A 121,896-nucleotide genomic window follows, 5' to 3' on the forward strand; every position below is an offset into this window, starting at 1 on the left:
CAATTTCAAGTCACACATTAACATTCCCAGAAAGCAGAAAAAGCACATTTAGAAAACATTTTAGGGGTTCCTTTCCTCTTGACCCTCCCTTTTGCCAAGCATACCCTGACTCACACTGTGCAGTGTTCACCTTACTAACACATACACTCCCAACCAGAACTGGCCCAGCCATTAGGCAGGCTGAGGCCACTGCCTCAGGTGGCAGAAGCCCCCCAGGCGGCACACCCATGGGTGCCCCCACCTGCCCCTCTGCCTCTGCCAGTGGTGATTTGAGGTGAGGTCTCACCCATGTGATTTGAGGTGATTTGAGGTGAGGTCTCACCCATAATTGGTGTGATCATGCCTGGAATTGGCACCTATGGTGGCAGAGCTCCTACGCCAGTGACAGATGGGGCAGGGCACATGGTGGTGGTAGAGCAGGCAATGGAGGCAGGAGTGGGTAGGTGGCAGTGGGAGCATCGGGAGCCTCAAGCCAAGGAAGCACTTCCAAATTCAGCTGAAGCAATGAAACAGGACATGTACCAAATCTGTGCAGCCATTGATAACTTGCTCCTTGCAGGTGTAGCCAGCAATGATGGCCTGCAGAGATTTAGGACTTGTAGTATATTGGGGACATGAGGGAGAATGTGGCTCTACTGAAATGCTTATCTTGTGCTTTTTCTTGCATTCCACCATACTTAAAGCTTGAAATAATAATAATAATAATAATAATAATAATAATAATAATAATAATTTATTATTTATACCCCGCCCATCTGGTTTCCCCAGCCACTTTGAGAAAGGCTGAGAACTGATAGCTGCATGAGAAAGGGAAAATCAAACACTAAAAACTTCCCCAAACAGGGCTGCCTTCAGATGTCTTCTAAAAGTCAAATAGTTGTTTATTTTCTTGACATCTTATGGGAGGGCGTTCCATAAGGGCGGGTGCCACTACCAAGAAGGCCTTTTGTCTGGTTCCCTGTAACCTCACTTCTTGCAGTGAGGGAACCATCACAAGGCCCTTGGAGCTGGACCTCTATTTTGTACTCTATGAAATGCTTTTTTCTCATGCCTCTTTCACTTCCATTGTTGCAGATTTGAAGACTGAGTTTGACCACATGACTCAATGGGTTTAAGAATTCTATTGGTTTCCTACTTCCACATATTTCCATGGGGCTGCGGGCACTGGGCCTTGTTCTCCCCTTTCCTCCATAACATTTAGTGAAAGCTGTTTGCATGACTATGAGTTTCCATGTTCCTACTCTGACCAGCCAACACCAAAGGTGAGCAATCTTTGTCTTGCCATGGAATGACTACAGGAATCCTCTTTGTGATGGGAAACTGGAGTGATGTAATGATGATGATGATGACGCTTCAAGTGCCTGACGTTCTGCTTTTATGCCTGCATTAAATTTCTAAACACAGACACACAGACACAGCCCTGGGCTCTTTGTCTCCAAAACATTAAATAAATAAATAGTAGAAGTCAGGAATTGAGCTACCTGACCTAATTCTAACTGACAACTGTATGACAGTATGATTCGGTGTTGTGCTTGGGTAACAGTCTATGCCCAGAGTTCAAGTGCTGAATCAGTGCAATAGCATGGCACAGAGTGGCATTTTGAACCGAGCAACGGCATGGATCAATGAAAGCATTAATGAGACTTTCCAGGTAGGGGGAAAAACTGCACCCAGGCCTAAACGATGCGATGACTCCCATGTCTTCACAGCAAAGGACTATACTGCAAATAACCCGTAATGCAGAAAACAGCAGCCTCGAAGGAAAAGCATTTTGCCGCCCCCTCCCAACTTAATTGAATTTCCAGGGACAAAGGAATGACAATCTTTCATGCCGCTGCTTGTTCGAGCTGATCATTGCCTGCTAATTGCTCCCTTGCAGGCAATACCTTTTGCTATCCCTACTCAGAATATATACTTCTGCCTTTCTCATTTTGCCATTGACTGCATCAAACACAAAAAACCCTTCTTGGAGCAGCTCTCTTGTCTCATCACAAGCAGGGCACTGCACTAAGTGTATCATGAGTGGGCAGCTGTCATCCGCAAGCACTCTTCACTTACAAAGTGGAACAAACTCCTTTCAACTCTGGTTTGCAGATTCTGTTACTGGAGCACAAGCCACTTCCTGCAAACAAGAGCGATTGGTTAATGGCACACCAACTATCCCTGAACAAGCGGGTGATTGACTTGCACTGTCACATTAGGCTTTTGAGACCTCATGCCAAACACAGACGCAGGGCCCCTGGGTCCATACATAAAGGCCCGAATGCTTTTTTCTGATACTGTAGCTGCTGTACAAATGTTGGATTCCCATACCAAAGTCAGGAACAAAGTTACAGCGGAAGAAGAAAGATTAAGATAACAAAGTTTTCTCTGATGTGAGCCTTAACAGAAAAAGGAAATGCAAAATGTGCATTTTTTTCTCCCCACAGAGCAGTTAACTCTTGCACAGTGGCACTCCATGTATTTACTAGGAAGTAAGTCCTACTGGGGACGCGGGTGGAGCTGTGGGTTAAACCACAGAGCCCAGGACTTGCCAATCAGAAGGTCGGCAGTTCGAATCCCTGCAACGGGGTGAGCTCCCGTTGCTTGGTCCCTGCTCCTGCCAACGTCAAAGTGCAAGTAGATAAATAGGTACCGCTCTGGCGGGAAGGTAAATGGCGTTTCCGTGTGCTGCTCTGGTTCGCTAGAAGCAGCTTAGTCATGCTGGCCACATGACCCGGAAGCTGTACGCCGGCTCCCTCGGCCAATAAAGCAAGATGAGCACCACAACCCCAGAGTCGGCCATGACTGGACCTAATGGTCAGGGGTCCCTTTACCTTTACCTTTAAGTCCTACCGAGTAACAGAGAAATAAGTGTGCAGTAGGATTGCAGTCATATTGGGGATTTGGCCTAGGAGAAAATAGGACACCAGTGTGCATGACACTGTTTGCCACTCTGAGATGAGAAAACACCAGGGATCTTGACTGACCCAAACCCTGGAGAGACCTCTTCAGAGAGAGAGGTTTGGGGACCCCATGCAGCACCTCACTCCCGCTGAAGACATGAAGAAACCTGCAACAGTCCAAAGGCAGACAGAAGGGGCCTATTCCTGCTCCATTGTCCCCCCTCCGCAGCCCCACCTTGATTCCCAATTCCCCCCATTACTCCCTGGGCCTCAGGAGCAAAAGTGGTGATGGACCAGACAGGAGGCCCAAAATTATAGGAAGAGCACCGGTTTGGCTGCTGGAGAGCTCTTTTAACTGACAGAAGGGGGTCTACCTGGGAGGAAAGATCTACTCAGCAGGAGGAGGAAGACCCAACTGCAATCTGTCACTGAATTTCAGGCCACGACCCAGCAGAGGATGAGGTAGAGGCTGTGACTATATAAGTCACTCAGTGTGCTGATCCCGGGGGGAAAGTTACTGTTGGCGTAGTCAAAGTCCGGTCCTGGGTCACTAGCCTGGAATCAGTCCACAAGGAGCAGGGCGAGGTCCGAAGTAGGAAGCCAGGCGGGGACAGGAACACTGGAGAGTCAGGTCTGGGTCCGGGCAGGAACAGGTACTCAGCAACGACGTTGCTCCCACAACCTGGGACCGGGCCGACTGGCCTTTATCTGTTCTGAGGCCAGGGGCGGTCCCGGCCCCTAGGAGACCCGTCTCTCTTGGCCTTAAGGCGAGCACTCCTCCTGGGAGAAACCAGTTCCCTTCACCTCTCTGCCCTGAGCCTCTGCAGTTCAGGAGAGGCTAAAGGGTTACTGGGCCCAGGGGGAGACTCACCTGCAGGCACAGAGTCCTCAACCACCTCTGGAGCCAGAGTGGGATCACCTGGTGCCTGCTCCTGAGGATCCGGCACAGGTGCAGGCGCTTCAGAATCAAGGCCCTGCCCCAGTTCAGCCGGCCCTGGAGGCGGGGACTCCTGTGCAGGCTGGGATTCCTCTGGTTCAGCCTCTGAATCGGAATCCCAGGCCATCACACTCAGTCTGCTGTGGACCTTTGCTGGGCTAAGCTCTGTTGTGAGCTGATCAAAGCTCCACCTCTCTCTACATTGCTAATTAAGTAACACAGAAATTTCACCAAATAATCTATTATACTCAGTGTTCTTCTTTAAAGAGAAATACATTTAAGTATCTGACCACTTCATGTATCACTGAACCACTGCAGGAATGCCTGGAAGTCACTCAGCAATCTTGTCAATGCTGCCAGGCAGAAGGTTCTGTTCTTTCATGGGGACTCATCTTCTGCCCCCAGCAAATCCACACAAATAGTTTGGTGGTGACCTAGAGGCCAAACCAGATACCTGACCATAGAGACATGGCTGCCTTGTCCTGTCTTGTGTATTATCCCCCACACCAAGGCAGGTTGGAGTTACAGGACCTTGGAGAGCTCTTGCTCCAACAAGGTCTGAAGCCTGAGTCCAGACTCCTACTCTCAAGCCCCAGATGTTTCCTGGAGCATAAAGCAGCACTCTCCTGACTGAAGACCTGGAAGCCATCACATCAGACACGCCCTTCTCCTCTCTGTTATTGCCCACCTGATTCATTACTTGCACTGGTGAGCATAGGGAGAGACAGCAGAGGCAGAATATAGCCATCATGGCCAGTAGCAATTGGCATCCTTATAACTCATGAATCCTTATAACTCTTTTAAAGCCACCTGAGTTGTTGGCCATCACTACAGCTGGTTGCAGTGAATGCCACAGGTTACTTGTGCAAAGAAGACATTTTTAGGAAAATCAGCCGCATGGCGGATTCTTGTGCAACGTTTCACAACCACCTAGAAACAGACTCCAGAGAATGCTGCCTTTCCTGGGCTTGGTTCAGTCATCCAACATGCTTGCCTGAAGAGGTGCTGCTGCAGTACTGATAAAAGACTGTGCAGTGTGTGTGTGTGTGTGTGTGTGTGTGTGTGTGTAGATAATGGCAGAAGCAAGAGAAGCATTGCAGACATGCTTGACTTTGTTTGAGCCAAACTTTCACTCTGGGGGTTTTAAATCACAAAGGGAAAGAGATGTCACTCTAATTTTTGTTAAAAGGTCACGTGGTCCAGTTGTGCTTTCTTCTCTTCATTATTAGATAAAACCAAACTACACTTGTGTGGTATGTTATTTTTCGAAAATCCACCCTGACACTTGCATAGTGAATTGTTATTGTAGAAAATATAGTTTGATTCCAGTGTTTTTGATCCACAGTTTCCTCAATCCATCAAGGATGTCATTAATCACTATCTGAACTCTGTTAACCTTCGTCTTTCAAAGGCATTTTTCATCAAGTATTTCAGAAATCTGAATACTTGCTTTGAGGATTGCTGCAAATGATAGTTTCTCCCATTTTGAAGCCTCTAAAAAACCCCACAACCATTTACTCACACCAAAGTGGACTACAGCATTATCATAATCAACAACAAACAAAAATAATATTTTAATACATAATGATTCCCGTAACAATACTAAAAAATTCAGGACAAACCCATGCTAAAAACACTCCTTAAAATCCCGAAAAAGCAAAGAGGAATATACTGCCCTTTTAAAAAGACAAGCAGGCACATTTGGCAGGTTTCACTTAGGAGGTAATTGTGTGAAGTGGGAGCCACCACTAAGAAGGCACTGCTTGATAACAGGGCTTGCAATACTTGATTTGAGTTCTCAGGAGGGTTCACCTTAGAGAAAATGTCTTCTCAAGGTAAAAAAGTTATAAAGCTAGCATTCTGAATTTGGCCCAGAAACTACCTGCAAGCCATTGAAGCTGTTGCAGAATTGGTACAATAAGATCCCTGGATATGGTGTAAAATGATGCTTGTGCTTGTTCATATTGGACCAGCTGAAGTTTCTGAAGTGTCTTCAAGGGTCCAGTGGATGATAAAAGTTGAGTCAAAAAGTGACAAGGGCATGCAGTACAATAGCGAGACTTTTGTCATCCAGAAAGGGGCAGAACTGGGAAACCAGCTGAAACGGGTGAAATGAGCTCTAGGCCACAGCAGCCACCTTATTATCCATAAGTAAACCAGCGTGCTGAATCAGGCCAAAGGACCAAAGGCCCATCTGTTCTAGCATTTTCTTTCTCATTCTCTACTCCTGAGAGCCAGTGTGGTGTAGTGGTTAAGAGCGGTAGACTCGTAATCTGGTGAACCAGGTTCACGTCTCCGCTCCTCCACAGGGAGCTGCTGGGTGACCTTGGGCTAGTCACACTTCTCTGAAGTCTCTCAGCCCCACTCACCTCACAGAGTGTTTGTTGTGGGGGAGGAAGGGAAAGGAGAATGTTAGCCGCTTTGAGACTCCTTAAAGGGAGTGAAAGGCGGGATATCAAATCAAAACTACTCCTCCTCCTCCTCCTCCTGCTCCTCCTCCTGCTCCTCCTCTTCTTCTTCTTCTTCTTCTTCTTCTTCTTCTTCTTCTTCTTCTTCTTCTTCTTCTCCTCCTCCTCCTCCTCCTCCTCCTCCTCCTCCTCCTCCTCCTCAGAGGTTCATAGGGCATGAAAGCAAACTAAGTACACAGTTAAAGTATTAGCACAGTGGCTAGATGGACCTGCAGTCTATAAACTGTATCATAAAGATTCCACTGTAAAAAAGAACAAAAAAATCCCACTGTAAAATGTAGCATGGAAATAAAAATATATAGAAATAATGAAACATACTCCCTGCCAAAACCAGGTTTTACCATAATGGCTGGATTACAATCATGAATTTCATGGTTGCAACCCCTTAGATAGAATAACACTTTCCTACTGATTTGGAAATACCAAATTGTGGATTTGACCCAGGGTCTTAAGCAGGCATAGGCAAACTCAGCCCTCCAGATGTTTTGGGACTACAACTCCCATCATCCCTATCTAACAGGACCAGTGATGATGGGAGTTGTACTCCCAAAACATCTGGAGGGCCGAGTTTCCCTCTGCCTGGTCTTAAGGCTTTTTGGATGTCATTTGTAATGGTTGATTTCTGTCTATGTGTCTATTAGCTGTGAAATTGGAAACAGGAGCTCTTTCTGGTTTCATCATCTTCAGTGGAAATGCCGTTAAAGTAAAAGCATTCAAGAGGATAATGTTGGAAACGATTGAACCCCTTTTGAAAAATTACAGAGGTTGTAAAAGTCTGAAGACTGCTATCACTAATTTATGTTGAACTGGAGAAGGAGGGGAGGACAGAGGGTGAAGAAAGAGCTGTGAGTGCAAGGGGTCCCCATCCTCTGGACCTCCTGGGAAACTCAACCAACCTGCTGGTCAAACTCATGCTGGTAGCTTTGAGAACACTATCCAACCATCTCATCCTCTGTCATCCCCTTCTCCTTGTGCCCTCCATCTTTCCCAACATCAGGGTCTTTTCCAGGGAGTCTTCTCTTCTCATGAGGTGGCCACAGTATTGGAGCCTCAGCTTCAGGGTCTGTCCTTCCAGTGAGCACTCAGGGCTGATTTCCTTAAGAATGGATAGGTTTGATCTTCTTGCAGTCCATGGGACTCTCAAGAGTCTCCTCCAGCACCATTATTCAGAAGCATCAATTCTTCAGTGATCAGCCTTCTTTATGGTCCAGCTCTCACTTCCATACATCACTACTGGGAAAACCATAGCTTTTACTATACGGACCTTTGTTGGCAAGGTGATGTCTCTGCTTTTTAAGATGCTGTCTAGGTTTGTCATTGCTTTAATTCTACCTTAGGCCTACCCATAAAAAGCAAGTCTAGAGTGAGAGATGAAGTCCGGAGTTTTGGGCTGGGCTGCCATCAGTATGCTGATGACACCCAACTCTATTCTGTTGATGGATGGCCATCCTGACTCGGCCCCAGACACACTGATCAGATGCTTGGAAGCTGTGGCTGGATGGTTACGTGGGAGCCGGTTGAAATTAAATCCTTCGAAGACAGAGGTCCTCTGGCTGGGACGGGACGATATGGGATTGAGGGGGCAACTCCCATCTCTTGCGGGGGTGCAATTAGTGCCAGCACCATCCGTTAAGAGTTTGGGTGTAATCTTCGATACCCCCCTCTCCATGGAGGCGCAGATTGCAGCTATTACAAAGGCGGCATTTTTTCATCTCCGCCAAGCTAAGCAGTTGGCTCCTTACCTCTCTCGCCCTGACCTAGCCACTGTGATCCACGCGACGGTCACCTCCAGACTGGATTATTGTAACTCACTCTATGTGGGGCTGCCCTTGAGACTGACCCAAAAACTCCAGCGGGTGCTGAATGCCACAGCGAGACTCCTTACGGGGTCTTCGCTGCGAGATCACATTCATCCAGTGCTATACCAGCTGCACTGGCTCCCGGTGGAGTATAGGATCAGGTTTAAGGTGCTGGTTTTAACCTTCAAAGCCCTATACGGCCTAGGACCCTCGTACCTACGGGACCGCCTCTCCTGGTATGCCCCACAGAGGAACTTACGGTCTTCAAATAAAAACATCTTGAAGGTCCCAGGCCACAGAGAGGTTAGGCTGGCCTCAACTAGACCCAGGGCTTTTTCGGCTGCGGCTCCAACCTGGTGGAATGCTCTGTCACAAGAGACTAGGGCCCTGCAGGACTTGACATCTTTCCGCAGGGCCTGCAAGACAGAGCTGTTCCGCCAGGCCTTTGGTCAGGGTGCAGCCTGACTCCCTCTTCGGCAATCTTTACAAAACTTTAGTTTATGGTTGCCATCAATTTTGATTTTAATTAATTTTTATAATGTTTTTATAATGTTGCACTACTTCAGTGTTGTTAGCCGCCCTGAGCCCGGTTTTGGCTGGGGAGGGCGGGATATAAATAAAATTTATTTATTATTTATTATCTCTTTAAGGTATTCTCAACATCTAGGACTCCAGGATGGTGACAAACTGTTTTTATACATGGCTTCCCACTCCATTCCCTTTTTCTTTTAAAGAAGCCAACTAAATTTTAAATCCCAAGGACGGGCATGAGTGAACTTGATATGATGGACTGGAGAAAATTCTGTGGCATCCCTGTCTATGAAGGAGGAGGATCATCACTCCCAGCACCTTCTCAACATTAAGTAATCATGTGTCACAAACCGCATTTTTTTCTGGTTCCTGGCTTTCTTTTTTCAGTTGCCCATTTTTGGCATAGCAACTACACAACACCCCCCCCAAAAAAACTCCTGTAATCTGGCAATCCTCCCTCCCTCCCTCTCCTCCTCTTTCTCTGTGTGCCTTGATTCTTCTCCCATGACTGAAAGCCCAAACATAAAACTGTGAAATACAGTTCAATAAAAGGGAAATTGATTGGGCAATCTGTGACTGGAATCGGCTCCAGTAAAACAAATGCAAGAGGTAATCCGAAAGGAGGTCAGCCTGAGAGATAAAAGCTGCATAGAGACCTCCTTTCTCCTGGAGGGAAAGGAGAGGGTTGAATGTGGGCTGGCGGGAAGAGCTAAATCGAAACCAGGAAGCTGATATTCAGCACAGCCTTTCTGGTATCTGTGTGCTGTGTTGCTGTGTCTTGTAGGCTCGGGGATAGAGAAGAGGGAGATGCTTTCTTTACAATTCAGAGCACCTGTTAATTTTCTCCCTTAATTCTATTAGCGCTAACTATACGTTCTGGTGATCTGCATTTCTTTTCTCCTTCTTTAGAATATATCTGCGTCTTTGGCTTCAAAGCACATAGCAGCAAGCAGCAAGTCTGCATTCTGAGAGCTGTGTTGAAGGGACATTGTTGACTGAACACATTGTAGGGTGTCCCTCTTTTAAACCCACACTTGGTTTTCCAACTCCATTTTTGGATCAGGGTTGCATAAACACTTTATGTCCGTATCACACCCCTCCCTTGAACACGCTTACTAAGGGGAATATAGAGTACTATTGCTATTTCCTGATGCGTGCTTATCTTTGTGACAAACAACATTTATTCATTCATTGATTGACAGCATTTATATATTGCTTAATCATTAGCATTTCCAAGCAGTGCAGCTGTGACATCTGTCTACATGACAGCACAGTGGTCATGGTGCCTCGAGATGATCTGCTTATTAAGTGTTCATCCTGATTTGTTTGAAACAAGCTTTAGGTGCAAACCTAATTTTTCTAGTAGCTATTTATTTATTTGAATATTTATGATCCATGCTTTCATAAAATCTATCAAGGTGGCCTACAAGATAAAATACAGTCAAACCTCGGCTCCCGAATGCCTTCGTTTTGGAACATCTCAGCTCCCAAATGCCGAAAACCCGGAAGTAAATGCTCCGATTTTCAAATGTTTTTTGGAAGCCGGACATCTGACACGGCTTCCACGTGAGTGCAGGAAGCTCCTGCAACCAATCGGAAGCCGTGCCTCAGTTGTCGAACATTTTGGAGGCCAAACAGGCTTCCGGAATGGATTACGTTCAACAACCGAGGTTTGACTGTACTAGAAAAGCAATCTATAAATATCCATAAAACCTATTTTTAAAAAATATGTAGGTACTGGTTAAAAAAACCAAAAAAAAAAAAAACATATTGCAAAGGCCTGCCTAAAAAGTATAGTTTTCAAGAGATGTTTGGAAGAAGGCACAGATAGTTGCTGTCAAACCTCTGCAGTCAGTGAGGTGACTGAATCCCACTCACAAACTAGTGAACGTCTGGAGGGGACTAGGAATGGCTAAGCCTAAAATGGAGCAACCATGGTGGGTAACAGGCATGTCAGCTCTAGGGGGCCAAGGTGCCTTTGACCCCCCTTGATAGTTGCTGGAAGGGGGCCAGGCCCTCTCAATGTCGTGACGTCACACACACTGGCCCTCTCCTACACACATGGGTAACTCTTACTTTCGCCAGTTGTTTCCCGTGATTTCCTATCAGAAAAAGCGCCTTCTTCTAGGGTCACATTCTCACACCAAGTTGAGTTCATACACGGCTTGTTAACATGCGACCCTGAGCAGAGGTAAAAGCTGCCTCTATGCATGTACACGTGTTTGTGTGAAAGAGTATACACATGTTGATTTGTACAGCTCAGCTATTCTGTACAGGGGCACACAGACTGTACACTCGCCGAATGTTACATGTGAACACCTTTCTGGTCACATCCACCTCAGCTACTACCCAAGGTAGAATGATGAAAGAATCCCTAAAAATATTTGAGCTGTGAAGAATATAGATATGGCACTCCCCAAGAAGCACACTACATTTTATAGCAAGGGGCCCTGGTCATGCGATGGAGTCTCATTCCATGCCATATCTAGCCTTATATAAGTATAATTATATTGTTTTAATCTAGCTTTTAACATATTCTGTGCAATATATATATATATAGAGAGAGAGAGAGAGAATGTTTGGCACGGAAGCTTAAAAAAGCACCTCTGTTTTGCGGAAAACGAACACCAGTGATGGCTAAAGCAAATTGCATTGAGTGGGTGTCATGGCTTTGCATAAGTGTGTGCTGATCAATGATAGGAAGATCAATGAAGTCATCAGTCCCTGTCCCCAGAAGGGGGTGGGAAAGTATTTTAAATGTCTTGTCACTTCAGTCTCCCTTCCCGCCCCCTTGTGCACATAAATTGGGAGGATAAAAAAATGTTTAGATAAGTCCTTCTGGCCTTCAGTTTTATTTTCTGACATTAATCTTGAAATATTACTGTGGGTTTGCTATGTATAGCCTGGCTTTTGTCACACCATCCTGAGAATGGAAATGTTTGCCCTCTCTGGCAAACCTGTATCAGCTGCAGATTGGACAGCAGAGCTTTCCATTTCTTCATGCAAATCACTAATTAAAATGTCACCAGTTCTGGACGGAACGCAGATGGTTGAAAAATCTCCCCAGCAATTCTCTTGCAGTGAACTCCAAGTCCTATCAAATATAGTGAAGCCAAGCTCCATAGCAGCCGCTGAAGACGTTTTTACTGAAGAAGGCTTTCTCTAAAATGTGATCCAGTAATTTATGGTATAACAACTGCAGGCAATATCCAACCTGCTCGTTCCCTCAGGATTTCTGTGCAGCAGAACTTTCCCATCCTCTCCTCTCCCTGAACATGTACTGCTCCACAAGTGGAAATCCTTGCACATTCTCTTTTGTTTACTGAGTATGTAATCTTTTGCATTGTACCTAGGACCAGTCCTTTTTTCCTGGGGGTATACACAAGTACGCATACCCCTAAACATTTTGTGAATCTTTGTGTTGTTGTTGTTGTTGTTTAGTCGTTCAGTCGTGTCCAACTCTTCGTGACCCCATGGACCAGAGCACGCCAGGCACTCCTGTCTTCCACTGCCTCCCGCAGTTTGGTCAAACTCATGCTGGTAGCTTCGAGAACACTATCCAACCATCTCGTCGTCTGTCGTCCCCTTCTCCTTGTGCCCTCCATCTTTCCCAACATCAGGGTCTTTTCCAGGGAGTCTTCTCTTCTCATGAGGTGGCCAAAGTACTGGGGCCTCAGCTTCAGGATCTGTCCTTCCAGTGAGCACTCAGGGCTGATTTCCTTCAGAATGGATAGGTTTGATCTTCTTGCAGTCCATGGGACTCTCAAGAGTCTCCTCCAGCACCATTATTCAGAAGCATCAATTCTTCGGCGATCAGCCTTCTTTATGGTCCAGCTCTCACTTCTTTGTACTTTTGTCCATTTACTATATTTATTTCCCCCAATTTGAACTATAAAATGGTGAATTTTCTTGAGTCAAAATGAGAGTACCCCTAAACATTTTTTTTCAGAAAAAAGCACTGCCTAGGACCCCCCCCCAATATTTTATTCAAGTTGGCACCACTGACATTGAATAGACAGAAAGCTGATTGATTGATTGATTCGAATAATAGAATTGTAGAGTTTGAAGGGACCTTGAGAGTCATCTAGTTCAACCAATGCAGGAACCTCAGCTAGATCACTTGTGTTGACTTATTTGCAGCTTTTCCAGAATGGGCTGTGCTCAAAAGGGCTCACAGTAAACACTAAAAATATCTACAGAGCATTTGCAATACAAATATACAAATGCAAGAACACGTCTGTAAATCCAAAAATGACGAAAGCTGCATTGGTTAAAGTGACCGCACAAACCTTTGCAGTTTCGCAAGGCAGCTTGTTGACAACTACTTCCAAAAGTCAACTAGATCCTCTTTCTTGCCCCCTCACCAACAACGTTCAAGACCACCTCTTAAAATAGAACTATGAGAAGAGCCCTGGTTGTTACATACTGAGCTTGGATCCTGGTACAATAGGCAGGTAGGATCCTAGAATGCAACAACCTGATCGGCCTGCAGGAGCAGCCCAATCAGGCTCCAGGAGGAAAGCAGGATCAGCCAGTCAGTTGGGACCTGTTGTGCAAATAGTGTATATAAAGCCTGAGGTTTTGGGGAAAATTCATTCACTGTTTTACAAGCTGCAATAGAGAGCATGAAAGCACTGTGCGACTCCAAGTATATTTCAGCTGCCTAGGATGGCATCCTGTTTCTGCCCAGTGGCCAACCAGATGCCCAAAGGAAGCTCACAAGCAGGACATGAGTGCAATAGCACCCTCCCCACGTGTCCCCAGCAAGTGGAACATAGGAAGCTACCTCACACTGACCCTTGGCCCTTCTGGCTCTCTATTGCCTACTGTCTGGCAGCAGCTGTCCAATATTTCAGACAGGGGTCTCTCCTGGCCTTACCTGGAGATGCTGAGTGTGCTGGGCCCGGAGGTTACCCGTGAAACGTGGTCCAGGACTGGTCCAGAATCTGAAGGTTCCACTAGGAGTCAGTCCAACAGGGCCAAGGCAGGACATGAGGCAGGAAACCAGGCAAGGGCAGGTACAGGATCTGGCATACAACAATGTTGCTCCCGCAACCTGGGGCGGGGTCCGACAGCCTTTTATCTTTGTCAGGGTAACAGCCGATCCTGATCCCCCGGCAACTCACCTCCCTGTTTCGCCCGAAGGCGAGCACTCCTCCTGCGAGTACTCAGGTCTTTCCTTCTCACAGACCTTAGTCTCTGCAGTTCGGGAGACTTCGGTGGGTTACTAGACCCAGGGGCTGCCTCAGCCTCCCCTGACCCAACTGGTAGTGGAGCAGCTGTAAGTGATGGCCCAGCTGAAGGAAAGAAGGTAATCCCCGCATCTGGAGCCAGGGCAGACTCAGGCCCCTGACTCAGCCCAGCTGGTGTTTGTTGCAGGGAAACCTGTGCAGACTGGAACTCTTCAGGGTGAGGCCCAGACTTGGTTCAGATGATGCCTGAGGCAAAGGATTCGGAGCAGACTGAGACTCCTCTAGTTCCGAGTCCGAGCCCTTGTCCCAGGCCATCACACTGAGGATTGAATGGGGAACCTTCTGCATGCAAAGCAGATGCTTTGCCACTGAGTTACCACCCTTTCTCAAATCCTGGAGATAGCATTAAACTACCATAATTGCCAGACTGCTAAGGTAAAGGTAAAGGGACCCCTGACCATTAGTTCCAGTCATGATCGACTCTGGGGTTGCGGCGCTCATCTCGCTTTATTGGCTGAGGAAGCCAGCGTACAGCTTCCGGGTCATGTGGCCAGCATGACTAAACCGCTTCTGGCGAACCACGGCAGCACACGGAAATGCCGTTTATCTTCCCGCCAGAGCGGTACCTATTTATCTACTTGCACTTTGACGTGCTTTCGAACTGCTAGGTTGGCAGGAGCAGGGACCGAGCAACGGGAGCTCACCCCCTCGCAGGGATTCGAACCACCGACCTTCTGATCAGCAAGTCCTAGGCTCTGTGTTTTAACCCACAGTGCCACCCGCTAGTGTCCCTCAAATACCCATTAGGAACACTGGCCAGTTTATTTGCAGGATTGCTTCACTCCATATGTGCCCATCCAAAGCACTTCAATCTGTGGAACTACCCCTGTTACAGGCACCAAATAATACTCGTTGCACACTTATAAGAAATCAGTCTTTTAGTGTGGCAGCACTGACACTTTGGAATTCCCTGCCTACTGACATCAGTCAATCACTTTCACTGTACTTTTTTTGGTGTCTGCTTAACATGTTTTTGGAAAGAAGTCCCAGCAAAGGAAGAATGGATACAAAAACTAACAGAATATTCAGAAATGGCAAATGAGATATCGAGATAATCTTTTTTAAAAAAGAATGGAAATGGTTTATTTACTATTTGCAGATAAATTGTAAACACATAAAAACACTGGCAGGATTATTGTAATAACATGCAGTTTCATAGGAGTATATGTTTCAAGAGGATGAGTAAATGATATGCAGAAGATATTAAAAATAAACTGAAGGAACCGCAGAAGGGGAAGGAAGTCAAGTTTTGAAAAGTCAAAATGATTGTAAAATATGGATAAACTTGAAAAGCATAAATAAATAAATCACATTTTTGTCCAGACATATAAATATTCATGTATTTAAATTTCTCTTTCTTTTAACCGTTTTAAACCATTTCAATATTTCTTATGAACTGTGAGGTTTTACTACAATCAAGCAGTTTGTAACTTTTGTTAAATAAAAATAAAATAAATTGTTAATGGCCAAGCCATAAGCAGGATTCCAGAAGGTTCCTAATCTGTGCATCACATTCACAGGTTGCAGCAGTAACGCCGGTGCTTTCTCCTGCCTTTTGGAAAGTATTTGCTGTTTGCTTTTCAGCTTCTTTCAAAATGTCATCAGTTCATTTCTTACCATTTGGGGATTCACGTTTCTGCTCTGCTTTTAAACAGTTTTTCGCTGTTTGACTTTTTACCCGCAAGAGTCAACAAAATGACAGCGCTTCCCTGAAAGCGCTTCCAGGCTGTCAGGTGGTACCTGATCTCACGAGCTGCATCTTGGATTTTTTAAAGGCCAGCTGGCAGAACATTAAATCCAATTGACTGATACGTAAATTGCTAAATACGAGGGGAGAAGGGCAGCTGACATTTGAAAGCTTCGTGTGCCGGCCATCGAAACGGCAGGTAGAATCTGTTCAAAATGGAGGAGAAAAGGAATAGGAGAGAGCCACTGTGCATTGGACAAATTTGCAAAAGTGTGCCACAAATAATTGCTGAGATTAAAAGAACGGATCACAGTAGTTCTACTGTGTGTTCCAATTTGTGTTCACATTCAGTTAAATAAAAGCAGCCATATAGCACAATTGATACGGTGCATGCAGCATTGTACGTTTCCCCCCATTCCAGTCAAAACTGAAATAATAAAATGTAGGACTGCCATCAGGCATTTCCTGCTTCCTGCAGCTGCAATAAGTTATCGGAGAGACTCCTGGGCCAGCAGCCTCTGTGACCATTCAAAACATTCTGGGTCACACAGTTCTTTGACCACACAGTGATTCACTGGTATCTCTTAGACATTGCTGACTCAGGTGACTGCCTGGCTTGCCTGTGTCATTGGGCTAGCTGGTGAAGGCATTCTCGAAACAAAATATTTCAGTCATGGTTTTGTGGAGGAAAGTAGCTCATGTAGGCTGGTAGATTCCTGGTCAATAGAAGGACCATGAGATGGCAATTCCAACTCTAGCAATGTGGGGAAGGTTGTTGCCTTTATGCCACTTGATGGTGTTGTTCCTGGAGGCATCTGGCTGGCCTTTGTGAGTAATAGGATACTAGGCCTTATACATGGCCTCAGGACCAGGACCAGGATCAAGATGTGGCCTTCAAGACCTCTCATTTTGACTCTTGGGATTCTCTCCAGGTAACTCTATTAACCAACTCTTCTTCCCCCAATCCTCAAATGCTTTTACCTGGCTGGACCATGTCCTTGAATGGTGATGGGGCCACTTACTGGGCCTAGAAGGAGAGAGGGGTGTGTAGAAACTTCTAGATTTTGCATGTCATGCAAGACTCATATCTGTTGCTGCATATAGTCAGTTTCTAGCTAAGGAGTGGCGAATCTATCTATCTATTCCTTTACTGAATTTCTTCCACCCCTACCGCTCCCTCACTGAGGAGAGCTTTGAGTGCATGAATTTGAGAGGTTGCAAAATCACTGGGTCCTTTTTGATGGTGCAAATCAGGTTGGCTGTGAGCTGCCTCATACCAACTCCCTCAAAGCTTTCCTCAGGGCTATCCCAAGACATTTTGCTGCCTGAATCAAAAGACAAGATGGCACCTCCCCATTTCCATATACATAAGCCGAACAGACTTGCAGCTGAATCTTACTTCAGCATCCTCTACAGCACCTGAGGGCAGAAGACTAATCTAAGGACATGTTGCATGGCCCATGCACACATGGCTGTGTCCACTTTCCACCCCTCATAATCTGCCACCTGAGGCAACTACTTCACTCTCATGATAGGGGCAGCCCTGGTTCTTTCTAGGCAGGGGGCTGAGCAATACCGGGCAGCTTTCTGCCTGAGGAGAAACACATTTGAAAGCATGAATCAGGCTGAGGGAGTAACATCTGACCCAACCTGTGCATCCCAAGGCTTTAGGGTGAAGCCTACACATTGCAGGGCTGAGATAAGACATGACTTAAGCCCTGGCAGTTACAAATAGTGGTTACCTTACAGAAGCCACCTAGCAATCAAAGAGGGAAAATTAGATAGGTGTGTGCAAGGAAGATAAGATCAAAACAAGAGGTGTTTTAAACATGCATTTTAAACTCCCCAGATGAGAAAGTCCCATCCTCTCCCCACCTGCTGCAGTGGTTATAATATGCTTGGTACCAAAAACAGAGACCAGAATGCTTTTGCAATATAAATAACCCATCATTTTTTGTTTAGTCCTTCCCCCCACTAATCCCACATCACCATGTGTTTTGCCCTTTAATAAGAAAGCATAAACATACCTTTGATCCTCCCATCTTTATTTCTTATGAAAAGAGGCTGACTGTGCTTGTACTCTGTCTGCTCACTTTCTCTTTCAAGCCCCTTTGGTCTGGTCTCAGATTGTCTACACATCTGCTTTGATCTGGCCCTTTCATGGGCTTTCTCTACCATTTCGTTTTTGGTTCCAACTTTCTCTTCTATTGACCTTTGAAGCTTCTCCACTTCCTTACCTCTTCTCTCTTCTCCAAGGTGGCTTGTCTAGGCAAGAGGTGTACAGTAGCTGCCCTCCCTCCATGGTTAAGGTCTCCCCATGCTCAGACACACATTCAAGGCCTTGGCAGTGGCTCCTACAGAGTTGATCTGGTTGGAGCTCCCTCCTGATTCTTCCCTTCTACGTGTGAGGAAGAGGAGGAGCAGTGGAGGTGTCCAGCTCTTCCTCCTTGCAGGTCACCTCCCCACCATCCTTCTTCAGCAGCCACCCGTCCTCTTTCTACATAACCTCTTGGAGGAGGTTGTAAGTCATGCTGAATGGTAGAGCTGGCCCCAGAAGTGTGAGGCCAAGTTAGGAGGAAGGGGTAGGAGGACTTTGATGCACTCCCACTTGTGCAAGAGAGGGAGACCTCAAATGAGCAAGTGGCAGAGGGAGGATCATGGGATGTGTCCAGACACACCCTCTCAGGTGAGTGAAGGAGACAGAACAAAGGAAGAGGTGGGCTAGCCACACCAGTGAGCTCTCTATTGATGCATAAGCCCAGCTAACCACCAGTAGTGGACCTGTCTCTTGCCTATCTCCTCATCCAACAACAACCTTCTTAAGTCCACAATCTTCAATGTGTGTTCCTTCAACTTAGAAGTCCCATTTAACAGGAATGCCCCTCCCAGACTATGCCCCCAACCATTTGGTTGTTCAGAACCAAAACCTATCATATATATGTCCAATAGTACCACGAATTGGGTAGCCCCAGGTAGACAACAACTATGGCCTTTGGCTAATTAAACAATCTATGGTCTTTCAAATGGGGGGTATTGTTTTGTTTGTTACTATGTTATGTATTTTTGTGTTTTTATATTGTGAACTGTCATGTGATCTTTAGATGAAGGGCAGTATAGAAATTTAATAATAATAATAATAATAATAATAATAATAATAATAATAGCTAATGTTAATCATACTTAGAGTAGACCTAACTAACTTCATTCCATTGATTTAAATGGTTCTGCTTTTCGTATAGTTTAACTGGATTTCACTCATTTATATTGAATCTTATAAGCTGCTGATGCAAACATGGGTAACTCATTGGTTATGTATTTATCCATTTCAAATAGCAAAAGACAAATCATATTTATGTCCCTCAATCTGGAGCAGCTATCAAGAATAGCTTGCAAAAGCCTGGCCACCAGAGTATTATACGAAGTAGAGTATGAAATATATTGTACAATATCTTCCATTTCCCACAGCCACAAAAACAAAAAACAAAACAAAAAACATTGATCTGACTGAATTTTAGAGTATTTTCTATTTATGGGGACTGAAGGAATGGTCTGAAACCTTAATTTTGTAAAGGCTATTTCTGGAGCAGATACAATACTAAATGTTCCAAACAGATTTGTCAAGTATGATTCCCATTAGCAACTTGATATCAAAGAGAAACGTGGAAATTCTGACTCATTAGCATGAGACCATCGAATAAATAAATAAATCATAAAACTCCCTCAAGTGTTGTACAAAACTAAGGGTTATTGTCTTTGATTCATCTCCTTAATACCTGTCTGCAAAGACATCCACTTATATTTCAACCCGAGTCTCTTGTTTTAATTACTGCATTGTTCTAATGATATTGTTTTATTGTACATTTTAATAGTGTACTTTAATTATGGAAGTTTATATTTCAATGTGTGGGTAATTGGTTTCTATAAATGTAAGCTGCTTAGAAGCTTATTTTGATATTAAGAGGTAATTAATAATGGCACAGGTTCTAAATCTGCAGGATAATCCACAGATCAGCAAATTTTCACACTGCACATTCCACCTCTTTCTTCAATTATACTTTTTTTTAAAAAAAGAAGGAAATTTATTTGCTGGAATCTGATGAAGCTTTATCCAATGCATTATGCAGAACCTTCTTATGGGACATTCAACCCGTAATGCAAAGCTTCAGTTCTCAACAGAGCAGCAGGTGTTCCACAGAGAAGGCCGACAGGGGCATCCTTTTCCCATCTGACTCTTTCTGTCATCATCATCTTCCAATAGAATGTAGGGCTCAGGAGTTACCCATGTGATTTTCTGTTTTGGGGGTTCCCTTTGATCTGTCCCCTGTGGTAAACCACAGGTGCTAGTCTTCTCAGTGAGGAACCCTCTGCACCTGGGCAGACTCTGCCCAGCCAGGCTGTTTGACAGATCCTCCTGCATATCATTGAGTATAAGAGAACCTCCTGTTCCCGTTGAGCAACAAGATTTTCCTGAGTTCTGCTGCGTTACAGCACTCTGTGTTGCACTTCAGTATTGATTTCTGGCTTGCTCCGAGATGGTGCCTCTTGGCTTCTCCTTTGGATCAGACTTGCTCCTTGGTCCTGACTTCTGGCTTGTTCCACACTCCTCCTGAAACACTTCAGGCCACTGCCTCTGGTCCAGCTTTGACAGCTTCCTTCTATACCTTCCTTTTCCTTGTGTGCCTGTACCTCTATCTTTGTAAATTGCCCAATATATTCTGAGGCACTGTGTGAGCCACTGAATATTGAGCATCTTCTCATTCCACATCCTTTCCTTCACTCAAGATTCGGGATGGAGAACCTGTGGCTTTCCCAATGTTTCTAGGACTCCAACTCCCATCATCCCTGCTCAGGATGGTCAATGGTCAAGGATGATGAGGATTGTAGTCCATCAACACCTGGAGGACGACAGATTTCCCATCACTGCTTTAGAACGCAGGACCCATGTCTAGTTTTGTTGTTGTCGGAGCTCTTGCTCAGCACCTAGTACACTTTTAAGTACTTAATAAATAATCAAACTGCAAAGGCTGATTCACATTTAATTCCACGGTTAGCTTGTGATTTCAGGCACATGCCACATAAATATGTTTTCCAGCTTGATAAGGGAAACCGCAATTTGACAAGAACATTTCTTAGTTTAGACATGATTTATTGACAAAGTAATGGGGCAATTAAAATTGGGTTGGCAATGGAGGGAAATTAGGTTTAGAGCTCTGATGGCAGCATTCTTATTTGTGGGACTTATGAATGGCAGCCCTGTAATGCATGGCAGAGATGGCATATGTCTTTGAAGCATTACCCTTGTCATTAGATTTATATATAAATGTCACCTTAGAAATTAGCAGTGTTCCACTAGAATTATTAGATTGACTTTCAAGGGGAAGTTGGATATGACAAGGAGGGGGAAACGAATGCTTCCTGGCCATAGATGCTGCTTTGTTTGTCTTGAAAGTCAAATGCTATACAGGAATACCTCCCTTCATTGCCCTTTGCTTTGTTGCGCTTCGCAGATATTGCTCCTTACTAGGATGCGGGTGCAGCTGCAGGCAGACCAACCACTTCCAGGGGAAGGAAGCCCCACCACTGCCGCCCCTCTTCTAGCCAGGGGCTGGCGAGGAATGGGTTCCCCCCCCCCAGCCCCTGCAGCTAGGGCAGGGGAGGGGCTGGCTTAATAGGCTACATAACTCTTATGGAGCAAAATAGACACCAGGAGGCTTGGTTTGGTCAGAATCAAGTATACACTTCTAGACTTAACACTAAATACATTGCTTCTGAAAAATGAGTCACCATAGCTGCTAGAGGGCCATGCAAATTTGTGTCCTGGGCTTTTTAGACTCATCTGCCCATGTACTATCTGGAACCAACGGGGCACCCTGGTCACCCGATGTGAAATATATTGGCATAATTTTAAGCTCTCTTACCCCGCTATAAGGCTCTTTAAAATTTTGAGATGTTCCTAACATTTAAAAACATTTTAAATGTGGGTTTATTTTATTTTAAATAGCATGGTTTTACTAGTTGGTTGTTTGGGAAGAAAGGTGGGATAGATAATTAAACTGCAGGCAGTCCCATACACTGTACAGGGAACTAACTCCATTTTCTGGAGTGTAGGGAGCAGAGCAGGCAGCATTCACTCAATAAACCTGGGCTCTAATATCTTAGGAAACACTTGATGTTCCTATGTGATTGCTGCTTGTCAGGGGCACTTTCTGTTGGGTGACCACAAACAGTGCAGCATCAGTCTGTGCAGGGGAGCCAGCGCTGTGTGAATCAAACCCCTATCGTTCTCACTTATTTAGGACACCAAGAAACAAAAGGATCTGGGATGAGATGTTTTTCGACTGGTGAACTAAGCCGAAACCTCGAGGGACGGGAACTCTGTGCAGAGTCTTGGCAGCTGTGAAGTGGTCATCTCATTGCACCATTGCAATCATTGTGCAGCCGGATCAGACAACCATTTCACTGTGTGGCCAGCTGTAATGTGCATTGTATCGGATGAATGGCCAGGATAGATTTTACAGTCGTCTGACCCAGGCGTGTAGGAAACCAGTGCCAGAAACTCGTGCCCATCTCCAAAATCTCCTGCTAGACTTTTCAACAGCTTTTTCTCTGCCTAAATGTTCTCCTGCCAACCACACACACAGACACACTCGCCTGCCTTCAGTTCAAATGTGTTAGGAATTTCAGTGTGTTCAATCCGTCTTATACAGTAATTGGTAAACACATTTCAGATGTTTGAGTTTCCTTTACTTTTCTGGCCATTTGTTCCCTAATACAAAGGCAATCCATTCTGGCAAAAGGGATGATGAGCGTAGAGAATATGGGATTGGTGCCAGTCAGCTGCAGTTGTCATTCTAGCTCTGAAAAGCAGGGCCAGTTGGAATAACTTTTCCAGGCTCGCCTAGAGGTTTTGCTTTATGAATACTTTGGAAAGCATGTGATTCAGTTATCTCTGTTGGTGAGTTAATTATTGCATGGAAATAAATTTTCCAGCAGCAGGAGAGCTCCGTCTGAACGTTACAGCGGATGAAGGGGAAGAGGGACCCTAGCCTGGCCTCTGACGCTGGGAACGTCAGACCGTGAAGCCTGCACAAAAGATTAAACAACTATATATAGCTATGTAATATGGATGTGTGGTCATCTCCTTCTTCTTAAGGCACTTTCCAGTGCTAAATTTACAGTACTGCTCCAGATATCTTGGAAGGTCACTCAGTCGCATATCGTCACTGGTTCTGTAAGTCATCATTTAGGGAAGCTTCCTCTGCACTTGTTAAAAACTTGCGAGTGTCTCTTTGCTGAGGCAAAAGGATAGCATGGTACCTTATTTATTCACTCTCCTACACTAAGCTGCTTCTGTCTCAAACTCAAACAGCACAGGTGCAAGTGAGGCAGTGCTGGCCAACAACTGGGATGGCTTTAAAAGAGGATTAGAAAAATGCATGGAGGATAAGACTTTCAATGGCTACTGGCCATGATGGCTACGCCCTGCCTCCATGTTCAGGGGCAGTAATGCTTCTGAATACCAGTTGCTGAAAGCAGCAGGAGGGGAGAGCAGTGGCGTTGCAACGGGGGTGCGGGGGCGATGCGCCCCGGGTTCCATGTCTGGGGGGAGGTGACAAGAAGGCACCCTGCGGGGGCTCACCCCACCGTGAGCAGCTATCGCGCTGCCACAGCCACATGTGGAGGAACCTCTGTTTGCGGCTGCAGCCGTGAGCAGAGGATCCTGGCACCAGCGGCAAACCACTATATACGGCGCATGTGTGGCGTCAAGCGCATTTGCTGTATGTAACAATGCTGCACATGCACTGTACATAGCGGTTTGCCAGCGGCGCCACTCCAACACTGTACGGACGGTGGGATTCCTCCGTCGCTGCTATAGCTGCATGTAGAAGATCCTCCATTCGTGGCAGAAGATCCCAGCACCATCCGTATGGTGCTGGAGCGGCACTGCCAGCAAACTGCTATGTACAGCGCATGTGTGGCATCGCTACGTACACCGCATGCGTCATAGAAGCGCCGCCGCACATGCGCCCTACGTAGCGACACCCTGCCCCGGGTGTCATGATGCCTTTGTTCGCCTCTGGGGGAGAGTGCTCTTGTGCTGGGGTCCTGCTTATGGGTTTCTCACAGGCACCAAACAAACAGGATGCTGGACTAGAAGGGCCACTGGCCTGATCCAGTAGACTTTCAGATTCTTCTGAACAGCACCAGTGTTGTATGCACCCTGACTGCAATTACTGAAGGCATGCCAACACTACTGACTACAATCAGTGAAGGAGACAGTTGTCTGTGATACCCTAAACACCTGCACATTTACAAGCTTTCATGGTCCAGAGCAGGGGTTTCCAAATTGTGGTCCACCTGAATGAGGCTCACAGACCAAGGGCATGTCAGTGGATTTGTGGCTGGAAACAGGAAATGGCACATCCATTGCATTATATCCAGGGACATAGCAAAGGGTGTGTGGTAGGTGTGTCCCCCTGGGTGTCCCCACTGAGGGGGGTGACAAAATGGTTTGCAACACTCACCGCGGGGCATGCAGCACACCTGAGTCACGCATCTCTCCAGGTAGTGACACAGTGGCTTGAGCACCCGCAGGCTCCACACTGCCCCAAACAGTCTGCCCGTTGCCTCTCCCTCAGCTGTAGGGCAGCTGAGTGGGAGGAGGCAGCCAGAGTCTTCGGAGGCACCGCTGTGCCCCCGTGCATGGCTGGCCCCACCCCCAGGCCAATTGGCTTGCTCTGCCACTGATTATATCATAGAATTGCAGAGTTGGAAGGGTTCCTTCCAACCCCCTGCAAGGCAGGAATCTCAGCTAAAGCATCCATGACAGATGGCCATCCAACCTCTGCTTAAAAACTTCCATTGAAGGAGCGTCCTCCAGTCCTGTTTTTGGACTCTCTCTAGGTCACAATCCATCCCCAGCCATATTCCTCTCCCTTCCTGCTTTTGCTCGGTCAAAATGTGCTCTAGAACTCTCATAATATGTTTTGCCTGCCTGAATAGAGGATATATAGATGTGCGTGTAGAAAGTAGCCTCCTGTACAAATGTTTTATTTGTTGCTCTGCTCACTTTTGCCTCTGACCCTGCTCCCCAGGTGTTTGCTCAAAAGAGAATGCGGCTCTCTGGCTGAAAAAGGGTTTTCCACCCCTGCTATATAGCCGCAGAATATAACCTTCACATATCCATTCTCAGACAAAATGCTCACACAGCACACACCCATTCATGCTTTCATTTCATGATAGAGACACACATGCACATCCATTCTCACACAGAGACATCCATTCAGTCGTTCCTTCCAAACCCCTATCCCCATTCTCTCTCTCACTCTCACTCTCTCTCTCTCTCTCTCTCTCTCTCACACACACACACAGACAGACACTTTAAAACTTTTACAAGCATCCTCAACAGTTATGTTTCAAAAATGCAGTTTAGCTTCTTCTTTTCAAGCCTAGGTGCAGGAAGGGGTGGTGATCTTCAAGGAGATTGAACCCTTAAGATTGTAGCTTTAGAATGGCAAAAGCTTAATTATGACACATAAAAACAGCCACAACCACAATGATGATAATTTTATTATTTGTACCCTGCCTATCTGACTGCGTTGCCCCAGCCAACCCGGGCAGCTTTCAACAAATCAAAAAGCATAATAAAATATAAAACATTAATCATTTCCCTTTCTGAAGAGCTGCCTTCAGATGTCTTCTAAAAGTTGTATAGTTAATTATATAGCACAAGTTATCACTTGTGGAGGGGAGCTGTGTGAGTCTGCACCACGAAAAACAACAAAGAATAACAGCAAACCAATTAACTTGCAGCAGAAGATTTCTGCGGCTCCCCCTTCACTAGGTAGAAATTCAGTGGAATCCATGGAGAGAGCTGTTGCAGCTGGTAGTGATGTCTTTCCCAGCCAGGCAAAAGTTAATATTAAAATAGCCCATTGGATAGGAAGCTAAATTTGGACAGTTGTGGGGGGGTTTTTTTGGTTTTTTGTACATGAGACTGGAAGAGTAGCTGCAGAGCGTCAAGAAACTGGCCTGCAGTAAACTACATTGAAATTGAAATTAATGCCCTGCAAAAAGGTTAGCTAACCTAGTGCTCTTCAGATGCCATTAGACTACAGCTCCCATCATCCCTTACTGCTGGCCATGCTGTGAGAGGGTTGATGGGGGTTGCAGTCCGAGCAACATTCAGAGGGTACTGTGTTGGCATAGCTGTCAACTGTCCCTTATTTGGCGGGAAACTCCCTTATCCCAGCGCCGTGTCCTGCTGCTGTCCCTTATTGATGATGTCCCTTAAATTTTCTGGGTTTCAAAGGAAGCAGCTCCTCTCCCTCCCTCCCTGCCAGCCAGGGAGGAGGGAGGCTCCAACTGTGTTGCTTGGGTGCGTTGCTCACCCAATAAGGAGTCTAAGAACAACTGGGGGGTGGAGCTTGCATGCCTTGTGCCAATCAAATCGGCCGCGTTGCCTGGGGACTCGCCTTTGCTCAGCACTTCCCAGCGGAGAGGTGACAGTGGTTTTCTTTGCTGCATCCCCTTTGCCGAGTTGCTGTGCTGTGGGAACCACCACTTGAGGCTTCGTTTAGCTGCTGACTGGGCTTTCTGCCTTTGGCTCGGAGGGGCTCAGAAGTTGAACATACCTGTGCCCAGAAAATCCCTTATTTTGGCTGCTGATCCCTTATTTTCGAGGCTGCTGATCCCTTATTTTCAAATCTGTAAGTTGACTGCAATGTGTGTTGGCTATCCCTGCCTGATAGTAACCTAACACTGCCTGTTATGACTTAAGTCATGCTGTGGGGGACATCCGCCATTGTCTTGTACATAAGGAGAAAACACACCTTTTCATGGGAGGGGAGCTGTTCAAAAACTGTGCACTCCCACTACTGCAGCCTTCTAATCTTTCCACCCTGCCCAAAAGCTGCTGCAACTGCTACAATCTCAGCCTTATTTATTATATCTAACTGGATCTGGGCCAGACAGCTGGGAAACATAGTGATGGGGTGCCAAGCAGCTGCAGTCTCCTCTGCTTTCCACCATGGTAGTGTGCCTAGGAGAGGAAATGCCCCATAGTAGCAGAACAGCCAATCCTGCAAGGGGGGATGGAAGAATCTGTCAATTCCAGTTCTCTCCATTTCTCATTTTTCCAGCCTTAATGTGATGGTCTGGGATTCCGAGTCAGAGGCTGAACCAGAGGAATCCCAGCCTGCACAGGAGTCCCCGCCTCCAGGGCCGGCTGAACTGGGGCAGGGCCTTGATCCTGAAGCACCTGCACCTGTGCCGGATCCTCAGGAGCAGGCACCAGGTGATCCCACTCTGGCTCCAGAGGTGGTTGAGGACTCAGTGCCTGCAGGTGAGTCTCCCCCTGGGCCCAGTAACCCTTTAGCCTCTCCTGAACTGCAGAGGCTCAGGGCAGAGAGGTGAAGGGAACTGGTTTCTCCCAGGAAGAGTGCTCGCCTTAAGGCCAAGAGAGGCGGGTCTCCTAGGGGCTGGGACCGCCCCTGGCCTCAGAACAGATAAAGGCCAGTCGGCCCGGTCCCAGGTTGTGGGAGCAACGTCGTTGTTGAGTACCTGTTCCTGCCCGGACCCAGACCTGACTCTCCAGTGTTCCTGTCCCCGCCTGGCTTCCTACTTCGGACCTCGCCCCGCTCCTTGTGGACTGATTCCAGGCTAGTGACCCAGGACCGGACTTTGACTACGCCAACGGTAACTTTCCCCCCGGGATCAGCACACTGAGTGACTTATATAGTCACAGCTTCTACCTCATCCTCTGCTGGGTCGTGGCCTGAAATTCAGTGACAGATTGCAGTTGGGTCTTTCTGCAGCAACCAGCAATTTCTGCAGCAACCAGCAATTTAAAAGCAAACAAACAAACACCCTCATGAAAATTCACCAGCACCTTAAGATGAATTTCACCTAATAAATACATTTTTGCATGTCGTTTTGACTAATGGACAATATTTTGGCAAGTAGTTTCCCCTAATGTAAAGCAATTTTGTCTGTTGATTTCACCAATATATTTATTTTTATTCACACTTTCTCCTAATTGCTGTAAATATATGTTGGGTGGAGAACTGCACTTCAGAATTAGGATAAGTGCAAACTTTGAAGGGTGAATTTGACAGTTTTGACTGAAAACTGATTCACATGTCTTCACCAACCCTAGATGCAAGTGTGGGTGTTTCTCTCCTGCCCCATGTTCTGCGGGCAAACTGGTTGGGTAAATGGTGGGAGAGAAACTCACTTGGAGGATTGTTCTTGAGGAGCAATAGTACCATGACTGAATTACACTCTGCACATGGCCAGAGGCACCTGCTTGTTTTTTCAGCTACCAAGGCTGAGCCCTTGCATGAAATATTGACTCTAAAGCTGGGGTGGCTAACCCGTGGCTCTTCAGGTGCTGCTGGACTAATTCCCATCAGCCTCAGCTAGCATGGCTGACCACATCTGTTGAGAGTTGCACCCCTATCCACTGGGCAGAACAGCCCAGAATTTCTGATCCAGCAAAACTGTCCCATTCATTTTTACAAAACAGTTTCCTCCAGCTGGTGTTCAAAGTGCTTCACAGTTCTTAGCTACCGGTAATTTACCCTGTGGAATAATAGGGTGGCTTGAGAGAAAAGGTCACCCAGCCAGTTTCTGCAACTGATACATGGAGATTTGAACCTGAAAATAAGGGTGCTTCCAGGCTGTGGCTACTTGGGGGTGGGATTCAGTCACATACCGGTATATTCAGGTTGTGCAGTTGTTAATGGGGAGGTCTTGTACGCTTCCCCAAAGCATCGGGCTTTTTGCAGTAAGGAAAGTTGTGGGGAAATGCACTGGAAAATGTGGGATAGGCCTTGTTTTGCTGTAACATGTAATTTCACTGTCTCTCCTGGCACCACACACACATACACAGAGACATGCAGCAATTAGCAATATCTAGACGAGAGAGACAATTCTTCCCTCGTGCTCTCATTTCAAAGCCTGACATGCACAAATTAGCAAAGCAAGTAAACAAAGTTCCCTGGGCTTCCTTTGTTCATTTACATTGACAAATATAATTGTCAGATCTGTTGTGTATGAGTCAGTTATAGCTGTGTTTAATCATGCCGAAAACACAGACTCCAGAGCCTTCCTTCTCTGCCTACCCAGAGAGCTGCAACCATCCCTCAGAGGCACTGGTGCTGATGCAGCTATCCTGGTCTTCTAAACTTGGCAAGTCAGGAGAAATCAGGCAGCTACACAGCCTGCCAGATGCTCATTGTAAAAGGTTATGTCCAAATAGCCAACATGGTGGTATTGAGATACAGCTGGTTCTCTGCTGTCCCAAAATGCCTTAAAAATCTACGTTGTCAGAAGTTCCTGCTCTGTCTAGGGCTGCCAGCTTTTACCAAGCAAAGTCTTTGTGCCCATCAGCTGCATGGCAAGCAGGAATTCACCAGGTGCATGATGGGGTAAGGATGGGGTCTCTCCTGTTTAACTCTTTGTGGCTAGATGGTGGCCCAAGGGTAATTCATAATTCAGGAAGCATCCTGTACACATTTACCTGGGAGTAAATTCCATTGAACTCAGCAGGACTTTCTTCTGAGCAGACAACGCATAGGGTTGCACTGCCAGTAACTTTCAAATCTAAGTGGAGAATTGGAACCAGGTATCCCCACTTCAAGTTCATTCACTCTATCCTATTGGCTCACACTACTGAATTTCCCCCTGCAATTGAACCCCTGAAGGCCTAAAACTGCTGTTAAGCAACCAGCCTGTTTCCCCTGCTCCTCTGGACTACTGAAAATGCTTTTAGTGAGATTTTGCTTCCAAAAAGGTTACACATGTATTTCTTTTGACCCACCATTCCTTCCAGTCAAACAGGTCATGCAAGAATTTATAAGCCTGAAAAACCCGATCAGCTGAAATAAAATGGGAAGGAATGTCCAGAAGCAGCAATCCCTCTTAGAATGGGTGCTCTGCCCGTCACTGAGAAAGGGAGAGTTATTGTTAATGGCCACAAATAGGGGGTTCCAACAAAGTAAATAAACTATTCTAGGCCTCTGGAAATGTGAAAATTCTGGCTGATTTTTGAATTCACAGGAGTACCACATGTTATCAGCCAAATGATAAATCTCCAAGACAGGCAAGATGTCATCACCAGATCCTGGGCGAAGACTGCACACAAAGAAATATCTTGGGAGACACAACATACCTTTAAAGCACATGACCTCTCCCAAAGGATTCTGGGAACTGTAGTTTGTTAAGGATGCTGGGAATTGTCGCTCCATGAAGGGTAAACTTTAGGGGAACAAATGCGCTTTATATGTATGGTGTGTACACAACATATTGATTTAATGATCAATCAGGATTTGCCAGAGGCTCTTCCTGAGGAGCTAAGTGATGACAGTGTGAGAAAGACCCACATCATTTGGTGAATTCATGTAGTTCCTTCTTATAGACATTATCCAAACAACATGAGACTGAATTATAGGGAAGTGGCTCCCATGATGCTCTGGTAATGTATGAATGGGGCTTTTCTGAGAGTCTATGAAATTAGTCAGTGATGTCACTTCCCCTACTGCTGGAGGCCAGAAGAGAGCTCACAATTTTTCTGCTGCTGATTAGTTTGTTGGGTAGCCTTCTCCATTTGGTTTCAGATGATCACACTCATTGATGTCTTCTGGATGACCAGCTCAGCTAACACTTCCATTGATGTCTTCCCACTACACTTCATGGCCCTGTCTTTCATTCTGCACTGGTTGAGTTGGCTAGTTGTAGCCAACACGACAAAATATTTAAAGTACTATAAAGAAATGGAAAGTGGATTTGGGGCCAGAAGGAAGTTTTTATCGATAATCAGATCTACAGTCAACAACACCAGAATGCAAGCTATTATTGCAAATGCTATTTTCAGGCTCTTCTCTTTCTCTTTGGTGATCACTCGTAGCCAAGTAAGATTGTCTTCCATGGACATGGTCTTAACAATGAGTCTATAAGTGACTGTGGAGGCCAATTCTGGATCCACACGTCCTTCCACAATGGGAACATTGGTTTCTGGGCGGGAGTTGATCAGGGTGTGGATTTGCCAAGCGTGCCTTCCCCTTAGCATGTTTCTCCCTTGCATCCTGAGTTCGAGTGCCTTCAAAGCCCATGACACCTTTGGTAAAGGCTGTTCTCCAACTGGAGCGCTCGCAGGACAGTTTCCCAGTTGTCAGTGTTTATACTACATTTTTTTAGATTTGCCTTGAGACAGTCTTTAAACCTCTTTTGTTGCCCACCAGCACTACACTTTCCATTTTTAAGTTCAGAATAGAGTTGTTGCTTTGGAAGAGGATAATCAGGCATCCACACAACATGACCAGTCCAATAAAGTTGATGTTGAATAATCATTGCTTCAACACTGGTGATCTTTGCTTCTTCCAGTACATTGATATTAGTTCGCCTGTCTTCCCAAGTGATGGGTAAAATTTTCCGGAGACACCACTGATTGAATCTTTCGAGGAGTTGGAGATGGCGTTTATAAGTGGTCCATGTTTCACAAGCATATAGTAAGGTTGGTAGTACAATAGCTTTGTAAACAAGCATTTGGGTTTCCCTGAGAATGTCCTGGTCCTCAAATGCTCTGTACTTCAATCGGGAGAAAGCCGCACCTGCAGAACTCAGGCGATGTTGGATTTCGGCATCAATATTGGCCCTTGTGGAAAGATAACTGCCTAGGTGATCAACATTTTCCAACGTTACACCATTGAGTTGGATTTGTGGTGCTGCAGAGGGGTTATTTTGTACTTGTTGGTGCAGCACTTTGGTTTTGGGGATGTTGAGTGATGGGCCAAGCTTTTTGTAAGCTTCTGCAAAGATATTTAGGATGGTTTGGAGGTAATCCTCTGAGCATGCACACACTACGCTGTCATCAGCACACAGAAGTTCTATGACGGAAGTTACAGTAACCTTACTCTTTGCTTTCAGCCTGCTCAGATTGAAGAGCTTTCCATCTGTTCGATATATGATTTCTACTCTGGTGAGGAGTTTCCCTTTGACAAAGTGTAGGATCATGGCAATGAAAATAATGAATAGAGTTGGGGCAATAACACAAATCTACAAATCTACAGTCAATAACACCAGAATGCAAGTAATTGTTGCAAATGATATTTTCAGGCATTGTTTTGTCAGCAACATATATAAGCTCTTTTACCTGTTACAAGACTGCACAAGCCTCCAAATGACTTTTTTTCTTTTACTAAATCCAGATATGCTTCATTTGTAGGTTGCATACTGGATCACCTTTTACGCCACTTAACGCTGATATTTTAATTCACAATCTAAACCACTGCCAGCAATGACAACTCATTCAGTTTAATGCCCCTCTTGCTGGCCACAAGGGGACTTCTTTGGCATCCCTTTAAAGAGATTGCTATGATTGGCATGGTCACCCTCCTCTGAGCCCTACAATCCAATCCCTGTGCCAGCACAGATTTGGCTAGAGCTAGAGCCCAGGAGATAGAAGAGAGAAAACAGAAATGGTAGAACTGAACTTGCAATATTTGATTTTTTTAACAGCCAAGAGCATACAGCTAAATTAAGAACAGTATAGAGCTCAAGATAGTTAGGAAATAAGGGGAGGGGGAGGGAATAAGCTCCATTTCAAGGACAGAGGTTGATTTGAAAGTGCCCTTGACATTTTCAGTACAAGTAATAGACCCTTTTCTATCCCACAGCAAGCCCTAGAAAACCAGTTCTGCAAGTTTTCAAAGTGGGTCAGATTAAACTGGGGAAATGCCTAGTGTAGAGGGAATTTATTGGGCAGTGCCTATGACACTGGCTGCTGATGGAGGGTAATAATTAACTAGTGTAGTGGCTGGGAACATAGAAAGTTGCCTTTTATTGAGTCGGACCCACTGGCAGAGGAAGAGTGCAGGGGAGCGCACTGCCCCCGGCAGCGCAATCCCGGCAGGATTCCATTGCGGCTGCCCCCCCTGCACTGGTCGCCCCGCCCCCAGGATGCGCACCAACCCCGCCCCTGCCTGCTCTCCGCCACTGGTTGGACCATTAGTCTGTCCTGCTCAGTATTCTCTACAGTGACTGACAGCAGCTGTCTGGAGTTTCAGACGGGGTCTCCCATGAGATTACCCACCCAGGTACTGACCAATCCCAGGCCTCCTTAGCTTCAGTAAAATGTTGGCCTTGTGTACATTGAGACCATGAAAGGAGAACCCTGTAGGATCAGGCCAAAGACCCATCTAATTCAGTATTCTATTCTCTCTCCATGGCCAACCATATCCCTATGTGAAGCCAACAAGCAAGACATAAGTCCAATAGCCTTCTCCCTACTCTCACTTTAAAACTTTTCTTTGCAACCATGAATGCTGCCAAGGTTCTCCTGAGGTTCAGCTGTTGGGATTCTTAGCCAGAAGCATGATGGAACTGCTGGTGCACATCCATGTCTTCATTTTGACCAGGGTATTAGAAGTGTAAACAAACTGACTGGGCTCCTCCAGCTACTTCTTGGCAGATGTCATCTCCCATTGGCTGAACTCCCAAGGGCCTGGTTCCGCAATTATTGCCATGCTGTACAATAACGGCAATCGGTGTCATATACACCTCCAGGGGTGCAAGTATGAGCAAGGCAAATGGTACTCAAAAATAAAGGCAATCCAGATGTAACCTTTTCTTTCCAGATCTTGCAAAGCAGGTTTCCACTTGGAAACCACCGGAATAGCTGCGTCACATAAACTCTTGTAAATTGTGGTTTCCGTAATGGAATCATTGGCATCCACCTTAGTTGACTGAATGAAATAGCTATCCTGATTAGCTATAATTTCCAAACCTTGTCTGAGCTGTTTTGCTTCCTGAAGCATCAAAGCCTCCTATAAAAATGGGACCTCAACCCTGGCGTATCAAGAAAGTGCCTAAGCTTGAAATGTGGCAAGAGAGATAATGAGCTTTTGGATAATGTGCATTTCTCAAACGTGTTTGTTCAAAAGCAAGCAGCAATCCATTACTAAACAAGTGCCATAAAGTTAACAGTCCTTTGCTGCACAGTAGCAGGCTCCTCTGCCAAAATGTGTGGGTTTTAAAAAAATATTGATAATTTATGAACTAGAGTGAACTCTGAAATAGCTTTGCAAAATATCCTCCTCTAAAAAAAAAAAAAAGGTAGGAATAAATGACCAGGGCCCTGCAGATACTGAACTACAACCACTATTTATTTATAAAAAGCATTTACCTGACGCCTTTTGGATTTAGAAAAGGTCCTTAAGGTACCACTACTGTTTGTCATTTTTTGGTGCTAGGAGCTATACAAAACAGGAGGCATGGTCTCTGTGCAGAAGACTTAGAATTTTCACTATCCAGTAGAATCTAAACAACACATGTGCCTCCTCTAGACTTATCTCACAATGAATAACTCACCACAGGGCGAATTTAGGGCTCTGTGAGAGGTGTGCATGCACTGGGTGCTGAGCCAAGGGGGCGCCATCTCAAAGCCCGGTAAACAAGGCACTGGGATTTGGGAAAGAGGCGTGAGGGCTCTGATAAGGTCCTAGAGTCCTCCTATCTCCTTCCCAAAGCCTAGTTAGCACTTTCCCAGCTTTGGCAAGGAGATGGGAGGGCTCTAGGACCCTGCTAGAGGCTCTCACCACCTTCCCAAAGCCAGGCCCCTCCTTACCAGCCTTTGGGAAGGCAGCATGAGGAAAGGAGTAGGGGTGCCAAATGTTGGCCTTGCACAGGGTGCCATAGTACCCAATTCTGCCACTGACTCCCTGGGCAAACAGTGCCACCTGTTGAGCGGGGCGGGTGATGCTTTTACAAAAACTACAGAAGTTCCACATGGTTCCTGAGGATTCCTATTAAACCACAGCTTCTCTACCTATAAGAGTGTGATTACAGGCCACATTTAGCTTTTATGTAAGCCAGATCTGAAGAAAAAGTGCATCCAATATTCAGACCACGACGGTGTGTCTTATATTTCAAAATGTGCAATTCTTATCTTTTTTTTTGCAAGTGTGAAGCAGCCAAAAGAGGCTTTGACATATCTACAATGAAATGACAACATGCTAATAGGATGAATAGTGTCACACACAACGCCATTTTTCTCTGGATGAGCAACCCTGAATAGACTGCCAAACACCGGTTCCTGTCAGACAGTAACAATTTTTGGTCATTACCAAGCAATGAGAGAGTGAAAGCTGGTGAACCTCTGTATTCCATTACCCATCCTCCTGAACATTCAGTTCCGCTGAGGAACGTGTTTTAGGGAAACAGAACCTATAGTTAAAGCCAATTTGAGGTTTGAAGAAATCAGAGCCTTTTTTTCACTAAGCCGCCAGCCGTTTTATGGTAAAACATGGCTGTGAATGTCTAAAAAGGTTGGGAGGGGTGACAGGAAAAATGGAGAGGTTTGTCTTTGTGTTGACAAACAAGCAGGAAGCTGAAAGCAGAGGAAGAATGCCCTCTACCCCTGCAAATGATGGTCAGGAGAGAAATGTCATATATTTTGCTCCAATGATCCTCTTTGCTGGGCCTGCACATCCTCTGTTATACCCCTGAGCCAATGGGCTAGTTTGTTCCTAGTCTTCTGCTACCAATGGCACCAATCCGATTGGTTTAAATAGCATTTCATTTCTTGCCACCGGGGTATCCAACATAGTGCCCTGAAGATGATGTTGGACCTCCAACTTCCAACAGCCCTGCCAGCATTACCAACAAGGTAAAGGGATTATGGGAGTTGTAGTCAAAAGTGGCTTGCCAGGTAGGGCAGAACCTCTGTGCTAGCTTTCCGGCAGGTGGGTTGCTATTCCTTCCTGTGAGGGAGCGCAAGGGGAGGCTGGCAGGGTGCAAACACACCAGCAGGAGTGTTGGGTGCATTTGCACCATGCTGACCTCCCTGCTGCCTCAGCCGTCCCCTCCTGGTAAGCAACTATATTCCACCTGCCAGGAAAGTAGCATAGTGACTGCACTCCATCTGGCAGACTGCTTCTGCTTGTAGTTCAGTAATATTTGGAGGTCATCTTGTTGGCTATCTGTCACACCATATCAGGACTGTGACCCCTCCTTCGAAAAAGGTCCTAAGAATTAAGAGAGAGAGAGATCTTTTAGAGCTGCCTCTAAATTATCGGGATAAATTTGACCTTCCACTGAACTTCTGTGTGGACGATTACAGTAATTGCTCAGAGAGTTCCTGAGATAATAACCAGCTCTTTTTAGGTAAACATTATTTGATATAATTAGCAGAGGAAGTGTTGCATCCGGGAGCAGTAATAATAGCAACATCAAACTACAGAGATCCTTTCAGAGACTCACAATGTCTAATGATGGAGGACTTGACAAGGAAATTAAGTTATTCATTAAAAACAAAACAAAACAGCCAGTTCCAGACCATATTTTGTGTCCTTCCAGGCTGGTTTGAGCTCAAGCTAATAAAAGTCCTACAGTCAGTTCAGTGCACCTCTGAAACCTGTTCCATTCCAGTTCATATGGGAAAACTTTAAAATGTGATTGACACTAGAGTGCTGATTTACATAAAAAGAATAATGAAAAAAATGTGGTGAAGCAAGTTATATGGGTCTACCTACTAAAGTTTCAGGCATGACTGGTAACTACTATGCAGCAAGAATGAAATAAATGTGTTTTAAGTAGTATTTAAAATCTACAGTGGATTCTAATCTTTATGCTTGAAGGAGCAGGTCTGTCTGCCCTTTTTCCTGGTTCCCAGTGCATGCATTTGCCTGTTGAAGGTCCTCAGTTCATTCCCTGGCATTCTTACTTAATGATGGTGAACAAGGGATGGGAAAGATCTGGTCCTGAGATGTTGATAGTCGATAGTAGACAGTACTGGATGGGCAAATCCTCTGACCTCATGTGTTCTAAGATGACAGATGCAACAACAAACCCAAAACGTCTTCAAAAGAAACCAAGACCACCCAGTCATAAGGCATACATTAATGCTTTTCATAAGTTCAGCTAGGGTAGGGGTGAGGGACCTGTGTCCCCCTTAATACTGCTGGACTTCAATTCCCATCATCCCTGACCACCAGTTATGCTGGCAGGGGCTGATGGGAATTGGAGTTTAACTGCAAATATCTAGAAGCCCACAGACTCTCAAGCCCTGATCTCATACCCTCCAACATTTCTCTGATGAAAATAGGGACATCCCATTCCATAATGATAATTTTACTGTTCATACCCCACACATCTTACTGGGTTGCCCCAGCCACTCTGGGCAGCTTCCAACACATATAAAAACATAATAACACATTAAACATGAAAAAAACCCTTCCCTATACAGGATTGCCTTCAGATGGCTTGGAGGTCTGATAACTCCATACCCACCAACATTTCTCCAATGAAAATAGGGACATCCTAAGGAAAAGTGGGATCAAATCATAAACCGGAACGGCTTCTCTCAATCAGGGACATCCCTGGAAAATAGGGACACTTGGAGAGTCTGCGATCTAGGGTGAAATGATCAACATGGCAGAGGTGGAACCTGTTACTGTAATGTTGCTCCCTCCACCTGTTAGTTCATTTTACCCTTGAAGTACATATGAAGATAAGGACTATCCCCGTGATTCATTCAGGTTAGGACCATTGAAAATATCACTGTTTAAAGCAAAACTCTTATTCGAAACGTGGGGTAGCTAACCTGCGGCACTCAGGTGAAACATTTAAAGCACATGACTTCCCCCAAATAATGCTGGGAACTATGGTTTGCTAAGGGTGCTGGGAATTATGGCTCTGTGAGGCGTACACATCAGTTCCCAGGATTAATTGGGAGAAGTATAGGCTTTAAGCCCATCCACACACATAGATGTTGTTTTTAAAATACAGTTCATTGTGATCATCTTTTGAATATTTTTAATAAATCTTAAAACTGTTTTTTTTTTAATTAACCGTTGTCAATGTTTTGTTTTATATTGTAAACCAGAGTTTGTCATTTTTTTTTACAATCAAATGGTATATAATTTTTGTCAAATAAATAAATATGCTTAAAATGGAAGGTGTATGTCCACAGCATTAGTCCAACAACTTCTCGAGGGCTGTTCTAAACCAAAACCCTGTTTCTTTCTGGGTGACTCCCCACTGCATTCCCCCACCTCCCATTGCCAGTTCTGGTCCAGGGTCTACTTAGATTTTCCAATAGCGCTTCAGGTTTTGCTCTGGTGAGGGGATGCGGCAAAATAGTCAGAATTAAAGCTCGACTTGGTTTTAATTGAGGATCAAGTTTGGTTTAAGCCCCGCCCCCCAGGGCAGCACATCAGTAGGCCATTGAAGTGACTGTGGCAGCCCACATGTGCAGCACAGCCCACAAACTGTAGCTGCTGGACTGGGACTCATGGTAACAAAGAAAATACGGTTGGAGAGATATACACAGCCAAAGGCAGGCAGAGAGAAGCTTTGCTTCATTTGCACTCCTGTTGCCCTTTATTGTTCTGACATGACCAGTGTTCCTCCAGTTCCATCCTGCTAATAAATGATGCACAGTAGACAACCTTGGCAGGTACTCGAGATGGAGGGCTGGAAATTACAATGGCAAATTCAGAAATGTTTACGGCACAGTCACAATTCCTAGAGCATTACTGCTCTCCTTTATAGGCCTGTGCAATGCCACCTCTTGCGATAATTTATGATAGCATTTCATCCACCCTTGCCTCGGGCTATTTTCCTAAGGCCTTAAATGCCACGTGTTATGATACAATCACTGTTTTCTCAGGCAGCTAAGGGCCAAGGACATTTCTGTGTTTTGGGAAGAAATGGCCTTTTCCAGGGGTGGCCAACAAGGTGACCTGCAGATGTTGTAGACTGTAGCTTCCATCATGCCCAGCCATGAACCACCATGGATAGCTCAGTTGGTAGAGCATGAGATTGTTAATCTCAGGGTCCTGGGTTTGAGCCCCACGTTGGGCAAAAAAAATTACCCTGCATTGCAGGACTAGATGACTCTTGTGGTTCCTTCCAGCTCTTCAATTCTATGATTCTATGATTGTCCATGATGGTTAGGGCTGATGGGAGTCCACAGCATCTGGAAAAGGACCACATTGTCCACCCCTACCTTTGCCTAGACTAGAGAGACCTGGGAATTGCATGCTTGGCTCAACACTCTCATAGGGACACTTGGAGGGTCTGGAAGTAATTGGGCCTTTAGTGTCACCAGCCCAGTCCCATGGAATACCCTGCCAGTAGAAATTCAGTGGGACCCTTCTGTGTCAACTTTTAAATGCCTGCTGAAAACTTTTATATTCTACTGGGCCTCTGCAGAGAATTAATAATACTGCAATAGTTAATTTATGTCTGCTTTTAACTTGCTTACAGTTTTTATTGTACAGTTTTATGTTTTTATTGCTGCTGGCAGTTTGATATATTTTTTATGGCACAACGGTATACAAATATTTTTAGAAATATATACAAATAAAATGCTATCCCATATCATTTCTCTGGTTAATCCGGATTTACCATTTGCATGGAAACCGCAACAAGAGAAAACCCTAGCAAAAACACTAAATCTGGGTTAAAAATGGAGGAGGGGTGTAATATGGGAATAATAAGTTATATGGACAAATAAACTGTCCCCAGTGTGCCTAGCAACTGTTAACTCACAAGCACACTTGGATATATAACATTCAAGCTAAGAAAGGGTGGTTTTATCCAAGGCCACCCACAGAGCTGAATGGTATGTGGGTGAATATGACTGTCATCCTCCTTTGTATAAGTGCAAGGGTTGTGGTTGGAAATGACATACATACGAAGCTGCACAAAACAGATGCCGATAAATATGCAGCGTTCAAGGCACGCATTGGGCTAAACATATTTGCAAGGGTTGAACTACTGGCACATAAGTGAAGCACATCTGAGAAGCATGTCCTTTCTCCTCCGTTGACTAAGACACAGTCCACTTTTGCAATGACAAAACTAATCTTGATTAGCAGCCAATAGCAACTGAGTCATTTATTGCAGAGGGAACACTAGAAATCTGCATCTCAGCAGTCATGCTCAGGAAAATGGAATCTGGCTTTCCAAAGCGGAACATTGGTTTATTAAAGTGGTGTCATATTCAGCTTTCTTTCTTTGAAAAGGAAGTTTACGGGCCAAGTGACTTCAGAAAAACTGCCTGCCTGCTGATCAAGGGAGCTCCCACGTCATTTCAACTCTAGCTAAGGTCCTGCTTCTGCACTTCCCATACGCATCTGGCTGGCTGCTGTGAGAACACATTGCTGGACCAGGTGGGCCTGATCCTGCAACAGAGCTCTTATGTTCTTAATGATGGAATACACAGGAAAGCCTCCTCTGAAGGCACGAGGAGGAGGATATGAAGAAAGATTGTTCTATCTTAAGGCCCAGAGAGTCTCGAACCATACCCCTGGACCCAGACCCCCTTATTCTTTGTTTACCTCTGCATAGTTCCACCCTTATTCCAGACATTGTGATATATCAATACATTGTGATGTTTAGCTGGTGATAATATCGCAAGAGTGAAAACCAGTTATCTGCCCTCAGTCCTTGGATCAGGGACCACTTGCTATCAGACTGCTCTTACTTGTTGATCTGCTTCCCAGGTCACTGGATTTCCTGCTTACTCACCTGTCTGCCTGGCTTCACCTCCCCCAGACTGCTGGCAGGTAACTGGGACAATGGGAGCTGGCTGATCAGTGGTTGGGAGAACTTGACATGTCACGAATGTTGGAGGTGGTAGATTGGAGCCCTGGGGGAAAAGATGTGATTGTATGATATATGGTAACTGGGCTGCTATGGGCAGGTCTTGGATTGTCAGCTGGCTTGGATGTCAGCTAGCACTGCTAGACTGTTGATAGAAGGCAGGATCCAGTGAATATGGATATCTGGTACCTCTCTAAGCCTGTCTGGGGGTCAGGCAGGGGAAACCTCAGAGTTGGGGACCAAATTTAACCTGCCCGATCTTTCTATGGAAAGTTCCATGGAACTTTCCCCAGGCCACACTCCTCCCATAACCGCATCTCTTGCCACCTTTGCATTCTTCTTCAGTGGTTTTGCTTGGCTGGAATGTGTCCTTGAACTCTGATCAGGCTTCTTCCTTGCTGGGATGAAAGACAAGAGAGATGGCTGTGGAAGAATATATACGTAGAAACTAGATGTTCTACAAAGGTGAAATTCACAGTTGTTGCTCTTTCCACTTTTGCCTCTAGCCCCACACATGAATGCTACCCCATGTTTGCAAGCCTACATAACGTAACCCTTTTTAACGTATGTTTAACCACAAATGGGAATACTTTTGTGGGCTCATTCTCTGGATAAATGCCAAGCCCAAGAAGCAATAAAACAAGGTGATTTTGTTAGCCTCTCAGACGCTGAGTTTCACCAACATGGATGTTGTACTTCCTGATGTGCACTTTTCTCAGAGCACCAGGCAAAAATGGAATCACATGCTAGACCTATCACCCTTATTGCTAACTATTTTGCATTTCTAATGAATAAAAGTAATCTGAGATTTCAAGTGAGAGCACAGCCATTCACAAAATTGACTGGCTTCATAGAACGTCAGAACCCCAAATCCTCTTCCTTTTCTCTTCTGATAGATGGCCTCTTATTCTATGTACGTATTGTTTTAAAGTATTTGCCATTTTTGGAGTTGTTTATTTCATGTAATTGCCATCAACTCTGGAACAAACATATAGGTACACATTGGAATTATCTGGGAGCTGTTGTTCTACCAAACTGAAATAAGGTATATTTTCCATTTGAATTTCTTCTGCCCTTCCCCCTGCTCTTTAAGTGGATGATTTTGTCAAATTAAGTCTAAGTAGTTTCCTATCAACCCTCCCCCCAAAACACACACATTTTCAAGTGCTTTTAGCAAAGCATTAGGGCCAGTACTTTCCAAGGGCCCCTTGGGAGAAGCAGTTGTTTATCTGTGCAATTCTACTGTCTCCGCCGCCCAAGGAATTGCATAACTCAAGCATTGAGATGTAACATCTGTATTTCCAGACTTGTAAAATGGAAGTATTCCTGTGCATTTCAAACCAAAAGTATCTGCAGAGTGATACAGACAACGCTTAATTGCATTCAGAACCTTTACATATCTTCTTTGCAATATGGGACCTGCACTGGGAATGGATGAGAACCAAACTGCTCTCCTGTTTTTGTTTTTATGTAAGCCTTGCCTTACCATGAACACTCCAGGTGGCATCGTCAATTGAACTATTTAATTTACATCTAGGTCCTCCAGATGTTGTTGCACTATGGTAACAGATGTTGAACTCACAATGAACGCCTCCATTGTTCTCTTATAATGAGAACAGCACCCACCTGAGAGCTGCTGGAACTGGGTTCCGATAAGTTCTGGCTGAATAAAAGCCCTGGCCATGGTGACCAGGGCTGGTGGGAATTGGCATCTAACAATATATGGAAGGCCATTGGTTTCCCATCCCTGGTTTACACACAGGGCTTACTGTTACTGTATATCTTCACTTGATACAAGTTCTACCCACTTCTTTTTGGATACAGACAAGAGAGGCTGGGTAGCTTGGATATGAAGTAGTATGTGTCATTTCAGCATTCCATGTTGCTTGAGTAATCTGGAATCCCAGGCTATGTAATTAAGACATTTCTGAGGTCTTGCTATAGTATCAGATCTGTTGAATCTGTGTGTGTGCATTTTCGGGGTTGTGTGGATGAAAGGATTGCATCACCGGTCCAGCGGCAAGACAGTGTATGGGGCTTCGGTGCCTGACCCATTTATCAGGGATGCTGCTGACCTTACTATTACATTCCATCCATTTTTAAGGCCATATCTCAAACTCTTCAAAAACAACAAGGGCTTTAAAACTTTTGGCAGAGGTCAAGTTGAGACTCCTTGGTGGGAAACTCATGCTGCTATTATAAAAGCAGAGGAGCCTACGGGCCTGTCAAGGTAACAATTTTTAGATAGCACTTAATTCTGCCTGATATAATGCAAACTGAAGACAAACTGACAGAAAGGGGGCTCATTTCCCCCACAAACATCAAAGTGAAAAATGTGTCCAGACATTAAAAAAGAACACCTGCAGAGCAACAGAACAAAAAGCAACAACAGGAATTATTTTCCTGGTGGATTATACCAGGGGTTGCACTCCTGATGTTGTTCAACTACAACTCTCAGTTCTCATCATTGAAAATGCTGGCAGCAGCAGATGTGGGTTGGAGTTCAATAACATCTGGACCCCTGGATTATACAGATGATAAACATCACATAAAAATTGTGTGTAATCCTTTTACATCAGCTATCATGAAGATGTGGGGTGGATGGGTCCAACAATTAGTGCAGTCATCATTGCCATGAATGGCATTAATCTAGATGAATGTAAGAAAAAGGATGGAAGTTGTTCTATTTTTCTTACCTAAAATGAGGGTAGGTTTGTTTTTTCTTCTTGCATTAAGTGAGTGTTTTGCTTTGTCGATGTGTTCTTAAAGGGTCAATGGATGCCTTTGGAACAACCAAATGCTAAGCTTCAAGGGGTAAATGTAGATTGCTATCAAGTGTTTCCAACATTTAAACCATATCTCTACTCAGGTTACAGGAACGGAAGACAGGATCTGAACAACTGATTATCTTGAGCTCCCTAGCATGAAAAGGATGGTTGTTGCTCACCGTGGTGTTGCTCACCGTGGTGTGTGATTCCCCTGGGGCACTGAAGGTATGCTGAGAAAGTGATACAGGTCATATAGATAAACCACAACAGGGCAATTATTTTTACTAGGACTATTAGGAGCAAACCAGACACGGGTGAAAGTTTTTAAAATAACCGCATTTATTAAGTAGGGGTTCACTTTTAATGAATGGAGACAAAATCTGCCCTCTCTCTCACACCTTACCAGTAATCCAGTGCTTTGAGACTTTCCTCACCAGCATGGCTTGGATACCAGGGGTGAACTGGCTGTGGAAAAGAATCTTAAAGCAGCAGAGCTTGGGGGTGAGGTGGGTCTGTCAGGGTTTTGTTCTCTCCCTTTAGTGTTAAAAATAAACCTCCACTGCACAATCTGTCACCTCCCCAACTGGGGAGCATGTCTAAAGAGAGACATCTGGTTGTTGGTATTATTAATTATTATTATTATTATTACTATACCACCCTTCATCCAAGGTTCACAGGGTGGTTTACAATATAAAAGATTGAGGGCACAAACTCTAATGCAAGAACCAGAGATTTGAGCTGCCTCTATGTGTGTGTCAGAAAGAAGCAGAATTGAGTAGGGCTGGGGCCCAGGGGAGGGTGGAGAATCAGTTGAACCCTTGTTTATTTTAAAAACGTATAACCTGCTTTTTGCCATCCCAAAGCAGGTTACAAAATAAAAATATACAAAATTTAAAACATAAATTAAATATCATAGATCAGAGAGCAACATGCATAGTGCTAAGCCCTCCTGAAATAAAACAGTTTTAAGCAGGTGACTGAAACTCAGCAAGGATGCTGCCTGCCTGTTTTCTGGTGAGAGGCAGTTCCCTAGAGTTGGGCTCACTACACTGAATGCACGACTCCTTGGACTCTTTGCTGACAGAAGCTGCGCTTCTGGTCCATGAGATCCCCCAGGTGACTGCAGTGATTTTGTTGTGGCCCTTAATGCTGTCACAAGAGCTGGCATTTTGATGTTGGGCAAAACCCCTTTATTTGCCCAAGACTTTTAGATTCCAGTTTATCCACTGCCCATTCTGTTTCATTTCCTTACCGCTCCTCCACTTTTTGTTATTGTCAGCTAAAGAACAGGACATGCAGGCAGGCTACTGAGCCAAGAAAAAAACACCGTAAAAAGTGGGCGGGGTGGGGGGAGAGAGAAAAAAGGAAAGAAACACTGCAGCAATCCAGCAATGAGTGCTGTGATCTCACCAAAATTCCAGTCAGGCGGAAAATGTTTCCTTTATTTTTATTAACATCTCGTGTTAAGAGACCTACTAGAGTGATAAGCTCCAATGCTTCAATTGGTCCAGGGATGCTTTCCCACTCTCGAGAAGAACAGTGAGTTAAAAAACATTAAGTGACTGGAAAAAGAAATAATAATAACTTGATTTACTATTCAGGTCATGCTTTGACTTTCAGAGGCATCACTCCAAGGCATGGCCTATTGTTATGAAAACATAAAAATCCAGGATTGCTAACCAGAGAAAATGGATCACTCCTCTCCAAAGTCCATTTTCTGTTAGGTGAGAGCCAAACTAACAGAGGGCATGACAACAGCTGTGGCAGATCCCTACATTTAAGGTAAGTCAAAATGTGCCCTGTCACGGGGGGGGGGGGGGTCCTGATTGAAGGAGGTGCAGAGCCAAGGTGTATGGGACCCTCCCTCTCTGCCTCATGCCTTATCTCCCCCTTATCTCACAAGCAGAATCCAAGCACAAGACGACTCTGCTCTCCTCTGGTCTCCAGCAGCTGTATTCTGAAGCTGTGAGGCAAAATCGGTGTGTTGGGGGCAGGGGAAGAGGCATAAGCTGGCCCCACCGTTCTACCTGGGCTTCCTAAGCGAGGCTGCTCAATACCTGCTAAACTAGCCTGTTACCTTCAGGATTGTTCCTGTTACATAGTATTGTTGCCTATTCATGTCTTACTCCAATTCACACATGCTTCCGTTAAAAAGGAATGTAGCCAGAATGAGCCAGTGCAGTGCATTGAACTGTTTGGATTTCCCCATTTTGCCTAAGCAACTGAGCTGAGGTCCCCCAATTGTTGCACTGCCCAGGTGATTTAATAGCCCACAAATTCAGCATAGCAAAGGCCAGTTGCCTCAGCAACAGGGACAAGCTCTCTCACCCCCTTCTGAGTAAAGACAATGAAGGGCTAGCATTTCTTCTAATGCTTTCCCACCCTTTGTCTCTTGGAAGTTAGCATTTTAAGAAACTCGGGTGCTACTGAGCTAAATTCTCATATATTTCAGATGTCATATCTTTCCATGACAGATACATGGTTATAGAGGGTGTGTGATACAAATATCTCCAGGGCTTTTTTACAGCCAGAACTCAGTTCTGGCACCTCTCAGGTGGACAACATTGCCATTACAAGATAACAATGAAGGCGTTCATGTTGAGTTCCAGCAACTCATCTTCTAGAAAAATAGCACTGTATATATTCTGTTCTTCAGTCAAAATAGGCTCCCAGGATTGCTTACAAATCACTAAAAAAAGAAATAGATTGTGAGCCTGAGGCCAAGGACTAACAAGACACAGCACAAGAAGAAAAATTGATTGGGAGGTATGCAAACTCAAGTTCAAGTTATTAGTTACAAGTGGTTCTATTAACCATTTGAAATGGAAAATATCAAGGAGAGGCAGGACCAAAAGCTGATTGTCTTTCAGGATAAAGAAAGAATGGCCAGACCTATCTTCCATGCTCAAGAAAGAAACCCCTGGTCACATAGCCACAGACAGATTGTAAATGGGCCCTTATAGACGCCCAGAGATTTAGCCCAGGCCAGCCCCCTTTGTCCCCAGCCATATGTAAGTTTGTGGAAAGGCACAGTCTTAACATATAGGAAGACCTGGATTTGATCTGTAGCCAGAGCTTCCTGGGAAGGTGATGATGATAATGATGATATATTACTTATACCCCGCCCATCTGGCCGGGCCTCCCCAGCCACTCTGGGTGGCACATACACACACCTGACACAGTACAGTATGATGAATGATGGGTGTATAGGCCAGTAGTCTTGCTTGGGTAATATGGGTATGCAAAGAAGAAGAAATGTTTAGTTTCCCATTTGTTTTAATTTAAGAAGTTCCAACTGTTTTTTCCCCATTCATTTGCAATGAATTTGTTTCAATTTCCATTCACTTGAACTGCATTTGTTTCATTGTCCCCATTAATTCTTATTTATAATCGGAAAGCCAGTTGCTCTCCCCCCCCCCCCCCAGCTTGTAAGAGTGGCATATTTAATGCAAAGAGCATTTAAGTTTCAGGCTTTCCGTTATTCGGATATGCCAAATGTCAGGCAGCCTGCACGAAGAGCCCACTGCCCCCGTGCAGTTACATAGGCATAACAAGCCATTTGAAATCAGCTCTGCGCATTTCGAGCGGCTTAAGGAGCCTGTTTGCACCCTCTCCCCGCAACACGATCCACGGTGCAATCCTAGGCACGTTTCCTTGCAAGTGAGACCGATGCCGCTTACACCCAAGTAAGCGCAGAAGAGCGAGCGGCCCCACTTACTCCGGGGTAAGCCCCCACTGAACTTAAACCATGCATTGGGCTGCCCTGCGCGCCATTTCCCGTCGCTGCTCTGGAAGGCAGCTCGCGATTTTGCTCCGATTTGCCCTCCGAGGTGACCCGCACAGCGTCGCCGGGGGTCTCCCGAGATCACTCAGCCCTTCCCAGCCGGCTCCTCCTCCTGCCTGTGCTGAGCTCCCCGTTTGCAGGAGGAGCTGGGCATAAAAGAAGCAGCAGCAGGAGAGACCCGCTGCTGCTCCTCCGCCGCCTCCTCAGATCTCCGGTCCGTCTCGCCGGAGGAGGACCCCTCCCCCACCCTCCCACTACGCGCTTAGGCCGCGCGAGCCCCCCCCCCGCCGTGCCTCGATGGGAGGGACCCCAGGAGGCTTAGCGTGCTGCAACCATGGCGACGCGCCTGGCCCCGCCCCTAGCGGGGCAGGCAGGCTCGCGATTGGCTAGGGGGTGGGCCGTCGCCCTCTGCCCCCTGACCCTGCGCGGCGGCGGCAGCGGCAGCGGAGGTAGCGGCGGCGGCGCCTGCTGCCCGTTTCCTGCTGGCCTGGCGGCGGCTGGTGCCGCTGCTGCAGCACTGGGCGGGCGGGAGAATGCGGCGCCGGTCTCGCCTGATGCTCTGCTTCGCTTTCCTCTGGGTGCTGGGCATCGCCTACTACATGTACTCGGGCGGCAGCGCCGCGCTCGCCGGAGGCGGCAGGAAGGTGAGCAAGGAGAGCGCCAGGCGCCCACACCGGCCGGGCGACGCCGCGGCTCCCTGGCCGGCGGCGGAACAGTTCCAGTCCCGCCGCCGCCTCCGCCTCCCCGTGACCGCGGCGTCCCGCTCCCTGCCCTTCCCCTCTCCCCGCGGCTCACCTCAGCCCGCCGTCCTGCCCGTCCCGCCGCCCGGCGCCTCCTCTTCCCCGCCCCACGCGCCTCGCTTCGAGGACCGGCTTCCTCCTCCTCCTCCTCACGTCTCCTGCTCCGAAGGCGAGCGGGAACGAACTCCCCCCTCGGCTTCCCCCGCGTCTCTTCTCGCCTCCCCGATGGGCGAAGGAGGCGGCGAGCTTCTTTCTCCTGCCCCCTCCCTTTCCCCTCAGGGCGAGGAGTCCCTTCGAAATGGAGTTTGGGCGGCAGAAAGCAGCGCCGTATAATATGGCGCCCCCCCCTCCTCCCCAGCTGCCCGCTTCCCCCTTCTCTTATTTCGGGAGTCGAGGGAGCGAGAGGGCGCTGCTTCCTTGTCTTGGCGGGGAGGGAAAGCCGCCTGCGACGTGGGGAGGGAGAGGGAAGCCAGGCTGTGGGGGTGGGGTGGGGGGTTTCCCCTCCAGCGTCTCCCTCTTCCGCTTTCCGTCTCCACCCCATCCAGGAATCGACACGAGGTTAGGCTGCCGCTGCTGCTTCTGCCTCCCCTTCTCTCTCTCGCTCGGTGGAAGGAGTTCGCCCTCCAAGCGCGAGGGATCGCCTGCCTCCCCCCCCCCCCCGCGCCCTTTGCTGGCTCTCTTCGGAGAGGAACACAGTAGCGTCCCTGACTCTACCCATTTTTCCCTGTTCAAAAAAAAAAATAGGGAAAGAAAATAAAAGAAATTAAGCAGATGGTTTCTTTGTGGACTTCAGCCTGGTTTCCAACTCGTCATTGCACGAGTCGCTTCGCAGCCAACAGAAGCGAGCCACGTCGCAGTTTGTGGGGGAATTGGCGTGGGAGGGAGCGTTGTTAGGGGAAAGGGGGGAAGCTGGTAAGAATTGCTCCGGATTGTCACTTCTCTGGATGAATTGCTTATTTATGGCGTGACGAGTCTCTCTTCTGCATAGGCTCCGACCTTGGAAATACTTTCATTGCCCCTCTTGTCTATGGTGAAGTAGTGTATCTCACCTCCACCCCCGGCCCAGTATTGAGAGTATAAATACTGCTGAAGCTAGAAGTGAATGTTAATTTTTTCAGACAATTGACTGCTTTCCACTGTATTCGTTTAGTGCTGTGTTCTTTAGCTATAATTGGGTCCAGTGGGTTGATCTTCAGATTTCTGGAATGTAAAGAGCAGGCCTCTTTTCTAGGACCTGTTCCTTGGCTTTGTCCTCTTAAAATAATTCTGTAAATATTTAGGTAGTTCTGAATATGTGCAGTGCTGAAACAGTTGCTTCACTAAGCTGTTTTAATCTTTCAGGTGGCCTATCATGATAGTTCATTGAGCAGGCAATATTTCAGGCAATATGTGAATCGGAGGCATAGAGCAGTGCTATTAACTCATGTCCAGAGTCTCAGTGTTGCTAAACCATTTATCATACCGCCTGGGGCTATTGGGTCTTGTAGTTCAGTGACATCTAGAGAGCTACAAGTAGACAGGTAGCCACCCCTGCCCTAAAATTAGAGGTTTTTCTTCAGTCCTGGAAAATTTTTACACTGGCGTTCAGTTCAGTGGTTTGACAGTCTGTCTTTATAATGGAATTCACTTGCTTTAAATAAATAAAAAATGCAAGAGTTTGAAAGCCAGGGATTCCTTTCATATATTGCAAGTTTCTGGTATATAAAAAGGGATACCAAGAACTGACTTCAATGATTTGATGATTTGAAAGTTTTCTTCTTTTCTTGCTTTGGCAAATAAAAGTATGAGGATTAAGTATTGGAATCACAGTATAATATGTGGCCAGAAATATTATGTAGTAAATTGTCACAATATGAATTCAGGAAGTAATAAACTGATTATAGAAGCACAAGAAATTCTTGCTAGTACTATTTTAACTTGATTCTCCATGTGTGATTGGTCATGTGTGCCAAAAATTGGCATTGATTGTAATATTGACACTCTTTCAGAACCAGTGACCACATTACTCCTTTGAACCAGTACTTTGAAGCACTAAACAAATGAATTGTTGCCCTATGTCCATGAAAGCTTCCATTAGCATAGTTCTCGTATTGGGTGTTATGAATAGTGTGCTCAAAGTTGAGAATAAAACCTGTCATTTTAGGAGCTAAGAAATGTGAAATGTAAAAGGTTAGAATTACAAAAATGAGCTACAAACTTAACATGGATCTAAAGTGGAGAAAGTCTGAAGTAATGACCCAGTTGAGCTGAAGGTCTGTGACCACAAGTGGGGGAAATGAACAATTATACACGGATTGGTGATTTAGGATTCTATTTTCTCTCAGTGAAGCATAACATTTAATTCCAACCTTTAGAATGGCCTAGTAATTGTAAGCAGATGAAGAGGTGTGTAAACGTAATAGCTTTTGAAATTGTTGTAAAAGGCTCATTAACAGGGGATGTCAGACTTTGAAATAAAACTTGAAGTGGTGTGCGTGCTTTATGAATAGAAATCCTACTGCTGGGGAAATTGGGAAATTCACTTTAATTACTTACAAAGCAAATAATTACAACTTTAACATATCAGATTGGCTATATTGAAATCTTGATTATTTTGTTTACATGGTACTCAAGTGATAGTTCATTCAGTTACTAAGTTCAGCCAGTTTTTGTGCGTGCGCCCCTGTTCTGTCACTTATCCTTGGTGTTGTCTTAGTTTTGGTCACTGCTTTCTTATGTATGTATAATATCATAAGTATTCTATGGAAATAATAATAATAATAATAAATAATAATAAATTTTATTTATATCCCGCCCTCCCCAGCCGAAGCCGGGCTCAGGGCGGCTAACAACATTAAAACAGTGTGACATTATAAAACATTATAAAAATGAATTAAAATCAAAATTGATGGCAACCATAAACTAAAGCTTTGTAAAGATTGCCAGAGGAGGGGGTCAGGCTGCGCCCTGACCAAATGCCAGGTGGAACAGCTCTGTCTTGCAGGCCCTGCGGAAAGATGTCAAGTCCTGCAGGGCCCTTGTCTCTTGTGACAGAGCGTTCCACCAGGTTGGAGCCGCAGCCGAAAAAGCCCTGGCTCTAGTTGAGGCCAGCCTAACCTCTCTGAGGCCTGGGACCCTCAAGGTGTTTTTATTTGAAGATCGTAAGTTCCTCTGTGGGGCATACCAGGAGAGGCGGTCCCGTAGGTACGAGGGCCCTAGGCCGTATAGGGCTTTGAAGGTTAAAACCAGCACCTTAAACCTGATCCTGTACTCCACCGGGAGCCAGTGCAGCTGGTATAGCACCGGATGAATGTGATCTCTAAGCGAGGACCCCGTAAGGAGTCTCGCTGCGGCATTCTGCACCCGCTGGAGTTTCTGGGTCAGTCTCAAGGGTCCATTGGTAGCCAGTGGGACTAGTAGAGGAGGTACAAGCTATAGGAGAGAGGAAGAAGTGGGGGATGAGCCTATATAGGGCTTTAGTTCGTAGTACAACGTTGAAATGGCAGTATATTTATTATATTACTATCCTTTATTTCTGTGCACAGCTAATGGAGATGTGCATGGGCCTCTGTCTTTTATTATCTTCACAACAGCCTAGTATGGTAGGTTAGGCTATGGGGTAGGAATTGTCCTTAGGTCACACAGTGACCTTCAAGACCAGGTCACAAGATCTAGCAAACCACTGGCTTTCTGGTTCCTAGTAGCAGCACTCTAACCTTTATCTTACACTGAATCACTTATTCACCAAGCTAATTTTGATGAAGGAGTGTCACATAGACTTGCAAATTGAAGAGTGTTCCTCCCCACCCTTGAGTATTATGCAGAGCTAACTGAATTCTTATTGAGATGTCCAGGCATATAACATTTTTCCAATGAGGGCAATGTGCTTCCATTGCTTTTCTCTTTTTAATTTCAACCCTGTGATGCAGACTGTGATTGTGTATATTGAGAATATATTAATTTCAGCTTATGTTTGTGAAAATACATTGGGTGATAAATTTCACTTGTTTATACTACCTTACATTTTATACAAAATAAAAAAGATTGGTATGGTCATTAGGTACTGGTATCCTATAAATAAGTAAACATTATACCTTGATTATCAACATCCGTTGGTGCCTCTACCGAACTCATTTCCATAGCTGTGAAATCTTGTCCAGTATGAAATATTTTGTGGCTGTAGGAAAAATTGTGTCTTAACTTTTGCTCAAGGGATCTGTGGTAGGCAGACAGAGTAGTCATTCCACAACATTACTGTATTGAAGGTTAAAATATTTTCCTACTTTGGGCGAGAGATTTCCAACTCTTCTATAATTCTTGTCTTTTGAATCTTAAGTTAAAAAACAGGTTTCAAATGGCTTTCAATGTCCATTAATCTGTCAGTGCGTTGTTCCAAATGTTGTGTGGTCCCAGTGGAACACAGGACTTGCAGAGTTCTGGAGACAAGATTAGCAGAGCTTTGAGAAAACGTCTAGATTGGCTCTCTAGCAGTTTAATGATAGTACTTTTTTGTATAGTGCTTTCAGTGTTGAGTGTGCTCAACATATGCCCTTACACTACAACTCTGTAATGAAAATTGGTACTATTTCACCCAGGCGTGAGCCTAAGGTTGAGGGAGAGTGATTTGTCTAAAAGCACCTGATGAGTTCATGAGATGAGGTGAGATTAGAACCCAGGGCTATTAGGATAAAATGGAGGGGGAAAGAATGAGTTATGCTCCCTTGAGCTTCTTTGATGAAAGGTTGGTCATAAATATATTGAAAATAAATACTTTAGCATATTGATGGTATACTAGATATATTCTTCTTTTGAAGGACGTGGAATAATATATACTACAATGCACTCCTGAATTCCAACTGAGCTTCCCACTAAATGGAAGTCAAGTTCCCCCCCCTACTGAATAGACAGCTCTCACTAAATGTGATGCTAAAAATAGTGAAATTGACAAGTTGCAAATTAGAGCAGCTTTTTGTGTATGTGTGCAAAATATTACTTAATTAACTGAAGATGAATAACTTGCCATTACTGCTGCATGCTGGTGACTTAAGTCGCTCTCATATATATGGATGTTTGCCAGGCAGGTGAACAGTGGCTTATTGAATGAGGCACTCCTAGCAGTTTTCCAGTCTTCTGCAGAAGCTGTTGAAGGATTCCCTTCGCCCTTTTTTTAAAGCCATATGTAACTTGAATTGTTAAAAATAAATTTTAGCTTAAAAAGGTAAAGGTAAAGGTACCCCTGCCCGTACGGGCCAATCTTGACAGACTCTGGGGTTGTGCGCCCATCTCACTTAAGAGGCCGGGGGCCAGCGCTGTCCGGAGACACTTCCGGGTCACGTGGCCAGCGTGACGAAGCTGCTCTGGCCAGAGCCAGAGCCAGAGCCGCACACGGAAACGCCGTTTACCTTCCCGCTGGTAAGCGGTCCCTATTTATCTACTTGCACCCGGAGGTGCTTTCGAACTGCTAGGTTGGCAGGCGCTGGGACCGAGCAGCGGGAGCGCACCCCGCCGCAGGGATTCGAACCGCCAACCTTTCGATCGGCAAGTCCTAGGCGCTGAGGCTTTAACCCACAGCGCCACCTGCGTCCCACATTCATTCAAATTTTAGCTTAAGCTGCTTTAAAAGGTGTGCTAGCAACTTGAAAGTTATTCATAAGTGATTTTTTAGTAATACATTTTTGTTTACACTGAATATGCAAATCAAAACTAGCTCTGTCATGTTTTGTATTTGTCTGGTGTCCTAACTGCATCTTACTACTGCACCTGGTAATGGGAAGTGACCTAGGTTAAGCCTGGCAGGACAGCTTGCTTTGCGGCATTAACCCCATCATGCATTAATTAAACTTAAGCATGTTGTTATATGAGACTGGTTATCCTACAAGATCTGTCCTTTCTATTGAGATTGATTATTTAATTTCTATATTGTTTATTTATTTTCCTTCTGACACACCCTCCTTCTCAGTCTCTGGGTTCACTGGTCCAACAAATTCTCAGCGCACCCACAAAGGTCTCACAATGAGAGGAGTTCCTGGAAACAGTGGTCTTCACCCTAGTCTCTCACTCTAGATTTGCTTTTTACGGGCAGGCTCAAGATGGATAAGTATTTCCTCAGGCTACCGACAGCTGTGTGGCATTCAGCTGCCCTCTCCACACCCAGTTTCAGATACAACTGGTTTGTTGAGTTTCCCAGGAGGTTCAAAGGAATGGGAAGAGGACCCCCTCCACTCACAGCTCTTTCTTCGTTCTCTGTCCTTTCCTCCTCTTCCAGCCTATCTTGCAGATTGCATAAAATAAGCAAGTTTACATTTCATTCCTGCTGTTGGTCTGCCACAGTGCTTTTGTGGAAGATGAAAACCATACTACTACTGGTAAACCAGGTCAGTTTGATTTAGCTGAAAGTGCTTAACCACATAATGGCAGCTTCCATCTGCATGACTGTTCATGAAACCACTGCTGCAGTCTTTGCCCTAGTTACATAACTTGCTTTAGGGAGTTCATCAGATTAGGATTAAACAGTCTTGCCACATATGGTAAAAAGCTTGAGAATCATGCAAATGGCAGAGTTGTGTCAAGATTTGCACTGCCAGAAAAGGAGGTGACTATATATTGTGTGGCTTTTGAAGAAGGACCATCAATCAGTACTCATAATCTCAGAGGAATATTGACAATAGATGTTCTTTAGCATGCTGTTATCATTGATTGCTTAATTACTGAAACACTGTTCTGGTTGTGCTGAAAATTCTTCATGACCTCTAACTAAAATTTAGGCACTGGGTAATTCACTTTGTTATGAAAAATCCCACTGAGATACAGTTTTTAAAGTATGGTTTTCACAAATTGGCAACTGATTTTTCTGGGCTTAACCAGCTGTTTAGTGCTATGTTCATAGTGAAGTAGTTAAACGATACTTTTTATAGCTTTAATTGCTAAATGTTTTCTTCACTTCCATTAGTAAAACATCTGGCTTTCTTTTGATGTTCTCTCTGGGTGACAGCTGAATGACAAAATAATTGTAAAAAATACAATAAATAACCTGCTGTGAGAAATTAGAACTGTGTTTAACGTTTAGCATGTTATCTTAACAGCAGCTTTTCTTCAAGATGATATATTAAAACAGCTTGTATTCTTGTCAGAAATATTCATAGATAATCCAACTTCTGCCATTTAAACAAATCTGCCGTTTAAACAAATCTGTTTGCCTATGTCCTACCTTATTATCAGATATCAAGATGCATTTGCCGCCTCTACGGCAAAATGATTGGGTAATCCCATCAGCCAGTTGTGGTTCCTGCACAGAGGGTACGGCACCATTGCCTGCATCTAAAAGCTTTGGGCTGGATTCAACTAAACCAGTGTACTAACTGAAGTCAGTGCAAGGACTCTTGGTAGTGCGACAGGATTTTCCTTCCTCTCCTTCCCCTGATGTTTTCCCCTATCTATACATTCCCCAGATCTGCTCTGGAGGGTCAGGAAACCTCCCAGAATGTGTCAGGGGAGGAGAGGGGATATCATTTCATTTAGCAAGCAAAATTCATGTGCTGATGGCATGATCATGTTAGCACAATGTTGAATTCCACTCATAGTCTTTCCTCCACAGGATACAGGAGATCATGCCTTCTTTCCACAGTGCAGTCTATCATTCAGTGATGGAAGTCCCCTGGTGGAGGTAATTAATACATATTGCTTCCCCATGAGAATCATGCAAATGTAGTTGAGATTTATACAGTCGGATCATGAGAGTCAAACTCAAATATCCTGTCGGTCATACTGGCAGTCTTCAGATAGATACTTGACACTCACTGCAGCAGGACAAGAAGTTGTAGTGTGGTGTAGTGGTTAAGAGCGGTAGTCTTGCAATCTGGGGAACCGGGTTCGCGTCTCCACTTGCAGCTGCTGGGTGACCTTGGGCCAGTCACACTTCTCTGAAGTCTCTCAGCCCCACTCACCTCACAGAGTGTTTGTTGTGGGGGAGGAAGGGAAAGGAGAATGTTAGCCGCTTTGAGACTCCTTCGGGTAGTGATAAAGCGGGATGTCAAATCCAAACTCCTCCTCTTCTTTATGGTGCAGTAAATATGTGCATATAAAGAACAGAATTCTCTTGGCTGTTCATAGTAAGCTTGGTTATGTTGGAAGTACTTTTGGTTGTGTAGGCTGCAGGCTGGCTTATCCTAACTAGAAACAATGGGCAAAAATAAGAGTTTGCACTTCCATAGGCTTCTTTGATATGGCAAGTGCATTGTCCATCGGTGCCAGCTGCTTGTGTGGTTGACAAGCTAGAGCCTTTTAAAGAATGTTGCTAAATGTAGGTCTAAGCAGTACAGCTAGAGAATTAGCTGGCACAGTTGATGGGTTCATTACCTTTTCTTTACTGATGAGAAGCTTAACTGAAATTTAGATTTGTATCTGACAAATAATGGACTTACACAATGTTTTTTAGCTTCCATGCCAGAAGTCTGTGAAAGCCAAGTTAGTCACAGAATAATAACAACAAAGTGTTACAAACAGTTATTGGATCCACAAACTAACTATAAAAGCAGGAGGTTGGCACATATCAAAAGTTTATAGCTACATGTGCCCTACATTTTTAAACCTGGAAGAATGTGTATCTTCATAGCCAAGGTTGCTGTAGATCACTGACACTGACTGTTGCTGCTGAACTAGCAAAGTTCTCTTCATATCTTGTATTGGCATAAAAACAGAGATTCTTGGCACCAGGTAACAAGGTCCATTATTCTTCAGTCGTAAGATGCATGACAGTGTCCCTGTACTTCTGTACTTCTGATCAGCTGTAATAGATTCATACAGGGATTGAAGTCCTATAATGTGTACTAATAGTGAAAAATAATAGCAGTATAGGTTACCACTTAAGTTACTAAAAATTGATTGAGATGATTTCCCACTGCTTTTTAAAAGCACGACCTAACTGCTTTTCTTTAGGAAAATATATCCTTCCTAAACCACTTTAAAACAAATGGCTTTGGTGTACAGTGGTACCTCTAGTTACAAACACCTCTGGATACGAATGCTTTGGCCTACGCACGTTGCAAACCTGAAAGTAACGGAAAGGTTTTCGCCGCCTGCGCAGAGGCGGACTACCACTGTGCGCACATGCGCAGAACAGGTGCTTCTGGATGTGAATGTTTCGGGGTAAGAACGGACCCCCAGAATGAATTAAATTCGTATCCAGAGGTACCACTGTATGTGAAACCCATGTAGGAGATAGTCTAATATGGTCAAAAGGAGTGTGTTTCTTGTTATTGACATGGGTATAGTTAATGTATATTCAAACCCTACATATTTTGCTTCTGGGCTGCTTTTTTGTATTCAGCAGGAGAGCCTGCCCCAACTACAGGATGTTTCTCCCTCTCTCCCTATCTTGACACTATGTTTTCTGATAGTTGTTGTGTTATAACTATAACTATTGTGTTATAGTTATTGCACTTTTAAAAGGTGCAATGATGCTAACCTAAGGATGTGATAGGCAACAGAGGTATGTTTTGCTGAACATCTGCCTAATATGTGATCTGGTCATACTTCTACATATTATGTGCTATAATGCAACAGATGTATGCTCTTTGAATTTACAATTCAATCTCTAAAGCCTAGCTTGCACTCCAGAGTTGAAAATGGTGGTCTTCTATAATTAAGCAGGGTGTGATCCCAGAATGAATAGTAAGTAGATGATATTCTCTGGATTCAAATATCACACTGTTTAGAAGCCATGATAATTTATTGCATTTCTGGGCGCCGAATCTTCATTGCTTTTAGCTCTGTGCATTCTCCCAGCTGTCTAGTAGCGTATCTAAATAGGTAACTAATGTGTACATATTTGGTTTCAGTTTAAACTGTTCCGAGTAGTGATGAAGCTGTGGTTCCCAATATCTTGGTTTAGAATTTGCCTAAGTTCTAAATGAAAAATAAAAATAAAATCTGACGGTAAGACAGCAATGGGGAATATTTTTCCCTTTTCTTTTTTCTCCTGTCAAGGGCGCTACGTTCTATTTGGGATAAATTGTTGGGGGCTGCGTCCTATTATGGGCAGGGCCAGATTCAGAAGTGAGTGGGATCACCTCTTCTTACTTTCCATCCAGAGGGCTTCTGGGTGAATGGCATCTCTTTTGCCATATATCTATGTAAACTGATTACTTGCAGGGAGCTTTTGAAGTTAAGTTGATCCAATTGTGAATTTAGGCAAGATGCGTTTGCTGATTACTAGTTCTGAGTAGTTGCTCTCAGCAATGGTGTATATAGAGTTTTATCATTTAATTCAGGGACTTGCAGAACGAACTCCTGCTCATGAAAACACACAGTGTTATTTTTGGTCTTTCTTTCCTCGTAAATATGGAATGGGCTTATTATGGCTCTTCAGTATGCTTATTCTTGGCATGATAAACTCACATCCTCTGCCACTTCATTTTCACATGGGGAGCTATTTGTGTGAAATGGCTATTGTGAAAAAGAAAAAATTGCAGTGTTGGAGGGAAAGGAGCATTATATGCATTGAAAAATCATTGCAGGTGTGGGGAACCTGTGACATGGTGATGTACTCCCATCAGCCCCAACCAGCATGCTCAATGGCCAGGTGTGGTAATTGTAGCCCCATACCTTCTGGAGGCCCACAGGGCCTCCACCTTTGTGTTATTCCCTCAAACGCAAGTGTAGGTTACCCTTTCAGGAGATTAGGTCATAAATTGGCTATCATCGATATTGTTAGGATTACGCTGAAAGTACCAGCTTGCAAGCCTCTAATTGATGAATTATGGCAATTAGCAAACTCTTAACAATAGATTAAAACAGGCTTCCTCAACCTTGACGCTCCAGATGTTTTTGGCCTACAACTCCAATGATCCCTAGCTAGCAGGACCAGTGGTCAGGGATGATGGGAATTGTAGCCTTTAAACATCTGGAGGGCTGAGGTTGAGGAAGCCTGGATTAAAATTTGTCCTCCAGTTAAAATGGCAAAAAAATTCTTCTGGAATTTGGACTCCTGGACTGCCATGACTGCTGGCTCCCTTCTCCCTGTGTTAGAAAAAAGAATCAGTGGTGACGCAGCTTTTGTTAAGGGTTTAAGGAACTAGGAGTGAACTGCACACCTTCTCCACACATGGAGAACCTTCATACCTGTCTGAAGAGTAAGTAAAATTTGTGTGTTTCTTCCCTTGCAAGGCCTTATATTTATCTGATTGCACATTCCACTATCCCAGTAGTAGGGTAAAGGTAAGGGACCCCTAGATGGTTAAGTCCAGCCAAATTCAACATGGGGTACAATGCTCATCTCTGCTTTCAGGCTGAGGGAGCCAGAGTTTGTCCACAGACAGCTTTCCGGGTCATATGGCCAGCGTGACTAAACCGCTTCCGGCACAATGGGACACAATGGGATACTCTGTTTACCTTCCTGCTGCAGCAGCACCTATTTATCTACTTGCACTGGTATGCTTTCGAGCTGATAGGTTGGCAGGACCTGGGACAAAGCAACAGGAGCTCACCTCATTGCATGGATTCAAACTCCCGACCTTATAGTCAGCAAGCACAAGAGGCTTCTCAGTTTGCCCAGTGATGCTGTTTTGGGCAAGCCACCTGACCTCATACATGTTGGGTATGGGACAGGTAAGCCTGCAGCTGCAGAGTAACAGTAGGGAGCCTTAAAGCAAACTTGCAGTGGCTTTTTGCAGCCACCACTTACATTAGGTGCTTTTTAAATATGGCTCCAAATGCAAGTTGCTGTGCTTTTGACTGAAATTGGTTTCATTTGAGAGCTCCAATTAGAAATATTCACTTATGCTTTTAGTTAACCACAGCGTTTCATATTTTTCATGCCCAGTATTGTGGCTCATCTTAACCATGGTTAATTAAAACCAGCATTAGAAATCAGCTTGAAGTTTGCTGGTTTTGAACTAGCCATTACTATTAGTTAAGAGTAGCGGTTCCTAACCTTTACAAGTACAGTCTCCCCCCATGCTGTGTTCTAATTTTAGGCTCTGTTAATTGAGAATATATATAATAACAACAACAAAAACCCTGTTATGAACTCAGTAGCACTTTTCAATGAAGTGTTAAATAATTTCACTTTTAATATCACAATAAATAGTAGTAGAAGTAGATTCATTACCTGCCTTTCATCAGAAGATCATAGGGGGGTTACAGCAATCCAAACAACAGTTTAGCAAATTTTGAAGGAAAAGAAGCCATGTGGAGTCCCAGTTTGGTCCTCATGCCCCTTCCCAGCTGCTAACAGCACCTTTAGTCATATACAACCAAAGGGGGTGAGTGCTTAATGAGAAACTCCAAAGAGACTGCAATTTGTATCAGAATTGTGACCTCAATTTCAGCCCCACACAGCTGCTTTTCCTTCAAAATAAAAACAGCCAATTTAAAAAGTCAGAAAACAAAACAAAAATAGCTTTTGGGGCTCATTTTATGATAGATAGAAATTAGAGCTGTAAAGCAAAACCCTTGGGGCTTTGGATCTCGCTTTCATCAGCTGACAATAGTTGTTGTTTAGTCGTTTAGTTGTGTCCGACTCTTTGTGACCCCATGGACCAAAGCACGCCAGGCATGCCTGTCTTCCACTGCCTCCCACAGTTTGGTCAAACTCATGCTGGTAGCTTTGAGAACACTGTCCAACCATCTCATCCTCTGTCGTCCCCTTCTCCTTATGCCCTCCATCTTTCCCAACATCAGGGTCTTTTCCAGGGAGTCTTCTCTTCTCATGAGGTGGCCAAAGTATTGGAGCCTCAGCTTCAGGATCTGTCCTTCCAGTGAGCACTCAGGACTGATTTCCTTCAGAATGGATCAGTTTCTTTCTTTCAGTCCATGGGACTCTCAAGAGTCTCCTCCAGCACCATAATTCAAAAGCATCAATTCTTTGGTGATCAGCCTTCTGCAGAGGTAAGAAGGGGACTGGCTATGCAAGTTTGCTCTGCGAAATCGAGCATTCAGTTACCCTCCTGAGGGTTGAAGATGCAGGTGCAGTGAGTAGCAAAAGTGTGTCAGAACTGCAAAGCACGTGAATGATCTGCTGTCAGGGCCACACATGGCCTGCATTTTCCTAACTTCGCACACCCACAATAACTGCCATGCCCATCTGAGGTGGGACAGGGCTGGCAGGCAGTTTGCCCTGATGAGAGTGCCAGCCCTATCCCACATCAGCTAGGCATGGCACTTCTTGTGGGTGTGAGAAGTTGGGAAAGTGCAGGCCGTGCTTAGCCCTGATGGCAGATCTTTCACCAGAGGAAATTGCCAGCCAGTCCCTGTTGCAACCCATGGTTCTTGTGCTGTTAGGGTTTTGTAGTTGCCCGGGGAGACCAGATCTCTTGGCTCAGCTTGCTTAGTCACTGGGGTCTTGAGACAAATTGACAGCCACAGTATTGGGCCTTGCATGAGACTGAGCAATGCCTGTGCAGAACATTCAGTGAAGAGTAACAAAAGTAGGGAGCAAGTCTAAATAACAAACTTCTTTATAATACTTAGTGAGGTGCCCTGTCATTTCCTTTTTTTAAATTTTTTGTATTCCCTATTTCATTATTTGTGTTACTTTCCTTTGACTGTCAAAAGCATTGAAGAAAAGCAAGGCAAAAGGCCAAGTGCTCTATGGGGCATCCAAGAAGAAGAAAGAGGTAGCCTTGTGCGCTGGGAACAATTTTGATAAGTTGGGATGAAAAGGACTTGAGAAGATTAATGGTAGGCTTTCATTTTAATGAGCTGCATTATCACCTGGGGTTTCATCAAATCCTAGCCGTTCTCTAGTCGTTTGGAGGTTGAATGATAGAGCAAAGGCTGTAGCATTAAATTATGTCTAGTCTGCCTCTTCTCAATCCTCATCTCCTATTTAGTAGAACGAGCAAACATGTGCAGCGCCTTTAATGCTCAACAGTAATCCATTGACAGGTTTACGGGGGAAGCAACCCCAGTTTCTTTTAGAGAAACCCTATTGCTTCAAGGCTGGCAAGAAGATTTCGCATTTTAGTAGAGAACTCTGCAGCTGCTTTTGAAAATCTCAGCAGTAGTTTCATCAGAGCCTTTATCCAGTTTGGTACATAGTCTAAAACCAGGCACGTTCAACCTCGAGTTGCCTGCAATCTGCCAACAAGTATCAAAAACTGGCAGTGATCTACCACCCTCCAAAGTCATTTAAGTTTAATAAATAAATAAATAAATAAATAAATGGATCTTTATTTCACAGATACAGTAGTTATGTCTGGATATCATTATGACAGATCCAGATAGTTACTGGATGGAGAAGTAACTAAACAAGTGAGAAAAGTCAAGCTATATTTGTATACTAGTTTGCACAGATCTGAGGAGCCAGCTTGTCTCCCTCTCTCCCTCTGTTAACTCTTTCCCTTCCTAGTCTCTCTCTCCCCACCCCCTCAAAGGGAGCCTCACAGCTGATGTGGACGCAGACCCCTCCCCAGCTCAGCCACTCCCTTCCCCATTGGGAAAGTCATGCTAAGCCTGCCTCTCCTCTTCCAGCAGCACCGCACAGACCTCTCCTCAGCTCCCTCACGCCTCCCTCCATCTCCCGGTGCCCTCATACTGCTCAGGGTTGTATTGCTGTGGAGACTGATAGCGGCAGCGGCTGCTAAGCCCCATGATCGACCAGAAACAACCCAAACAACCTGGCGGTTGACCGCGAGCTTGCGATCGATGTATTGTACATGGCTGCTCTAAAACTAATGTGGGAATCCGTAAATCTTTTTTTCCTTTGGGGGGAAAAGAATTGCAAGGGCAAGGGACTCTCAAGTTGAATGGGGAAGGCATGTTCCAGCCCAAGCCTCTTTTACACAGTCATTTCAGTGAAAGGAGATTACAGAAGTTGGAGGAGGCAGAATTGGACAGAGGATGGGAAGAGTCTGAGATGAAGCTGAATCCCTCCCCCAGCTCGATCACTTCAGTGCCTAGGTGGTCTCAGAGTGATCACAAGAGATGGAAGGTGGGTAGAGAATTGGGTACAACCTTTGCCCTAGTAGACTAGTGCATGCGCTGCTCTCTACTGTTGAGATTATTCCTCCATAGACTCAAGGGGAAGTGTGCAAGTGTTTGCTTCTAGCAGTTGTGGGATGAGAAGGACTTCCTGTTGTTGTTTTTTTGCAATGGAGAGTTGGCCTCATATCTTTCTAACCTCCACTTCTCTGCCCTGAAGTGAATGGTAAAGTTAAGGAACAGTAGTTATGCAACCATGTCTATTATTGTTTGATGACCTTCATGGTTGCATAATAATACCAGTAGCAGAGTTACAATTCCTAGGAAGAAATTGTTTTTAAGATAAGAACCTTCCATTTTAATGTTATACAAAATGTTTGCCACTTAGGTAGAAGTAGAAACCTTCGTTATTTTGTTTGCCATATTTATATCCTGTCCTTCCCCCAAGGAGTCTAGGTAGGATGATGATGGTTGGATTCATTATCCAGCCTTCACCATAAAGTCACAGGGTGAATATCAGTAGTATAAAAATACAATATTAATTAATTACAATTTACAACCTAAATAAATAGTTAAGAGCGGGCTTGTATTTAAAGCTGGGTGACTTTTCCTTTTTGCTGTTGCTGCCAGAATTGGTGTGTTTTTGCGGAGACAGAAGAAATTGGGGAGATTGGTCATCCTGTGCTAAAGAATGGTGACTTGCCCAGGGTCACACAGTAACCTCGTTCTGACTTGCCCAAGGCCATGCAGCGAGCTTCATGGCTAAGTGGTGGTCTGAACCTTGGCTTCCCTCATCCAAGATCAACATTTCAACCACTCTGGTTCAGTTCTTTATACTGTGATTTGTTTCTAGTAAATGGAATGCTCCTCTTGGTAAACCTTATAGCCTAATACAGAATAACACCATTTGTACGAATTAATTCTTTGCTGAGAATTATCATTTCAGAGTTGCAAGTTCATAACCTTAGGTTGGAGGACTTCATGTGTGATACCTTTTTGGTTTGAAAGTCAAACCAAATGTGGCATGGGAGTTCCTTGATTGAAAAGTGTGATTTGATCAAAAAGGAGCTGTCTATTACCACAGTCTGGATCAGGTCCACAGGGGGAGAGTAGCATGTAACCTTTCTTTTCATGTCATCCCCCCCCCCAACTGCAAAGCTCCTTACCATGGCTGCTAACTTCCGTGGAGTCAAAAAATGTAGTTTTTAATGGAAAAGCAAGACAGCTGGGTATTATTAATATATAGTGATGATATATTACCCCTTGATGACCCTTCCTGGTGGTTTTATTTTGATGATAAAAGCATGGGAGACACAACTGAAGCCCAGAGTAACTCCTATGGGGAACTATAGTTGTACGCTGCCACTTCTGGAATGTATTCTTCAGAAAGCAGCAGAACTACCATAAAGGAGTATTCTCAGGCCAGAAAAGCAGTCCGTAAGGATATCAGTTGCTTCTGGTCCTACCTGCCAAACAGCTAGGCAAAGAGCAGGTGTCAGGTGCTCCTGGTAATTCAAAGTCTCTTCCAGCCTTTGGATTTTGTGTGGCATTTTTAAAAGGTTTGACAACATTGACTCAAGGCAGGTAAAAAAATTAACATTTCTCAAAAACAATTCTTAGGATTTTACTCTTTCAAGTCTTCATTGTTTAGGATACTTCTGTTTTGAAAGAATACTCAGATAACTTGTTTGGACCATGGTATCTCAGCTTAATTAGCCATGGAATGAATGAGCCTTGTTTTCCCAGCAGCTAGTTAAACAGTTCCTCAGTTTGGATGGAATAGAAAACTGTGGTTAACCGGTGACTTCTGCATTGAATTCATACTGTGAAGGGAGAAGGGAAGTCACTGGCTGCGGGTGTAGGTGCAAGTCTCATTTGTATCTCAGGTTATTAAGCCAAGATACAATCATCCAAATGTGATCAAAAACTTGCTATCTTTCTCTTTTCAAATTTATTATTGAAAGGTATAATTAAACCAGTAGTTAAGAATATGGTTGGAGAACTGCATGTTTCTTTTTGTCTTGAATAATAAAAAAAGCCTGTCTTAACAGCTGTTTGAATGGTTCTCTGGGTAGCACCTGTTCATATGCTGAAGAAATGAAATACTCTGAAGCTCAATCTAGCACATCTTTGCCAAATGCCACCCATGCTGTCAAACTTACTTTATGATGACTGGATTGTTTATTTAATGGCTTAATAACTTCGACACAAATATTTATCGACTCTTGAGAGAAGAGGTATAGTAAAAGCAAACTAGTAACAACTTGGGGGAGGGACGCAGGTGGCGCTGTGGGTTAAAGCCTCAGCGCCTAGGGCTTGCCGATCGAAAGGTCGGCGGTTCGAATCCCTGCGGCGGGGTGCGCTCCCGCTGCTCGGTCCCAGCGCCTGCCAACCTAGCAGTTCGAAAGCACCTCCGGGTGCAAGTAGATAAATAGGGACCGCTTACCAGCGGGAAGGTAAACGGCGTTTCCGTGTGCGGCTCTGGCTCTGGCTCTGGCTCTGGCCAGAGCAGCGATGTCACGCTGGCCACGTGACCCGGAAGTGTCTCCGGACAGCGCTGGCCCCTGGCCTCTTAAGTGAGATGGGCGCACAACCCCAGAGTCTGTCAAGACTGGCCCGTACGGGCAGGGGTACCTTTACCTTTACCTTTAACAACTTGGGGGGTCGAGGGCGGAATCACAGTTGCATGCTAAAGGAATTAATTTGCAACAGAAGGTTCCTATTCCCTTCCATCTGGTAACTTTTTGCTGTGGAAGCAATGTGGAATATAGGATGTGTGTGTTTTACTTATTGTAGTGCCATTAAAGGGACTACCATGTTTGGGGTGGGGGGAATGAAAGTTAAACCTGGAAATAATCTTGTTTTGCAGAGAATAAGTTTCCACCCTTTGAATAAAAAAATTATCTCCTCATTCCTACAGAATCTGTTTTAAAACCTCAGCGGGGCAGGGGGAGTACAATGAGCTTATTTCTGGGTTTTTCAGCCAGCTACTGCATTGAAATAAATAGCCATTGCTACTTTAAGTCCTTTTAGAGGGAGAACTTCTCCCTGTCCTCTTCTTGTGCACCCCTGTGGCCTCCCCAAATCTATTCCATAGGGTGCAGGAACCCCCAGAACAGATGTAGATGGGGCATGTGGGGAGAAGAGAGGGGAAAGTTCTGTTGTGCAAGTGGAAGTATTTGGGCTAGTGGATCTATTTATTTGGATACCACCCACTGAATTTGTCCAGTATGACTTGGTTGATTATAGCCCCCAGTGGGATGAGGCACAGAATTAATACTGATCATAATAGGGTTTTTCATCTTGGAGAAGCAGGGTACCTAAATCTTTGTGCATCAGTTTATATACAAGAGGCATAATATATTCCATGTTTCTCCCCCGTAATTTAACATGTTTGCTGTTGTTTACATTGTTTGTACATGCTTCAGTGGAGGTTGTTGGAACAAGGCAACTTGCTTTCCCAAGTTGACACAAAAAGTGTTCTTTTATCCCAGGAGGGATTCATTGCTCTTCACTTTCCTTTAAGCAAGGCTCGCCAGCCTTCAAACTCTTTTAGAGAGGCTTTGCTTGAGGAACTCGCCCATCTACCCACTGCTAGACTTAGGAAACCTCTTTGTTGTATGTTTTTAAGTAAAAGGGCTAATGAACTATACAAGGTTGAGAATGTGAGTGAGTTCAGGTGCCTTCATTGAGTATGCATAACCCATACTTTTGCTATTAAAAATTGTTCTCAACGGAACTGTCTTGTCAGCAATCTGCTTCTGATTCTGGACTATAGCCAGATAGCTAATGGGGCCTCCCGCTGCTTTTGCGCCGCCACTGTGCGATTTCTGTTCTCATCCTGAAGCAAAGTTCTTAACCTGAGGTACTATTTCTGGGTTAGCGGAGTCTGTAATCTGAAGTGTATGTAACCCGAGGTACCACCGTAGAATGAATTTGCAGCTGACTGATGCAGGTGAGTCAAGTTGCACACCACAGAGGAAGGCAGAACACCTGATAAACAAGATGAATTTTGTGGGTTGCAATAGTGGAAAGGACTGGAGAAACTACTCCTGCCCCAACAGCTGGATTTTGCCATTTGTGTGTGTTGGGAGGAGCAGGGATAGCTGAGGGGAATAGAAGTAAAAGAAAAAAAGGATATCTGTGAACCATCAGTTCTGTGATGGTTTACTCCGAAGCTGTTCCAGTTGAGTTCAGTGGGACTTAATCTCAGGTAAGTGCACATAGGATTGTACTGTAAAGTATTATAGTCTAGTCAGACTGTGGCGCAACTCATTAGTCAACTTTTTGTTACCTTGACTTGAATGTTCGGTGCTTGTTAATACTTTAGTATGGTTTTCAAATTAAGGTTTTTATATGCCATCTCTGATGAACTTCATTGTTCTCTTAGTGGGTTGTATATGTCAGCAGACTCTCCTGGACCTGCCTTGGTTTATATCAAAGCAAACAGATGTTTCTAAATCCTGTGAAAAAGCAGCTGTTTAGTTACTGATTTTTCAGCAATTTAGTTGTTTAGCATAATAAAATCAACCACCGAGGAAACTGAATTAGAATCTATTTTTAAAGCAGACACACGTGTAGTCATAACACAGTGCTTCGTGCTGTTCTGAGGCAATTATTTTTTATGATAAAAACTTCCTAAAATGTACCGTCTCTTGTTTTTGATAACAAGGACTTGTATTTGACAACTCTACTGTTGCATGTTCAAGGTGCTATTTTATTATATTTATTTAATAACATATCTTGCCTTTCTACCCAAAAATTATATACAAGGGTACCTCACAGATAAAGATGAAGAATTTCCACCCACCAAAACCATAACAAAAACACAGAATAAAGACACAGCAGCAAGCAGAACTAACAAACTGCAGGCTTAAAAAAATAAGCAGTAGGGAGTGAAACAACTGTTCCTCTTAATGCTCAGTAGAAAAGAATCACCTTCCCTACCAATTTAAACCTAAAAGGGAAGAAAGTTGAGTCTATCTATAAGTTATGCTTTGATAAGTCAAAAGTTTCCCTTTTCAGAGGAAGGAACTGTTGAAAGTTGAAAATCCATGTAGTCGGAAATACACCTTTTGTTATGCTCCTGCATTGGCCTTGTCTGACTTGTTCAAAACTTAACAGCAGTTAATTGAGCTGCACTTGGATTTATTTGGTGACGGGGATTTGCGCTTGGTCTTGTGCCTGTTCAAGAAAGGATGCAGTGTTTTGCTGCAGATGTTAGTGTTGCCCAATAGATATTCATCATTATATAATGTTCTTGATAGCGTGTGTATCATGAAATGACCTGTGCTTTGGTGTCTGTTCGGTGGAAACAAAGTTCCTTCTGTGTGATTTGCTTTAAGAATGATACACTGAAGTTTTCCAGAAACAAATATTATACTTTTAATGCATCTCTCTGTTAACTTTAGGACTTCAGTTTGTAACTTGCTTCAGCTTGCTTTTTGCTACATGACCTTTAAAGTTGCTCAGTCAGTTGTAGACTTGAGTTGCTTCTGTTACTGTCATTCTGGCAGTTTTTAACTAAGGTTTCCTCTGCCTGTGAAGCACCTACTGTAGTAGGAAATATTTCTCTTGACAAATGTGTGTCACCTTCAGCATGCCTTGAAAAAAATTAACACTCCTCTGAGGTCTAGGCTGGCTTACTATGTTCTCTAATAACATCAATGCAGTCATGCCTTTTGTCTTTAACACAGTTATTCTTTTCGCATTATTGGTCATTATGTTGTCAATTCTTCTAAATACCATATATGCATCCTTGGGTTCATCTTGGTGTATTGATCTAGGAATGCATACTCAGAAGCTCAAGAATTCAGCTCATGCTGCTGTCATAGTTCCATATATTACAGGTATGACTGCTTCAAATGACTACTGAAATCTGAGCAATGCTAAACAAATGTCATATGGGTGAGATTGCAATATTCTTGTCTGCTCAGTGGGCTGATGGTAGCTGAGTTTTTCATCTCTATAATTACTTATTTTCACATTAGGGGGAAATGATTTTTTTCCTATAAGAGAAAATGTGAAGGATTTTTATAAATAATCCTTCTATAACCCTGTATATAATAATTCATTCCAATATACTAGGGCTTTGCAAACTACTGTAATGCCTGTCTCTTACCTGTCTGAACTTACGTTTTTCAAAACTTGTCCTAAGATTTTCTTGATTTGCAAATAAAGGTTTGGCATGGTTGTGTCATCAAAACACCATGTTACAGTAAGATTGCACGGAAGTGTTTGTGTTGCAAACAGAAGTTTGTTTGGATACATAGAACCGGTATTCTTGGGCTTATTTGAACTTGGTGGGACTTACTTTTCAGTCAACATGCATAGGATCAGGTTTTTGCCTTGTGCAGCAAGGCTTTCAAGGCAGATTGCTAGACTCCCTTGGTGTGTGTCCCTTTCCCATGGGGAAAGTAGGAGTGAGAGTCTCTTCTAAGAGGCAAATGTTTGCATGGGTAAATGTTTAATGAATTCAAAACAAATAATAGTTACTCATTTTAATTTATTAAAATTTATAATTTATAGAAGCAGGTAACATCCAATAATCTAGTTACCGGTAGGTAGCCGTGTTGGTCTGCTGTAGTTGAAACAAAATAAAAAAATTCCTTCGAGTAGCACCTTAGATACCAACTACCAGTATCTGAAGAAGTGTGCATGCACACGAAAGCTCATACCAATAACAAACTTAGTTGGTCTCTAAGGTGCTACTCGAAGGATTTTTTTTTTATTTTGTATCCAACAGTTTGATATGTATGGTATAATATATTTAAGTATTTAATTCGTTAGATGTTAATAGAACTAGATAGAGTTGAGGGTTGTTTGTAGTTCAAGTAACATTAACCTCCTTAGCCAGAGCACTCTAAGGAGAAAGCAAGTTCTTGTTTAGTGAGCCGCTGGCTACCTGCAAGGTTCCTACCTCCATGGATGAGAGATCCTTGCCCTTTCTTGTTAATCTGTGGTTTCAGAAAGAGACTTGGATGGCCAAGACCACACAAGACAGGCTCCTGCTTGATTGCTATTGCCTGGCTTCAGTTCTCAGAATTTTATTTTGCTTATTTATGTACAAAGACTGTTATTTTCAGCTTTCTTAGCAGTGTTTGGTTCTGAATATATTGGTGTTAATTAAGAATCAGAGCACATTTAGCAGATGGAAACTGCTTGAGCCAGGACTGAGTCAACTCTCAAATGAGAGAGAGTTTAACTAGTGAAAAGTAGCTGAAAGGTATTCACTGCTATTGCTGAAGCAAACATGGGAGCAGTTTTTTATGTGTAATGTGTCTCACTTTTTCTCTGGGGCAATGATTTTCAAAAAATCACTTTGGTCATGCCTGCACTCCAGAGGCAATAGAATCAGAGACTGCCAAGCAGTTGCAATCCTATAGGTGCCCTTTCAGACATAGAATGTGAACAGAAGAGCTTTTTTGTTATTTGACAGAGGGTCTCATTTATGGAAGAAGGGGAGGTGTTTTGCCAATTTCTGGAGAATTTGCAGCTCTCCGGGGCCTACAGGGAAAATGACCCCCGCCCCAGCCTCTATTAGCATGTGCTCAGAGCACCCTTTCTATGAGAACAATTCTGTTCTTGGCTTTTTATAATCCTATAATAATATTTTCATGACATAATAGAAAAGTATTTTCCAGAACCCAAAGGGCTCTGTGTGCAAGTTGAAAATGCTTCTCTACACACAAACGGAATCAAATGTTCCCTCTTCCGTTACTTGTAGCTTAAGAGAGTTTCCCAACTCCCAGGAGTTGCATTTCAGGGGCATGTGGAGGACTGGATGGGAAGGTGGAGATGCACCAGTATGCACACATAGCATTATGCATGCCTTTGGATTGCAGTCACTATATTGTTCTGTTGTGGTACTTCTGTATCGACATTCAGAAAATGCTAGTAGTTACTTTTCCCAGTTAATATCGATTGTGAAGTGCTTTGCTCATATTAGTGCTGCACAGGTTGGCAATAATGGTTGCAACTTGGGTTCAGTACTAGCAAGTTTGAAATATCAGCAATATGATGTAGTAAGTTCCCCTAGCCACTCTTGAAGTTGGACCTGATTTTTGCTTTTACAAACATTACAAGTGGGATCTGCAACAAAATGTAGCATGAGCATGGAGTGCTCCTGTTAGGCTCCATCCAACCGTGTTGCCTTTCAGGATAATCCATTTCATTTCCCCCTCTGCTGGCTGGGGCTGAAGGGGTTGCAGACCAAAACTTCTGGATGGCACCAGGTTGAGGAAGCAAGATGTAGACACTCTGTCTTACTTGTATCTTGCTTTTCAGTGAAACACAGCACTATGTCAAGTTTTGCTTACATTGACAGGTTGTACGGCAAACCCTTCTTTTTTCAGTGACCCACCTAGCTTACTAAACCGCAAATTGCTATCTGTACCTGATTTAAATGTCTGGGGGTCTTGTAAGGGAAAAGTGGTACACAAATACACACTGCAGCCTTCTAAACCTACCATAGTGAAAACTCTATTAGTACAACTTTGTTCTTGAAGCAAATGTGTTAAATATTGCACCACTTAAATGCAAAGAAATTGCATATATTTACAAATGGAAAGTGGACATAAAAACACACAGATGGCTGTTTCAAGATATGTAGAAAACTTGGCTGTTAAATTGCTTCTCTTAAGAAATTGCAAGCAACTTCTCTTCCAACACATCTCAGGCTGTTCTCATGTCTGTCACACTGTTACACAATGCATTTTGAATTTTCCAGAAATGGCCTGTTAATCTGGTATAAACAGTGTTTTAGATCCAGAGTTGCACTTCTATTTGCAGAAGTGCTAGTGATTCATGGGGGCTGCCAATCTCAGAGGGAGAGGAGTAGTGATTGTCACTATTTCTCCTTCCCTTCTGTTCCACCTCCCAGTATGGAACCTCCAACCCAGGGGTTGGCAAGGTTTACCGGCCATGGGCGGGATCACTCCCACGGAGATTGTCCATGGGCCAGACTGGTGCAACATGATGCCAGAAATCACGTCTGCGCATGTCAGCGGCACCGGAAATTGCTTCTGCACATGCCCAGATGACGGAAATCACACCTGCGCAGAAGCGATTTTTGGCATCTGGACATGCGCAGACGCGGTTTCCAATATCTGCGTATGCACAGATGCAATTTCTGGCGCTGCTCGGCGAGTCCCCGGGTCACGCTGTGCTGGTTTAGCACAGTGCAAGGGGGACTTGCCAAGCGGGCGGCTCGGTTCAGGGGTGGCTCGTGGGCCGGTAAAACGGTCTTCGTGGGCCGCATCTGGCCCATGGTCCGCACGTTGCTGACCCCTGCCCCAACCCTTCAGAGCAGATTTGGGGGGATGGGGACAATGAAGCTGGGGCAATTGTAAATTGTTGTAAATGGAGCCCCATTCATAGGAACTGTGTCCCACTATTTTTGTAGCAAAGGCAATTCTGTTCTTCATTTTTGAGCATTATATCTCTTGTCTTTTATGGAACTTTACTAGAATAGAAAAGCTCTTTGTGTTGATTAACTTACTTGGATTAGTTCATAGTTTTTGGTATGTGTTTTCTTTCTTAAATTAACTTAGATCTCTCTTAGATATGTGCTTTCTGGGCAGTTTTAATTTTGGAGTTTCCTAAAGTACACAGAGGGACACTCCTTCCAAAAGCCGCAACCCAACTTTACCTTTCCCTGCCTTTTACTACATCTTGGGATGGAGAACATGCTAGTGACTGAAATGTGTTTTGTATTCAGCATCCTAAATTGTATAAATCCATTCACTAGATCTTAAATTGTGTTCTTGGATTTTATTAAACCATCCACACACAAACTATTTTCCTTGTGCAAATGACATTCTGTCCAATGCCTCCAAATTTATGCAGTGTCCATTTTTAATAATCCTTTGGGAATCTTTTTGTAAAACCAAAGTACTAGGCATTATTCAGAATAATGGCAATGGTTTGGAATATATTATTTTATAGAAGCCAGTCTTAAGGTATAATTGACATTCCACACAGTCTGGAGAAATTCATCTTAGCAAACCTAGCATTCATCCAGCTGTCTGTGTATAATTGCACAGATATGGACTGACTATCATTTTAGATACAAACAATTAGAGTGTGAATTTTTTAACCTTCAGTTGAAAACTTTGCTGCATTAAACTACCTAAACATAATGGTGGGTCAACAATGACCATAATTAAGTGAAGATTTATTTTGCAGTCATTGACAGGGTTTTTAAATGTTCCCATGTTTTCCAAATTATCCCTGCTTGAGATTCTTACAATGTGTTGGCTGTTTGGAATATATCTGAAACATCTTTTCCCTTTATTTTAATGAGTTAGTTGTATAAGATTAGTGTTCTTACAAGCTGGGAAGATTTACTGTCCCAAAGGATACTTTTTCTGTTTTGATTTTTGTCCCCTCACCCCACGGCATTCAATTACTACTCTGAATTTTTATATAATAAAATATATGATAAAAAGCTGTTTCCTCTTCCTAGGTTTGACTATCCTAAGTTTAGATTAAAATAACACCATATTTTAGGAGCCCAGGTGAGCAAGCACCTAGACTTTTAAAATCCATGAAAACAAGGAGAAAACAAATGGAAGGAACTCTGATAGGCAATTTCAGGAAGTACGAGGGGCTGCATAAATGCACCCCTATGCTACAGGTCGCCCACTTGTGGACCACAGGCAGGAATTACCTAACTAGCCCCAGCATCAACAGAAGCTCCCAAGCACTGTGATTGGAGAGTGCTGGCTGGGGTGAAATCATTCTAGCCTTCCCAACTCCTCCCTGCCCTCTACTTACCCTGCATTCTCCTTATACGGTGTTGTAATTAATAATTGCAACATTTCAGAAACACTCTGATGGCTTTCTGAGAGACTGTTTTGAGCTACAGATCTGCACAAATCAATTCTGGTCAGGATATCTAGACATATTTTAGAAACACGGTCAAATAAATTTTGTACCTTGGTTGTCTATGTAGAATGCTCCAGATCGTGTTACCTTCCTCTTTTTGTACTGTAGTGAATATAAGAAATAGGAATTAAAAGCTAAGGTACCACGGAAATGATAGATTTGCTGCTTTTAAATCCACTCTGTTACAACAGACAACATACCAAACTGTATTGTGTCTTGAAACAAAAAGTGCTTAGTCGATGCATAGTGGAAGAAATCTTCCTGCATCATAAGTTGAGTCCCCCAATGCTGAACATTTGAATAGTTGTCTAATAGTGTTTGCCTAGCTTTATCTGCCATTTTTTACACGGGCTGACGTAAATGTATTGCTATAAAACATTGCAGGACGGGGATTATTCTCATCTGTGAAGCTTGTGCGTCATGCTGTCTTTGTCAGTTAATCTAAATACTTATAACTTCCTTTATATATTTGCTTCAGGCGTGAGTCTGTAGAAATTGGCTTCTGTGCTTAGTTTACTAAAGCCTGTTCATGAGAAATGGCTGCTGCCATCGTCTCCTTTAAAATTACAGCTGTGCATGATTTTTGGGCAGTAACTGTCATATATCTCAAAGGGCAAAGCCCCTGTGGGGGTGGGGGTGCCCTTTTCTTTATTACCACTGGAAATTCTGATTTTTCCACTCGGTGTCCCTGGCTCTGTAACTTCTGTGAAGATATATCCAGCTAGTAGAAGTGATTGTGTAGTTCTCTGCTTGGCTTTTTTCTCCATTCAGATCTTTCATGGGAAACACAATAGGGGAAAATACAGCACGAGCAAATCAAAGCAGGGGCTGTATTAACTCCATCTAAGCAATATTCCTTGAAATTTATAGTGCTGTAAGTTGCCTTGTGGGAGGTTGTTTCTACCTAAAAGTGGAGTGTAAATTAACTAAATTTAGCAAATAAGCTATGTTGGCATTAACCTGTCACAATTGTATTGCCAAGTCCCATTGAGTTCAGTAAGAATTACGTTTTATTATGGATTATAGCACCATAAACGGAGCCTGTTTTGTTATGCAGTTATCTGCCATCTCCTCAGCCAATATTCTGTCCCATCATTTTCTCCCTACTTCCAGGAATGCAGATGTTCAGGGCTAGGATTATAGTGAAAACATGGTTCTAGTTCTCTCACTACCTCCACCCCCAATTGAAGAAGGGCTGTAGCTCAGTGGTGAAACACATGATTTGCACACAGAACATTGCTGGTTCAATTTCTGCCATCGCCAGGTTGTGCTTGGAAAGATTCCTGTCTGAAACCCTGGAGAGTTGCTGTCATTCAGCGTAGAATTCTGAATTTACAGTCTGACTTGGACTGACAGCTTGCTGTGTTGCAAATGTAATACAATCTAACCTTTAAAAGAAACTACAAACATTTTTAGTTTGGTAAGAGTAAACTTGTGGTCCTTCTGTTTCAAATAGGTTGCCTTTTTATGCAACAATTTAAAGGTGTGTACCAAATGCAGTAATTCCTAAAATGATATAAACTAACACCCCAATACAGAGCCATCAGAATGACGATAAGTATATTCCTGTTTCTTTCCCCCCCCCTCTCTCTTTTGGCTTTTGTTTACACAGAGGCTCATATTTCACAAACTTTAAAGTCTTAACGGCCACCTGAGTTAAACTCAATTATTGGGAAATCAATAGGCCAAAACACGAAAGCATGACTCTGAAGAAAAGTTCACATGCAAGATGTAGAATAAGGACCAACAAGTTCACAAAACAGGCATATTTACTCATTTCTGGTTTTTGTTGGTATTTCTTCCAGTTGCTGTTAACTCATTAAAAATACACAGGGGTAGAACTGGTTTTCAAAACACAAGATTTACAAAAGTTAGCATAATATATTGTCTTTATTGTACAGCAGTGCACATAGGGGGATGAGGGGAGGGATGCCCAATTTTTAAAGCTAAAGATAGCAATGAATCCACTGATTTGAGCTGTATTCATATTCAGTATAATATATGCAGAAGCAAGCTAGCCCACTTCCTAGCCAGTCTCTGGTGCCCCCCGGCCGGCCGGCTTAGCCCTCCAAGGCCTAGGACAAGTGCACCTGGCTGCCCCCCCACCTGTATATACCTGCGATTAGAAGGGGGAAATTTATAGATTACTGTGACTGCCATGTAATTTCTGTTGCTGAGGACCTCGTGCTTGGTTCTGTGAAAACGCAGAAATGAATTCGGCTGTTAACATTATAAAATTGTAAGCTAGTCTAAGGCATATTGTCTAATCCCTTCTATGGCAAATCAAACAACTATGACACAGAAAACAAGCTCATGTTACAAGCCCTGCATCTTAAAATTTCTCAGAATTTTTAGCTGTTTATTTCATTTATTTCATCATTGCTTGGAGGGAGGAGTGACTCACAGGGTACTTTCTCGTTTTCATAGTATACAGAATTAGAAACAGATGTTTGGAAAGTTAATGCATGGTCGAATAACTCCCACGTGGAGTAGAATATCACAACAGAGCTTAGTAAAATCTAGACAGGTGGGAAAAATAACTTGCTGTAGATATGTGACAGTTCCCAGTTGTGGTGTTCGGTTCTGATAAAGTGGTCTGATTACCCAGCATATATTTTAACACATTGCATGTCATGCACATTCCTGAATATTGGATATTTAATAATTTTTGGCCAGCCACAGTGTGTTAGCTGTAAAGGTATGTAGTTTTCTAGTAAATGGTTTTTGTTGTCGTCGTAAGGATTTTTTGCGGTAGCCTTGGCAATAGATCTTGTACTATTCACTTGTTCCACATATAGTGGATGTTTGAAATGACTGAATATATGCTCCATTGCTCAATAATCCCTCTTGCTAATTGAGGCTGTCACTTTACTTTGAATTAAAATTTTATTGATTCCAGGAAGTAAAGTAGTTATTTCTCTCCTTGACAAACTTTGTCGAGTGTGAATTTAATGACAAATCTGTTTTTTGTCTTCTCAGGATGACCCAAATAACGTTAATGCATTAAACAACAAAGAACAACGCAGTAATAATGGGAACGAAAAATTGCAAAACATCGAGACCCTACCTCCAGGTATTTGAACAGTATTTCTTAATTTTAGAGTAAAGTATGGGCCAGTTATGAAAATTAGCTTCTAATAGCAGGAGTAGGAAATATGCTTGGTATATGTATGAAGGGGACAGGTGTGTTTTAAGGTTTTGATAAGTCATCATAAATACAACTGAACAATAAAATGTTAGAACCTGTAAGACTGCAATCCTATATCCATTTACTTGGGAGTCAGCATCATGAACTCTACAGCAGGCATGTATAGGATTTGATTTTGTTTTTTTACGTTTTGATTTAACGTTTGCTGCTTTTGCAGCAACTAAGCACAGCAACAATAAAACATTAACAAATAAAGACATCACTTCTTAATATATAAATACACAGAAAAGATATATTGTAAAGACAGAGTAAGATTAAGAGTCTCATGCTCTACTGAGCTATCCCAGCTCCAGAACAATAAATGCATCAAAACAATAAAGATACTTTAAATTAATCAGAACAGTATAAATTGCAAAAGTATGAACCAACAACCCTGCATCAACCCCCCCCCCCAAGTCATGAAACAAGTCTCCCCCATCTTTCACCCAGGGTGCATGCACTTCTCTTCCACTTCTCATCACAGGGAGCAGGTATCCCCAGGATGATTTTGCCCTCAAGTAGAAACCAGATTGAGAAGTTTAGGTAACCAACTTCTTATTATAACTAGATCCTGAAGAGAGAGAAAATCATACAAGGCATACAACATCCCGCTCCTCACCTGTTTCCCAGCCAGGGCGGCCAGATCCGCAACAGTCGGTTCTCATTCTGGAGTGCGGAAAAGCTTCCATTCTCCCTCTTTATTGTCCCAAAAGGCAGATAATAAGTATCCTTTACCATTCCACAGTGAACTGCCCTGAGACCTACAGGTATAGGGTGGTATACGAATTTTATAAATATAATAATAATAATAATAATAATAATAATAATAATAATAATAATAATTAATATTATATAAGAACATAGGTTTTTAAAAACAAAGGAGCAGATCAACAAAGATTAGTGGCATCCCCAAAGGAAAATTATTCCCTTTCTGGTTGGCCCACCAATGATGCCCTGCTGCATGGTGTGCAGAGGATATTGTACAACTCCGTAGGCCCTGCCCTGATAAAGAGTCGCTAATGCCCTGTGCTTCCTTGTCACCTTCCCAAACATGCTGTCTTTATAGGCAACCAACCCAAGGTATGACTGTATGTGATAATTGTTATAAATGTTTTTTCCTCCAATGAAAGCTTTGCCCCTGAAAATCTCAGTATCATTAATATGTAAAGTCCCCGGTCATTGCAATTGTGGGGAGAGGCCCCAAGTGGCAGTGTTTGCTAAAGGGTGACACTTAAAGCATCAAGATGACAGTGTTTTTATACCATGTTTTAGAGAATGAGCAACTCGTAACTGAATCTTCAGCGTAAGCAAATGCTAGGAAGTTTCTGGACATTGTGGTTGACTAGGCTATGATTCTCATCATTGCCAAGAGCAATCTCCGAAAAATGAAATGTGTCACTAGTCATTTATTTGGCTTCTGGGCTGTTCTGGAATAGCTGTGAGAAACTGTGTCAGTGCACAGCTTTGGGGGTACTAAAGCACAGAAAGTGAAATGTGTATACACTAAAACAATAATAGTGCACAATAGTATGGCCTATCAGATTCAAGGTTCGGTTCTTTATTTTGAGTGAGTGAGGGGTGGGGGGACTGTATTGTTTCTTTCACCAGCAGTTTGAGCTATGGATTAAAAAGGAAGACCAGAAGAAATAGAAGCCAAGCTTACTACTCCCTTTTTTAAATAAATTAGAATTAATATTAAAACTAAATCCATAGTTGTGCCTGAAATTCTCCATGTTATTCATGGGCAACAAAAAAAGGGGGGGATGATATTTCACTTATAGTTTAGGGGGACCCCAAAAAGAGAAATTATTGGAAAATGTTCCTCTTCTGAGAAATTGTAGCCCAGCTTAATTTTTATTCTAGAAAAGCAGGCCATATTTTGATAATATTGTTTTTTCCTAGTAAGTGCACACTAAAGTACAAAGTGCTGTCTGCTTAACACATTATTTCCTGGCGGTTTTAAATTAATTGCTGCACTGTTTCTAGCTTATTAATCCACTTTAACAAATAGGTTTGGTTCCAGACTGCTCCCTAGGCAAGCGGAAGGCATTTCCGTCTTGTATAGCTATCCCAATTACCCCTTCTTGCCATAGCCCCTCATTTTGTCACTCTTAGCAATAGCTTTGTCAGAGAGTACACGGGCTGCAGGGACGCGGGTGGTGCTGTGGGTTAAACCACAGAGCCTAGGACTTGCTGATCAGAAGGTCGGCGGTTCGAATCCCTGCGACGGGGTGAGCTCCTGTTGCTCGGTCCCTGCTCCTGCCAACCTAGCAGTTCAAAAGCACGTCAAAGTGCAAGCAGATAAATAGGTACCACTCTGGCGGGAAGTTAAACGGCGTTTCCGTGTGCTGCTCTGGTTCTCCAGAAGCGGCTTAGTCATGCTGGCCACATGACCCAGAAGCTGTACGCCAACTCCCTCGGCCAATAAAGTGAGATGAGCGCCACAACCCCAGAGTCAGTCATGACTGGACCTAATGGTCAGGGGTCCCTTTACCTTTACCTTTACCTTTACACAGACTGCAATGAGATGAAGGCAGGAAAGGCCCATATCCTGAGCAGAGCTTTGTTCATTATCACTTCATCCAACCCATTACTCTTCTACCAAGGGTTTAGAGTGACATCTGTGTTATCTGACTAGTAACCCTGCTGAATGGGCATGCATAAGAATGATATCTGCATGTCCACCTCATCCTACTGTGGGCTATCAAGTTGTTAGCATGACACTTGGACAGCACTTATGTTAGCTGCAAATAATCTCTCTGGCAAAGCCTTTGATAGAAAGCACACATGCCTACTACTAACCTGGTGATAAAGATCATAGCCTCTTGGAGCGTCCTTCATCTCTCTTCCTATGTTCACTTTGGCATATAAATCTGACCCTGGGCATTGAAGCAATAAGCATTATTGTGCCCCTTTGTCCCTTCTGTGACTGAACTGGAATGTCCAGTCGGAATAGCTTTAGTCTATTGATAATTCTGTGTGCTAGCTTCATCTTTTAAGATCGCAAATCAGTAAGAAAAGAATATGGGCATTTGCAAGCCATTAAATTTTAAAAGGTAAACAGATGTTCGGTGTTTTGAAATTCTAAACAGAATTTTCTGAATCCTGCAAAACTTGATGACCTCACTGCTGTTAATAAAGTATGAGGATTATAGCTCACTGAATTTAGTAGTGCAGGCTTATGCAGGACATAAAAACCTGAGCTTCTCTTTTGACACTCAACTTAAAGAAAGATTTATATGCAGCTTTGTGAATTAATGTGTCCCAGCCCACAAATGCTACTATCATTTTAAAATTGTACCAACATTTTATGACCACACACTTTGTAATGAAAGGCTTGCAGTTGACCTTTTTAATAAAGTAGTAATTAATATGCTTTAATCTTTTAATTTTAGCTGTGATAAATATTAATAAAACTAAGGTTGAGACTAACAAAGGTTGAATAAATCTAAGCACCCTTTATAACTAATATTTCCTCTTTGGCTACTTTCCCAGTATTGGCTCCTCCATTTACATCCTATCCTGTTACCAGAGAATGTAATCAGTACTGCTTTGCACTGAGTACCTTATTGGTGGCCTGTCGCTTCTGAATCTGTTTTCTGATGATGTCTAATCTGAGACAGGCTGCCTGATCTGTGTTCTGAAGTGTTGGGAAGGACTAGATGGGAGCAAAGCATGACATTAGAAATGAGGTGAAGGTAGACTTGCATCCAGCAATGTTCTTCTGCTGATACAAGACTAGTTGACCTAGCAGAGGCTTGAGTTGAGTAGAAAGGGGGAAGATGTGACTTCTGCAGATTCCCCCCTTTCTCCTGCACCCCTTCCCACATTGCTCCCTATTGGTCTTCTGACTCTCCAAAGCAAATTTTGGGGGCAAAGAGCTGATTTGGGGAACCAGCAAAGATTGTACCCCCTCTAGTCTCCACTGGATCAAATACTCTCTCATCAGGGGAAGGACACAACTGAATGCAACCCAGAGTTAATACAGGTTTCTGAAACACTTCATTATCTCTTACCATGTCCCTCCAGCAGTATACTCTTCAAAATAAGCAAATATGCTTCCTTTTCTCTGCAGTGTTTATAGTGTCACCTTGCTGACATAAACAGCAACCAGCAAAAACTGACCCAAATTCTTTTTGAATCTGTCAACCTGAATTCAGGGATGAATCAAGGCTTTGAGTCTCCTTAGGCACAGTTAACTAGATGCTTTGTGCCTGAAGCAGTGTGACTGAATGTAGCTCCCTCTTGTATTAGAACTGTAGTTACATTCTCATTCTTGCTGAGTTCACATCCATAGCAGTTGTGGAAGGACTCCAAATCCAAGGTGAAACAATAGTTCATGTTGCTATGTTAACATTGATGAGAGAGTTTATTTTATTGCAGTGTGTTGCATATAAACTAAATGTCTTTAAATATACAAATTGGTAAGCAAGTTGATGTTAAGTATGTATATTTAAAAAGTATTTCAAGTAAATGGCCTATCTGTTTTTCAGACCACTTCTTGCCTGCTAATGTTTTTCAGCTTAACAAAAACAACCCCCTAATGGCCTCCAGAATCAAATAAAAGAGTGTTTTTAGGGTTACAATAGCATTGGGTTCCATGAAGGATCCAGATTCCTGGGCCAAAAGTCCAAGAAAGACATTTAAAACAAAACTTGCTTGATAGAGATGCTGCTAAGTAATTTGCTCTGAGATGGTAAAAGGATAAATGCTCCCTAAATCAAATTTTACTTTGAAATGCAAATGTCATTTTGCACTCAGAAGATGTGCTCTGGAAGTTGAACATATTTCTTGAGATTGAGTTTGTGTGTTTTGCAGTGTGCTCATATTGAAGAAATGTCACAGTTAAGCAGAGTATTTCAAATTTATACTATCGTGTTTATCTGCATTGCTGTAACCTCTGAAAACAAGTGCAGTGGATGAGTAGAAAACAAATACTGGTCTCACTGATTGTGTAATAAAACGGCACATTACCTAGTTCATGTTATAAATAGCTTCATTGCTATTAACAATTGTAAGGATGACATATTTAAAGTAAAGTTCTTAAATGTTTCATTGGCAGCAGAGCTTCCTTAAAGCAGGTCTGTCATGGTGCGTGCTATAACTTGTAAACTGAATTATGCATGAAGCTAATGCTACGTTTTGTGGAATATTTTTGTTGATTATGGAATTAATCAACGGATGCACTTCAGAACGCACACAGGCTTTACAAGTAACAGTTGCCCCCAGGTCCCGCTTGTGTGATTTCCGCAGGCATCTGGTTGGCCACTGTGAGAACAGATGGGCCACTAGCCCGATCCAACAGGGCTCCTCTTACGTTCTTGCACTCTTATCTTTCAGAAATATTATTAATATAATATTGAAATGTTACTAATATTTATTGTCTCCATTAAAAAGTGAAGGCCACAACTCCCCCAATTTTGGACCTGTTGGTTGTTTGAGGTCCCATGCTAGCTTCTATTTAAACTGGTATTTAAGGAGAAGCTGAGTCTCTTTTGCCTTGTCATATGATACAACCTATTTTAGGATGGATTCTTCCTGTAATCTTATCAGGCACATGCCAAGTATGAATGCAAGTACCGGTTTCGATTGCTCAACTGTTAACAGAGAACTACTATGGTGTAATACTGGAACTTGCATTTCATTCCCCACTCCACCCCCCCTTTTTTTTTTGCATTGTACCATGATGGATTCATTGCTTTGCCAGTTATGCCTCTGGGCACCAGCAGGCTCAGTATTATTCAATCATAGCCATAATTCACTTTGGGCTGAACAGGAACGTTCTGCCAGCCTCTCTGGTGTAGGACTCGCCCTTAATCAGACGCTGCTTATTTGAGCTTCCTTTTTGGAAGGAAAAGCAGGGTACAAATGCTGAAATAAGGAATAGTTGCAAAGTGGCTTAAGCCATAGGACATTTCTTATTCTACTGGAATGTTATAATAGTGGAGTTAATGCAAGATCTAGAAATCTTTCCTTTCAGCACCTTATGCATTTGAAGCATCTTTAAGTGCTACGTATAACTTGAACCCAAATAGACTTGAACCCCAATAGATCCTGTTAAATTCAGTAGTCCATGTGTATCTGCTGACAAGTACCCTTACTTGTGCTTCATATCATTTATGCGTATGCATTTTTTATGATAATGCATTCCAGAGAGAGAGAGGGGGGGTGGGGAGGGAGAGATCTTATGTAGGTTTATCAGTGGTTTATGATGCTTTGCCGCACCTACTCATTCAGTTCATTAACTTGTAAGGCTAGAGTTGTTGGATCGAAGCAGATTTAGTCCCATCAGGGTCAACTGGCTTAGCTGGAATTAAATCATATTACTTCATCTCCAGTAGTTTGTGGACAAGTCAATGGCCTCCACAGTCACTTACGACTCACTGTTAAGACCGTGTTCATGGAAGACAATCTTACTCAGCTATGAGTGATCACCAAAGAAAGAAAGAAAAGTAAGCAGAGTCGCTGGGGTAAAGAACCCTTTTAAGGTCCGAAATACACATTATGTTAAAAGCTTAATTGCATTTAAAGCGACTGGGTTTTCAGGCCTGAATGGCCACTGCTGAGAGAGGAGAGGGATTAGAACGGTCACAGTATTAGGGAAAATGTAACCCACACGAATGCATACATGCACACACCAGGCTCACAGTCTCCCTCTTGAACTGTTGTTTGTCACTGCAGCTTGGGGGATGTGACTTGCATCGGGCAGGAGCAAACCCTTAAACCTCTTCCTCTTGGTCTGTCACCGTCCCGGCAATTCAGAACCAGACCAAAATGCTTGCTGCCTGAGAGAATGAGAAGATGGCGCTTTCCATTCTGTTTCTTTATTTAAATTTATTTCAATACATCTCTTTATCTGAGGATCGCAAGGCGGTTTACAGATACAAAAGTACATTCCATAAAAGTGCATTCCATGCACAGAAGCAGACTCGACAGATCACTGAATCTTACTGTGGACACAGCAGTGTTCACTACAGCTGAGGGCAGCAGGCTAGCTTAAGGGAGTACAGTAGAACCTCTACTTACGACCGCCTCTACTTGGATCCGATCCAACTTGCGACCGCTGCAAACTTGGAAGTAAATACCGGGTTTGCCATGATTTGCGCATGCGCAGAAGTGGCTGCAGCTGTCTACACATGCGCAAAAGCACACTACTGCCGAATGCACCTGCGCACAGCGGCACTTCTACCAGCGACCTGGATTGACTTACGGACGGACCTCCAGAACTGATTACGTCCGTAAGTAGAGGTTCCACTGTATAGAGCTAGACATACAGCCCTGTCTTCCAATACTCCTCTGCATCTGCTGTCTAAGGCAGCCCCCTCACTGTGCCTAATGGCAGGGCCAGCCCCAGCTAAGTTAGTTCAATTTTTTTTTGTCATTTTAACTTCCTTAATGCATTTAATGTAACATGTAGTTTTGCCCCGCTTTTAAGTTTTTCACAAGTTCTGCATTAGGTTTTAAATCTGAGCAGCTGTTGTTATTATTTTACAACAAAGTGCATGGTACTTGCAGAACCTTGTAAGAAAATGCTACTGATAGTGCTGGCATGGAAAACTCTCTAGCCATGTTTGGAGTCTCAAAGCCAGGATCTGCATGAGCTCCAGGCACCCATATGCAGCCATTTTGTTTTTCCTTTCATGGGAATGAATAAAGAAACAAGCCGGAATGCTGCAGTTAACCCAACTTTCTGTTATATCTGAACATGCCAGCCAACTTAAATTATGTTTCATATTCTGACTTCTTTGGAAGTTCCTACTTTGGATAGAATAGGAAGCTGTGGTTAACTGGGGCTTTTGGGGTTGCTTGTGCAAGAGTGAGTGAACAAAGGGTCAAGCAAGTGGCTGCATGTATGTGCTTGAAATGTTTGGATATCTTGGCTCGTTTAACCAAAATTTGATAATCCAAACGTGGTCGGTGTGTGACTGGAGGGAGGGGGGAACCTGTTGAGTTTGAAGGAAAGATGTCACCCGCCTTTCTGACTATTTAGAAATTTTACTGTGCTTCCCTATTAATTGTATATTGTCTTTACAAAACCAGCATTTTGTATTTGAATCTGTTAACACCAGATTTTCTTTTTCTTAGGGAAAGTTAGGTGGCAAGATTTTGACCAGGAAGCTTATGTTGGAGTCACCATGGTCAAAGCTGGCCAAGACCCGTATGCCCGTAATAAGTTTAATCAAGTGGAAAGTGATAAGCTGCGCATGGACAGAAGTGTACCAGATACTAGACATGATCAGTAAGTACCAATTTGCTGTATATATTGGCTTCCTTTAAGTAACTTTGCCTCTCCCCCCCCCCCAAGCTTTTTAAAGTGGGACACATTCATTCATAGGAGGCCCACATGCCATCTGAAATCATATAGACACATGTTTTCTACCTCATTAAGAACTAAGGCTTGGCTCTTTTGGTGGGATCATTGATTAACTAGGTTCAGTGTTGCTACCTTGTTTATTTTTTTTGCATGGTATCAGTTTGTCTTCCAAAGCTCTGCCTATTTGTCATGTGGCTTCATATCTGTCAGGGAACTGCCATCGGAAAGGCAGGAGGTGGAGGGTCTCTCAGAAGTCAGGAGAGACTCAGCAGCGGAGGAAGGCACCAGCAGGGGGAGAGTGGGAGATCAGAGAGAGAGAGAAACGAAGGAATGGCTCAGGGAGTCTTCCAGCGATAACAGCGGAGAAGTCTCAGGTCCTCCCATAGGTACACCCACTCCTCGCCGGAAACTGTCGCGCCGAGAATCCAGACGACGCGTTTCCGTCAAGGAGCTTTTATGCTGGAGTAGATTCCGTAAACGCCCAGTGTCGGATTCTGCCAGCGATTGAAGGAGCCACGCTTAAGGGCTCCGCTAAAGACAGAGTCTTGCTAAGCTGAGCAAACTCTGAGGGACTAAGCTTTTACGCACAAGCAGCTCATCATCCCATCACAATATCCAAGGTAAACTCCCTTACAAGTTGGCAAAACAAAGTCAGCCCCTTATTTCCCAGTTAGTGGCTTCTTTTAGTCCCCTCACTAAAATTGTAGTCTTTCAGATATTTACAAAGGATGAAGCCAGTGGAAATGTGGCCTTCTCTAGTTCTAAATGTGATGTTTCAGTATTCAAGCTTTTCATAATATATTGTAAGGATCGGCCTCTATTCGGACAGAAGCTTTAAAATACTTGAGGGTCTATTGGAATGTATAAAATAGACTAAAGATAAAAGTACCTGCCTTGCTACGCATGGAGAAAAAACATTTATATATTTTTTTTCTTTCCTGTGTCATGTGTTTAAAAGAGGCCTAGAAATGCATGAAGGCTACCTGCCCCGATTAATTCTGGAGTGGAATAAACAAAGGATTAACAAGGCTTTTCAGTCATATTGCCAGTGAGACTTTTAAGCAGCTTAATTTTATATGGACCCTTCAAATATTTTGAGGATTTGGTTCACTTTAAAAGGCCTATATTCAACTTGGACTATTAAAGCTGATCAAATGAATTGCTTTAGACACAATTTTCTGCTGGCATTGGTAGCAATTGATTTAAACATAACTGGTGCACCACACTGCTCTTAAGCTACAAGCATTTTGTGATTATTATACTTTTTCAGTTTGACAACTAGTCTTAATGGGATACCGTTGTGCAGATGACTCGCAGCTTGACTTATCCACTGTCGAGGACTGTCTGAGCCATTTAGGATGAGCTTCCTCTTTCGAAGGTCCTCAACCTAATAAGAGTCTGCCTTGCCAAAATGCCACCTCGCACAGAAATGATAAATCTTAGTGCAGCATGGATCTTGGTAATGGTACCCACCTTGTGGAACGCCTTCCCAACAGATGTCAAGAAAATAAACAGCTATCTGACTTTTGGAAGACACCTGAAGGCAGCCCTGTATAGGGAAGTTTTTTTATGCGTGATGTTTCATTGAAGTTTGCTAGAAGCCACCCAGAGTGGCTGAAGTTTGCTAGAAGCCACCCAGAGTGGCTGGGGCAACCCAGTCAGCATATAAATAAGAAATTATTATAATAATAAGTGGGCAGAGATGAAGTGGGGAGTTTTGAGTGGTTACAAAAGTTGGTATCCTCTCCATTGTGCCTAGGAACAGAAGTAGACCTTGCACCTATGCAAGGGAACACTTCAAAAACACAAGTCTTGCAACAGAAGGATAACATTTCTACAGAGGCCTATATGACAATTGGTACTCCGTGCCATGTACTCAAATGTCAGCAACATTCAGAATACCACACACATAGAAACATAGAATTGTAGAGTTGGAAGGGACTGTGAGGGTCATCTAGTCATGCAGAACAGCCATACAGAACAGCCCCAGAACTCCCCCACCAGTTCTCAAATCACAATCTTTAACACTGTTCCTGAGCTTATTTTAGCGTACGGAATTGCAGTTTATTTTTTACAGCAGCAATTGTTCATCAGACTTTTCTGCCATTGCTCCTCTCCTACAAGATATAATATGGATGCCTGCTGTGAATCTTTCAGTAAGCATCTCCGCTTAGATGGCACTGCTAAACATAAGAGGTCTAATGCTTGAAATGCTTTGTGTTTCTGTCAAGGTGTCAACGGAAGCAGTGGCGGATAGACTTGCCAGCTACCAGTGTGGTAATCACCTTTCACAATGAGGCACGGTCGGCTTTGCTTCGAACAGTTGTCAGGTATTTCTTCACCTGCAAGGGGCTGCTCTAATGTGGTGATATATGGTGATAATATGAATTGAAATTTTATCAAATGAAATTCATTGATTCCTCTCTTTGTTAGTGTTCTCAAGAAAAGCCCGTCACATCTTATCAAGGAAATCATACTTGTAGATGACTACAGTAATGATGGTGAGTACTCATACAGGATTCTGCTCCTGAAGTCATCTTAAGAAGATTAAAATAACATATTGAAATAGTTGTTGAACCTCTAGTGGATTTCTCTGTGGTTGTGGTTAGTACGTATTTGTCAGGGTCCTACCTAGCCTGTAGCAACCAAAGCTAACACTTTCTTTATGATGTCATGAATGAAATAGCTTGTTGTTGGCATCCATCTGTCTTGAGAGACAATGGGGTGCACCTCTGGGGTTGTAGAAAAAGCTAACACCCTGCACAAATCCAGAGTGGTGTCCCTAAGGCGGTTGGATGGCACCTTGTACACCTCCATCCAGCAACTCTTGCAGCCAAGCTGGTGCCAAGCATATTGCTCTGCTTTCCTTTGGACCACATCAACAAGGCTGGGGTGTTGTTGTCTGGGCATCCGAGGACCTCCATACACACTGCCTAGGCTTGCAACCCGGGAAAGTCACTTCAGTGCTGCTAATACAGCAATTGGACTTGTGATCACAAGCAATTGATCTATCTAGTTGCTTGAGCTGAGTTTCCATCTATCTATTTATTTACAGAGGGATTTATATACCTGTAAGTCACGCAACATATCACAGCAGTGTACCTTAAAAAGATGATAATCAAACAATAAAAAACACAGTTTAAAAGCAGAACATTAAAAAAGTATTTCAAGTAGTATTCAGCTGAATTTTTTTACCCATGCTCATAGTTATGTCCTGTAAAGCAAGATTGCTCCAGAAAAGAAGTTATCAGGTATTTCTTAGCTCCAAAACCCTGGGTAGTTGTAGGTCTTTGACTGTTATTCTCCCCATCTGTTTTTTGAGCCAATATGAACAAATGATTAACCAATTACGCCTTTTTCCTCAGCTGAGGATGGTGCGCTCCTTGGTAAAATTGAGAAAGTGCGGATACTTCGAAATGATCGCCGGGAAGGTGAGCGTTTTGTTTTGAGTGGGGAAAATGTGAAGAATTCCAGGCAGAATTACTTTTGTTAATAGGAAAAGCATGCTCCTGTTGCAGGTGTGGTATGTAGAAGAAGTGAAATGCACTGAATAGAGCAGAAGAGGCAGCTAGTTAGTTTGATAGTCTTTTATTATTCTGTCTTCTGGCTCACTTTATAAATGCTCTCATTTCACAGTACTGGAGGCCTGGAGCCCTTCCTAAATCAACAGCTTCCTAACTATATAGAGGCTTTAGAAGTCAAGTGTGGAAAGCTGGTGGTCTAATTGCTTTGTTCTACTGCCATAAGTTAGAAAGACTGACTGTTCAGTTGAACCACATCGTCGGTGCTCTTTATGAAACTAAGTTACAAGCAGTTAGAATCCCTGGCCTCCTAGATATCTGCAAAAGATTGTAAAGCGCAAGTAGTTAAGCATTCAGAAGTATGTGAATTAATGTTTTTATTTTCTTCCCTAATGGTAGGAGATGATTATTGAATCTTGCCTTGTAGGTGTAGCATGTATTGTCAGAAAATAAAAAAAATTGTAATTTGTAATACCAGCAGCAATAAAATCTTCAGCGGCATTCCAGTAGAATGGAAACTTTCAAAGTCAATGTTAATTTGTTCTCTGTGGATGGCTAGACCATGCTTTGTAGTAGTAGTAGTAGTAGTAGTAATAGTAGTAGTAGTAGTAGTAGTAGTAATAGTAGTAGTAGTAGTAATAATAATAATAATAATAATAATAATAATAATAATATTTATCCCCCCCCCCATTTGACTGGGTTTCCCTAGCCACCCTGGGCGGCTCCCAACAGAATACAAAAAAGTGATAAAACATCAAGCATTAAAAACTTCCCTAAACAGGGCTGCCTTCAGATGTCTTCTAAAAGTCAGATAGTTGTTTATTTCCTTGACATCGGAAGGGAGGGTGTTCCACAGGGAGGGCGCCACTACCGAGAAGGCCCAGAAGGAGTCTTTTCTATCCTAGACTCCTTTGCGATGAAGGGTGAGCTAGAAATTAAATTAATCTATTGATTACATCTGATAACTGCTGTATTATCTACAAAATTCCTGTAACCATGCAACATATACCCAAGGAGGCAGTTAAAAGATGGAAGGTATTTCCAGTTCATAGTCAGTAGTGGCATAGTTGCATCTGCAGGAACTTCTGTTACAAAGTATGAACAAACTCATCATTCAGTGGCAATATTCTAGTCTTCTTGTATTCTGTGAAGTTTAAATGCTGTTCTTGTGCTGAACTTAAAACTATGTTTTCTTTTGGAGTTCATAACATGTATAGATTGCTCACAAAGTAGCTTTAATGAAATGTATGGCAAGATCAGGTAGAGGTGTAAATAGCATTTCATTATTCACATCTCTATTGATTCCTGAGCTGAAAAAATGCACAGGGTTCTTAAAAGAAAAGAAAAGACATGCATAATAATTGCATTATAAGATATTAAAAAGTATATATTGTAAGCTAGCCAAAAATATACAAAACCTTAGTTTGCAGCCATTGAGAAACAGAGTAATAAAATCAATAACCTGTCATTAAGAGCTAGATATGATGATTGATTGCTACTATCTTATTAACAGATATTTGCAAATGTGACGGAAAGAGAGAAGTATAGTCAGCTGAGCTTAACAGTAAAATTATTATATTGATCCTGACAAATGCATAGATCAGTATACACCAAATTGCAACACTGACTATTATAAGCTGTATGTTCAAAGGCAGAAAGAGTGGCAAGTTATTCAGACCACTGGATAGTGGAAGGTGGGTTAAGGCACTGTGTTGTTGGGTTCGCGCATAAAAATTATAATTGCTCCTAAGTTAAGGAGATAGGCAGCTTTCAGTACTGCTATTGGATCATAAAAAAACATCTCTGAGAGAGCAGTATTAAAAAAAAAATTCAGGAGAATATTATCAGAAGAAAAGTTTCCCACTGGGCAAATGAAACAAAAAGGTGGGAAGGAGTTGAAAAGTTCAAGAGGTAGTACCTCCAGGAGAGTGTTTTTGAAGAGATTTGTTGAACATGAAATGTGCAAGTAATTTTAAATTATATAATTTGCCTTTCCTAAGTTTTCCTTTATTTCTTACTGCAGTATTTTTCCCCTGTATATTCTCTATTTCTAAAACATGAGCATCATTTTGACCTAGAGTACTGGTGGTTATCTGTTAATATTGTGACTGGTTATTTATCCCAGATACCTTACTTGTATAGTTATCATGACCTTATACTACCAAAATATGTTAAAAAATAATTTAAACTGGAGTTGATTTACAAAACATCCCATTGGTTTTGTTTAAACTGTGTGGTCTATACAGTCTTTAACAGCTCATTAGTAGTGTTGTTCCCAGAGGCGTGAAGAGGGTTAAGGTTGTGAATATCTCAGCGTAAATTATTCTAAAATGTTCTTCCTATTATCAGTTTTATAGCAGAGAGGGACTGCCTAACACATAAGAATTAGAGCTAGAAAGTAATGAGGATTGCACTAGAATGTGTGATTACATCTAATTACTACATCATGGATGTTTGTAGTCTTTTCAGTCTTTATATGAAGTGATGCACACATGGGTAGCTTATTAGATGAACAAAGCACAATATGGTGTAGAGAGAAATAAGCAAATTAAAAATTCAAACTGCAATGCACTAGCGTCTGTGTGATGCTTGCAAGGCTATCACACACTTTGGATGAATGTAAAAATGGAAACACTGTAAGATATCAAGGCTTATGTGTTTGTTGAAAGTTTTCCCCTTCCTCTTGTGTTAAGTGCTTCCAAGTAAAGTAGTGATGGGCAACATTTCACTTTAGGTTAGTTTAGAGCTGGACTCAGCAGATAGAGCTGTTTCCCCCAAGCAAACTAATAATTATGTTAATTCAGAGCTCAGTTGGGGCTGTGCTGTGCTCCTGTTGACATCCCTGGAAATACAGCACTCTCTGATTCCCTAATTCTTCCCCCCACGGTCCCCTTATTATGGCGACTGCAGCGTTCCACTTCAAGAGCAATGATAACGCCGTGCAGGAAGGGAGATGCTCTTTTTCCTCCATGGTGCTTGGAATTTAGAATGCTGCTGCTGTAGCAACATCCCAGGTACCAGGGATGCTGGGAAAATTATGTTTCATAATGTCCTTAGTGCTTAGGAACTTGCTACAGCGGCACTCCTAATTTTCAGGCACCATGATGCGAAGAGGAGAGACTTCTCTCATTCCGCTGCAACCTCTGGATACGCACGGTGGTTAGGATGCGGGAAGTTGTTGGCCCAGTTTGGAATACCGGCACAAGTCCATCCACAAGCACACCAGATTCATGCTTCACACAAGGCAGATGTGAATCTCAGTAACATGATAATAGGAAAGCCGAGTGTGATTGCATTAGTCACGAGAGAAGTTTATTAGGATCGGGTCTAATGGGCTGTCTAGTTCACTGTCCTGTCATCCAACAACAGCCACTGCTAGATGTTGTAGAAGGTGTAAGTATAGCAGGATGATAAGTAAACTCAATTGTTTTGTCTTTTGCCAGTAGTCTGATTCTTTTTGAACTGAATTACTAAACTATTATTGTGGTGGGATAATGAGCTGCTTGTGCGTTGAAACTGGATCCCTCAGAGCTCACTCAGTGTAGTGAAACCCTGCCTTGAGCGGAGCCCTTCAGCAAGGCTCCGTCAGTCGCTGGTAGAATCTGACAGTGGGCGTTTGCGGAAACGTTTCCAACATAAAAGCTGTTTCACAGACATGCGCCTCCTGGATTCCCTGCGTGACAGTTTCCGGCGAGGGGTGGGGGTCCTTAAAGGCTGTTCTGATACCTCCTCGCTGTTCTCACTGGAAGTATCCCAGAGCCTCCCCTCCGACTCCCTTTCCTTTGGAGCTCCCGCACTCCCCCTACTGGTTCCCTCTTCTGCTGAAGAAGAGGCTCTCCTATTCTCCTGAAGCCTTCTCACCACCTGTCCTTCCGATGGCAGTTCCCTGACATCCACCTCCCCCCCAGGGCCCCCTTCACCCCCTCCCGCCTCCTCTCTTACTGGCGGCGAGGACGGAAATCCCTGGAAGGAACTCCCCTCATCCTCCGAGGATTCAAACACTTCTAACCACGGCCTTCCGCCTCTTTCCCCTTCTTCCTCTCCTTCGTCGGAATCTGTTTCCACCTCCACTTCCGACTCTGGGAACCCTTCAAATTCCCCTTCCTCATCTGTGGTCCCGAAGTGTTCCCTCCCAAACCTTGCCACTGGTTGTGGTTTCCTTGGGAAACGCCGATGAAACGTTTCTATTAAAATCTCGTCTTTGACTTCCTCTGCCGGTACCCATGTGTTTTCTGACTCTTCCTCCCCCTCCCATTCTACCAAGTATTCCACCTGATTCCCCTTCCACCTGGAATCAATGATCCCCGCCACATCCATGTTGCGTTCTCTCTCTTCTATGACGGGTGTCCGGGTCACCTCCCTCTCATGTTCCCCCCACTCACACCCCCCTCTGTATGGCGACAGTAATGACCTGTGAAATACTGGGTGCAATTTCATGTGACTGGGCAATCGGAGTTTGAATGCTACTGGGTTGACCTGCTGTATGACCTCAAAGGGTCCCAACCGTTTGGGTCTCAATTTCTTACACCCTCCCTTGAACGGCAGTCCTTGGGTGGATAGCCACACCCGGTTACCCACCCTTATGGTTTCGCCTTCCCTCCTATTTCTGTCAGCTTGCTTCTTGTATTCTTCTTTGGCTTTCTCTAAGTTGAGTTGGAGCTGACGGTGGATCGCTTCCATCTCTTCAACAAAAATTTCCGCTGCAGGTACAATCCACCTTCCCCCGCCCTCTCCTGGAAACGCCCGAGGATGACACCCATAATTGGCTAGAAAGGGACTCATCCCTGTGGACACGTTCTCCGCGTTGTTGTAGGCAAATTCTGCCAGAGGTAACCAGTCTACCCAATCAGTTTCTCTGTCCTTTACATAACACCTCAGATATTGTTGCAAAACCCCGTTTGCCCTTTCTGCTTGCCCATTTGTTTCTGGGTGCCTGGCGGTGGAAAAACTTACCTCCACATGCAACATGCTCATTAGTTTCCTCCAGAACCTAGAAGTAAATTGTTTTCCTCTGTCGCTCAAAACCCTCAAGGGGGCGCCATGCAACCTAAAAATGTGCTCCACAAACAACCTTGCGGTTTCTTCCGCTGTCACTGCATGTGAACAAGCTATAAAGTGGCACATCTTAGTTAGTAGATCCACCACCACCATGACCGCGGTTTTCCCTTTGGATCTCGGTAGATCGGTCATGAAGTCTATGGATACCATCTCCCATGGCCTTTCTGGGGTGGGTAAGGGTTCTAATAACCCCGCTGGCACCAACCTCTCTCCCTTTGCTCTTTGGCACCTGTCGCATCCCCTGACATACTCCCGCACGTCTTCCCGCACCTTGGGCCACCAAAACTCCCTGGTAACCAACCACATGGTCTTGTGCTGCCCGAAGTGCCCCGCCGTGGGGCTGTCATGCAACTGTTTAAGCACCCGCCCTCTTAGTCCCCCACCTGGTATGTAGAGCGCCCCTTTGTAATATAGTTTTCCGTTCTTTTCCTCAAACCCCCCTGCGTTCTCACCTGTCTCCCTGAGTTCCCTAAGTTTCTCTTGGGCATATTCATCGTTTTCAATACCCTCTACCAGTTCTCTTTGCCCCACCAATGCCGCCCCACAAACCCAGTGGTCCTCTGAGATGATATGTCTTTCTTCCGCCCCTCCTTCCCCCTCCAAGTACTCAGGTTTTCTGGAGAGAGCGTCCGCCCTGACATTCTCAGCCCCTGGCACGTAGCGAATTTCAAAATTGAACTTGGAGAACTCTTGCGCCCATCTTACTTGTCTCTGGTTCAATACTCGGGCTGTTCTCCAGTATTCTAGATTTTTGTGGTCTGTCCGCACTTGAACCTTGTGTTGCGCCCCAATCAACAGGTGTCTCCATCTCTTGAACGCTTCGTGGACAGCGAGTAATTCTCTGTCGTACACCGTATAATTCCTCTCAGACTTGTTCAATTTCCTCGAGAAGAAGGCACACGGCCTCCATTCCGACGTATTCGCTCCTGGCTGCAGAAGCACGGCGCCCACCGCTCTGTCAGACGCGTCGGTTTCCACCCTCATCGGCTGCTGCAGATCCACGTGTAAGAGTTGTTCTTCCGAAGCAAACGCCCTCTTTAAACTTTCGAAAGCTCGCTGCGCTTCTTCCGTCCAGACAAATTTCTTCTTGCTGCTGAGACAATCCGTGATGGGGGCTGTTAAATGGGCGAAGTTCTTGATGAACTTCCGATAGAAGTTTCCGAACCCCAAAAACCTCTGCACATCTTTCTTAGTTTTCGGTGGCCTCCATTCCAGCACTGCTTGCACCTTGCTAGGATCCATGGCCAGCCCCTTGTCCGACAACCGGTACCCAAGGAATTCCACCTCCCTGGTGTGAAACTGACACTTCTCCAGTTTCACCCACAGCTGGTTTTCTTGCAGTTTGCTCAGTACTTCTCTTACATCTCGCACATGCTGCTCTTCATCCTCTGAGTACACCAGCACATCGTCCAAGAACGCAGCGCAGTTCTTGTACAGCAATGGTCCTAGTACGTGATTCATGAATGATTGAAATACTGCGGAACCCGCCTGGAGGCCGAAAGGCATAACGCAGTACTCAAATGCCCCCAAGGGGGTGAACATAGTGGTTTTCCACTCATCTCCCTTTCTCATACGTATCAGGTTATACGCCCCCCTCAGGTCCAGCTTGGTAAAAATCTTCCCTTTTCTCACCCGGGTCAGAATGTCATCGATTCTGGGCATAGGGAAGGTCACGGGTTCGGACACTGCGTTTAGGGCCCTGAAATCCACAATTAATCTCGGTTTGTCCGAGTTTTTTTTGTCTACAAAGAACACTGGGCTACCCCCCACCGCTCGTGACTCCCTGATGAACCCACGCTTGAGGTTTTTGTCAATAAACTCCCTTAGCTCCTGCATCTCTCTGTCAGACATTGCATACACCTTGCCCACTGGCAATTGCGCTCCTGGAAGTAAGTTGATTTGGCAGTCAAAGGGTCTGTGCGGGGGTAGTTTATCTGCTTCCCTTTCGCTGAAGACGTCGGCAAAATCTGCATATTGTCGTGGTACCCTGCCTTGTTCCATTGCTTCTATCTTTGCTAACGTGGCCTGAGTGCCTACTTGGCCCCCTTTTTCTGTGCAGTGTCCCATACAATGTGCTGACCCAAAGGAAACCACTCTCTGATGCCATCCCACAAGCGGATCATGCAGCGCTAGCCAGCTCATCCCCAAAATGATGGGCGCTCCTCCCAACGTGGCTATATTAAACGCTATCCGTTCCGTGTGTCTTGCCACCCTCATTGTCATGGGGACAGTCTGCTGGTCTACTTCTCCCCCCAACAGCGCCCTCCCATCAATCGTGGTCACCTGCAGGGGATTTTTTAAAGGAATGGTTTGTATCTGATGGGCGGCTGCAAACTCCTTACTCATAAAGTTGCAGGAGCTGCCTGAGTCTAATAGCGCCTTCACTTTTAGTGGGTGTCCGTTTGCCAGCTCCAGCAATACCTCTATTACAAGAGCTGGTCTTGGGGGTTCTGGCGTGGGCACATTTACTGTTCCTTGGCCTGGCTGCTGTGCCCCGTCGGTGGCAGCCAGGCGTTGGCTTTTACTTGCTCCTTAGCTCCTTCCCCCTCCTCCCCAACAGCCCCCGCCATTCCTTGCCATTCCTTTCTTTGCGGACAAACTCTGGCAAAATGACCTGGCTGTTGGCAGAGAAAACATTTCTTGGCGCCTTTTCCCTCCTTCTTCCGCCCTTCACTGGGGTTTGAAATTGCGCGCGCGCGCGCTGTTCCGATTTCCATCGGCTCTGCTGGCAGAGAGGGCTGCTCTGGCATCTCTGGAATGCGGAAATCCCTCCAACGCTCCCCTTTCCCTTCCCGCTTCTCCAAGGCTCTGGCCTCCTGGCGTGACCCTATGGCCAGCGCTGATTTAGTCAGATGGTCCATAGACTCCGCCCTGGGCCCCCGGGAAAGTTCGTCTTTCACTGCCGAAGATAGTCCTTCTTCGAACAGCATTTGTATCGGTTCCGCTGACAAATCCCATCCTAATTTATGGATCAACATGGTGAACTCAGTCCAGTACTCACGGACAGATCGGTTCCCTTGTTTACACGCCATTAACTGCCTGCGCGCCACTCCCTGCTCAATCTCGCTGGAAAACATCAGATCCATGGCGCGAAAAAACTTCCTTGTGTCCCTTAGGGCTTCATTATTGGCTGCCATTAGTGGCCTCACCCAATCTCTGGCCCCGCCTTCGAGATGCCCAATCACAAAAGCAACCCTCGAATCCTCATCAGGAAAATCATCAAACTGCAGATTGAGGGCATATTGCATCTCTGTCCTGAAGGCTTGATAATTCCTGGGATCACCCCCAAACTTCTGCACCAGTCCTGGCACTTTCCTCGAGAGCTGGGCGGCTTTCCCCTTTTCTGCATCATGAGCCCTCCTCTCCTCCAGCCTCGCCGTTTGCAGAGCTAACTGTACCTCCAACATCCTGTACCTTTCTTCCAGGCTAGGACCGGCTGCAGCTGCTCCCCCATCTCCGGCTCCGGCTGGGTTGCTCATGATGCCTCTCTTTGCACAAGCTGCTTTCAGGGACTGTCAGATTGCTGTGGTGGGATAATGAGCTGGTTGTGCGTTGAAACTGGATCCCTCAGAGCTCACTCAGTGTAGTGAAACCCTGCCTTGAGCGGAGCCCTTCAGCAAGGCTCCGTCAGTCGCTGGTAGAATCTGACAGTGGGCGTTTGCGGAAACGTTTCCAACATAAAAGCTGTTTCACAGACATGCGCCTCCTGGATTCCCTGCGTGACAGTTTCCGGCGAGGGGTGGGGGTCCTTAAAGGCTGTTCTGATACCTCCTCGCTGTTCTCACTGGAAGTATCCCAGAGCCTCCCCTCCGACTCCCTTTCCTTTGGAGCTCCCGCACTCCCCCTACTAGTTCCCTCTTCTGCTGAAGAAGAGGCTCTCCTATTCTCCTGAAGCCTTCTCACCACCTGTCCTTCCGATGGCAGTTCCCTGACAATTATGTTTCATAATGTCCTTAGTGCTTAGGAACTTGCTACAGCGACACTCCTAATTTTCAGGCACCATGATGCGAAGAGGGGAGACTTCCCTCATTCCGCTGCAACCTCTGGATACGCACGGTGGTTAGGATGCGGGAAGTTGTTGGCTAATATGTGGTCTTGATTTTCAGGTTTGATGCGTTCTCGTGTCCGAGGGGCAGATGCAGCACAGGCTAAAGTACTGACGTTCTTGGATAGTCATTGTGAATGCAACGAGCACTGGCTGGAGCCTCTTCTAGAGAGAGTAGCTGAGGTTTGTTATGAAGAACATAGACTATTGATCCATAAACACTGTTTTGTTTGAATTCTGTGGTGCTTAAAATCATTTGTAGTGGCTGTTTTCAATCTGCTTCTCATTTCAAACTGCTCTTCCAAAATAATTCCCAGTGTACTAACTAGCATGCCAATTTGATACAAAGAGTTGTGAACTCCTGATTTCATCCATGGATAGTGGTTTTTTTACCGTATTGTGAACAACCTTGTGATCCTAACTCGATGAAGGATGGTCTGTAAATGAACCAAATAAATGAATGAAATGAAATTTGAAAAAGTAGTATTTCAGGCAGGGAGATTTGTACATTTTGCCCCTCACATGATTAGAGCAGAATTGTTTGTAAATAATCATTGATTTAAAATAAAGCATTCCTGAGGGTAGTTCTTGGTTTAGTAGGACACGCAATTAAACCTAGCAATAGTTGACATGTCTGCCAACAATTGATTTGACCTCAATTCTGTTAGGTATTAGGAAAGTGTTTGAAAACAGTGGTCATATCACAGTGCAATGTTACTATAGCATAGTTACACTTGGGATACACGCTTAACCCATATCAAGAAGCATACCATAAGACTGAGAAAATTGCAGAAAAGGAAACCAGTGAACAAGGGTTTGGAAGTTCTTTCCAAGAAAATGTAGTCAAATTCCTTTGTGTTATGCATTATTGTAAAGCTGATTATTTTAACAGCAGGCAAGTTTTGTCACTTCTGTTTGGTGTTAACTTTGAATTCAGGAAATTTTTATATTATAATCAGCTATTGTTACAGACAGTTTGGAAGTGGTTTACTTAATAACTGGCAATGATACTGGCAAACGTTATACAGTGGTACCTCGGTTTTTGAACATAATCCATTCCGGAATACCGCTTGAGTTCCGAAACGTCCAAAAACTCAAAACGGAAGCCTCAAAATGGAAATCTCAATATGGAAAACTTGATACGGAAGCCGCATTTCCTGTTCGACTTCTGAGGCGAGTTTGAAAACCGAAGCATTTACTTCCAGGTTTACAGTGTTCGAGTTGTGAAACATTTGTCAACGGAGACGTTCAAAAACCGAGGTACCACTGTACTTTTATAGTAGCATTGGCAGTGCTTTTTTTCTAGAAAAATAGGTGCCTGTATTCGCCATGAAGTTGTTACAGTACATACCACACTTTTTAATAATAATAAAGAGAAGTGCCGGTACTGTGTACCCTTGAGTACTCCTGAGTACCCCTTGGGGGAAAAGCACTGAGTGTAGGATAGACAGTATAATAGGAGTAAGCATAATCTTGTTGTAATCATCATTACAACTCTTTTTAGTCTTCAAGGGACACTGCTTATGTAGCCAAAACATCACTACCATACTCAAGAGGGAGGTATTGGGAGACTCAGGGGGGAGGGAGCCCCGAGGTATGCACAAGTATAAAACATCTTTATATTTAAAAAGTGCACATGTGTGCACTCACAAAGAGAGCCAGAGAGGAGGATGAACTGAGATAAACACGAAGGTGTGGGAGCTGGTGGGTGAAGCTTCTCACTTGCCTCAAGACCTGCATTTTTACCATTAAGACTTAACTGTGCTAGTTCTTGGCTCTGCTGGTTTTGGGGGGAGCAAGCAAAAGGTGGAGGACTGAAGACCAAGCTGAAAAATACAGAAAGAGATGGGTTAGAGAGGCAAGGGACAAGGACTCAATGGAAGCAGAGGGAAGGGGGCCATGGAGTGAAGAAGAAAGAGGCAGGTCATAGGAGTCAAAGCAAGAAATGGAGGGCAGAGAAGATAGAGACAGAAGTGAATAGTTCTGTGTGTCGTACACAGGATCTTTAGCACTTCCTTGCTTTTTCTTGCCTGCTTGGCGATCATGCACAGCCTAGACACAGAGGAATAAGCCCCCACTCTTTTTCGCAGGGCTCCCTGTGCCCCACAGCTACCCTGGGGTTCTTCTTGGTTGCCGTCTAACCTCCCTGGCACACATTTTATTGATAGATAGTTGTAGGGTTCCATAATTAGCCCCCCTCTGCTTTCCTGAACACACCCAAACAGGTTGGACTGTTCCTTTCCTTGTCTCCTGATCCATTTTATTTGGTGCGATCCCACTGTGTTGCCCTCACCCTTCCCCAGATCCTCATGATCCTCCTACCAGCTGGATTATTGGCCTTGGATGTGGGGGGAAATTCAAATTCCTGCTCAGATCCAAGGCTCACTTGAGGGTTCTTGATCAACTCATCTGCCTAATCTCCCTCCAACAGATGCATTAGAGGTTAAACACTTCTTATAGGAAAGATAGAATACCAATAAATTTATGACTTTGATGGCAGGTGCTATAGAGTTCAGCTTTGAGACTATTGCAGGGCCAGGCTTGCACAAATTACTGTTGCTTGCCATGTGAATGGTGCCTTCAGTACCCAGGTTTACTTTTCACATAAATAAAGTATAGAATGAACAATGGGGCTTGAGGACATAAGGAAAACTTAATTATAGAGAAATATTTTCTAGCAAATACATTTCAAGGGAGGTATAATCAGAAAAGTAGATTGCCTTTGTATGGATTTTGTGACAATTTCCATCCATTTCAAAAAGTTTCAATGACTTTCCGTCTCTGAATATTTTACACTGACTCCACCCCCCTCCAAATATTTATTTTAGGACAAGACCCGAGTTGTGTCTCCTATAATTGATGTGATTAATATGGACAACTTCCAGTATGTGGGAGCATCGGCTGATTTAAAAGGAGGTATGTACCTTCACTGGAATATAGGATCTTCCCGGGACCCCTAAATGTGAACACACCAAAGTATCACAACATACAGCTAAAATCGGAAAAAAAAGAGTTGGGGTGTTCTTGTTGAATCAGGTCTTTTATGGCATAGTTTTGAATGAATACCTGTTAAGTTTGTTTGGTTTTTTTTAAAAAAGAAATGTTACTTTCTGAATTGAAAAATCTGATAGAAATGGTGGATCTTTATAATGACTTCACAAAAATGTAAGGCTATACCTAAGCCATGAAAACAGAAGTGTTCAGGAGATATAAAGTGGGATGTTTCTACCTCAAATTTAAGTCCATATATGCCAGAGTAGCATGCATGGAAACAGAATATACAATGCCTAGTTCTTTTGCTATTTCTCTCTGTTAGTTGATTTTAAATGTTGCATTTGTATGAACTACATTTGTGTGAAGTTTATTGCTGTAATTAGCTTTGGAGATCTTTTGGAGAAAGCAACAAATAAAATAACAAGAAGAACAAGCAGAATGTTCAGTATATCACCACTCCTCGAAAGAGGGCTTCTGTAAACCTGAAACAGTTATCATAATAATAATAATAATAATAATAATAATAATAATAATAATAATAATATCTTTATTGTCATTGCCCCCTCTCGGGGACAACGAAATTACTTGGCTGCTCCATCCACCCAGGTAGGGCACTCCAGTCCTGATCAGGTTTTACAAGGGCTGAACTGGATTTCGGGAAAGGGAAAAGGGAACAGAAAAGCCCTTTCTCTTCCCTTCCCATATCCTTGAGGCCTTCCCCTCAAAACCATTCATGTCTTCTAGTTTCAGATAAACATTATGAGCAGGTGATGGTGACTTAATTTCCTTATGAAAGGGGGGGGAGAGACTTCTTTATGGTGTTGTCCATTTTAGCTGTACAACTCATCTTGGTACACAATTTCCATTTAGCCTTAAAGTAGGTGGAACTTGTCTGATCAAATTGGGCTGATGCATCCATGTCAGATTACTTTCCTTAATCCTGCCAGCCCTTCAAGATATCTTATGCTCGATGTTTTTCGTTCTTGCTCCAGAAGAGCCCCCTAATGCCTGTTCTCGTGCATACAACTTCTGGCTCAATAATAGCTGGGAAGCAGTTGCATTTATTCTACTGTTTGGATTAAGAACATTCTGTGCCAAATTGCTATTTGAAAAAGCATTTTAGTGATCACAACACTACAATTAGTGCTGTGTAAAATTAGTATGCAGAATGCTTTTCTGATGAAGGATCTAAGTACAATGAAAGTAAGTTGAGCTTGTATCTTAATTGGTATATTGCTTCTGATAGCCTACAGATCTGCTAAGCAGAGGAGGGCATATGAATAAGAGCAGCACATGTATACACATGTAGAAAAAACAGTTGAGACTCATTTTGCTTCTATCATACTAATTAGCCTATTATGCACATTTTACCATTGGACTTCATTTTCAACTGAAATTCAGTGAATTATTCTGACACTTCTAACCAATTTCCAGTCCCCTTGTGTATAGTCTAGCAAGATAAGCAGAGTCCCTTAGCCTTAGGGAAATAAAATGGCTTCTTGTACAAAGTCTCAAATTACAGAAAAATATTAAAATGCTTCTGGTCGGTGTTTAGGTATGACTTGGGAAATACATATTCCAAAAGTATGCCGCTTTCCTTCTGGGGAAAATAAAATAATTCTTCATCAAAGGAAAGTTTGGAAATGCATAATTGTCTAACTTTTTAGGTGTCAGATATCCAGCAATTATAAAAGGATTATAAATTACACTGTTGTGGCACATTCAGAATATTCATTATTGCAATCATCTGGGGTAACAAGAATATCTGTCTCTCCTGTATTACATTTAAATTGTGCTTTTCCACCCAGGAGAACAAGTTGAAGAATATGGTTCTTCCCCTCCCTGCTTAACTTCACAACAACCCTTGAAGCTTGTCTGTAAGCTCCATATCAGCAGATTTTCTGTAACAGCTAACAGCTGGTCTCTGCGCATGTGGCCCTGGAGTTATGGTTAGTAGTTGCAAGCTATTTACAAGCTCCTAACCATAACTCCAGGATGCAGGTGGTTTTGTGATCTAAACCACAGAGCCTAGGGCTTGCCGATCGGAAGGTCAGCAGTTCGAATCCCTGCGACGGGGTGAGCTCCCGTTGCTCAGTCCCAGCTCTTGCCAACCTAGCAGTTCGAAAGCATGCGGTGCAAGTAGATAAGTAGGTACCGCTCTGGCGGGAAGGTAAATGGTTTGCCAGAAGCAGCTTAGTCATGCTGGCCACATGAAGCTGTCTGCAGACAAACACCATCTCCCTCGGCCTATAGAATGAGATGAGCGCCGCAACCCCTGAGTTGTTCGCGACTGGACTTAACTGTCAGGGGTCATTTACCTTTACCTTTAACCATAACGCCAGTAGTTATGGTTTGCAAGCTATTTCTGACTGTTTTTGCAGAGCAGTGGGAATAATTTACGTCTCACAACTATTGTCCTAATTTAGCATTAGTAATTGAACAAATGCACAGGGAAAAGCAGCCTTAATTTCATTCTGATTTCCCCTAGCCCAGCCAGAGCGGAGGCAGCGGTCTCTCTTGCGCATCCCAGTAATGGGCTCTGATCTTGGTCACTTTGACCCTCTAAGTGCACACAGAGAGGAACAGACAAGCCTCTGTATAATAATACATCATAACCTGCAATTGTTACCTCGGTCTGTAGCCATTATTTGTTCTCGGCTCGCTCATTGTGCTTTGTTGCAGCAAAACAACATGGTCCCCGATTCATTCATAACACTGTTTCCTCTCTGCATCAGCAGAGAGGAATCAAACAACCTCAAAAGATGCATTTGTTGTTAAACCCTTAGCTGTTGTTTACAAACCGCACATGGTTCCATGTTATGTGAATGAGCTGGAAATCTCATGCATTCTTCCTGTTCTTGCATTCTCCTGCACAACAGGACTTCCACACTGTTTAATTTAACTTTAGAACCCTTGCTTGTCATTACATGCAAACAAGAAACCATAGATTAAAGCAAACTTTTGTCTGTTTTAAACCATGGGTCCAAAAACTAAAAGAAACAAAATGTTGTAATATCCGATCTGCACTTTTGTAACTTTTTCTTTTCCCTCCCCACTGTCTCTTAGGCTTCGACTGGAATTTGGTATTCAAGTGGGATTACATGACACCTGAGCAAAGAAGAGCACGGCAAGGAAACCCAGTTGCTCCCATAAAGTATGTTCCTGCCACCACCCTTCCCCTCACAAAACAATGTTGTGGTTCTTAGTAAGTGCAACTTTGAGTTACCATCTCCCCAGGTTATGCTTGGCAGACTGCTCTTGAATTACTTTGCACATCACAAACTCTAAATGCAGGAGGAAAGTCTTGCAAATTAAAGTCTCAACTTGAAATATGGCAGGCTGGTACTTGAAGTCAAATATTGCTCACTGTGTATTAAATACCAGAGTTTTGCTGTGCTAGTGATATTGAGTCATCTGAGACTTAACATTGCAAAACATAAAAAGGTATAACCTTACGTTTAAGGTGAGGTTGAACTGCCGTCAAGGAAGGAGAAATTGAAAACTGTTTTATGACGCTTAGTGATTTTCTGTTGTGCACAACATACCAAGAAAGCAATATAGAAAATTAGTTAATACAAGACTCCTTTAACAGTAGTGGTCTCACAAAATGGATAGCGTACTAATTTAATTCATTCTTTAGTTGCTGCTTTACCCAAATAGCATAAAGTGAGCATACAAATTATTCTTGTGTACACAGTTTGATTCTTATTACTATTGAACTTTTAAACTATTAACTTCTAAACCAAGGATGGCTAACCTGTGAGCAATCTCTGGCCTCCCAGAAGGGTTTCTGGTGGGTCTTTGGGGACCCCCTCAATTTTTGCAGCTTTTTAATAATAATAATAATAATAATAATAATAATAATGGCACTGGGTCTGTGTTTCATGGGTGTTTGGCTGTTTGTGTTTTATTGTTTGGCAGGGCTGAATTTCCTTTGTGCAGTCACTGCAAGAGGCAGCTGCCACTTCCTTTATTAAGAGCTCCTTCCTCTTTAAGGGAGCTTCTGCAATGCTTAGCATCCTTTGTGCCAATGCCTAATGAATGAAGACATATGTCTGTTCCCTAGAGTAGCTGAAGTCACTGGCTCTTGCTGGGCAGGATGAGCAGATATGGTTATCTAGCTCAAAAACAGAGATTTGCTATGATCTTGCAATGGATTGCTGGTGGTGCATCCTTCCTTTCCTTTTCCCTTGTCAGCCCCTTCCCAGAAGGGAGCAGCACTCTGAAGCAAACAAAACGTAACACAGTCAACATATCATCCCTTAGCCTTCTAAGGATGAGCTTCCCCTTTCCCTAGCATTCCGCACCCACTGCCTGCGAGGAGGAAGAGAAGAAGCAAGTTTGGAATGAGGGTGGAGCCAGGCTGCTGAGACTGGTCCCAGCTGCACTTTGCATCTCCTTGGGATCAAGGAAAAGAAATCCAAAAAAGGAAAGGTTGAATGTGCAAAGTGCAGTCTATGTGGTTGCTGCTTTGACCCCCCCCCCCCCAGGCAAGGTGTTTTCCCAGCTTGACTCCCCTCCCATCTCAATTTGTGCTTGATACTGGCAAGTTTGGTTTTGGTTTTCAGTTTAACATGTTTTCAAAAACAGGATTCATTTTTAGCTTGGTGTGGTTGAGTGCCCCACACCCACCCACCCACGCCAGAAATAAAATGGCAGCAGTCTGAACTTTACGTGGGAAATGAGAGCAGCCTCTGGGGTGTGTGGTTTGCATGAGGTGGTGTGTGGCATGTGTGAGAGAGCAAGAGAGGGCTGTCCACACCCACTTTGGCCACACCAAAGTGTATGTACCCTTCAGAAGGCTGGCTAGGGGTGAATAGATAGTCCTTGGGCCAAGAAACGGTTAGCCACCCCGTTTTAAACTGTTGCACTGTATGTGTTCCATGCAGATCCTAAATTTAGTTCTCTGCATAGAACTCTCTTTCACGGGATATCTGCTGTCACTTTAAATTAATGTAAATTTCCTTTCCTTCAGAATGATATGCTTAAAAGTTGGCAGGGGATCTCTTAGAATTCCAGTGGTCAGAGGTGTGGGATTTGTGTGCCACATAAGTTGTTATCCCTCTCCATGAACACAAGAAGCAGAATAACCAAATGTGCATAACTCATATCTAAGGCAAAGAACGTTTTGAGCAGAATACGCGTTATCCTGAATTTAAATGGGATAGATTTGTATGTTGGTTTGTAAAATACTTAAAGAACTTCAGAGGGCAAAGAGTTATATTTTCACATATCTTAAGCTATAACTTGCTCTAGGGCACATCATACTAATTTATGATAATATGCAGGAGCAGGAAGGAGCCTTAACAGTCCTTGGACTCTCAAGCTTCTCCCCCACTTCTCTCTGCACAGTCCAAAGGAAGACTGTAGCAGAATTCACTTTAAGTTTGAATTTCAGCTTCTTGTATAATCTGAACTAGGGATCCTAGTTTCTGGCTACTTATGGTCTGTTTCAGAACAAGCTGCAAGCAGATAACATTTTTTCAGTTTCTAGGAATAGCCACATCTGCTTCCAAGAAATCTGAGAAATGGTTAACCAGGAATCAGTCCTAATTGCATTAGTTACGTGATAACGTGTTTCAGAGCAGTAGCATATGCAGATAGCTAGAACTAAGCAAAATGGCCTGTTTAAGGTATGAACAGAAAATGCTTTGTTGAAGAGTCTTCGTATCCGATTATCCTGTGCCAGTATGTAATGTTCAGTTTCCCTCTTTTATCCCTCCTGTCTCTTTAGAACACCAATGATAGCTGGCGGACTCTTTGTGATGGACAAATTTTATTTTGAAGAGCTGGGAAAATATGATATGATGATGGATGTATGGGGTGGAGAAAATCTAGGTAAGAATCTTTCTGCATAGAATTCTCTCTTGAAGAAAAGCAAATTATACTGTAACCTAATTTTTGTGAGTTCATGGCCTTTAGTTCACTGTCTGGAGTGGGTTAAAATGACAGCTAATACTTTAAGTGGATTATTGGCAAAAATTCAGCCACAACAGGGCTGCATTCTAAAATTAGAGCTTTATGTTGAAAAATAAAAGCTGAGAGGACTTCTTTGTACAAGGGAGAAGCAGACAAAAACTAAAGGGATTTTAGCCTTTAAACAAGTCATGCATAATTTGGAAACACCATTCTGTGTTAATTAAAATGTTGCAAAAGTGTGTCATTTAGCAGGGTTTAAAAAACATTCCACACTTTTTAAAACTTAAAGTTGGGCACACACAGTTCATGGGTTTAATTTTCTTGTGAAAACTTTAAGGAATCTATTGTAAAGTCATTACTTGAGGGATGAGCTAATTAATTTTGATTATCATTCCTAGTAGACACTTGGCACCTTAGCCGAAGATGGATTGTGATTTTATAGTTCTATTACACCGTCAAATATTGATTCTCTCTCCCCCCCCCCCCCCAATGCTAGCACTTTAGTTATTGGTCTTTATTTCAAGGTGTTAATGTAAGAGTCAAGAAATACGAATGTTCACATAGTTATGGTAGCCTATTGAATGTTGGAATTTAAACATTTTTAATTACCTAATTGTAAGTACGTGGGCATTTTAAATAATTTGTACTGGTGACATAAGCTTGTCCTTTTTACTGTATTAGGAAAGAAAGGGAGTAAATTAACCTGATCCAAAATGAGAATTTGAGAGGTGAAGTAACAGGTTTGCCATAAGTGTTGACATGAGGGGCACATAAAAATAGCGCAGGGTAGAAAGAACTGGAACAAAAGTAGCAATTTTGTTCTTATTGATTCTGAGGGAAGTGGTTGCCATCTGCATTGCTGCCGTATATAAGAATATAGAAACCACGTGGGAGAGACGAGCTTGATTCTTGCACAAATGGGTCCCACCACCCCTGACATTGATGCGTTTCTTATCATTCATTCTTGCTCTTCTAGTGTGATGTTGCTTCAGTGTGCACAAATTGCTGAAGCAAAATGGGATAATAACCTCAGAAGACTAGGCAACTGCACTGTTTCCATAGCCTACAAATCCATATTAAAGAACAAAAAAGGGAAGAAAATAAATGGGAAATGTTGATTCAGATATTCCTGCATATTTGTGCATCCACAGCCCCTCTCCCATCACAGTATTTCCTTTTTTCAATCAAGTAATAAAAACTCTCTCAACTCCCTTTTTTCAGGATAAAAGAAAATCCCGAGAAATTTCCAGGGATTTAAAAATATACATACTGTGCATGCGTTGCGGGCAATGGGAATGTTTGGAGGAAGAGAGAACTAACTATTTCTGCATTCTTGTATCCTTCTTTTTTATTATCTATTGCTTGTTTCCCAATGACAGAGATTTCATTCCGTGTTTGGCAGTGCGGAGGGAGCCTAGAAATAATTCCATGCAGCAGAGTTGGCCACGTGTTCCGAAAACAACACCCTTATACCTTCCCAGGAGGAAGTGGTACCGTTTTTGCAAGGTAACGGTCAAGAGATTGCTTTAAGTAAACCAATGGAACCAAAGATGATTAGCTTATAATTAGCTGGCAGAGCTCTTTATCAAAGAGTAAAATGCTATTGAGGTTTTTAAAAAGTCTTTGCAGCTTAAACTACTGTCAGAATAACTAAATGTGCTAACCTTTAGCAAACATTGCCTGGTGTGGGGCAAAAATTCTGCGTTACACTGGTGGTATAGTTTTTCTCCTTCAAAGACCAATGACATCAGTCGAAAAGGTTGTTAAAGAAAGTAACCATATTATAGAAAAGTGCTGGGATACAAAATCAATTTAGGGAATTATGATATTGCCACTATCGATGATCAAACCAACCAACCAACCATTGAAAGTGTGACAAGTTCTAATTGTAGTTAGAAGGTTATGGGGTTGATGTCACTGATAAAGCAAATCTTTTAGAAGTTAATTTCAGGGCAGTGTAGAAAAAGCAAAGCTGAACATGACTAGTTAGACCTAGCTACCATGTTCATGGTTAGGAAGCGCAGCAGTCAGAAAAATGAAAGTATATTGCCAAATATTTGTGTAAGTACTTCCACCAATAATTATTTTATTGCCTGTTAAGATAAAATAGAAGGTTTTGAATAAATTCCGGTGAGTATGAATCAATACATATTGAATTAATAAAGGTCTTTGGATTTCAGCATGTTTCTATGGCAACGAGAAAAAATTGGGAGTCAAAATGTAGCCGAGTATGTCTCAGTTGTTAGTATAAAAGAGGAAGAGTGCACATATGCCCATATTTGGTATCAAGGTCCTTGGGTTAGCCAACACTGATCAGATGCTAAGTGTATCAGAAGTATAGTAGGACATGAGATCAAAATGAATCCTCAAACAATATTACTGGGAGCAATAAAAATACAAATTGGAAAGGAACATGCCGTGCTAGTTGTGAACATGTTAACCTCAAAATGTATCTTACTGACAATGGCACCGAAATCGGTTTTTCTACAAACGCTTGGTCAATGGAGAAGGAAGATCCTCATTTTTTTGAGTAAGATCATGACCTAAAGGAGGGAAAGAATGAAACTTGTCTATTATTTTGGTTCCTGCAGCATCTTTAATGTTCAAGGATCTGCAGTACTCAGATAAGAAGGGAATGAGGACCCTGCCACATTAATAAGAGCAAAAATATCATAACATACTGAATTATATTTCCAGAAATACACGTAGAGCAGCAGAAGTCTGGATGGATGAATACAAAAATTTCTATTACGCAGCAGTGCCTTCAGCCAGAAATGTACCTTATGGCAAGTAAGTGTAATTACTCCTTTCCTATTGTTTGTGCGTTTTGAGATTGCCTTTCGGAGGTGGCCTGGATTTGAAATATTGTAAAGTTAATGCTTAAAGTATCGTTGACTATAGAAATACAGTTTCACATGTCTCCAGAGAAGGGCATCAGTGAAGGTTTCAGTCCCGCCTTATGGTCAAAGATAAGAAAGATGTGAGGGAAGCTCCCAGAATCCAGAATTTTCTGCACCTAGCTCTCTCCCTTAAGGGAACTTAGCTTCCTGCCTCTCAGGCTCCTCCTTGCTGCTCTAGTGGTAGTCGGCTAGCCAGAGAATGTGGCCTCAGGTGGCACTAACCAACCGGTAATCTGCGGAGCAACACAAAACCTGAAAGCCGCTGAGGCTTCTGTAGGGGAAGCGGCAAATGGATGTGAAGCCAATTGCTCTTATTATCTAGGAATGCCTCCTAGCAGCACTCAGACCTCCTGACTGAGGCTAGTGACTGCCCCTTTCCTTATAAAGAGTGAGGGCTCGAGGATACTGTGTGACAACTCGCAGCGTTCCCTTTTAGAGGTTTTGCATTCTCCCTGGTCCTCTGAGGATGGGCAGTTTATGGTTTTGTGTTGTTGTTTTTTAACTCCTACCCCCTCCCCTGCATCCCTCTATTCAGTCCGTTCAGCCTTCTGTGCCCAATAAAATCCCTGTTTGAAGCGCTCTACAAACTGCTTCTCAGGCTCCTATCTTTCAGCTTACTACTGACATTCTCACAACAAATAAAGGAAGCTTTGTTGGCAGATACGTATGTGGAGCTAAGGGGTCACATTACTGCTATCCTTTCTGACTTGCCTGTGGCAAAACCTACTTCTGTCTTGCCTTCACAGAACGGACAGTGTGATCAGTCGCAACTCCACCACAAAAGGGTCTCCCATCCACATTCAACCCCCACGTTGGGCTGAACTTGCTCCAGACTCCCTTAACCCTTTTGACATTCCCCGAGAGACAGCTAATATTTATCCATTATTGCAACGCCCTCCTCTAGCAGCAGCGTTGGGCTCACTGGATCCCTTCGTTAACCCCGAATATGATCCAGGGGAGTGGAGTGAGGGATCTCGGGTGGAAGAACAAACCTCGTCCTTTCTATTTAACATGTTCCTCATTGAAGCTCTTCTCCAGCAACAAGAGAAAGAAGCGTTGGTTCACACCTGAAAGGTAGTTCTGTGTTGCTGGGTGAGGGGCATCAGGTCTCGCCCTGTTTTTGGCTGCTCCAATTAAACACCATAGTTTATCCAGCTTAACATCCTTTTCCCATTTTGTTATTGTTAGGGAAGTGGGCATTTGTTCTCTCGGTGTATGTTTCTGTGTCTTGTCTGAGCAACCTGTTGGAGCTTGGCTAGAACTCTGGGAGCTTTCCCTCAAATTCTCTTTTCTGCCTTTGACCACAAGGTGGCACCCTGAGTGATGCTCTTCGTCCAGCAACACAGAACTACCCTTGAGATAGGAACCAATGGTTCTTTTTAGATTGTGCCAATTTAAATATAGCTGATAAACACTGTTTCTCTCAATAGTATTCAGAGCCGAATGGAGTTGAGAAGGAGACTTAACTGCAAACCATTCAAATGGTATCTTGAAAATGTGTACCCTGAGCTAAGGTGAGTCATCTGTTTTATACAAATGATGTTTGCTGTTGCTTTTCAGCAAATTGGGGAGTGGGGACGACGACTATCCTTTCCTCATTTAACTTTTATTTTGTGACTTTGGTCCATCTGTTTTAATACCTTCAAAATGCAGCTTGTACACCAAGTGTGACAGTGTTGCTAGGATTAGGGTTGCTGCTTTTGTAAATCCACATAAACTAAAAACACAACACATAGCATATACATGTTTGTTTGTTTATTTATTTCATTTCTATCCTACCTTTCATCTAAGGCAGGCTTCCTCAAACTTGGCCCTCCAGATGTTTTTGGCCTACAACTCCCATGATCCCTAACCAGCAGGACCAGTGGTCAGTGATGATGGGAATTGTAGATTCAAAACACCTGGAGGGCCAAGTTTGCCTATGCCTGATCTAAGGCGCTCAAAGTGGTGTCCTGTACTGTTGGCCGGGACGGGAAGCAAAGTTGCCTTTCTGCCATTTGGCCTAGGCTGGAATAGGAGGCTGCTTCAGAGGCCAGCCGCTGCTTGCCAATCACAAAAGCTAACATTTCAGGTCCCTATTCCCATCTGCACCTAAAAAGCAGCTGAAGATTGGAATATACAAACCCAGATGGCTTACTAGACCGGGCCCCAACCACAAAGTTTCTGGTTCAAGCCATGTATTTCCCATACTATATAAAAGTCACATGGATAATTTTTTTTTCTTCTGTGTGTGGTCACTTCTAGGGAAATAATCTGGAACTCCTTATTTCTTATCAACTCCTTATTTCATACTCATAATTACTAAAGTAGATAGAATCCCTTTTTTTTGCCTATTGTGCATATAAATGTGAATTTAACAGGGTGGGGTGAAAAGATATTGAGGAATAACTAATTCATGTTTAGTTAAGGGAGTTTCTGCCCTGACAGTACTTTAAACCAGATCAGTGTGAAGTAATTTCTCATCTCTTGTCAATTGTCATTCTAGATGCAGTTCAGTTTATTTTAGCTGCTTCATCAGGTGTGTTATGGGGAGAAAGGGATTTGAAAGAATATTTTGAATGCCTATATTAAAGGATACAAGGCAGAGAGATGCACAGCACATTGAGTATTTTTCTGCTCTCTGCTGTACCTCCATAACTGTGTTTGAAGACCTGCTTATTGGAAAACTTCCTGTGGTGCAGTTGGCTGCTGTTGCTCATTTATCTTCAAATCCAGGGGAATTTAAAATGCTATTTTGTTGGAGGCTGAGAGAGCTACCAACAGGAAAGCTCTAGAAAAGAATTGCATTGTGTTGCCTCTGAATTTTACTCAAACATAGAGTAGTTTTTAATATTGACGGATGTTTGGAATTCTAAACTATTTGGTGGTGTTTTACTTTTCAGGGTACCTGATCACCAAGATATAGCTTTTGGGGCCTTGCAGCAAGGAACCAATTGCCTTGACACTTTAGGCCATTTTGCAGATGGCGTCGTTGGTGTTTATGAATGTCATAATGCCGGGGGAAACCAGGTTAGTAATCACAGGTTCATAAGTGGCAATAAATTAAATTCACTACATGTTAGAAACAAGATTGATGGGAAAATCACATTTTATATTCTTTATCACCCCAAAGAAAGTAGGTTTATTTCTATATTACTCTTTTAAGTCTTTTAGACCTGCCTATTTGGAAATTCATTGTTAAATTGTGTTTTCTCACCTTTCCTTCTGACGTTTGCCAAATATGTCATTGTGGATTTCCGTTTGTGTTAAGGAGATATGACATGACAAATGAAAGGATACTGGATAATTTAACTTTTGTGGGCTGTAAATAGGCTTAACTTCTCATTGTTTGTGCAGATACAGAAACTTAACATATAGACATTTGAAGTATTACTTCATCCTTCTGAGACTTGGCCTGTGTGGTGTAGTGGTTAAGAGCGGTGGACTTGTAATCTGGTGAACTGGGTTCGCGTCTCCGCTCCTCCACGTTCAGCTGCTGGGTGACCTTGGGCTAATCACACTTCTCTGAAGTCTCTCAGCCCCACTCACCTCACAGAGTGCTTGTTGTGGGGGAGGAAGGGAAAGGAGAATGTTAGCCGCTTTGAGACTCCTTCGGGTAGTGATAAAGCGGGATACCAAATCCAAACTCTTCTTCTTCTGCAAGCATTTTTTTTTATGTTGAGGATAAGGTCGGTGAATGAATGGGTTGAGTGTATATGCGTGTGAGAGAGACATTCTTACTTTTAGAACATGGATTTCCATTAACAGCTCTTGAACCTCAGGGTTAAACATAATTAAACAGCTACCAATGAAATGGTGCCTTAAACAAGAGAACACAAAGCTGACATTTTCAAAATTCATGCCTTTTTGCTTCATGTTGAGATGATGTGCAGAGGTGATGTCAATAAACTTACGTATTTATTTCCATATCCCATGCAGTGCATGGGGGATAGTTTGGCTGAGTGAAAAGAAATAAAATATCTGGCATGGCTACAGGAGCACAAATTCCATAGGCTGAAGGGGAAGTGGAGCATGCATACACAACAGACCTCAAGCAATGGATGCATTAAGTACCTGTGGTCATCTTTTCCTGCAGCAGAGTTGCAGTTAAATTGTTCTCATCTTGCAACTTAGCACTGCAACTTCAGTTGCTTTTTCTCCGTTGGCTTGTGAAGGTCATTGTTTGGGAATGGCACCATCTTGTGGTCAAAGGCAGGAGTGGAACTTAAGAAAAGTTGGCAGTTCCCAAAATTCATATCACTCCTGCCTTTTTGTCAAAGCAGAACGCTTTCCTTTAGCTCCTGGCCCTTCTCCTTAAGCATGATAATTTTATCTTTTTCTAACTGCAGCCATTCATTAAATGCCTCCTCCTTGTTCCATTCTCCTCTTGGCTACCCATGCTGTCTGCAACTCGGAAGCCCTCATTCAGCCCTCCTTTCCCTCCAGCCTAGCCTGCTAATTTCTTCCACAGCCTTTTTTCTACATTTGTTTTGCCTCAATCCTTTTCCACACTGTCTCCCTCCCTCCCTCCCCATTCGCTATGAGTGTTGCTCCATTTTGGAAATACTTTAAGCTGCCGCAATAGTTGAGGAGCGAGTCTCCACTTAGGCGTGTCAGATCATGTGGGAAATAAAATTAAGCTGATGGAATGAAAACCAAGAATAATTGTTCGTTAAACGTACAACCTTCTACTTGGGAAAGATATGCTTGTAATACCCTTTAACATCTCATGCTTCACGTAGTTTTTCAGTATTTTCATTCAGGGGCTGACTTGCACATTAATCATTTTAAAACACTGTTACAAAATGGCTTCTTTGCCAAACCCCATTAGTTAAGTCAATTGCTCAGTGGCGCCTTCGTCCTAATCTGACTCCTAGTACAATCAGATTTCATTTGCTGCCACTTCCCAGAAGTAGGCTGCATGTTTCTTTACTGAAAATGAAGTGGCGCTGCTGCAGTTCTGCATTTGAAATATTCCTATGGAAGAGCTGGGTTCTTACAGTGTAGTTAGCGGAGAGGTCGATCTTGATCATCTCCAATAATGGGAAATTGCACTTCAAAGCAAGTTGGAGATGGAACGAGACCCTCAATATGCATTGCCTATGTGGGCGATAGTCATCAGAAATGGCCTGGTGTATGTGCTGAAAGGGACGCGGGTGGCGCTGTGGTCTAAACCACTGAGCCTCTTGGGCTTGCCAGTTGGAAGGTTGGCCGTTCAAATCCCTGCGATGGAGTGAGCTCCCATTGCTCTGTCCCAGCTTCTGCCACACCAGTGCACGTAAATAAATAGGTATTGCTGCGGCGGGAAAGTAAACGGTGTTTCAATGCGCTCTGGTTTCCGTCACGGTGTTCCGTGGCACCAGAAGCGGTTTAGTCATTCTGGCCACATGACCTGGAAAACTGGACAAACACCGGCGCTCTCAGCCTGAAAAGCAAGATGAGCGCCGCAACCCCATAGTCGCCTTTGACTGGTATGCTAAAATACAGGTTTTATAAGAGAGATGGGTATAAAATGTCACTGGCAGTTCAAACGTTGTCTGTGAGTCTTTCCTGTTTCTTACTTTCTTAGGGGTGAAGCAAAACCTTAAAATTCATTCAATACATTTAGGTATTCCCAGAAGGTAGGATCCAGCTGTATGATGTTGTCTGCCACCAGCAGAGGGCAGTATAGGACAACTCTCCACTTTATCTTAAAAGCAGTACGGCACTTCCAGATTCACAATTCCAGGATTAATATTGGATTCCAAAGCACCATCTAAAATCATTGGGGCAGAGTTCTCAAATGTTTCTCCCTAGGTAGAGAGAGAGAGAGAGAGAGAGAGAGAGAGAGAGAAAGGAATATCAGCAATTTGCATTTCATAACAGACACTTCTGTCTTTGTAAGAGCCTTTTCTCATATTAGAAGAATTTTGTAACAATCAGGTAAATGAAATGTTTTGCAAACATTTTGCATGAATATAACTATGTCTCATTTCCTTTCTGTTGCAGGAATGGGCCTTAACAAAGGACAAGTCAGTGAAACATATGGATTTGTGCCTTACTGTTGTAGACCGAGCTCCTGGCTCACTCATAAAACTTCAGGGCTGTAGAGAAAATGATGGCAGACAGGTCAGTACACAGAATACAGCCATGTACAAATAGGGCTGAGAGCACACCAATATCATGTGCACGCTTGTAGATATTTATTCCTCTTCCCTGTGCCTTGTTCTGCCACCTACCTTTCCATAGGATATTATATATGTCTGCTGGATTTCTGGCAGTAGAGCACTGTTGGGCTTGTGTCATTGAATCACTTTGCCCATTGGATTGGCTGCTGTGAGACTCATTGTAGCAGCAGCAGCAGCAGCAGCAGCAGCAGCAGTAGTAGTAGTATACTAACATGAGTTTGACCAAACTCTGGGAGGCAGTGGAGACAGGAGTGCCTGGCGTGCTCTGGTCCATGGGGTCACGAAGAGTCGGACATGACTAAATGACTAAACAACAACAGTCGTAGTATAACGCTCTTCATACGTTGATCTTAGGGAAGTTCACAGCATATAAATGCAACATAAAACAATAAATACATAAAAAAACAAAACAATAACCCCCTCACCCACTACCACAAACACATTTATTATTATTATTGTTATTGTTATTATATTATTATTATTATTATTATTATTATTTATTAATACCCCGCCCATCTGGCTGAGTTTCCCCAGCCACTCTGGGCAGCTCCCAAAGACTCTCCTCCTGAAGAGAGGGGAGTGGTTGTGGGCGGGAACCCGAGCCCTGCCTCCCACTCACCTGGCTGGCGCCCACGCCCATCGGCAGGCACCCAACCAGGTGCCTCTGAGGGGGCGTGTATAGCAGCCTTAATATGGCGGCGCCAGCCCCTCCTCAGCCTCACTCTTCGTCATCCCGTCACAATTCACCCACCCTCCACTCCCTTTCAGCTCAGGGCTTAGTTTCCCTTGGCCTTGCCATGGACCTTAGGTTGGTCGCCCTGGTTGTCCGGGGTGCCTGGTAGGAATTTTTCCATTTGGCATTAGGCTTTTTGGTTTTTTCGCCTACCTCGTAGCAATCGTCACAACTTTCGTGGTATTGGTGGGTAGGTTAGGCATTGGAATAATGTGTCGTGGTGTCGAAGGGCTAGGTGTGGCCATCGGCTATGCCTTCAATTTTTGGGTATTCCGTTAAAGGAATCTGGCGGTCGTGTATTCTGTCCGATGCCTGCTTGGCGGGAGGCCATGGCACGACCCTCAGTGACATCAGGGGAGAGCCTATAGTTGGATTAGCATCAACAGGCTCCACCTACTGGTGAATAACCCCCCCTTGTTTCAGACTCACCCCTCTCTGAGGGGGTGGAGTCAGCTGACGTAATCCAATGCCTAAGCCAATACCTTTTCACTTGCTGTAATCAATAAAGTTGTGGCCTTTTCTTGCCCATTAACCTTAACGTGTCCTTGTGTATTCATTCCACTTTGGAGGGGGGGATCGGGTCCTCGAACCACAATCGAGTGTTAAAAACAATACAGCATTAAATATTAAAAACCTCCCTAAACAGGGCTGCCTCCAGTTGTCTTTTAAAAGTAAGATAGTTGCTTATTTCCTTGACATCTACTGGGAGGGTGTTCCACAGGGCGGGCGCCACTACCGAGAAGGCCCTCTGCCTGGTTCCCTGTAACCTCACTTCTTGCAATGAGGGAACCACCAGAAGGCCCTCGGCACTGGATCTCAGTGTCCGGGCTGAACGATGGGGGTGAAGATAGCATGTTATTCACTCAAAGGCCTGGTTGAAGAGGAATGTTTTCGCCCGGTGCCTAAAGGTATATAATGAAGGTTCCAGGTAAGCCTCCCTGGGGAGAACATTCCACAAACAGTAGAACTGATGGCTGGCCTTTCTTACAGCAAGCTGTCTAGTGTAACTAAATCCTTAGGTTTCATTCACCTCCCAGTATTTAATCTCCCACTCCAGTATACCAGGGGCTTTCAGCTTCCATTTGGGAAGTTTGCATGGACAATGCTGAAGGAAAATTTACAGCCACAGCGGGTTTGCAAAGCAAATTTAACAGTAGTGACTTTAAGGAGTTGCAATTATTTCCTTTAAGGAAAATAGATGGTAGACAAAATAACCCTAGAAAATACTGGCTTTTAAAATCAACGTTTATCTAAGTGGAGTGACTTTTTAAATTTTCTTCTTCCAGAAATGGGAACAAATTGAAAGCAACGCGAAACTGAGGCACGTGGGCAGTAACCTCTGCTTAGACAGCCGAAATGCCAAAAACGGTGGTCTGACGGTTGAAGTCTGCAACCCCTCGCTGTCGCAGCAGTGGAAGTTCACACTGAACCTGCAGCAATAGTAGGGCTTGCTCAAGAGGACTGTTCCCGTTTCCGAAACCTTGGGCAACATTTTGATTGCATTACTGATACTTTATATACCTCAGTATTCCATCTTTGTCTGAAAGTAGGCGACAAGTGAACAAAAGGGAAGCAAGCGAACTGGGGACCGTGCCATTGCCTGGTCAGACGTAGCTGCTGCACGACTCGCTCCCTTCCACCGCAAAGGCTCACCAGTTCCTTTCCGGCATCAAGCTAAATCCTTCCACAGCAGATGACTAAGATTCCTAGGAAAAACAGATGTACAGTAGTAGGAAACTGCTTTCAACACACAGAAGAGGGGGAGGGAGGGAGGGACTGATGGGGAGGGAAGCAAATTGTTTGGAGAAGATCATTGGCAGTCTCCATTTTACATAGAAATCAGTGTTCGTGGTTTCAGGAAATCAAAGCATTTTGAAGGTTTTTGCCATGTGTACTTGGTATATTTCACCATGGACTTTTCTATGACAGAACTCTTAAATATAAACATTATATATGTTTATATATAAATATATATATAAAATATATATTGTCAAAATTTTCAACTTTCTATCGATTTTTCATCATCCTGTAATTTATCCAAAAAACAAAACAAACAGAACAAAGAAAAGCAATTTAACACTTTTCTGGGAAGTGGACTGGACAGTTGGTAGAAGAACAAAACTTTGTGAAGATGCAGGTTTGTGCTGCTGAGTTGTGTTCATGCAAACACTGGATGTTTCTGCTTTGTGAAGTGTGCCTATTTTTTATTTTGTTTTTTGCGCTTCCTCCTCCTGGGAAATGACGGACCTCTGCAGAGGAGGGTGGTCAAATGGCAGAAAGGAGCTCGCACGCTTCATCTCACCAGCATTGTCACCTCCAGTTGGGAAATTCATGCCATGTGCTCTGGTATTTGTATTGGGCAATTTGGGGCTACTTAAAAAAAATTAGTTTGGCCTTCTTAAAATAATGCAGCTAGGAGGGTTTGGTCTTCAGGTTGTGTTCTTATCAATACGTGCTTCTTTTTCTCCTTTTAAAAAGTTGTCTGACAGCACAAGATCACAATAGCCTTCTCGTGGAAGCATGGGCAGCTACTTACTAAATATCAACATTTCAGCTGTTACACCTCTGCTTTTGGGGGGCGGGAGTTATCATGGTCTGGGTTTTTTCTTTACACCTGTGTCCTGTTTTAAACTGGTGTTTCAAACTTGGCTGGAGGGAAATGTTCTGAATACACTGGAAGGAGCCATTTCAATCCAACTGCTGTTTTTATATCAAAGTAATGTCTGGGGTTACTCTGACGTCTTTGCCTGTAAACCCCCCCCCCCCCCCTTCTTAAAAACACAGCTTATGTAAGATTTTAACGGTGCCCTCTGGTGATTACAAAGGACAAAGACAAATTATTATGCAATCATGTTTTGACAGTGCTCTCTTCCAGCTACATAGGTTATAAGAGTATTCCATAAACTGTATTTTCCCCTATAGCTGCAGTATTTGCCACAAAATGCTTCCATTGACACAAAGGCTTTGACATTTGCAGTACCGGTTTAAAACAGGCTGATAAACTGTTATATGACATGCTTGTGATCTCTGCAGGTAGTATTCACAGATGTCATATGAATTCTACATGGTTTGAATCCACATTGCTTTTTCCTTGAATGTGGATTTGTGCATATAATCCTCTTCCAGACCAAATTTCCTTCTCCCACACTGCAAGTTCCCATGTATATCCTATTTACATACGACCTTGGCAACAAAAAGAGAGAAACTTTGGACTTGAGTTTTTCAAGATTCGCTTTATTTTCAGCCACCCAACAACACTTGACATGAAAAATATTAGTGAAGATGAAGATGGTGATATTTTAATATTTGAGGGACTATGCATTCAACTCGCAACTATACAGCCAACTGGTTATGATCCAGCGCTTCTGGGAAAAGAACTTAATGAAGGGGAGCTAAAATATTAACATTTTTTTTCTTGTGATATAAAAGCTAGCAGGCAAACCAGCTGCTGTTTTCTAAAATAATAGGAGTTTGCTGCCTTGACTGTTAACCTAACCAGAGTTGCTAGTAAGTTTTATTAATAATATCTCCCCACTCCAGAAACTCTAATGTCGTCTATGTATTATAAAATGAGAATATGTTCTTAAAATTCTAGAGATCCTACGCAGACAGTATCTCCATGCTGAGACTGCAAATTGTGGGTGTTGGATGAGAATGGAAATATGGTAATGTGGTGTTAGCTATGTTTACATGACACAGTGTGCCAAAGTTATTTACTGTGACTTCATCCTTTTTTAAAGTCTATGGATTTCTGGTGCTATGCACCAACGACTGCTGCTGCACAGATCCTCTGTCAGTGGGGTGTACTAAGGGGCACTGTGTGAAAACCTTTGACATGAATGGAGGGTGTGCAGTTGCAGTTAGTGGCAGATATTGACCTTGGGTATCAGAAGTAGCCAACATCTCTCCCCCACCCCCACCCCTCTTCCTTTTATAATAAATCACTAGGAGACTTGGAAACAAATTGCAATGCTATCTCTGTGCTAACCTTATCTGAGTGTCTTCAAAGCAAAAATGATGGGGGTACATGTGAATTTTGTTTTGCAAATCAGATGTCATTCGGAAACTGTCGTTTCAGTTGGTTCTTTAAAATCTGCTGTACAGAGCTTGTACTTTGTTCATTTTATAGATGGAAACCATCCTTGAAAAAAAAACCTGTTTGTTTAACTTAAGGAAATAAATACTTTATAGATAAGATAGCGAGATTTGCTGCCATTCTGTTTTTGTGTACACTCAGGAACTGGCCCCAGAATACATGAACTTCAGCTAAGACCACTTGATCTCCTTGGCTAGCCAGCATTCTTACAGTGACTTAGTGGTTAAGAGCGGCAGACTCGTAATCTGGTGAACCGGGTTCGCGTCTCCGCTCCTCCACCTGCGGCTGCTGGGTGACCTTGGGCCAGCCACACTTCTTTGAAGTCTCTCAGCCCCACTCACCTCACAGAGTGTTTGTTGTGGGGGAGGAAGGGAAAGGAGAATGTTAGCCACTTTGAGACTCCATAGGGTAGTGATAAAGCGGGATATCAAATCCAAACTCCTCTTCGGACATTGCTTTTAACCATAAATTAAATTCAGCTATGGTTTTAAAGTGAACATGTGCAGCACTCCCTCGCATTGCTTCCTTTCCTGAATGGAGTGAACCAAAAGAGGCTGGATTGCCATTACATGTGAACCTTGTGGGTGGCTTCTCTCCTAACAAGCCATGGCGGTATGTTTGTGTTTTGTTACACAAGTAATAAACTACAAGCACTAGTCTGCACATTAAAAAAAGCCAGTTCCTGGTTTGTTTCTTCCATGCGGTGAAGAAAGGTGTGTGGGAGGCACATCTGCAGGGATTTTTGCACCAGCATGCTGCTCATTCACACGAATCCTAAGTTTCATATAAGCTGTACCTTAATAGAGTGTGCAAACCGGGCCTGTGCTTTTGTAAACCAGTTTTGCAGATCCAAAGAATGCTTGAGACATTTCTAGTCAGGGAGGTGCATCCATTGGAGTTGGTTTTTGGTTTTCACTTTGAACAGCAAACCTTCACGCTGGATCAGAAACCGCTTCTGAATCTCCCTAAGAGATTTGTCGTGGTCGGTGGGTGTTTGAAAAACACCAAGGATGCTTTGAATTGGTTTGTGCTGCTTTGGATTCGATTTCATGGATTTGTTTTATGAGTTGCTGAACATAGAAGGCTTCCACCATACCCACTAGACAGTATTGTTGCATCTAATGTAGGTTGAAAAGGAAGCTGACTTCCTCATCAGAAACATTCTATTTCCTCCTCCTCCAATTCCTGGCCATTTCTACTAATGTAATACTATATTACTATCTCTAACTACTGCTGAAGTTCATTATAACTTTGAAACAGATTTCAAGTTGTGTAAAAGTTTCACTTTCTTTGCTCAGGACAACTTGGGCTCCGGAAACTTATCTCTCCCCTTAAGTTTCACATTAAGCCACAGCTGAGAAACGATTTGTATCAAATGTTAGAATAGCCTGTTGCTATTTCCTGGAACCAAGTATCCAGAAACCAAGTATCTGGAAAAGTGGAGGGATTGCAGAGCAATAGTTAGCCTGCCAAGTAGTAGATTTCCAGTGTTTTCACCTGTTCTCACCTCCCTACCTATAACTCTCATGTATGCCCTTCACAATCGATGCTTGCTGTTGAAAACCATAATTTCCTCTCCTTTGTCCAAGCAGGGAATTAAAGTGCTAGGCACAGTTGTAGTCAATGGTGTCCTTGCATTGGTGGACTTCCCCCTCTTCTCTCTTGCATCGCCCAAATCTGCTTCAGAGGATTGGGAAACCCTCCACTGTAGATTACAACCTAGAGAGCATTATTATCC

The 121,896-nt window shown here is 43.6% G+C and overlaps 1 protein-coding gene and 1 long non-coding RNA gene across 2 annotated transcripts; one reads left to right on the forward strand and one right to left on the reverse strand.

Moving 5' to 3' along the window:
- The first annotated feature begins 47,159 nt into the window (after positions 1-47,159).
- On the forward strand, positions 47,160-120,026 carry GALNT2 (polypeptide N-acetylgalactosaminyltransferase 2). Its single transcript, XM_079971360.1, has 16 exons — positions 47,160-47,364; positions 76,225-76,318; positions 84,518-84,671; positions 86,978-87,076; positions 87,180-87,247; positions 88,112-88,177; positions 97,432-97,553; positions 100,199-100,286; positions 103,431-103,518; positions 106,099-106,202; positions 107,663-107,789; positions 108,981-109,073; positions 110,614-110,697; positions 112,066-112,192; positions 115,151-115,270; positions 117,349-120,026. Exons 1-16 carry the CDS (start codon positions 47,254-47,256, stop codon positions 117,502-117,504), a joined length of 1,701 nt encoding a protein of 566 aa, XP_079827486.1. The 5' UTR covers positions 47,160-47,253; the 3' UTR covers positions 117,505-120,026.
- LOC307213473 lies at positions 119,714-121,340 on the reverse strand. Its single transcript, XR_013837518.1, has 2 exons — positions 120,598-121,340; positions 119,714-120,373 (listed from the first exon to the last, which is right to left on the reverse strand). It is a non-coding gene; the product is annotated as an uncharacterized lncRNA (long non-coding RNA).
- Positions 121,341-121,896: the final 556 nt, after the last annotated feature.

Source organism: Podarcis cretensis (genome assembly GCF_951804945.1).
Source record: "Podarcis cretensis genome assembly, chromosome: 3".
In the NCBI taxonomy this organism is placed as follows: Eukaryota; Metazoa; Chordata; class Lepidosauria; order Squamata; family Lacertidae; genus Podarcis; species Podarcis cretensis.

Bases quoted from the DNA above. Each gene is read 5' to 3' on its own strand.
- GALNT2 (XM_079971360.1), top strand. From the start codon at position 47,254: ATGCGGCGCCGGTCTCGCCTGATGCTCTGCTTCGCTTTCCTCTGGGTG. The intron at 76,319-84,517 runs GTATTTGAACAG...TCTTTTTCTTAG, and splicing joins CATCGAGACCCTACCTCCAG to GGAAAGTTAGGTGGCAAGAT. The intron at 112,193-115,150 runs GTTAGTAATCAC...TTTCTGTTGCAG, and splicing joins ATAATGCCGGGGGAAACCAG to GAATGGGCCTTAACAAAGGA.